Here is a 144,179-nt window from a genome sequence, read left to right on the forward strand (position 1 = left end):
TCGTTAGCAGGCAACTGCTTTTTTTAAAACGACATAGTACCTACGGTCTTGGCAGGGAAAGGGTTAAAACACTTTCATTTTTTGGTGTTACTGTTCCTTTAAATCAAGGTTATGGTACACTGCTGGCTGTAATGACAGAACAATATTTAGATGGCTTGGTTGGTTCAGTTACAATGCAGGGCCACCATCAGAATTTGTGGCCCCCCATAAACACAAGCAGTATTTTTGTCATTTTGGCCACGCCCTTTGTGTGTGAAATATAAACAGGTGATGTTACTCTATAATAAGCAGTTTATATAAAGAGTTCTATTAATTAATGTGCTAATTACCAATCAGTTCATTGGGGGTCAGTGGAGTTTGCCCTAAGTTTAAACCCTACACTCCTTCCTGCCCCTGCTTTGCGCTGTTATTGCTTTAAATGGAAGTTTTGCAAGTTTTTGCATTAATTACATAAACTACTTAAATTTAGTGGCCCAATAACTAGTCAGAATTAGTACATAAAATTAGTAAAAATTTGATTATTAGTCAGTTTTTAAATTGGGGGTGGGGGGGCAGTGGAGTTTATATGTAAGTTGCATACATCTCTTTAAAAGTACTGTAAATTGCATAAGTGAGTTGCTGTGGGGCCCAATAACCCATCATTCCCCTGCAAACTCTCATATAATTCAGTAAAATAGCTCCCAATATAATCAGCTAATATTACACATCATAAACTGGAATTTGCCTTGTTTTTATTTCATTGGTGGTCAGTAGAGTTTGCCCCTGCTGCCCCTGCTTCTCTGCATTGTATTTTGCTTGATATGTAAGTTTCTATGCTAATTACGTTTTTGTGGAACTTATGTAAATTGCATATAATAATTGCATATATAATTCATCCTTACTGGAGGCAAAACAGTTCCTATTGGTTTTAATTAAAGGGGTAGTTCACCTTTATATTAACTTTTAGTATTATGTAGACATTGATATTCTAAAGCAATTTGCAATTGGTCTTCATTTTTTTATTTTTGATGGTTTTTCAGTTATTTAGCTCAGTTCAGTTTAGCCCAGCTTTTGTTCAGCAGCTCTCTAGTTGGGTATTTCAGCAGCTGTATGGTTGCTAGGGTCTTATTTACTCTAGCAACCAGCCAGTGGTTTAAACGAGAGACAGGAATATGAATAGGAGAGGACTTACAAAGACAATTAATACAAAGTAACAATAACAACAAAGCAGTCATTTTTGGCTGCTGGGGTCAGTGTTCCCCATTTAAAATCTAGCAAGAGGCAGAAAAGGAAGGCAAATAATTAAAAAACTATAAAAATAAATAATAAAAATAAATTGCAGAGTTGCTAGGAATTGGGTATTTTTATTCACTCATGGGTTGGCAACTTGCTGGCTTTACGTATTTCACCACTAATATTGTTGCTAAGCAACTGCTTACACTAGCAAAATGACGTTACTGGGGCTTATAATTGTGGTGCCTTACATGTAGCAACAACAATGTGCAAAAACACATTTCTGAAACTAGAATCTGAGAAATAAAATGGAATGACAACAATGCATGTACTGTGTGTATGGAGTAACATACCTGGGCATGTGAGATATAATTGTGATCAGATAATATATGCCATCTAATTGGGTGTAGCTTTGTATATAACACATCTGAGATCCTAATATCTGCTGTGTTTTGCAAGGACTGGTTTTGCCTGTTTTTCCCATGAAAGACATACAGTATTTACACATTTTGAATTCTGCATAATATATATTTGGTATCCACAGGTTACTTTACTGCTTATTGTGTTTTGTTTGCAGAGACCAAAGCATCACTGATGAAATTTGTATATGAACTTGTCACATGTTGGAGCCTTTACACAAGCCATAGCACAGCTGATCACATGTGTATTAAAGTATAAAGAAAACCATAGAATTCACGTTTATGGTATTTCAATTTAGAACATAGGGCATATGAGAAATGTGGTATTTTGTGTACAAAGGCACACAGCACTTACATACCTCCCAACATTTGAAAAGCAGAAAGAGGGACAAAAATATCTGGCGTGCGTAGCGCGGCAAAATTTTTTAGGCCACGCCCACATTATGGCCACACCCTCCCCAAGCAGGCCCATTTTACAAAACCACACCTGAAAAGCGCACCAGAAAACAGACACAGTAGCCCCAATCATTTTATGATATATTGTGGACCTAAGGATTTCATTATGCTCTGTGGCACCTGTATATCATGACTCATGACAGACATAGGTAGCCAGGGCCCCCTAAAACATTGGTCATCAGGACCCCCCTAAAACATTGGTAGCCAGGTGTTATGTTTTGCATTGGTGCCAGAGCAGGGACCCCCCAAAAAAACATTGCTAGCCAAGCCTGCCCAGGGCCCCCTAAAACATTGCTGGTCCTCCCCCAGTATCCCCATACTATGGGCTACTCCCCACTGCAGCATCCTCCCCAACATCTTACAGTTCCCCCCAGCATCCTCCCACTCCCCCCAGCATCCTCCAGCTCCCCCCAGCATACTCCCAACATTCTCTAGACCCCCAGCATCCACCCAACATCCTCCAGCTCCCCCCAACATCCTCCAGCTACCTCCAGCATCCACCCAACATTCTCCAGCTCCCCCCAGCATCCTCCCCAACATCCTCCAGCTCCCCCCAGTGTCTTCCCCAACATCCTTCAGCTCCCCCCAGCATCCACCCAACATCCTCCAGCATCCACCCAACATCCTCCAGCTCCCCCCAGCATCCTCCTGCTCCCCACAGCATCCACCAACATCCTCCATCTCCCCCCAGCATCCACCCAACATCCTCCAGCTACCTCCAGTGCCCTCCCCAACATCCTCCAGCTCCCCCCAGCGTCCTCCCCAACATCCTTCAGTTCCCCCAGCATCCACCCAACATCCTCCAGCTCCCCCCAGCATCCTCCTGCTCCTCACAGCATCCACCCAACATCCTCCAGCTCCCCCCAGCGTCCTCCCCAAAATCCTTCAGTTGCCCCTTACCTTCCTCCAGCTGCCTCCCAGCATCCTCCATCTGCCCCTTACCTTCCTCCAGCTGCCTCCCAGCGTCCTCCAGCTGCCCCTTACCTTCCTCCAGTGTCCTCCCCAGCATCCCCCTGCTTTCTGTGGCTCCCCCTGCTCCTACCACCCCCCGCCCGCTTGCTCCAGCTGCGCCACCCGGCTCTTCTTCTCCTCCCCGTGACGTCACACGCATGTCTCTCGGGAGCACAGCAGCTTCTGCACAGTGAATCCCCAAATGTTAAAACTGAACTGAGCGGCGCAGAAGCTGCGGTGCTAACGAAAGATGTGATGTGACGTCACGGGAGCAGAGAACTTTAAAAGCGGGACAAATCAGCGGCTATCTGGGACTGCGGGACAGAGTGGCAAAATTGGGACTGTCCCGTGTAAAGTGGGACAGTTGGGAGGTATGCACTTACCTCTTCTGCATTCTTTAAAAATACAGCTTAGTTAAAGGAGACATTTAGCATAAGTTAACACCCCCTAGGCATCTAGGCAATAAAGAACAATATATTGTGCTGGTTTCACTTTGGGCTATTAGAGCTCCCTATAGATCTGCTACTGTCCTTGTTCATGTTTTAGATGAGGAGTGGGTATGTTTGAAAGGTTCCTGGCAGAAGCACAGTAGGAGAGGATTAGCCAGTCACAGCTCTGCAGTTACACAATCAAAGACAGGCTTCAGTTCCCTATCAGGTCAGCCTAGATGCTGATTGGTTCCTTTCCTACAGTGTGTTGAGTGCTGCTGGCTTCCCTGTGCAGTCTGGGAAAGGAGCAGGAAGTGGAACAGATCGGTGGGACAGGACAAGTAGGGTTTTGGGGGAACTTCTTCCTGTATTTTGAGTAGTATAATGCACTGGCACATTCTTGGTTTCCAGAAAATATATCCCCTTTAATATCAGGAGCTTTTGCAATGCATAAAAACACACAGAGGCCTCATTTATTATTGTGAATATAGGGTTAGACCAGTGATCCCCAACCAGTGGTTTGGGGGCAACTTGTTGCTCACCAACCCCTTGGATGTTGCTCTCAGTGCCCCCATTTGACTGTGGCTCACGAGTAAGAAAGGTTGGGGACTCCTGGGTTAGACCCATACATGGGTGCAGGTGTAAAGCCCTGAACTTTACACCTACTTTGACCAAGAATTAAATACAAGCAGGTTCCCTTTTTGTGCTGAGTACCAAGCTGCATCAGATAAATTGTTTAGAAGCTGTATGTTAAGAAGATTGTAGAAGTCGGACAACATAACTAAACATTTATGGATCAAAATATAGAGAATATAGAAAATCATTTTTAGAATAGAAAGAAAATAAAGATAATAAATTCTTTTATTTCTTCATAAAAATGTGGAACATGAATGAATGTAAGCATAACATATACAAATGCTTTTGTGGCAGAAATAAAATATATTGATAAAATAAATAAAATATTTGACTAAAAAGAAACACAATTTCCATTACAGCGAGAAAAGGATTTTTCTAATGTCATTTTCAAACACAAATTCAAATGTGCAGTTTTGGTTATAATAACTGGTACTATTGTGAGCAGTAACTTCTTAATATAGTATACTGTTAACATAATATGTGATAGTGTTAGCAAGAAGTGTCAGAATATGGCATCTAAGTCACAGATTTCACTGATTATTATTTATTTTGCCAACACAAAGGTAAAATCTATGGTGCTGTCAGTCAGGTACAGAACAGACAAGGGGAATATGACCTACATCGCTCTACTGAAATTTTGGAAGGTATCAAAAATCAATGGGAGGGGGTAGTGGGGTGTGAGGTGGACGAGGTGGCCAGCTGAGTTGCCTAGGGCACCCGGCCGGCTAGGCCCGGCACTGTGACTTTGTGCCTTGCACCACAAGGCAGTTTAGTAAATGAGGTCTGTGTTAGAGCACGTCTATGGCCAGTGTTTGATGCAATTCACACTGCAGGTACGGCGTTAGGCATGTATGTGTTAATTTGTTGTGCGCTTAGACGTGTGCATGTTTCGACGCAAGCCCGTGTTTGAGTGTGCGCATTGAGGCACTCGTGCGCGTATTCTGATGCATGCGCATCTAGCGTAAATAAGCACTGAGGCCTACACTCCAGTCAGGCCTGGATTTGAGGAGAGGCCACAAAGGCCCGGGCCTAGGGCGGCACAAATTTAGGGGCGGCATGCCGCCCAGCTGCACCGCAGTTTCAACGTTGATCTTCTGGTTCTGACCCGGCCTGTTTTGTGACTACCGCTCTCCACGTCTTGTAACCTGTTACTTGGGTGCCAACCTGTGTCCATAAGACTCTCACAGACTTATTATTTGCCACATGGGATTTCCTGGCACTCCTGCTATTCTTCAGCTGAGCTTTTATTGTTCTCATTCCCAGTTCAGATTCAGTGGGATGCGCAGGGGAGGCTTATCACCTTCGGACTCGTTGTGCTACGTGACAGTCTGTCCAGCTAATTTGTGCATACAGTATATACATATTGTGCAGCTTGCAAGTAGAAAACAAACATTGGCTCATACTGGTATGGTATCTAATATTATGTTGGTTTAAAAAAACAAAATAATGTCCTTTGGCTTCAGCTTATTCTTCTGATTCTTCTTTATCTTATTCTTAGCACCCCCCATATTCTAAACACTAAACGCTACTCCTACAGTTTTAGGGGTACAACACCCAAACTCTCCACAAATCTTCATCCTATAGCGGGGCAGGTTGCTTGTGCTTTTCTAAGTGTACCCACTCCTTGTATTTTTGTGGTGCCGCTCCAAACATACCAATTTTTCCATTGACTTTGACAGGGAAGATTTTCAAACAGCTTTGTATGTATGTATGTATATTTTTATTTATAAAGCGCTACTTATGTCAGCAGCGCTGTACAGTAGAATACATTAATACAAACAGGGGGTTAATAAGATAATAGATAAATACAAAGTACAACAATAAATACAAATAAATACAAGATACAGTTGCAATAAGTTAAGAGTCAAAGACACAAGAGGATCAAGGTCCCTGCCCCATAGAGCTTACAATTTGAAGCTACACTCACCAAATGTGACTAATATCATCATGGGGTCACCCCAATGAACCAGCGACATTTGTTGGATGACCCCAAAGTGGGAGGAGCCAACAACAGCCAATCAAATTTCCGTTGACTTTAATGGGGAAATTGAAACTACTGCCAAAGTCAGAGCTTTGAAGCTACACTCACCAAATTTGAATCACAGAGTCAACCCAAATGAAAAGGCAATATTTGTTGGTTGCCCAAAAGTGGAAGACATCCAATGGGGAAATTGAAACTGCTGCCAATCTTACAGCTTTGAGGCTACACTCACCAAACTTGAATCACATAGTCATGGGGTCACCCTGAATAAAAAGATTATATTTGTTGGATGCTCCAAAATAGGTGGAGCTATGAACAGCCAATAAGATTTCACCCATTAACTTTTAATGGGGAATTTAACCTGCTGTACTTCTCACAATATTAATACCAGGATCCCCAAACTCTTTACAGTTGGTCACTATGGGACTGCAGTTTTTTGTTTGAAAAAGTGGTTGGGGCCACCAACAGCCAATCATATTTCATCACTTGAATTTAATTGGTTTATATTTAAAAAGCTGCCATTTTCACGCTATTTACACCAGTGTTCCCAATCTTTGTAAAGTTTGTCACTGGGTGACTAATACCATTTCCCCGAAAATAGGACATCCTCCGAAAGTAAGGCACCCCCCACGATTTTTCACCCCCCTCAGAAAATAAGACACCCCTTGAAAATAAGACCCACCTAGGGCGGGGCGATAAATCTCGCCCAAACGATGGAATAAATGTGTACTGTATTCTTCTTCATGAAAAAATAAGACATCCCCTGAAAATAAGACCTAGTGCATATTTTGGAGCTTAAAAAATATAAGACAGTGTCTTATTTTCGGGGAAACACGGTATTTAAGATTATAAAAAAAAGAGTGGGTAGAGCCACCAACAGCCAATCAGTTGTCATTCATTGGTTTTCTGGGGAAGTTTAAATTGCTGCTATTTTTACACCAGGGTCCCCTAACTTTTTAATACAGGTATAGGACCCATTATCCAGAATGCTCAGGACCAAGGGTATTCCAGATAAGGGGTCTTTCTGTAATTTGGATCTCCATACCTTAAGTTTGTTTTGTTTTACATCCAATGAGGATTATTTATATCTTAGTTGGGATCACTTACAGTTACTGTTTTTTTCTACAGAGAAAAAGGAAATCCGTTTTAAAATTCTGAATTATTTGATTAAAATGGATTGATTAAAATGGAGTCTATGGGAGACAGGCTTTCCGTAATTCTGAGCTTTCTGGATAATGGGTTTCCGGATAAGGGATCCTATACCTGTATATGACTGTGGTCCAAGGTTAGAAGAACTAGGTAGAGCCCACAACAGCCAATCAGATTACATTCAGTGACTTCACATGTTTTTCGACATGACGTTTGTTCTCAAACTTCCCGTTCTAGTTGGAGATGCCTGCCTTGCAGAATGGAGATATTTTTAATGGCTGTTTGAGGCAATGGCTTGCAAGATATGCCATCTAGTGGCTACAGTTTGAATGATCAAAGTTCCTCATCTCCATCATCCTCCTTTATTTATATATCACCAGCAACTTATGCAGCGCTTTATATTCATTTAAAACTAACAGGGGTCTTACAATACCAAATTTGACAAAATAAAAATAAGATCAGAGGGCCCTTCTCACAAGAGCTTACAGTCTAACGGTTGTGCTTCATTGGAGATGTACAAATCTACTTCTCCTCAACTGCAATAATATTGAGGCTGGTGTATCCATAGGCGGATTTTCCATAAGGCTAGGGGAGGCTAAGCCTCCCCAAACCTGCTTGGCACATTAAAAAAAAAAAACCTTACTCCGTTTCTGCACTGTCCTGGAAAGCTGTTCTTGCAAGTCTGTTTTGCAGTGCTCCGATTGGATCTTTCTTCTTCTGGATTCTCTAATCAGAGCACAGCTTTCTTGACAGACAGTAAAATTGACCAATCAGAGCACAGATGCGCACAGGGATTGGGAGATTTTGCAAAAAGAATCTGCAGAAGAATCTGCAGCTGTAACTTTACCTAAGAACCAACTCTCAACTGTTGCTGCAGATTTCATCCCACAGGTACTATACACAGGTACTATACAGTTCTAAAGAATCACTAGCTGACATTAAATTGTTTTTTGCCTGACCTGACATCTATAATAATTTATAATCTATCCCCTACCCTAACAGATGGAGGGTTAGTTAACTCTTTCCCTCTGAAAAAGCTCATTGTGTGTTTGTATATTTGTTGTTGTTTTTTGCACTTTTTTTTTTTGTCATTGTTTTGTTCATTTATAGTAAGTTACAGTGGAGCCAATGTTGTGTATCAGTGCCAGTGTTATAGTGCCAGGGCCTGAATATCTGCCATCTGTACCCACTGCTCCTCACTGTATATAGTGTGCTGGGTTTGTAAATACGGACTGCGTCTCACTGTATATAATGGGGAGTCAGTACCCACTGCCTTTCTTGCTATAAAACTAACATAAACACATCTAAAGGGGTGGTTTACTTTTAAGTTAACCTTTAGTATGTTATGAAATGGCCTATTCCTAGCAACTTTGCAATTGGTCTTCCTAATTGATTTTTTTGAATAATTTGCCTCTGTTCTGCCTCTTTCCAGATTTCAAATGGGGGCCAAAATTATTGCTCTGTGAGGCTACAATTTTATTATTATTATAATTTTGTATTACTTATTTTTCCAAGTAGGCCCCTTAACTATTCATATTCCCATCTCTTGTTTAAACCACTACCTGGTTGCTAGGGTAAATAAGACCCTAGCAACCAGATAGCTGCTGAAATACCAAATGGAGAGCTGCTGAAAAAGCTAAATAACTGAAAAACCATTAAAAATAAAAGTGAATTCGAATGCGAACTACCCCTTGAAGCTAACTGATCACAAACACAAATGTTTGCAGATCCCCTCACAGAAGTGCACGTATGAATACTTTTACATCCTAAACATTTTGGGGTAAAAAAAAGCACCCCCCGCACTTTTGTACAGTATCCCTGGAAGTCAGTGGGAACGGCAAGAGGTAGTTGGGAGGTTAATTTTTTACACCAGCAGCAAATCCACTAAGTCTCACATTAGCTGTAGGTCAGTCTGTGTATGGGCCATCTTTAGCCTCCCCAAACAAAAAAGTCACCCTCTGCCTATGGGTGTATCGGCTCTGGGGTGGAGGGGAGATACGATGCTTGTGTAACCATGGTAATGCTGATGTCACAGAATGTTTATCTGGTTTGTGCCAAAGAGCGCAGTGTAGCACCATTCTCAGCACAGTGGTAGCTTTTACCACATCTGTGATTACAGGAGAAAACACAGACGTCTCTTCCTTGTGGGACCATATTGGTTTCTGGAGATGTCTAGCTACAGCTACATAAGGAATTTATTTTTGCCAGTTGAATCTAATACAGAGGTGCCTAACTCAAGGTATTTGCCCTGCAAGCATACATGGCTATATGTAACATGGCGATAGAGTTATCACTGAATAGGCAATACACTAAAATCTCCAGCTGCAAACATGCTGTTCCTGTGAATATGACAGAAATGAAGCAGCAGCAGCAATGGCACAGAGCAAGGAGGAGAGGCAGTGGCAGCACCCAAGGACAAACTGCACATTAACAGGAAAAAGAAAAAGGAGAGCTATAAAAAGGGGACCATGAGGCTCACAGATCAAATGGAACGCTTAATGGAAAGAGGACCTGGACCAATACTGATAAAGCATGTGAGGCTGCCAGACTAATTCTTGCAGGGGAATAGCTTGATAATGGACTGGAAGTATATATGGGCAAAGCCAAAGGTTCTCTCAATGCAGAGCTGGCTGCATTCCTTAGTAACCTAGTCCTGCAGTGAGCCAATAAACTTGATAAAATAATTTCATAAAAACATAGTTGTATTATACTGTACAAAAAAAACTAAATGGCAGTGGTACTTTATTATGCATATACAGGTATGGGATTCGTTATCTGGAAACCTGTTATCCAGAAAGCTCCAAATTAAGGGAAGGCCATCTCCTATAGAAAATTTAATCAAGAAAATCAATTTTTACAATGACTTTTCTTTTTCTCTGTAATAACAAAACAAGAGAGATCCAAAATACGAAAAGATCCAGTGCATTCTTGATAACAGGTCCCATACCTGTATATGTATTTCCAACAAACAGCAAATATAGAAAAGAACATCAACACTGGGAATCCAGTTTTCAGTCTGTATTTAAAGCTGTGTGCACAACAAACAGGACATTAAGGTCCCATTTGGGAGAAAGGTTCCAATGAGCACTGAAATGTCATGTTGGCACCGGACCTAAATACAGCCCCATGTGCCATTTGTTTTAGTTTTGTTTTTTGATCAACTTTCAGCTTTCCACTTCACATTGAAATTTAAACAACATGTTGCTAGCAACTGGAAAGTCTGGACGATATACTACAAAATCAAAAGTATGGAGGCAGATTTATCAACATTTTCATGGTTTTAGAGGTTTTGAAACCACAAATAAATTCATTTCCACTAAAATCATGAATGTCTAGTCATTTATTAAAAGATCCCAATATAAATAGCACAATAATGAAAACAAAAAGAACATAAAAACTTAGAATTTTTCGAGGTTTTTACGTGGTCCTAAGAATTTTTGTGGATTTACAAGGTAAAAAAATCCCGGAAATCTCTAAAACCACAAATTCAATAAAGATTTTTACAATTTGCTTAGGACAACTCCCACTGACTTCTACGTGACCTCGACAGATTTTAGATACGCGTATTTGTACATTTGTGTTTTTTGTGGTATTGGCCCATAATAAACGATAAAAATTTAGCATTTCTTTACACTAAAAAATGATGTTTTAGTGCAAAAAAAAAGTGACTCGTGGAAAAAATATAAACGTTAGTAATTCTACCCCATAGTGTCTGAGGAACAAGATAAGTGATAACCAGGAATAAAAAGCTAACCTCTCACTCAGTAAACTATGGTTTCTAGGGTCACTAATAGCATTAATTAGTCACAGGTAAAAAGAGAATATAAAGGTAAATATTAAGAAAACCACACACAAAACGAAATGCTTTAATGAGCTGAAAGGTTAAAAATACACAAGAATGTTCCTACAAGATAACACCAGAGGTTATTGTGCACAGGGAACTATTTATCTACATATTTATATTTCTAGATAAGGGCAGGAGCTGCCACATTAAAGGAATACTGTCATGGGAAAATGTGCTTTTTCAAAACACATCAGTTAATAGAGCTTCTCCAGCAGAATCCTGCACTGAAACCCATTTTTTAAAAGAGCAAACAGATTTTTCTATATTTAATTTTGAAAACTGACACAACGCTGCACATATTCTTAGTTTCCCAAGTGCCCTTAGCCTTTTGACTTGTGCTCTGATAAACTTTAGTCTCTCTTTATTGCTGTGCTGCAAGTTGGAGTGATATCACCCCCTCCAAGCAGTCTATTAGCAGAGCAATTGGTAGGTAAGAGGATAGCAGCTGCCTGAAGAGATAGCACCCCCATGTTTATACACTATACTCCTGCCACTGCTCTGCTTTAGGCTAATAGCACTGCTTGTGGAGAAACTCTACTGTATTTTAGCAACTGGGAAAATGGGCAAAACTGCTCATACTGCCTCCCATTACCTTAGGGTGATGGCACACAGATAGATTTGTTGCTTACGGGAAATTTGCACTATCCGCAGGTGACAGATCTCTCAATGACACCTTTGGAGTCAATGGGAATCTCAGACACTTAAATATGTGAATCATGTAATTGCCTTCCTCTCCATTTTCCAATAGTTATGCAATTTATATATTTAACCACCTGCAATTCACATTGACACAAAAAAGGGATTTTCAGAAGAATCCAGATTAAGATGGATTGCCACAAGAAATGTGTTTACCATTCGGCAATCTAAAATGCATTGGGTGACATCTCAAATACATTAAATGCAGTGAGAGGCAGTGGGAACTTCATCCCCAAATACATTAAATACAGTGAGAGACAGTAAGACAGTAGGACTTTTAACTCCAGATACAATAAATGTAGTGAGAGGCAGTGGGAACACCATCGCCAAATACATTAATTGCAGTGAGAGACAGTAGAAACTTAAACACCAAATACATTAAATGCATTGAGAGACAGTAAGAATTTTAACTCCATATACAGATAAATGTAGTGAGAGGAAGTGGGATCATCCTCAAATACATTAAATGCAGTGAGAGACTCCAAATACAATAAATGCAGTGAAAGACAGTGGGAACTGTCCACATACAGTGGAGGAAATAATTATTTGACCCCTCACTGATTTTGTAAGTTTGTCCAATGACAAAGAAATGAAAAGTCTCAGAACAGTATCATTTCAATGGTAGGTTTATTTTAACAGTGGCAGATAGCACATCAAAAGGAAAATCGAAAAAATAACTTTAAATAAAAGATAGCAACTGATTTGCATTTCATTGAGTGAAATAAGTTTTTGAACCCCTACCAACCATTAAGAGTTCTGGCTCCCACAGAGTGGTTAGACACTTCTACTCAATTAGTCAACCTCATTAAGGACACCTGTCTTAACTAGTCACCTGTATAAAAGACACCTGTCCACAGAATCAATCAATCAAGCAGACTCCAAACTCTCCAACATGGGAAAGACCAAAGAGCTGTCCAAGGATGTCAGAGACAAAATTGTAGACCTGCACAAGGCTGGAATGGGCTACAAAACCATTAGCAAGAAGCTGGGAGAGAAGGTGACAACTGTTGGTGCGATTGTTCGAAAATGGAAGGAGCACAAAATGACCATCAATCGACCTCGCTCTGGTGCTCAACGCAAGATCTCACCTCGTGGGGTGTCAATGATTCTGAGAAAGGTGAAAAAGCATCCTAGAACTACACGGGAGGAGTTAGTTAATGACCTCAAATTAGCAGGGACCACAGTCACCAAGAAAACCATTGGAAACACATTACACCGCAATGGATTAAAATCCTGCAGGGCTCGCAAGGTCCCCCTGCTCAAGAAGGCACATGTGCAGGCCCGTCTGAAGTTTGCCAATGAACACCTGAATGATTCTGTGAGTGACTGGGAGAAGGTGCTGTGGTCTGATGAGACCAAAATAGAGCTCTTTGGCATTAACTCAACTCGCTGTGTTTGGAGGAAGAAAAATGCTGCCTATGACCCCCAAAACACCGTCCCCACCGTCAAGCATGGGGGTGGAAACATTTTTCCCTCTGCCAGGAAACTGAAAATGGGTCGTGGATGGGTGTTCCAGCACGACAATGACCCAAAACATACAGCAAAGGCAACAAAGGAGTGGCTCAAGAAGAAGCACATTAAGGTCATGGAGTGGCCTAGTCAGTCTCCGGACCTTAATCCAATAGAAAACCTATGGAGGGAGCTCAAGCTCAGAGTTGCACAGAGACAGCCTCGAAACCTTAGGGATTTAGAGATGATCTGCAAAGAGGAGTGGACCAACATTCCTCCTAAAATGTGCGCAAACTTGGTCATCAATTACAAGAAACGTTTGACCTCTGTGCTTGCAAACAAGGGTTTTTCCACTAAGTATTAAGTCTTTTTTTGTTAGAGGGTTCAAAAACTTATTTCACTCAATGAAATGCAAATCAGTTGCTATCTTTTATTTAAAGTTATTTTTTCGATTTTCCTTTTGATGTGCTATCTGCCACTGTTAAAATAAACCTACCATTGAAATGATACTGTTCTGAGACTTTTCATTTCTTTGTCATTGGACAAACTTACAAAATCAGTGAGGGGTCAAATAATTATTTCCTCCACTGTACATTAAATACAGTGATAGGCAGTAGAAACGTAGGTGTCTGCATTGTATCAAAATGATCTCAGAAATTGATTGTGTTACTAAAAATGCTCTCACGGTGGTTGAGATGAGAATATTGCCCAAACAGAAGAAAAAGAACCACAACTCCTCCAGATAAAATTGAATAGGAGAAACAATAGCTTATTTGAAAGCAGTTCTAATGTGTAGTACTGGCTCATTCTGGAAGCGCAGGATAAGGCACAATAACCTGAGATGGCTGCTGGCACACCAGTATTACAGCTAAAAAATACAGTTGTTGGTTCAAATAAAAAATGTAAAAGATAGAATGAAATATTTTTAATGCACACAGGTCTGAGGGGAAAAAAAACGTATGTATCATTTTTAAAACATTATGTAAAACATTCATGTAAAACATTAATGCATTAGGTTTTCCACAACTTGGATATGCTTGGATCGTTATTATAAGGATATGGATTTGGTTTGGTATTTATCCAAATGAGTATCCTGAAAAACTGCTAAGATTCAGATTACGGTAATCCTGAACCAATCCTGAAAAGTATTGACCTTGCCCATTTTTGTGACCACACCCCCTAAATACCACTCCCATTTTACAAAATATAGCAGGTTATTTAAACACATTTCTGGGGGTTTGGGGGTCTTGTTTTATGTGTTATTACAATTTTGCTAAAAAAGGTAACATTGCCCTTTAGCTGCAAGTCTCAGTTCCCCCATGAGACCTGTTTAGCTTATTAGTTACAACTGTATTTCAGTGCAGATTTGGCTTGTTAAGATTTCTGAGCTCTTTGCCAAAAGGTACTTTTTAAATTAAGTTTAAGAAATATTGTGCAGGTGAAGCTTCTTAAGATTTCTGGGCTCTCTGGCAAAAGCTACCAATTTAATTAAGTTTGAGAAATATTGTATCTTTTGTAGTGTTTAGTGCAGGAGATCAAAGGGGAATGAGGGACTTTTAAGTAAGAATCCGGGACTATGGGCTGAGCTGTTAAATTTGGAACTGTCCTCCAGTTGGGAGGTATGCATACACAGTAAGGTTCCTATGACAGCATGTATCACCCTCTTAAGAATCAATGGCACCTTTTTTTAAGTACATTTTAAGTAAACAATAAAAAATAAAGACAGTTTTTCATAGAAATCAGTGTCTTGAATAAGTTCACACCAATACTAATGTATTGGGGCATTTCTAGGCTAGAGTAATGGTGACTGGGAATTGAGTACCATGAGATTTAGTGGCCTAGCTTTTTTAAACATGTTAAGGTACATTTACGAAACTCCTGGGCACAAGTGCAAGAGAACTAAGGCGTGCAAATGCCCAAACACTAATACAATGATGCCAAATGCTAGTTCTTCTTGAACGTCACATAGGGGAGCCATAATAGGTTATGGTCATAACTGTTTTACTGTAAATTAGCCTTTATAGCTTCCATTGACCATTTAACTTTAGGCACGAAGACCTGCTGAGTTGGTAAGGAGGCACTTTTCTAGTTGGCAACTCCAAAAGACTTGCTGCCATGAGAAAGTGAGTAGGCAATTTTTTTTTAAGCATTACATCTAAAGGTCCGAAATTGATGTTCCCAAAAGGAAAGATTTTGGAAAGCTTATTTTGTGCTTGGGAAACCTTGCCTTTGTCGGCAACCATTTGCCAGAATGTTTAACCACCCGGTGATCCACCAAGTGTGAATAAACTACCACTCTCCCCACAGCCTCCAAAACACAGGGGCCCACAGAGGGATGAGTCCGCCTAGAAGCATTATATGCCTTTTTCTTTATTGTTAAACACATTGAGGACTTGCTGGCTCTGTGCCATACAACCTGCCAGGTCTTTGAGGTCATTTGTTTCTGTCGGTTCTCCTCCCATGTGGTCATATAGGACTGTAATAATATTGTGTTACAAAACAGTTTAAAATTAGTGCAGGAGTCTCCTTGGAAAATAATGAAATGGTGTATTTGGAAGTACCTAAAGAGTTCAGGGTTTCTTGGAAATTTCCTTGGTGGAGCACGTTAGCACACCTCCCAACTGTCCCAATTTTCACCAGACAGACACGATTTTAACAGCTCAGCGGTAGCCCGGATTCTTATTGAAAAGTCCCTCATTTCCCTTTGATCTCCTGCGCTGAATGCCAAAAAAGATAAAAAGTTTCTCAAACTTAAGTAGATAATTAGCGCTTGGCAGAGAGCCCAGAAATTTAACAGGCAACGCCTGCACTTAAATACAATTATTTAGATACAATAAGATAAACAGGTGGGGAATTGAGACTTGCATTTTAAAGGGCAATTTCACCTTAAATAGTGCACTCTTGGCTCTACCTGAGCTGATTAGAAAACCCTGCGCTACACTGATGAGCCCTAAGGAGGGTGAAACCAGTCTGTAGTTGGGAATCTGATCAGCTATTATCCTGGCTTCTGCTTTAAACCCAGTGGATGAGCTTTAGCCTATAGGAGCTCTTTGATATTCATTCCCAGAATTCCTTTTGTTTATTTACCTTAAATAGCAAAACTGTAAAACACATAAAACAAGACCAAAAAAACAAGAAATGTGTTCAAACTTTACATAACCTGCCAAATTTTGTAAAATGGAGATGGTTTTTAGGGGATGTGGTCAATGCCGGACTGGCCCACCAGGATAACAGGTAAACTCCCGGTGGGCCCAGGTGTCAGTTGGCTGTCATGTTTCTAACTATTAGCCCTATTTCGGTATGAGAACAAGGAAGTTTGATAGATGGAAGAATAGTGTATAGTATGTAGAGAAAAGAGACTAGGAGAATAGAGTTTAAGGGAGGAGAGGAGGAATTAAAGTTTTGAAAGTGGGCCCATTGTCCAGGGTTTTCTGGTGGGCCCCTGCTGTCTCAATCCCACACTGGGTGTGGTCACACAAACATGTGGCAAAAATAACTTTTGCCGTGCTACACACAGCAATTCTTCTTGTCACTCTTTACATTTTTCAAATGTTGGGAGATATGTGTTAGTTTACCTAGAAGAAGCACATCTTTCAGTGTAACAGAGATTTTATGAGTGAAAGAACCCCAGGTCCCTACTGTCTTGGGAACCCAAAAAACTTGATGCAGTGACATTGCTTTTTTTGTAAATAGAAACACAAGCAGGTAAGTTACTCAGTAATTGGGGTATTACTCTCATGCTTCACTAATCACCCATTGTTAAGTGTGAACTAAGGGCTATACTCTTGCACCTCTTAGAGCTCTAGTAGTTGAATCTCAGAGATCAGCAAATTACGTCTGTAAAGGAGAACTAAATCCTAACTAAAGAAGTAGGGCAGAAATGTTGTTTTGTTATTATGTTTTGGGCAGTTTACATTAAAAAAGTATAAATTTTATTTGATCCATATGTAAAAACAAGAAGCCTTACGCGTTTCGTACCCTAGGGTACTTAATCATAGGCTATGATTAAGTACCCTAGGGTACGAAACGCGTAAGGCTTCTTGTTTTTACATATGGATCAAATAAAATTTATACTCTTTTAATGTAAACTATCCCTTTGGCTGCCTTTTCTCTACATTGTGAAAAAATCCGGAGTGCCTGCCTGTTTCTATTTTTGATTTTCCCATGATGGCTCCCTGTGCTGAAAGGTCTGGGGCATGAGCACCTGGACCCACCATAACTGTGGGTAAGAGATATCTATACATCTAACCATGTGTGATCTTCCCTTTATTTGATTTTGAATTATGTTTTGGGCGTCTGTACCAACCCAAGGCAACCACAGCCCTTAAGCAGGGAAGATCTGTGCCTCCAAAGATGTTTTCTGTCACCTGAACTTAGGGAACAATGCACAATATAGTGTATATAGACTATAAATGTTACAATTTAAGGCTGACTAGTAATAAATGCAGATACTTACTACATGGCAGCTCAGAAATCAGTGCAATTAGCATCAGAATTTAATAATTTGCGAAGTCCCCTAATCTTAGCACCCTCACTTCCCTTGCCTCTCTAAGGCTGATGCCAGACAGGCCAAGAATCAGCCCCTAAGCTGGCATCAGCCTTATCCTGTGCCTGCTCCTGAAGCCATTGCTTTGGCCTGGGTGCAGGCACAAGGAAAGGCAGATACCAGCGTAGGGACTAATTCTTTACATGCATATATTTACAGGCTGACATCAGCCCTTCTGGGATTAGCCTAAGTCCTGGTTCCAGATGGAGGACTGAGCACTTACAAACTGCTCAGTGATTGGACACAGGTCCTTCCCACTCCCTGCATGTAAATGATCATAGGTTGATAAGAAAAACATATCCATCAAGTTCAACTGCATGCACAAATAATTCCCTGTCAGCTTCCTGCTGTGGCTGTGAAGAAGGCAAGAAGGTGGGGGCCCTTCATGACCAGACCCTGCATCCCTGAAAGCTGATTAGAGGCAAAATTATTTCCTAAAAAGATTACTGTGTATTCAGTACCTGTACAAGTGCTGCAGGGATTATGCAACAGTACATTTCTATATTGTTTTTATTATCCCTTTATTTAAATGTATTTACACTACATCCCCTAAGTTGATTCCTTGTAGCTGGGAACTGCTGCAGGTCTTTCATTGCTGGGAACTCAGAACTCCTTTTTCCCCCCACAATATTTATTTTAGACCTTGAGTATTTTGATGAATAAATGAACTTACCTAGAAATACATTTGAAACACTAGAGGGCGATGCTGGTTCAAGAATGAACGCAATGCAATTAGTTTGCTTAGAAATGATTTTCCTATGTGTGCCAAGCAAATGTATTTAGGATAGCTGTATATTGGGTACACAGATCCCCAAACAGGCCCATCATAGGATCAGTAAATAATGACTGTCTATGGCATCTTACAGCAGACCCCCTGGCATTTTTAAAATCCTTTTGGCTTGAGCAATCATAAAGGAAACCCTACAAGAGGGTTTCGGGCAAAAATATCTTGAACACTCATACATCTGCCCCCAAGTATTAAGTTAAACTAATTAAGTTTTCTTTAATTTGGAAAAACTCGAAAATGCACCAAACGTGAAAACTCAAAAACCATGAATATACAACCTGAACGCAGGAAGATTTGGCCCATCAATTTCAGCAAGTCTGACAAATTTCAGTTTGCATGTAGTGTTGTCACTTGGATTTAAGTCTAAGTAAAATAAGATGAGATTTTCTTTTCACTGCAAGGCTTTACCTTGATAGCCCTTACCCTGGATAGAGTCCAGAGAAACTTGTCACCTTTAGAAGCAAGTGATTTTTATGGAATACTTTATATTTCTAAATTACACTGTTTACATAACAAATAGTTCACTCTACCATTTAACCCTTTCACTGCCAGCCGTTTTGGACCAAAGTGGAACTTCTACTGCCAGACAGTTTTTGAACATTTTGCACTGTTTCACTTTAGGGGCTTTTCCTTGGGGGGACTTTTAGTTTACCCAGGAAAACGATATATTGTTTTTTTCAGGACAACCTAAGCTTTCAAAATATGGTGGAATTTTTGTGTAATTACAATTCTGTAACAAGATATAGGCTTCTAGATATCTAAAAAATGAAAAAAAATTATATTTTCCATAATATAAACACATACATCAGAAACAAAAAATATTTTATGCACAAAAATACAACTGATTTGGAAAGTCCCATGTCTCCTGAACATGCCAATACCAAATATATATAGTTTTATGGAGATTTCTCACTTGTATAGGTCAAAAACTCCCAGCAGTACACTACCAAATTTCCAAAGCACTGCTCCATAAAGCTGCATACTTTAGATTTCAAGGTCACAAATTCCACTAACATAAGGTTTATCCAAGAAAATTATACATTTTTAGAAAGAACAGATTCTGTGGAATCCAGAATAGGCACAACTGTCTGTCTACTCCAAACTATCAAGTCACAATGCTTTCCTAAAGTTATTGGTTTTTATCAAAATTTGTGAAATGTATTAAAAATTGCTTCAAAGCTTCCTGTCTATAGTATCTTATCTCCTACAGGTCATAAAGTAACCAGATAAAACACCCTAAATATGAACGCCAGGGGTCCACTGAACAGTTTGATGCCCAATTTGTATAGGTTTACTTAAGTATGTGGCATGTAGGGGCCCCAATGTGAACATACCCCCATGTGATCTATCATTTTTGTCATTCCAGCTTCTGCAAAATCAACACATTTACATCATATTGTGTGGGATAAAGCTACAAAAAAATACGCTTACCCCAGAAAGCCATATATTTTTGGAAAGTACACATTCCCCCGAATCTAAAATGGGTACCTATGTGTTTCTACTCCAAAGTACCAAGCCGCAAAGCATTTCTAAAGTTAGCAATTTTGATGACAATTCCAAAAATCCCCTCAGAGCTTCCACTTTGCAGCATCTTATCTCCCATATAGCATTAGGTACCAACATAAAACACCCTAAATTTGAACACCAGAGGTCCACTGAACAGTATGATGCCCAATATGTATAGGTTTACCTAAGTATGTGGCATGTAGGGGCCCCAATGTGAACATATACCATATGATCTGCCATTTTTGTCATTCCAGCTTCTGCAAAATCAACACATTTACATCATATTGTGTGGGATAAAGCTACAAAAAAATACGCTTACCCCAGAAAGCCATATATTTTTGGAAAGTACACATTCCCCCGAATCTAAAATGGGTACCTATGTGTTTCTACTCCAAAGTACCAAGCCGCAAAGCATTTCTAAAGTTAGCAATTTTGATGACAATTCCAAAAATCCCCTCAGAGCTTCCACTTTGCAGCATCTTATCTCCCATATAGCATTAGGTACCAACATAAAACACCCTAAATTTGAACACCAGGGGTCCACTGAACAATTTGATGCCCAATATGTATAGGTTTACCTAAGTATGTGGCATGTAGGGGCCCCAATGTGAACATATACCATATGATCTGCCATTTTTGTCATTTCAGCTCCTGCAAAATCAACATATTTACATCATATTGTGTGGGATAAAGCTACAAAAAAGTATGCTCACCCCAGAAAGCCATATATTTTTGGAAAGTGCACATTCCCCTGAATCTAAAATGGATACCCATGTGTTTCTACTCCAAAGTACCAAGCCGCAAAGCATTTCTAAAGTTAGCAATTTTGATGACAATTCCAAAAATCCCCTCAGAGCTTCCACTTTGCAGCATCTTATCTCCCATATAGCATTAGGTACCAACATAAAACACCCTAAATATGAACGCCAGGGGTCCACTGAACAGTATGATGCCCAATATGTATAGGTTTACCTAAGTATGTGGCATGTAGGCGCCCCAATGTGAACATATACCATATGATCTGCCATTTCTGTCATTTCAGCTTCTGCAAAATCAACACATTTACATCATATTGTGTGGGATAAAGCTACAAAAAAGTATGCTCACCCCAGAAAGCCATATATTTTTGGAAAGTACACATTCCCCTAAATCTAAAATGGGTACCCATGTGTTTCTACTCCAAAGTACCAAGCCGCAAAGCATTTCTAAAGTTAGCAATTTTGATGACAATTCCAAAAATCCACTCAGAGCTTCCACTTTGCAGCATCTTATCTCCCATATAGCATTAGGTACCAACATAAAACACCCTATATATGAACGCCAGGGGTCCACTGAACAGTATGATGCCCAATATGTATAGGTTTGCCTAAGTATGTGGCATGTAGGCGCCCCAATGTGAACATATACCATATGATCTGCCATTTCTGTCATTTCAGCTTCTGCAAAATCAACACATTTACATCATATTGTGTGGGATAAAGCTACAAAAAAGTATGCTCACCCCAGAAAGCCATATATTTTTGGAAAGTACACATTCCCCTAAATCTAAAATGGGTACCCATGTGTTTCTACTCCAAAGTACCAAGCTGCAAAGCATTTCTAAAGTTAGCAATTTTGATGACATTTCCAAAAATCCCCTCAAAGCTTCCAGTTTGCAGTATCTTATCTCCTACATAGCATTAGGTACCAAGATAAAACACCCTAAATATGAATGCCAGGGGTCCACTGAACAGTTTGATGCTCAATATGTATAGGTTTACCTAAGTATGTGGCATGTAGGGGCCCCAATGTGAACATACCCCCATATGATCTGTAATTTCAGCTCCTGCAAAATCAACACATTTACATCATATTGTGTGGGATAACGCTACAAAAAAGTACGCTTACCCCAGAAAGCCATATATTCTTGGAAAGTACACATTCCACCGAATCTAAAATGGGTACCTGTGTCTTTCTACTCCAAAGTACCAAGCCGCAAAGGTTTCCTAAGTTTGCTGATTTTTTCCAAAAATCACCTCAAACCTCCAATATGCATCATCTTATTTTCTATAGGTCATTATGTACCAAGATAAAACACCCAAAATATGAACCCCAGAGGTCTACTGAGCAGTTTGATGCCCACTGTACATAGGTTTATCAAAGCACATGGCACTTAGAGACCCCAAAATATACTTTGTGCACACTAATTTCATGGCTTACCTTTACCTAATTCATAAACACATGGCAGTTTTATGTGGGATAGAAACTGCAGAAATGTAGGGTAACACCTGAAAACCATATATTTTTGGAAAGTACACGTTCAGACAAATCCAACATGGGTAAAGAGTCCTTTCTACACCAAAGTACCAATCTGCAAAGTTTTCCTAAAGTTAGTGGTTTCTATGACATTTCAGAAAATCGCCTAAAAATGTTGCAATTTGCTGCATTTATCTCACACAATTTCTTGCATACAAAGGCAAATCACCCCAAATAGGAATATCAGAGGCCTACTGAACAGTTTGATGCCCTATATGCATAGATTTACCAAACTATGCGGAGTACAGCGGCACCCAAATAAAAATAGTGCATATGAATTTGCACATAAGACGCTCCGGCTCATGCAGTTTTTGCACCCGGTATGTGTATTATGTGCAATAAGACCCCCTAACAGTACAGAGACCCTATAAAATCATACATTTTCCGAAAGTACACATTCTGACAAAACAAATATGGGTAAATACGTCTTTCTACTGCAAACTACCAAACTACAAAGCTATGCTAAACAAAACGGTTTTTATGGCATTTCTGAAAATTGTCACAAAGCTTGCAGGTTACCTCATTATGTACCCCCCCATTTTGTAACGTATCAACATAAAACTTTCTAAATATTAATGCCAGGGGTCTACTGAACAGTTTGATGCCCTATATGCATATATTGGCCAAACTACGTGCCGTACAGGGGCACCCAAATAAAAATAGTGCATATGAATTTTCACATAAGATGCTTCGGCTCATGCAATTTTTGCACCCGGTATGTGTATTATGTGGCATAAGAACCCCTAACAGTACGAAGACCTTAGAAAGCCATATATTTTCTGAAAGTACACATTCTGACAAAACAAAAATGGGTAAATACATCTTTCTACTGCAAACTACCAAACTACAAAACTATGCTAAACAGAATGGTTTTTATAATATTTCTGAAAATCGTCACAAAGCTTGCATTTTGCCCCATTATGTACCCCCACAATTTGTAACATATCAACATAAAACACTCTAAATATGAACGCCAGGGGTCTACTGAACAGTTTGATGCCCTATATGCATTGATTTACCAAACTATGCGGAGTACAGCGGCACCCAAATGAAAATAGTGCATATGAATTTTCACAAATGACACTCCGGCTCATGCAGTTTTTGAACCCGGTATGTGTATTATGTGCAATAAGACCCCCTAACAGTACAGAGACCCTAGAAAACCATACATTTTCCGAAAGTACACATTCTGAAAAAACAAAAATGGGTAAATACAACTTTCTACTGCAAACTACCTAACTACAAAGCTATGCTAAACAGAACGGTTTTTATGGCATTTCTGAAAATCGTCACAAAGCTTGCATTTTACCCCATTATGTACCCCCCACATTTTGTAACGTATCAACATAAAACTTTCTAAATATGAACGCCAGGGGTCTACTGAACAGTTTGATGCCCTATATGCATATATTGGTCAAACTACGTGCCGTACAGGGGCACCCAAATAAAAATAGTGCATATGAATTTTCACATAAGACGCTCCAGCTCATGCAATTTTTGCACCCGGTATGTGTATTATGTGGCATAAGACCCCCTAACAGTACGAAGACCCTAGAAAACCATATATTTTCCGAAAGTACACATTCTGACAAAACAAAAATGGGTAAATAAAACTTTCTACTGCAAACTACCAAACTACAAAGCTATGCTAAACTGAACGGTTTATGTGACATTTCTGAAAATCGGCACAAAGCTTGCATGTTGCCCCATTATGTACCCCACATTTTGTAACGTACCAACATAAAACACTCTAAGTATGAACGCCAGGGGTCTACTGAACAGTTTGATGCCCAATATGCATAGATTTACCAAACTATGTGGGGTACACAGGATGGCAAATTGAAATACAGCAGACAAAATATCCATATGGCAAGAATAAAAATGATGCAGTAAAAAAAAAAAAAAAATTACAAAATTACATAAGTGTGTAAGTGTGTGTGTACGCATGGCAAAATGTGTTTTATGTGCATGTGTGTGCAAGCAAGTGTGAGTGTTGTGAAGGTGTGAACCCCCCAAAAAATGTAAGTGTGTGTGTAAGTGTAAGTATAAGTGTGTATTAGTGCAATATGTGTGTATATGTGTGTATATGTGTGTGTGTGTGTGTTTGTGGCACCTACCCCCTGTCAAGATGCTGGAGATCGCTGGTGGGAGACATCAGACCCAAGGACTGCAGCTTCTGCGACCAAAAATCCTAAGTGGGTGGCACAGGAAGTGAGGGGAGCAAAGGGAGGGAGCGCAGGAAGAAGGAAGAGAGCTGGCATTTCCTGTGGGGCCCCTGGACGATCGCGCCCCAGGGGCCACCACTTACCCCCCTCTGCTCGTTCTCTAGGGGGTTCTTTATCCTGCGATCGTTCTCTGCGCTCGGATTAAGCACCGAGCGCAGAAAACGAGAGCAGGATAAAGAAAACGTTGCTCCTACGTGCGTGGCGCCTAACGCCTTTTAATGCCAGCACGTAGGAGCTACGTGCTTGGCGTTAAAAGGGTTAAATGTTATTCTTGAACCAACAAATGTATTTTTTTAGCTGTAATATTGGTGTGTAGGCAGCCATCTCAGTGCCTGAGTCTGAGCTTTCAGACAGAGCCAAAGCTACACATTAGAACTGCTTTCAGATAACCTATTGTTTCTCCTACTCCCATGTAACTGGAGGATTCCCATGCCAGACTTGGATTTTTTACTATTGAGTGCTATTCTGATATTTACTTGGAGCTGCTATCTTGCTGCCTTCCCAATGTTCTGCTGATCGGCTGCTGGGAGGGGGGTGATATCACTCCAACTTGCAGCGCAGCAGTAAAGTGTGACTGAAGTTAATCAGAGCACAGGTCACATGACGGTGGCATCCTGGGAAATGAAGAATATAGCTAGCCCCCAAATTCCTGGAGAAGCTCTATTAATTCATGTGTTTTAAAAAACATGTTTTTCCATGACAGTATTCCTTAATAAGGAAATTCTATTACAGTCTTACAGTTGGATTATTAAGAAATGAGTACATTTAGCAGCACAGGTAACACTACTATATTCAGCCAATTGTAAGGGACTAGAAGATATGGCAAACAGGGAGAATGAGGCTAAAGTATCACTGTGCTGTATTAAAAACAGTGAGAGTGGATAGCATATTTGCTGTACCACCTAGAAGGAGGAATAATGGAGAGAGAGGATGAGATATTATCTGACAGTCGCCTATATAAACAGGGGTCAGCTGAGGTACAGTAATTTGCAAATCTCTGGCTTATGTTACAGTCAGCATCCAACCCTAACTTGCTGCTCTGTTTCTTTGTCCCAGGAAACTGTGTTTATATTTGGAGCATAATATGAACACAATGTGTGTGTTTTCAATATGGTGCAAATGTAATCATATCAAACAAAAAGTGAATTTTAAGATATGACCAAAACCAAATCACTTTGTAATTAGTTGTGTACTGTTACCCTATATTTGGGCAGGAATTGTATGCAATAGGTGGCCTAAAGCTAATATGTGAACCAAACATTTATTGCACTACCAACACACATCTTGAATAAACTACTTGTACATAACATTCCAGATGATAAAAATCTTATCCATTTGTATTCTATACTGTCTGTATTTGTTTCTTCTATTTTTTCCTAGGCATTTTTACTTTTTCTTTCCCTTTTCCATATTTTCCACTCTGGCTCAGGGGTAGATTTATCAAAATGTGAGTTTAGAGCTTAATATATAAAAACTCACCCATGTTCTATACATTCCTATGGGATTTTTAGCATATTTATCAAATGATTCTAACTTTCACCGATTCATAAACATGCTTCTAAAAATCCCATAGGAATGAATAGAACATGGGTGAGTTTTTATGTATTACGCTCTAAACTCACATTTTGATAAATCTGCCCCTTAGTGTCAGACTGGGGTGTCCTAAGCCCATTGTGGTTACCACCTCCGGGGCCCCCCACCCCAGTCTCAATGTCCTCCACACTGAGCCCGGCACCGCTACCACCATGTGGATGAGCCACCTACCTTCTTCCATGTGGCCACGGCGATTGGGTGGGGGAGCGCTCACAGTTTCCTGCAGGGATTAGGTCTGGGTCAGTCTTCTTCCAGTGTACCAGTAGTTCTTTTTTGTGGCAAATCTGGCTTAATAAAAAAATATTACACAGCAAGAAGTGGTGAGTACTAAGAACCCATAATTTGGAGTGAACAGTGTGATGAATCGTGGCCATACGTCTGGGAACAGCACCACCTGTAAGTACAAGCACAAGACATGTGTGAGTAGTGCTCCTTTTGTATCAGTACTTACTTTTCTCTGTCTCATTACATTGCACATGGGCAGACCCCAGGCCCAGGAGGTATTTTGATAAAATGTTTATTAATGTCTTATTTCCAGACTTTAGCATTGACTATGTAGGCCAGTGACTTCACTCTTCTTCACTTCCTTGCTTGTATGTTCTTCTCTTACTATTCCTATTATGCATTTAAAAAAGCCCTGAGACTCTGGGGAGGAGATGCCAGTGGAGTGAGTGGTAAACACACCTGCATCAGCACTCACTTTGGGATCTTGCTCCACATTTGCTAGGTAAATAATGCACTTCCACTTTTGCCTAAACTGCTTGCTCTGACCTGCACAGTAGTGGGCAAAGTGCAAATATTGGGCACAATCAGCCATTCCTGCTTCCTGATTTATTTCAGAGCACAGAGACCTGCCACTGTCCCCATGAATACAGGGCTGCCTGCATTCAGCAATGTTGTATTCAGGAGGGGCATGGCGGGGGACACATAGGCATGCTTCCTCAAGCTTTTTATCTGCCATACTGTGTGGAAAGCAAAATCACAAATTAACCCTAATGTCTTCAAGAAAAATATACATTTTTTATAATAAGTTTTTATTTTTATCAAAAAAAGTGTTTTGAATATGGTGTGTTAGATATTTAGAAAAATTTTTTCCTTAATGTTTCCTGCGCAGTTTCTATTACATATAAATTAATATCTTCTTTTACTGAAAACTAAATCCCTTTGTCCCTTTCCAGGTGACAGTTCTACCAACAAAATGAACACTGTTGCTGTCACATTCAGTTGTCATTAGGTTCCAAACACAATTGTGATTGATAAAATAAAGACAATGTAAAAAAGCTGAATTTTAGACTGTGTCTCGTTTTCGCTAGATGAGGTTTCTGCTCTCCTGTACTTATTACTGCACAGCAGCAAAGAAACACTGGCTGAGGAGCTCAATAATTTAGTATTTCCCTCAGGAAGTGCAACAGTAAGCAGAGCTGCGCAGAACACCCTCGCGAGCTGATAGGAATACTGCTGAGTCACTGCACCAATATCAGTCTGAAGGCTTACCCCCCCGGCCTTCTCTGTTCATCTGCTCAGAGCCAGGATGAGGTGCCACCTACTGATCCCTTGCCCTCCAGTCTCTCTCTTGTTTCCAATATTCTGCAAAAATCATAGTTTTAGGTCAATACAGGACAACTTTCAGTGTTGCTGTTTAACAAAGAACGCAAATGTTATACAGCTATAGTGTGCCAATTTGCATCTCTTTTACAGCAAAAAAAAAGCAAATCATTACAGAAATTAGTGCCAAGGAAGAGATACAAGGCATTATACTGTAGGTAGTGTCTTTGGCGGGCATAATTAAAGAAAATTAAACCAAAATCTACCTTGAAGCATTCATAAACTGATTTATACATTATTAGCATTTTATTGAAAAATTAATTACTAATATAATTAATATACAGAGTTAATACTGTATATTAGGTTGAAGTGGCTTCAATCATCTGGGACACCAGGGGCTCACTGGGTAGAATTTTTGCCTTGCAATACTGGGGTGCAGAGATCTATCCCTGTGCACTTTTTGCAGGGAAATGGTATGCTCTCCCCATGCTTTAAATACATGCAGGCAAGCTAATTGGCTTCTGATGAAATTAGTGATGCACCAAATCCACTATTTTGGGATTAGGCTGAAAACTGAACCAAATGCAAATCAAGACACAGAAGGGTTAAAAAAAAAAAAAAGCGCGTGATGAAAAATTTTCTACTACTGGGGTTTTGTGACAAAAAGTCACATGGTTTTAAGGATTCAGATTTGGTTTGGCCAGGACCATGGGTTCCACTAAATCCGAATCCTGCTGAAAAAAGGCCAAATCTTGGCCAAATCCTGAATGAATCCTGGATTCGGTGCATCCCTAGATAGAATTAACCGCAGTGAATATGACAGAGACTTTTGCCTGTAAGCAGGGACTGATGTGAACGATGAGCAATCTCTGTGAGGTGCTGTGAAAATGTGTCAGTGCTATATAAATAGGAACAGCCCCAATGCACCTGTGCATTCAGTTATATGTTTTTCTACCCATATTCAATATATGTGTATAAGATTGTGTAATGCCACTTTGCCACTTTCATATTGTAGTACCTTATTCTAAAAGATCATATTGTTTGTCCATGGCCTCCAAGGGCCCAAGTGTCGTTAGGACCCCTGCATCACCTGTCATCTGACAGCTTTAGTTGATAGCTTTTAGCTATTACTTACTGCTGGGAGTTGAGGTTTAACAAGAACTGAAGGGCCAGAGGATTAGCAGCCCTGTTATGTGTTTCTGTTTTTATGTTGTCTTTCTGTTGCACCTACTGATCTTCTGCTATATCCTCTATCCTTGTACATGCGACTATTACTTTAAAGTGGGCCATACACAGAAATAGCTGATCATTTGGTGAGATTGCCAAATAAACAGATCTTTCATGATATGCCTATTTGGACAGAATGAGGACCAAAGAATCATATCACGGAATGCATGGATTGGAACCTGTTCAATCCATATCTGGCAGATTGTCAGGGAGATATTGGTCAGTCAGGTCTATCCAAGGGCCCAATACAGGGGCAGATAAGCTGCTGACTCGGTCAGAAGGGAGCTGAATCAGAATTTCATTCCCCTAGTTATACCCACCATTATTGTACTCTACTAAAGACAGCTTTGCTTGACAATATTCCAGCCAGCATGGCAGACTACAGACAGAGAGGGTGAGAGCTGTCTGAGTGTTCATTGCTTTCACCTATCCATGAATATTTCCACATGTGCTTTCAGACAAGAACAATATGCATTATAGCCAGTTAGTGCCTTTAATAGACTAATGGCTGGAGAGGTCATTTAGAAAGGCTTTCTGTAAGAGAATTACTTGGATTATTTGAAGCCTGATGCATTTAGCCAACCTCCCTGTCTCAGGCAGAAAAAAAGCTGTTTATCTGGTGAATGTGATTATCCTGTGATAAACCAGATACATCAATTTGCCATTTGTGTGAATAGCTTCTGTAATATGTAATCTCTAAGTACTTTAATAACCAGATGATGCATAGAGGATTCAGGGGTTCCTAGTAATCAAGGCACTCCGGTAAAGGAAATGTATTTTTTAATTAGAATAACCTGATAAAAATACTGATGACTTTATATGATCATAGCTAGAATTCCTAGCTTTCAGTTGTCAATGTGATGCTCGGAATTGTTGCAACATCTGGAGGGTGGAGGTTGCTATATCTGGACTGGAAAAGGTTCAGAACTTAGCGCTATGGCACATGGATTGTTGCTGCTATGTTTTGGGGGAAGAGTAGAGTTGAGAAAAGGCTGGGAATATCCATATCAACTCTTTGTGTCAAAGCTACTCAGCCAAACTACAGGTATGGGATCTGTTATCTGGAAACCCATTTTCCAGAAAGCTCCGAATTATGGAAAGCCTACCTCCCATAGGCTCTTTTATGAAATAACTAAAATTTTATATTTATAATTTTCATATTCACTTTTTCTTTGTAATAACAGTGCCTTGTACATGAGCCAAAATAATATATAAAGAATCCATACTGGATGCAAAACAATTCTTTTGGGTTTATTTCATGATTAAATAAAGTAGACTTAAGGTATGGTGAACCAAATTACGGAAAGATTCCTTATCTGAAAAGTCCCGAGCATTCTGAATATCAGGTCCCTTACTGTATTACATACTGCAAATCTATGTCCCATTATCCCTCCATTACTTTTCTGCCTCCTTATTACATCCATAGTTGTATTTACCATAAAGCACAATTTTGACTTTTTAGTTTTAGGCCCCCTTTGCAGTTAATATTTCTAGAAGTTTCTAAGCACTCAGCATCATTCCAAATATATGATGGTCCTATTAGGGGGTCAGCCCCATAGTTTTGAAATCAGTGAAATAAAGATTAAGGTGGTCAGGCCTAGCAAAGTTGATAAGGGAGTTTTATTTCTTTTAGGCGCAATGGAACACTGTAGATTTCTATTGCTCACATTGGTTTCAGGGGAAAATGACATGAGGCAGGTAGCCATTGCTCTAATAATCATGATCAGCCATGAATGACCTGTCCAGTATTTTTAAATGCAAATTTGCAAACATAGCTGTGCTGTACAGACAATTTTACAAGCACAATAAATCATTGTCTTATAGAAGTTACAATCCAAGGTAAGTGCTGGAAGCCCAAGGAGACTGAATATGGAATCAAACCCAGGCATCTCTAAAGGTAGCCATACACTGTAAGATCCGCTTGTTTGGCAAGGTCGCAAGTGAGCAGATCTTCTCCTGATATGCCCACCTACAGAAAAAATCAAACCTGCCTGATCGTTGGCCCCATCATTGGTGCACATACACGGGCAGATAAGCTGGACCGATATTGACATCTGAAATCAGGCCCTGTTTGGCCACCTTTAGTCACATTGTAGTTATGTTACTACTGTAGGCCTATGTCACAAAAGTACATTAGTACAAAGGTTACATACTGTAAGTAAAGGTGGCCATACACCTTCTCCCGATATCCCCACCTACGGGACTAAATCTGCCTGTTTATAGGCACCTTAACTGTTACATCTATGGAGGTCACTTTAGGGCCTTTAGTTACATGTACAAGTAGTATTATTTAATTTTAAATTATATTAAATAAATGCAATGGCAAACCTCCCACAGACAATTTTATGTATAATACCCAGGGGTGATTCTAGCTTAAATGCCGCATGAAGAGACTTTCGTGAATCAGCCCCCCCCCAGAGGCGGTCTAGGGGGGCCTGCATCACTAGTGCAGGGAGCACGATTTCAGTCCTTGTACTACAAATGCCAAGTTTCTGGTTTAAAGACTGGAAATTCAGCTCTTAAAGTTACCAGGAGCTGGTATCTTTTCAACTTGCCTTATGGCAGCAGCGCCCCTTTAATCCCCCAGAACACCAAAAGGTTAATAGTGTGATAATTTCACAGAACACACAACAGGCTAAATACAGTGTTTGTTTTAGGGAATTCATTGGTGATGATTTGGCCAGGTTAAGCTTCCCAGGCCTTCATTTACATCCTCCCATGAATGTGTCAAATCCAGGATTTGGTTCCAGGTTTGGCTGAACCCCATACAGTCCTGGTAACATTCTGTGCTATAAAGAATCTGTACCACTAATGCCATGTTACAAAAATGCAATGGGCAAAAAAAGGGGGCATATTTGTTGTTTGGGTATACAGACAAATGTTTGGTGGGGATTAGGCAATCAGCATACAATTAATGTAATCTAAAATTCTACCAAGGAGGCTACCTCTGCCCCAGCCATAGAAGGTATCTCTGCCTCGGCCCTTTAGAGGGGTATTTGCTTAAAGCAAAAGAACAGAATGAAAGGACAGTTCTGTGAAGCACTGGGCTCAGACTGCACAGTATAGAAGTAAATTCAAGGCATAAAGGTAACTAGCCTGAGTTCACAGCTGCTGAGAGATTAAACCCTATTAACTGTAATGCTCCCTGGCGCTCAAGCTGCATCAGCATATTTCAGCCTGAAACGCAGTTGTAAAGGTATTAATGGATTGTCATATATTACAGGACAAATCCTTGGATGAAAATGAAAATAGACTCTCTAGCACTCCCTCTGTGGAATCAGCAGGTTCTGTCCTTTGCTGGTTGGGATCTTTTGGGCCTGTATTTTCTAAATAACTTTTGTATTGTAATAAATATTATTGAAACCAAGCTGTGGAACCAAGCAACAGCAACTGCCTTGGGCCTCAGATAGCAAGAATAGTTAGGTGAGATGATACCTGCAGCAGTGGTATAATAGCCTCTGGGAAGGGACTGTGGCTGTGGTATAGCAGGTATAGTAGGGAGAGATGGTACCTATAGTAGCAGTGGGATTATAGCCTCTGAGAAGGGACAGTGGCTGTGGGATAGCAGGTATAGTAGGGAGAGATGGTGCCTATAGTAGCAGTGGGATAATAGCCTCTGGGAAGGGACTGTGGCTGTGGGATAGCAGGTATAGTAGGGAGAGATGGTGCCTATAGTAGCAGTGGGGGGATAATAGCCTCTGGGAAGGGACTGTGGCTGTGGGATAGCAGGTATAGTAGGGAAAGATGGTGCCTATAGTAGCAGTGGGATAATAGCCTCTGGGAAGGGACAGTGGCTGTGGGATAGCAGGTATAGTAGGGAGAGATGGTGCCTATAGTATCAGTGGGGGGATAATAGCCTCTGGGAAGAGACTGTGGCTGTGGGATAGCAGGTATAGTAGGGAAAGATGGTGCCTATAGTAGCAGTGGGGGGATAATAGCCTCTGGGAAGGGACTGTGGCTGTGGGATAGCAGGTATAGTAGGGAGAGATGGTACCTATAGTAGCAGTGGGGGGATAATAGCCTCTGGGAAGGGACTGTGGCTGTGGGATAGCAGGTATAGTAGGGAAAGATGGTGCCTATAGTAGCAGTGGGATAATAGCCTCTGGGAAGGGACTGTGGCTGTGGGATAGCAGGTATAGTAGGGAGAGATGGTGCCTATAGTAGCAGTGGGGGGATAATAGCCTCTGGGAAGGGACTGTGGTTGTGGGATAGCAGGTATAGTAGGGAAAGATGGTGCCTATAGTAGCAGTGGGATAATAGCCTCTGGGAAGGGACTGTGGCTGTGGGATAGCAGGTATAGTAGGGAGAGATGGTGCCTATAGTAGCAGTGGGATAATAGCCTCTGGGAAAGGAAATTAAAAATACTAGAATTTGGTTAGAGGAGAGAAAGAAACAGAATAGTGATGGAGAGAACAGAATATATGGGAAATAGAAGGAAAAGTTAAAAATGGGCATGAAGGGGGCATTAAAAACAGAACCATTAAATTTGGAAGTGTTGCTCATGTGCATACCTTATAAACTGTGTATGCTTGGGAATGTGTGCATTGGGTACATTAGGGGGCACATTTACTAATCCACGAATCCGAATCACGAATGGGAAAAAATCGGATTGGAAATGAAAATTTCTGAAGATCGCAAATATCACGAAAATGCTTACGAAAAAATCGTATTAGTCACGAAAATATCGTATTGGCGATCCGAAAGTCACGAAATTTTCGTACCGAACAATTGTTAACAGTGGTAAAACCATTCCGATTTTTTCGTGCAAACGTCCGAAAAAGTCGTGTGGCGTACAAAAAAGTCGTGCAGCGAAAAAGTCGTCCGGACGCCCGAAAAAATCGGCGAAAATACGCTCGGAGTGTTCGCATGAACGCTCGAGCATTCGTGCCTTTGTAAATGTGCCCCTAGGTGTTTACATCTCAACAAAATCTGAGGCTAAAAACAGATATGGGTCAAATGGCTGACAATGCTTTTAAAAGTGCACCTATCAGGAACTGCTATTCTGCTGTAATAGCTTAGCCCTGTATAATCCAGTCTGTACTGAAAAACAGCTGGCCAGAGGCAATTTGATGTGGACATGGAACCTTGACACTTAGCAATCCACAGTATAATATAATATTCTTATTTTTCGATACCATGATTATTTACAGAAATGCTATGCAATGTAATTTGGATTTGTTTACAAATCTGAAGGATGTCAGCAATATAACAGAACTTGCTGTCAAAATTAAAAACGATAAGCACTGGTAAAATAGCAATACTGCCCACTGCACAGAGAGAGAAGGAAAAAGATCATTCTGCACTGCCATTAGTAACTGAGAGGTTGTATAATGTGGTAAGAGAAGTTCGGTGTCATATTACTGAGTGGGGGCTATGAACTATTGGAGCAAAGAACTATGATGAATTGCTGCTTTTACAAGTATGAATAAAAGGAAAGGGTTAATAAGTACTTTAAATGTGGACTGGGGGCCAACTATTGGAGCCTACAAACCCGCCGAGGACTGCAGCAACATGTTAATGCGGCCTTGTCAGATGGAAAATGAAACCTGCACAATAGGTATTTGTTTTTTTTTTACCCAGATATTGTTCAGCCAGACCCTTCTGTGGGCCCTGTACATAGGCCAAGACTCTGTCTTGGACAGCCAAGTTGGCGGCTTTTATCAGTCCTTGTATGGCCACCTTTACACTCTTGTTATAGCTAGTTGACTGCCCATGGGTCTCCAATGATCACATTTCTTACTGTTTATAAAAAGTCAGTTTTAGATAATACTGATTGTACATAGACTTCCAGCTATCACCATGGTATTATCACAGCAATACTATAATATACATTTTAAAAAATTGACCTGCTGTTCACTATAAAAACACTAAAATGATGTGAGTCAGGAACATTTTTAATACACTGACATGTTTCTCTGATATACCTATGGAAACCAGAAATTAACAAGCAAATGGAAACTATTGTCTACATTCAGTAAAAATGACTGATGGTTTAAAAATGGGTTGGAAGAAACTGTTCAGAATTCCTTGGACTGCAAAAAAACAAAGATTCTATCGCTAGAAAAAATTGAAGGCAGAAGAGGGCAACAAGGGATACTGTAGATAGACAGCATTAATGGAGCAATGAATATGAACCTGCAAAAAGCAGCCTCTGGCTGAGACAGGCCTGGAGTGTTAAAGTCCATAAGGTCAGGAAGAGTCCTATTTGACTAACACAAAAATATAACAACATTTGTTCCTGTAGTGCCTTGCAACATGTTATACAACAGCTGATCTGAGAAATAGCTGTGAAATTCTCATCAGTACATACTGTACCCTAACATTTACCATGACAAGTTGCAGTTGTAGATTGCACAATGTACAGTACATTATTGTCAATAAGATAACCAACAATTCAATCTATGTCTTCTTGAGAACTTTCAAAATACATATATGTATGAGAAACTATATGGAATGGTCTAGCAGAAATATTGCCACATTGGCAAAATGAAGCCACTACAACCCCATTAGAGCTTACCCCATTAGATAGGTGTCCCATACCTCCTACCCATTTTAGGCAAAACAGTTCTGATTCTTGAGCTTCAGTAAGGCTCATCTGAAAGTTTGCAGGCTTTGGGGCCCACTTGTCAAAGTCACCTCCTCATGAGGCAACTTTGGAAAGCCTAAACGAAATGTTTTCCCACTGGCAATTTACATTATTGCCGGTAGGAAATCATTCAAAGGAGATCAGTCACCATGTTGTCCTCCAAAATGAATTGAGACTGTCCATATATCCTACAAACATCCAGTAGGCTGTGCATCCTCAATGCAACATGAAGTGATGAGTCAAAGGTTTTAGATTTCTAACACACCATAAAACAAAAAACTGGGTACGGCTGGTTGTACGTGGGAAGATTTGTCGCCCGTGGTTAAATCGCGGCTACCGCGGAGAAGGCATTCAGGGGAGACTTTTCACCCGTGGTAGCTGAGATATAACCACAGTAGACAAATCTCCCTGTGTACCACCAGCTTGAGCTTTTTTTGCTGATTAGGGTCATCTCCCAGCAAATATGAAAAGGGAATAATCCAATAGTATAAAACAGGATAGCATTTATTGGAATAAAAAAGTATTATAATTGTTGATAAAAGACACAGAGGTCAATAAATACAGATTCTAATGAGTTTTTTTATCAATATCACTTTTCTATGTTTGGGGATTCTGCATTTCTGGCAGGGGAGAGGAAATCCTGGAATGGAGCTGCATACAGAAGTGCTGTTGGGTGAGGGCCCTTAGGCACCACCTGGAATGCCCCATATCGCACATCTTTTAGACATGCAAACTAAGTTCTGATAGCTGCCAGGTGCTGGGGAGCCCTTAACATACTTTTTTTTCTCTTTTACGTTATATACAAGCCCAAGCTGTGCTTTAAAAACAATTCACCCAAAGTGCAAAATTGACAAAGGCCCCAATAAAACTCCTAGGTCACCAGGCCAAAAGGCTCGAAATGTCCTGAATTCTTCAGGCCTGCCTTTGTCCGAAGACTAGGGCAGACCCCTTTGTCCCCGATTCCCCCAGCCAAAAGGCCTGCAGGAGGCAAGGGACTTTGAACCCCCTTCTCCGTAACGGGGGGTCCATTTATCCTAATCCCTTTCAGTCCGATGACCATCAGGAAAAAGAAATAACCCCCAAAGGATTTCCATGTCTTTGCGCCCTCAAGGGGCAGGATTTCACCCAATCCAATTAGAAAAAAATACAAAAATATAAAGTGCAGGGTGACACACAAGATATAAATACATAAATAGGATAAAATCCATAACAAGTGAGCCGTTTCGGCTGGATTAAAAAATTCAATTACACCAAATTCCAAAAGCTCTGGGGTAAAAGAGCAGTGCCGTAAAAGGTGCTAGAGATAAATGCACAAGTGCCAAAATAAGGTGCACCCCTCATACACCGTGATTTTCAAGCATCCCAGGTGTGCAAAGCCTGGGGCACCGAAAAGCTTGGGCTCCATTTGCATACAGCCCTTTGGCCAGAGGATCAAGTGTTTCTTCATTCCACCAGTGAGGCTGGTGTCTGACCTCAACTGATAAGAACAGATACTACACTTGATCTTAGCCAAAAGGCCGAGATGCCCTTAACATACTGATATGCCTTATAGACACATTCTCCATAGACACAAATAAAACGGTATCCACAGTAGTCCAAGGTGCAGAACACGGTATCGCCCACTCATAATAGGGTGACCAGATCACTTGAAAATTCAGTTAAAATACATGTTGGGGCCAAATACTGTACAAGTTGCAGGGGCAGCACTGATTGCATTATAATTAAACCGCAATTAGTTCATCCCTACTAGCTGGATTTTGTAGACGTATCCCTGAATTTTCAAGTGATCTGGTCACTCTAACTCATATGTATGAGTGCAGTATGCAGAGAAGTATATAGAGAATGTATATTTTTCATACATAACTACAGAAGGGAAATAAATGAAAAACAATAAAAATGAATAAACCCTGTTAAACCAAGTATGTGTTCCTTTGAAGTGAAATCAATTTAGCTGTTGTCTCATGAGACTGATTTGGGACTGGCAGAAATTGAGAAAGAAGATGATTGTCTAAGAGTGCCCAAGGGTGGTGGAGTCCACTGGAGTCATATGAGGTCACATTAGAACAGAGGAGCTGGTCTGGGATAACAGACAAATATGGTAGAAGAATACTGGTAATCATGCTATCATTGCTGAAATTGTTTTTTAGATTACAGATCATTTTACAAATTATTTTTCTATTGCACATTCCATTGGGAGAAGCGTTATCTTCTGTTTCCTTGTAATAATGGAAACATTGCTGCAGGAAGTGAAAACATAAATTAAACCCATCAAATGTCTTTAGACTCTAGTCTTTTACTGACAAGCAATGCTTTTTACAGTCCAGCTATGTTAGACGCTATTACATTGCAGAACAAACTGATAATGCATGTGTAGTTAAGTGCTTGATGAAGCCAGTTATGGGCCCTGAAAGAAAAAAAAGCTAATTATTGTGTTGAAAGATGACATATACTGTATATGTATAAAACATTCTCTGAAGATTTCATAAGCTTCACCCTTAAAACTGGGGTACATGTTTTGTATGAACTGCTTGTTCATTTTTCCTAGACGATATATACATATATTTGTTTTATGGGGCTTGTGCTAAGATAGCTGTATCAGCAGATTTATAAGTTGCTATTTATACAACCAAAAACAAGCAAATTGCTTACCCTACATCATTTTCCAGTGGGGAGATTTTAGTCCATACCCTGCTCTTTACAAACTCCAGTGCAGTCTTTGACTAGTGTGTAGAATAAAATTAGCAATATAGAGGAGCAATTGAATCGAGCCAACCAATGTAGTTGAATTGTCTAGATGGAAAATTCATTTTGCTAGTTCCTCCCATTGTCAAGTTTTGGAGCATCAGCCAACCCAGAAGTGAGAGGCACTTAACCTTTCTTCTGCCTTCCCTAAAACTAAATGAGCTAATAAGCACAATTTGAACTTCCACGAGCATTGTCAGATGATACATTATGCAGCCATTTGACTTGTAGGCCAATCTATTGGATAGCCCAAATACCTTCTTGTATGTGGTTATTTTAATAAGGCCATGTTTGCTTCATCGCCATGATTTTTACATGGCAGCAGATGCAACAGGACTTGCACTATGTGCCCCACACATAATAACAAAATTATTTTCAATTATCTCACTAAAACTTGCCATATATAGGCAATTTTGGTTAAATAACCCAAACATTACACTGCTTGGGGGCCCATTGATATTTTCCATTTGATCTGAGTTGCCCTTTCCATGCCAAATTTGTTGTCTGAAGTGATAGCTATTACTGCAGGTAGAGAAATCTCATACAATTTGCACATATCTAACCAATCCATATGATTATTTGTGCATACTGGGTAGTCCAAAAGCAACAAAGTAACCCCCAAGCTAGTACCATAAGAGAGCATGTGTAGTTCCTAGAGTTATACACTTCACTTAAAGCTGCTGCCCTGTACCATTTGGTCCCCTGTGTATCTGTGTCCTTTGGACTCATCAGTTCAGGATGGTGCTTCTGGCCTTACATTTGAAGATAATGAGATATGAGTGGCATATCTGCATTTTTTTCACTCAACTAAAAACAAAAAAAAATCACTGCCAAGGGCCACAATTCAACAACAAAACTATAAGTGGCTACTAACCAGATTAGTCATTTTATTTCTAATTAATTATTTCCAAATTAAACATGAGACCAGAATTTTTTTTTCTTTTAAAACATCCTTTCCTGTATTTAAAAATCTGAACTATCAGTAATATATTGCCTGCATAGAGGCGGGGCAGGAAATTGCTTTCACTTCTCATTCAGCACTGCACATATGTAATTACCAGGGCCGGATTTCTCTCCGGTGCGCCCCGAGGCCGCCCCTGTGGGAGTCCCCCATGCGCATGCGCGAACGCGCCCCCACTGCGCATGCGCAAAGCGCCAGCTCCCCATTGCGCATGCGCGAACGCTCTTTTTAACTCCCATACGGAGCAGTGGGGAGAGGTCCCGACTGCTCCGTATGGGAGCAAAATTAAAAAATGTTCTTGTGGCGGGGCGGCATGCCGCCCCTAAACTTCTGCCGCCCTAGGCCCGGGCCTTTGTGGCCTCTCCACAAATCCGGGCCTGGTAATTACATTTATTTAACCTGTACATGGGCATGGGTATTAGGTTGCAGATTGTGGAGCATAAACAATATTTTGGTAAAAAGCTTTTTGATGCAAAGCTTAATAACAATGGCAGCTGACAGCTTGCAGTGACTGTGTACTTGCAAGACTGAGGGAAACAAGATTTATATAATTAATGTAGTATAAGTAAAGTTTATTTTGTTCAACTAACATGATATAAAAAGATTTGAAATTATTTCTTAAGGTGACAGGTCCCCTTTAAGGATACCAGTGAATGGAACAGATGTAGATTATCAGCATAACAGCTTAAACATATGGTCATATGTTAATATTAAGCTGTTGAGTTATTTACACAGCAACAGAGCAGCCAGCTGGAGGGCCTTAGAAGAGATAACTCTAAACGAAAGCTCATTGTAGCATGGACTAGAACATTACCCTCTATAACATGAGCAGCATAAAGCTATACATTTACTAACAATAAGGGTTGCAACTATCAGTAAAGACAAGAGGGATCATTTACAACATGTTTTTTTAATAAAGCTCAAGCATATGCTTCAATTTACCAAAAATGCCTTAAGGGTGCAGGTAGACTCATATTGTAAAAGGCAGAGTCCTAAAAGCACTCCACATCACCTGGCCAAAAGGCCTGCATTTATACAGTCTTTGGTCTCTCCTTCGCCTAAGCTAGGTAGAGGACCTTTATCCCAGACCCCACCAGCCAAAAGGTCTGCAGGGAGAAAGGGTCTACAGACCTTCTTCACCACAAGGCCGGGTTTAGAGGAAAAGGACTGTTGCACTGAATCTGTGAAAAAAAAGACAATAAAAGAAGTGAAAAGTGACATACAAGTGAGGTGAATTAATAAATAATTAGATAAAAGCATAAAAAGGTGGCTGTAAGCAACCAAAGCCTTCAGGCAGGATTAAGGAGTTTTCCTTAACACCCAATGCCCATCAGGCATTAAAAGAATAAAAAAGCAGCGTGCCAGAGTGCAAAAGTATAAATTGCTTTAATCACAGTGTCTGATTTCAACATGACTTAGGGCACCCCAGGTGTGTAATGCCTTGGGTACAAAAGAGCTTGGGCTTCATGGTTGCTGGTCCTTTGGCCAGAGGATCAGGTACCTCTCTGTCCTACCAGCAGGGGGCAGCTCCCCCAACTGATAAGAACAGATACTTCACTTAATGTGAATCTAATTTACAACATGTAGTCTAGGTAAAATAAAGGGTGAAAATTAAGTGAATTGTCACTGCACAATGGGCCCGATTCACTAAAGTCCGAAATAAGGAGTGCTATTTATAGCATGCGTTAAAAATCTTATCACTTCTTATTTTTCGCTCGATTCACTAAAAGGACACTTGTGATAATTAAGAAGCGATGTTCTTGGCGTTATTTATCTTACGATGACATATTTCAATGAAAAAAACTATGCGATAAGCGTTATAGGGGCCGATTCACTAAAGGTCAATAACGCTTATCGCATAGTTTTTTTCATTAAAAAGCATGCGATAATTAAGTACCGATTCATCAAAGTCATTTCGCATGTGTTAATCCGCATATCGCATGCACAAAAAAAACGCATTGCGTTAATTAGCGAATAGAAATAGTACTAACGCATGATTCACAAACACATATGAAGCGTTAAACGTGCAAAATATCGTGTTAATCTGTGTGAATTTTAACCCTACTTGGGGCCGGCGGTACTTAAAGAAAATTGCGGTTCGTGAGCTATTGGCAACACAACATGGAGTTTGCAGTCGTATTTTTTCAAGTATATGTTGGCCCTAGAGTGATTAATCCTCCAGTTTTCAGGAAAATGGTGGTTTTCAGAAAGTAATGGTTATGTGCGTAATATATCGCGCGCTGCGTAATATCTTGTGCGCTGCGTAATATATTGCTTGAAAATATGTCATCGTAAGATAAATAACGCCAAGAACATCGCTTCTTAATTATGACAAGTGTCCTTTTAGTGAATCGAGTGAAAAATAAGAAGTGAAAAGATTTTTAACGCATGCTATAAATAGCACTCCTTATTTCGGACTTTAGTGAATCAGGCCCAATGTGTCCATAACAACTCTAGGTTGCATCTAATACACAGTGTACAAGTAATACTGACATGCTGCTTTTTTTACATGGTAGATACACCTTGTGGTTCTATCCATTACACTGCACAAATCATTGAATCTTCAGAATTCCACACAAAAATTGAAATGGTTAGCAGGGTGACAGTTATGATAGAATTCTGGGAAAAAACACATGAATAGTGATTAAAGACATGGCAAATTAACCTAAATCTTGCAGCTTTGCACAGCTTGGTAAGTGTAACCTAAGGTGTTCTGTTATAGTTTACAAAACAGAGGCACTATCAGTGGTTTCAGTACTTGTCACTAATTATTCCTCTATGGAAAAATACCTGATTGAAGTCAAAGGGCAATCAAAAGGGCAATCAATCACCTGAAAACACTAACGCTTGTCAGCCAAGTGCTGCTTGGAAACACCTAGTGCATGTTTTCAGACTAAAATCAGCTGCCAAGCACCAGTGCAAAAGTACAGATACATGGAAACATAAGGGGACATTTACAGATGCATCCGCAACTGCAGGTGCTCCAAAACAGGCACAATGGAGAGTACATGTTGACTCAATTCATAAAGGTACTTGCATCAAACCACCTCCTGTGCCTAATATGGGTGCAAATTACATCCACCCTCACCCTTTTGATGAACATTGTACAAGTGCACCTACTGGCATTGGGAAACCACTGCGCTACTGCCACTCAAGACGTGGAGGTAGCCGCAGGGTTCCCAAAGTACGTCACATCAACAGGTACACCAGACTTGCATCCAGCAAATCAAATGCAAATGGCATTTTGAACATGCACTCAGAATAGTGATGTGCGGGCCGGGCCGATACCCGCGGGTGGGGCAGGTTCGGGCTGACCTCGGCACATCACCTGCTGGTTGTGGGCGGGTTTGGTTTGAACGCTTCTGCTCACCCTCCCCGCCCGAGACCTAACACTGCCAGCTTTCCGGTTCTGGCTTGGGAAGTTATAGGCACCGGCCTGACACATACCGCCCCTTTTGTGACATCATTGCGGGGCGGGTCTATAAATAAAGGGGAGAAGCCGGGTCAGGGAGTGTTAGGGTTGGAAGCGGGCGGGTTAGGGTCGGGTAATTTGGCCCGCACATCACTAACTCAGTGATGCAACCTCTGAATATGCTAAAGCATTTTTGTCTGTTTTAACGTATCAAGTGCAATTTCAGTGTTTGCAACTCTGCACTCGGCTGCAATAAAAAAATTTTGGGGAAAATATGGTGACTGCAATTTGCACATCGCACTTGCATTTGTAAATGAAGCTTATAGCCCTTATAGTTCCCCAGCTCAGGTTTAGGAGTTGCCAAAATTAACCGCAACTCTGGAAAATCACTTTCTCTGGAAGCCCAGTGCCTTATTTTGGGTTCAAGGGGTTAGCCAGCCCTGACAGGTAGGGAATATAATAGTAACAAGCAGGTCTAGACTGGAATTTAAAATAAGCCCTGGCATTTCAAGTACAAAGAGGTCCCAAACATCCCACCACCCACCCAATTAGTGACTGTATATGGTATTTTACAGCAGCCACTATAGTATTTGCCAGAATCCACAGATTGCTAATCTGGGCCTGGCAACAAGTTTCTTTTTTAATCCAAGACCATGATTGGGTTTTGCTTTACATCTATGTGTTTCATGAAATGTTCTGTCAGTAAACCTATTTGCCTTTCTGTCAGTAAACCTTTCTGCCTCTCTTCATGCAACTTTGTTGTGGTTGGTTATTTTGAAAGACAGTTAGCTCTATTACATTGACTAGGAAAAGGAAGCACACACAGTGTATTTGACCTAACTGTCAATCAAAATCTGACTCAGACTCCTGCATAAAGAGAGGCAGACTGCTAAAAGGGGGTTAGTGAACAGTAACTGGATACCTTTTATATATTTACTTAAAAAACAAAAATGAAAGAGCATGGCACTTTACACCACTTGGGAAATCCGTGTTAACATTCAGGTAGTAGTAAACTTCACTGCTGCAGAATGACTGGAGGGATGGAGCTTGCAGCCCCAGAGTCACATTTGCACTCATCCCTCACTGTTACATAATGTTACCAGAATGCTGGTGATGGTAGTTCTTGCAGGAATGGCTGAGCTGTTTATTCTAACATCTGGACTTCCTCCTGCTGCCACAGGATGGAAGTAGAGATCACCAGTACAAGCTAGCAGAAAAAGCTTTCCCTTAACTCATTTGTAAGCTTAAGTATTTAAGGGTTAGATCACAAGCATGAGCAACAGGAGGAACAAGGGAATGATTCTTCACTAACAACTGTTCTAGATACAGTGGGTTTCATGTTTTAGCACCAGTGCTCTAGGGCTCAACATCCCTCCACTTTTATTATCATATGAGATAGTTTAATATTAGGATCATCCCTCCACTTTTATTATCATATGAGGATCATGCACTGAAAGAACATCCCATCTACGGGCAATTGCATTGTACAAGTAATACACGTTTCATTTTTTTTGCCAAATTAGAAAAGTCTTATTTTAACTTAAATGTAATAGATTATTTTAACTATAACTCTTTTCTAAATGAATGCTGCAGTACAGAGAGTTGCAGCGCACACACAACACTCAGACAGCACAAATCTATCAAGGGATAATATTAGAGCAGATGATTCATAGTTACATAGTTAGTTACATAGTTACATAGGGTTGAAAAAAGACCAGAGTCCATCAAGTTCAACCCATCCAAGTAAACCCAGCACACACAACCCACACCTACCAATCTATACACTCTGCCCACTGACAGCAACAGAATCCAATCCTGTGACTTAAGTCTTACGCTATAACTATAAAATAGATTAACTGACCAATAGAAACTGTTCTACTTTCTATCTCTATATAAATTGCATGTATTAGGCAAGTGCAACACTGGGTGGATTCTTGGCCTGTGCATAAATGCAGGCCAAGAATCTGCCCTTATGCTTGAAAAATCTGATAGTTGTGGCTGCACCCAGGTCCAGCCACACTAAGGGGCATATTTATTAACACTGGAGACAAACCTCACTGGTGATGTAGCCCATAGCAACCAATCAGGTCTTTGCTTTTGTTTTCTAACTTGTAGCAGACCATTCAAATCTAATTGCCAATATTTATAAATACACCCCCAAGCGAATATCAGCACGAAACTGAGCAGTTTTGTGCTGAGTTCTGCTTAGTGTGGCTGCACCTGAGCGGTGGGTTCTCAGCCTGCATTTATCTGCACTAGCTTAACAGACTCAGGAAGGAAGTGGGGATACTATAATAAATGCAAAATTTGCTTCTGTTCCAGTGACCAAGAGCAACAATCAGCACTGCCATTATCTTACCTGCTAAAAGCAAACATCTGATTGTTGGGAGTTGCTACAAACGTTGCACCTCCCACTACAACGATCCATATATACTGGAAGTTTTGCCTGGCTAGCTCATGTGACTTGATTTAGGAGATTTCACTATAAATTACTGAATATGGGATCTGTGTGTACAGACAAGCACATGTAATGAAGGAAATGGCTGATACTGTCTTCTTTTCCCCAGCATTAATACATTGTTCCACATATAAATGAACTTCAGCTTTTTGCCAGTTTAAGATTTAGGAGCTCTTAAACAGTATTTTTTACACTGGACTGTACACTCTGGTTATGAAGACATAATATATTTTGTCCTCAACCTCATGAGGAAATAAACACATGAATGGTAAAAAAAAAACAGAGCTTTCAGGCGAGAGCTGAATTAAGCACTGTGAAAGCAAAAGCTATCTTAACAATTCCTTTAATTGTATCACCCTTGGCAATTAGAAATGCAGAATCCCACTGGTACCAGTGTGGTACTAGTGACAGCAATACAAAGGCCTTTATGTATTCCACACAGTTCCCTGATACACAAGTGTTCCCCGTAGCCTCAACAGTATGATGGGTTTTTCCGTCACCCAAGTCACTATTGATGTAAGTTGCTCATGCAGACCTTAATGCATGCAAGGAGTGGTATCACATGTTATGGAAAAATGCATTTTTAACTCTCTTGAAGCACAACCCAGAATGTAGCACTGTTCCATGACAGAGCTGGGTAAGAGATGACTCTGGATACAGGGGGAAAGTGGTACTGCAGATAATAAGCTATATAACCTAGTTTTCACCAGCTTTAAAAAGAAGCCTAAACTGAAAAGGCTAAAGTGAGTGCAGACCCACAAGTCCGCTGTTTTTGGATACTCTGTATATTTATCTAAATCTTTATTTATAAATTAATTTATACTCTTTATTTATTTCATTACTTATTTTATTTATAAATGAATTAATAGATACAGTGGTGTAACAATAGAGGAAGCAGTCGCGGAGGGGCCTGGACAGTGGGGTCTGCTTCCTCCAATGTTGCATTGAAATCTCTGCTTACAACTAGGCTTTCAGGTAGGAGAGCAGGCAAGAGAGGGGCTTTATATGCAAACGGGTCTGGAGGATGTATCAGGGTGAGGAGATGTGTCAGCGCAGGAAGATGGGGTTTGCTATTCTTCGCCCGGCCCTTCCGAAGATTCTTGCAGTGGATGGATATATGATGAAAGCTCCAGGGAGAGCTTAAACATTAAACAACATAAATATTTACTATTTGTGCTCATGATTGATTAGCGGAACACCAAAACAGGGCAAAGGCTAACAGCCAATCACAAAGTAAATATCAGTACCTGTACCACACATAATGGGTATAGGGTAAGATGTGTAGCCTGTGATTTAATCTGTGCTACCACGGGAGACAAATCTCCCAAAAATGACTTGCCATAGCGTAACATTAATGTCACCGCAAGTAAAACATATTACTCATGGCGACCATTTGCTTGGTCCATGGGTCAAATACTGTTGAGAAATTCGGAGGATTTGTCCCATCGCCAATGAAATTGAGCCTTATTAACGTATACTTCTTATTTCTTTCTGTAAGAGACAGCTAGCTAAGCCCATCAGTGGGTTCTTGATTATTTCAAACAAAAAGGCTCTGTGAGAGACTGCATGGTTCTGTGGGCAGTTGGCCATGAGAGATCTTAGGTATGTCAGCCAGAACTCCCCATTTGCCTGCCTAAATACAGCAGAGGCTGGGTCTGTCACTCTTGATTGTTATTGGCTCAGTCTGTCACTGACAGTCTTGGACTCATTTACAAAGCAGATGCAATGTGCAAAATAATTGTGCTACTTCCAACTGAGGGCCTATAAAAGAGGTGACATTAAAAAAGTAGCCATGAGTTGGGGCCCAGAAGCATATATGACACCTAAGTCCATGGTTTACACAATCTTTATTTTTAAAAAGGCATAGGACCTGTTATTCAGAATGCTCAGGACCTGGGGATTTCTGTATAAGGGGTCTTTCCGTAATTTGGATCCCCATAACTTAAGTCTACTAAAAAAACATTTAAACAATAGTTAAACACAATAGGATTATTTTGACTCCAATAAGGATTAATTATATCTTAGTTACCATCAAGAACAAGGTATTGTTTTATTATTACAGAGAAAAAGAAAATCATTTTTAAAAACCACAATTATTTGCTTGTAATGGAGTCTATGGGAGATGGCTGTCCTGTAATTCAGAACTTTTTGGATAACAGATTTACGATAATAGATTGTATAGGTGAATTTAATAGCAGCATTGCTGCTATTTTATCCGGTATTCATTTAGCTTTCAGAAGGATCTATATATTTATAGTCAGTGAAAAGTTATTTGGTTGCTTTTACTTTCCAGCTGCTGAATTAACACACTCTTGTACTGTGCCAACTAAGACCAGTACATTTAATCCACTATGTACAATTCTTTACAGGCCGGTCGCACCACTTTTCTTGAACACACAAAGCACCCTGCACTGCAACTTTAAACCGGCAGCTACTTGATGCAACTCCCTATGCACTGGGGATGGTGCAACTGTTGCCTTGGTAACACACATTGGACAACACATTTGGCTTCTCTGACAGCAGTGAAATGCATATTACACTGTCTCCTTACCTGGGCACTTTCTCCAGGTCTTTTTTTAGTGATACCCGTCTTTGTGTTATATTTATGATCATTTAATAATGGTGTTTCCATTTTTATTTTATAAGCTCCTTTTATTTGTAAAAACTGGCCAAACAGACTTATTCTAAATTATGACTTCAGCTGTCAGCAGGTACTGGGAATTGTAGTTGTTACAACAGGCAAATTAGAGTTAAGCGCAAGTTGCAGGGAGTGTATAGGTGCAATAAACTTTTTGAATGGTGCTTAAATGTGCTCAGTATTGCATGTGATTTTGAGCATTGCACTTGCATTCATAAATATCCCTATTATGTTTGACACTGAGAAAAGATTTTGCAATCAGATTGTAAGCTCTTTTGGGCAGGGTAAATCCAGACCTCTTGTACAGGTATAGGATCCCTTATCCAGAAACCCATTATCCAGAAAGTTCCGAATTACGGAAAGACCATCTCCCATAGACTCCATTATAAGCAAATAATTCTAATTTTTAAAAATGATTTCCTTTTTCTCTGTAATAATAAAACAGTACGTTGTACTAGATCCAAACTAACATATAATTAATCCTTATTGGAGGCAAAACAATCCTATTGGGTTTAAATGATTTTAAATGATTTTATAGTAGACAAGGTATGGAGATCCAAATTACAGAAAGCGCCAAGCATTCTGGATAATAGATCCTTTACCTGTATTGATTATTGGTGGTTTTGCATGTAATCTTGCATGTTCAATGTATACAGCCATTTATTGCAACACTGCAGAATACACAAATTTATAAATATGTGTCAGAATGACAGCTTCCATTTAACCAGCGGATTGCTCTAATGCACATTGGCCATCTCTTGTTTGCAAATAAAGTTGATGACTGGGGCACAGGAAAGGTAAATCATTTGCCCAATGACGGAAAAAAGTAGGGAACCAATTAAACCCAGAACTGCCTGAGATCAGCTTCCAGTCCGTGGGGTCTTGTTTACAGTTGCTAGGCACACAGCTATGTGCAAAAAAAAGGGTGCTAAGTTGTACCTGCTCATGTATCTGGCAGAATTAGCGGTTCATACAATTAGGTTGGAAACAAAGTATATTGTGGGTAAAAAACATAGTAAATTATACTGATTTTTATTCACTTCCAAGTGGATTTTGCACTTCCTTAGGAGTATCAGTTAGTATTAGTGATGCTTTGCCAAACAATTTGCGAGATTTTATAAAGATTCGCAAAACAGCAAAAAATTTGCAAAATGACACACTTAAAAAAAATTGTTGTGCAACTTTTGAATCTCTCTGCATCTAATTTTTTAGCCCGTTTCGCAAAAGAATCCATTAATCGCAAAACACCGAAATTTGCCTCAAATCTATGTCTGGTGAAAAATTCTGCTCAGTGCCAGTTAGTATGTTAGTAATATGCATGGCTGGTATGGGTGAACATATAAGGGGTCTTTTTTTTTTTCATTTTAAACAAAAATTTATTGTTATTAAGTACAGTAATACAGAAGATAAATTAGCATTACAACTGTTATACATATAAAAAAGAAAAAATAAACAATTATCAGTAATTAATAACTAATTATCAATTTAAGTGCCAAAAACAGACCTAAAATAGTGCAACAATATAAGAGTTCATCAAAGGTTATATATATGGGTCATTGACGACACAGAACGCAGCGTGCAAAGTACAAAAAAGGCCGCAGTCAGCCATGTTTTTGAAGTTTGTACGCTGCAATCTGCCTTTGTTCTCCCACAAATGCAACATTAGTCAGAGCCATATTGGTTAGGGGCGGGCAAGAACATATAGTAGGTGTCCCCCCACCTGCTCCATACCATGTGCATGATTTAGAAGTGCAAGTTAAGGAATGGCAGGAGGCGCAGGCAACAACAGGGCCCTGTACTTTCCTCCTCCATTGGCAAGGACTGGCCTGTGTGCTCTGATGCTGCCTTATTTACCAAGTGCCAGATTTTGTATCCAGCACTTGGTGCATAGAGCAGCATTCACTGTTGCGGTGTTCTCAGCCACAAGAAGAGCCTGATGTTTTTTTTTCCTGTTTTTTTCCAGATGATGACAGCATGACCAGCATTATGTACATGTTTTGAATGGAAAAGATAAAACACTGTCACCTAAGCTTCTGAGGAAGTGGAATGTACTTTGACCTACCAGACGCTGGAGCCGTCCCAGGCACCATACTGTACTTGGGAGGAATTTGTCTGTTATTTGTATCATAGAGAAAAGCCAGTTTATCCTATGTATGGCTAATAAGCCAAGATTCAAATGTGCAGGACTAAAACTGTGGTGAACTGGTCCCAGAATCTCCAGAAAGCAGTTGGTTGACTAAGGATACTGAGAGCTTTAGTGCTTGCCAAAGGAAATGGAACAGACACCTAGGCAGGAGGATGTAATGGATGGAGGTTTAGTGAAAGCATACCTTGGGCACTTGAGAGCTACGTCATACTAAAAGTTAAGTAAAGGTGAACAACCCCTTTAAGGCCCAATCCTACATCTGCAACTCCTACTAAAACATAAGGATGGCATGGGTCAATGTTGCATTAATGGACTCTTTGTTTATGAACCATCTTCTTTATATTACACTAAAAGCTTATCAGTGGCTTGATTTTTTTTAATGATATATATATTGCTCTCCAAATAATCAGGAAGCTAGAGTGTGTGTGCTGCTAAAGAATTACGTGTGCTCTGCATGTTTTGCTTTGGCTCTATGGTAGCGCTTGTTTGTTTGTGGACTCTGAATGATGAGGCAATATGTCCTTTGAGAGCTTTGTTAGTGGCTGTTACAGGCACACTGGGTATTTATTGCCTCCCATAACACTGAGCTTAATCTCAAGTACTGAACATGATGCAACCATGCAGCCTATACTGATTCTAATCAACATCTGTACTCACCTTGTAAACACAGGCAGAAGCAGAACCTCAGTTTTTAAGGGGCAGTAAAACCAAATATTTGCATTTTGAAAGCAATACTTGATTATAAGTATATTTTTAATATAAATTTAATTATAAAATATCAGTTATTTAAAAAGGAATACTGTCATGGGAAAACATATTTTTTTCAAAACACATCAGTTAATAGAGCTTCCCCAACAGATTCCTGCATTGAAATCTTTTTTTTAGAAACACAAACAGATTTTTTTATATTTAATTTAATTTAAGTTCACATGGGGCTAGCCATATTCTTCATTTTCCAGGGTGCCACAGCAATGTGACCTGTGCTCTGGTAAACTTCAGTCACACTTTACTGCTGAGCTGCAAGTTGAAGTGATATCTCCCCCCTCCCAGCAGCCGATCAGCAAAACAATGGGAAGGGTTAGCAGTGCCCAGTAGATATCAGAATAGCACTCATTAGTAAGAAATCCAAGTTCGGCTTGGGACTCCTCCAGTTACATGGGAGTAGGAGAAACAATAGGTTACCTGAAAGCAGTTCCATTGTGTAGTGCTTTATGAAAACTTAGACTAAGGGGTATATTTATCATGCTGTGTAAAAAGTGGAGTGAAACATTACCGGTGATATTGCCCAGGGCAACCAATCAGCAATTAGATTTCAACAGTTAGAAAATCAAAGCAAAGCATCTGATTGGCTGCTATAAACAACATCACCAGTGATGTTTTACTCCACTTTTTACACAGCATGATAAATATACCCCTTAGGCACAATGCACTGAGATGGCTTATTGAATTATTTGCTATGTATACAGTGTAATTTAGAAATAAAAGTATACCATAAAAATCATAACAATACCCCTTAAATGTAATTCCTATTAAAAGCAGTATCTGTCTGTCCCTTGCTATCCCATGCACTGTTGGTTCTGACTACATGTACCATAGACTGTAGCAGTAGTCAGCTCTCTTCCATCCAAAACATAATTCACCAAAATGCTTTGCACACTTCTATCATTATTTTTCTTTACAGATCTGTAAATAATAAACTACAAGAGGCATTATGGAAACTATAGTGTTGGCTGGAGAAGTGCTGACTACTGCCACATTATTTCAGTGGTATATATATTCTATATATTCTTTATTAGTACACCTTGCTTTAAAGATACAATATATGTTGCCTGTTTATTAAAGCCATGAATTTGCCTCAATTATTCCAGAAGTACATTCACAAAGTGCACAGCCTCAATTTACAATGTTTTTGCCCACAATATAACATTCTTTCCAAGAACTCCACTGTTATTTTGCCCATATATCAGAGCAAACATTTGTATGAGGGGAACTACACACAAAGGGAACTTACTGTACTTGCAAGGGAAGAGGTGCCTTGAACTTATATGTGCATCAGTTGCTTGTGTTTCACCATCATGTTCCTATTGCCACAATGCAAAAAGTGCCCCCTGTAGTTACTACCTTGTCGAGGCATGCAGGCTCGCTTTGCTCCTCAAACTCCAAAGTAGGTGCAAACAACAAATTAATGCTAGGTAGATGTTACTTTGTCACTTTTTTCTTGGATTAGTGCAGTAGACTCATATGGGTCTGCACAGATCTAGGGGGGATGTGTGGCTCCTTTTCTCTCTGAAATCTGGCCCCACTGAGGGCACATGTGTAGTGAGACATCTTTGGAGGTCATTGGTTATTCTCTTCCCTTGGAAGCCTTCTGGCTGGAGGGGTTTGGGCAAAAGGACCCCCCTAGTCCTAGATCTGAAGTCTCCTGCCCCCTTTCTAGCTGGTGTGGATTGGGGATAAGGGGATTCACCCTAGTCTTAAGGCAAACGTGGATGTTACGAAAACTTTTTTGATTTTTGGAAGAATTGTCATCTGCAGAATAGAAATGAAAATAAAATATGAATCGCAAGTCAAGAACATTCCACCTCTAACAATCAGGAAATTTAATATGAAATTAAATCTCCTCTTTGCCAGAACAAGGACAGTTTACTGACTATAAGCAAACAGGGGTTGTGAAGCATAGGAGAGGCATAGGTTTAGCTAATGGCATTTTGCAATCTCTTGTGATTCGTGTTCACTGATACAGAAAAGTAGTGTTTCTCAGTATGGGATTTTATGGCTTATATGCACATGTTCTTTTGATAACTGCAAATTGGGGGATGCACTGGCACACCCCTGGAAGTGATGTCACGCTCATGCACATTTGCTGTGACGGGAGACCGGGGTGAGGAGTTGAAAGCTCTGAAAATGTGCCACACTCTCAGCAACTTTCTTTCTTCTGATAATTCACCAGGTCCCATTATGTACCTAAAGGGACACCATCAATACATAATACCACATTTTTATGACATTATTGCATATTAAATATTATTTTCTGCAACAAATTATGGCATTTTCAAGAAACTGAATGCATTTCCACCAGTGTCCTTCTTTCCTCACCATAACAAATTATTTCTAAATAAACTTTTTTATTTTGTTGATAGTTTACCTTTAAGCCTTACAGCAGTCATATTGCAGCAGTTGTCCTCTGCTTGTGTGGACATTTTGGTTAAGGATATTTCTACTGTTTTGCCATTTGTCTTATGATTTATTATCCCGTTCCTGTTTCCTCCTTCCTGTCTAAGCTGAGTGCAAGTATGGAGCAGGTCAGACTTCCCTGTCATGTTATAATAAATGTACCAGAAGTTACTGAGCTTGTCTGACTGCTGCACCTCTACTAACACAGCAGAATCATTTAACCCGCTGCTATCCAAGCACCTAACATATTTTGCATGTATTTAACACTATTATCCTGTAGAATTCCCCTAAAACAGTACGTTTTTGGCCCATATGCTGTTGCACATTGCCTTTGAGTGCTACTTTACACAGGGAAAGTTTCTATTTCCTACATTCATGCAGTTGAATACATCTCTCCCATCTGTTTTTTTATTCTTCTGCCTCATGACTGCCTTCTGTTTTTCCTCTTTTTTTTTCTTTACCAGTTTTCCTATTCTCCAAAGTCTTTTCTCCTTCTTTGCTTAACTCCTCTTCTTATTTTTCATCCATTTCTTTTTTATTCCACTGTGCTTCTTTTACATACTTTCCCCCCTTCTTTTGTTTTTAGCCTTTCTCTATCTCTAACATTACCCTATGCATTCTTTTTTTTTTTCCTATTTTGTATACCCTTTAAACCTCCTGTTCTCTCTTCTGTTCTTTCTCTTAATGTCTCCCCTTCCTTACCCCCTTTGCTTCTCTCTTTTTATTAAGTCCCACATCCCCATTTACTCTCCATCTAATATTTTCTATTAATACTTTCTACTTTGGCCCCTGCTCCTTTCATGCACTTCTCTTTTTTACCCTTTAATACCCATTTGTATTTCTTTGGTGTTTCCCAATTATTTCCCTTTTCTATTAGTCTTCCCCTTTTTGTACCTTTAGCCCTACCTCTTCCTCTTTAATACAGGATTCTTCCTTGCCTGCAAATTGTTCAGTGATTAACCATATACAGAGTTCAATTAAGGAAGCCATGCAGTGATTGGCTCCATAGCCTTTTTGCATGCCGTCAATATTTTAATGTAATAGACATGTTCTATATGGGATAATTGACCCACTGTAATAAAAAGCTGTGAGCACTGACATAAACTTTATGAGAATCAAAAGATTCACAAAAATAGAAAAGCATGGAGATACACCTACACCCACAATATAATAAGAACAAACTAGCTTGGGAAGCATGGCAAATTAATTTGTCATCAGGCACATTTGTTTTTTCCTTGGAATAAAGACACATCCTAAAAAAAGAGTTTTCAATCTCAAGTAAAAAAAACTAGACACTTATTAAGTAATCAGTTTGATTTAATTACTAATTTGATGTTAGGCTGATTAGCAGCCAATCACAAATGCACATTACATTACATTACATTAACATTTATTTATAAAGCGCCAACATATTCCGCAGCGCTGTACAATAAGTGGGTTACATACATTGGATATACAGAGTAACATATAAAGCAATCAATAAACGATACAAGAGGTGAAGAGGGCCCTGCCCAAAAGAGCTTACAATTCATGAGATACCTTCCCTCCCTGATTTGGCTGCAGATATTTAGGGCTCTGGCACACGGGGAGATTAGTTGCCCGCGACAAATCTCCCTTGTCACGGGCGACTAATCTCCCCGAACTACCATCCCACCGGCGAAAATGTAAGTCGCCGGTGGGATGGCACATGCTGCGCAGGCGATTTCGGCAAATCGCCGAAATTGCCTCGCGGGCGACTAATCTCTCCGTGTGCCAGAGCCCTTAGACAGGAGGTAGATTTGCAGCAGAAGAAAAAGATTTGGAATTGAAAGGAAACAAGAGGCAAATAAATATAAGCTAGAGTTGCCAACATAACCCAGTGAGGCACTGTCCTCAGATACTTACCCTATTTTTAATTCCATTTCATTTTTTGACTGTGTAATGTTAAGCTGGCCATACACGCACCTATAATATCGTACGAAACCTTGCGTGCGAGTAACACATGCACCCTATCCTTTCAGCCAATTGATGCTGGGCACTAAGGGAACCCTGGAACTAGCTCTTGGTCTGGAGGTGGCAGCCACTCAAGGGTTCCCCTGCATCAATAGGCACAGCAGCATCTAATTCAGAATGGAAGGCAATGGAACAGAAGTCCTTCGGACTGAGTGGTACTAAGTGCAACTATATGCACTTAAGTCCGAAGGGTGCATTTTGAAGCAAGTGCCTTCAATGAATGGCACAATCCACTTCGAGGAAAAGTGCAAGCTGCCCACTGTGCTTGTGGGGATAAATGAGCCCTATGGTGTTTTCTCTGTAGGCAGGATTTCATCCAAAACCACCCCTGCCACCTCTCACTAACTTCAAAGGGAAATTCCTGATACCACCATCCAGGAAATGCTCTAGTGTGCATTTTCTGGCCAGTTCTAACTGTGTGAGAAGGGCTCCCATTTGGAGGAGGCAGGGGCACCAGAAGTATGTGTTCTTAGAAACCCTTCAGGCAATAGCATAGTAAGTAGCCTTTGAGATAAAGGGTATGGTTCTGAACTGTGTCTTGTTAGACCATTGCTCTCACCTGAGCATCAGGAAAGATACTACCTCAGATATATACTTCAAATATATAAATGCTTTTTTTTGGCAACAGTTGGGCTCATTTAGCAGCAAAACACTCTGGAATCAAGTTCATATTAGTGGCAGTTGGCCAGATTCATGGGTCACTTGGGCATAAATTCTAAGTGGGGACCGCTAAAAAATTTCTGATACATGGATAGATATATATATATATATATATATATATGAGCACATTGTATGCATTTTTAAAGGATCTTTTGATTACCATTATCTGGTTGTACCTAGTAGGTTTTATTAAAGGAACAGTATCATCAAAAAATGAAAGTGTATAAAAGTAACTAAAATATAATGTGCTGCTGCCCTGCACTCGTAAAAGTTGTGTGTTTACTTCAGAAAGTCTACTATAATTTATATAAATAAGCTGCTATGTAGCCATGGAGGCAGCCATTCAAAGGAGAAAAGGCACAGGCACATAGCAGATAACAGATAAAACACTATTGTATTCTACTGAACTTATCTGTTATCTGCAATGTAACCTGTGCCTTTTCTCCTTTTTTCCAGCTTCAATGGCTGCCCCCGTAGCTACACAGCAGCTTATTATATAAATTATAGTAGTGTTACTGTAGCAAACACACCAGGTTTACCAGTGCAGGGCAACAGTGCATTATATATTTATTACTTTAAAGCTCTTTCATTTTTTAGTGTTACTGTTCCTTTAAGTGAACATTCCCCTTTAAGGGTAAAGACACACGGAGCGACTTAGTAGCAGCTTCTTGTCATGGCTACTAAACACCAAAAAATACCCTGCCATTGACAGTACTGAGAATTTCCTCAGCTAAAACACACAGAGGCAGTTATCAGAAAATTAACATCATTGTCTATTTTTGTAGCTGCTACTAGTAGCTCTGTGTGCCTTCATCCTTAGGGTTATATTACCTAAGATATACCTCTAAACAGCTTTGTTTCTTGCGCCATTCCATAACTTTTAGTAATACTGTATACAAAAAAACATGATATACTTACATGGCACCCAAACTGATTGCCTGGGTGCCTAGATTTATAACAGAATGTAAGTTCTTGCATTCATACTGCAGTGTTTCCACCCAGGTGTCAACTCTCCCAAGAGAGCAAACACAGAAATCAAATACCTCAACAGGATATTCTGGCTTTCTAACATACACCAATCAACTGGCCTTGTTAATTATTATTATCCTTATTTTATTTAGCTCTGTTAAATACACAACATGCTTCTCATTGATTATTCTGGTACAATGAGATGCCTAGCCTTTAAAACTTCTAAATCTAAACATGGCCCATTAACACCAAGCTGGTAGTTTATCAACCCATGTAAGGGGCCCTCTGACAGGCCTGCCCAACCCGTATAAGGGCAAAAATCTGGCAAATGTCGATTGGGCAGATCTAAAAATCTCATTGGGGCAAGGGCCCATCAGCTCATTCATGCATTACTCATCCTAATGGCCTATATCCCCATCGTTTTGATCTGATTATTTGGCCTACCAATCAAATCAAACCTCAAGGTGGGCATAATGGGCAAAGAACCACTCGTTTGGTGACCTTGCCAAATGAGCAGATCTTTTAATGTATGGTCACCTTTAGTTAAGTGTACAGGAAGCAAAAAGATAAGGTTATTTCCCAAGACCACAAGGAGTAGGCTATTGCACCTACATTACATTACATTAACATTTATTTATAAAGCGCCAACATATTCCGCAGCGCTGTACAATAAGTGGGTTACATACATTGGACATACAGAGTAACATATAAAGCAATCAGTTACCGATACAAGAGGTGAAGAGGGCCCTGCCCAAAAGAGCTTACAATCTACAAGAGAGCTTACAATCAACTCTTTCAGGCCTTACAGAGGAAATAGATGCAACTACTGTTCATTGTATGCTACTGTATTTAGTAAAAGTGCACTATACACTTAAACAAGGTCATAAGCAAGGAACACAGGCATCATGGGGGTCACAGAGGTCTCACTTATTCCAGGTATAGGAAATCCACTAACAATCCCATCACTACAGCCACTGACTGATGAGGATTCTCTTATTATGGGGTAGCCAAACCAGGGCACTGTGTTGCACCACATATATGTGTTTACTATGTAACATGAATGTGAAGAGCAAGCACCAGGTTATGGGAGCTCATGCTGGAATACAGAGAAATCAAAGTGCATTGTGGGAAACACCCATAGCAATTTGTAACAATATTTTGCTTGTATTATGAAAGAGCCTTGTAATCTATGTCAGGGGTCCTCAAACTTTTTAAACCGGGGGTTAGTTCATGGTCCCTCAGACTGTTGGGGGGCCAGACTATAGTCCTCAAACAACGCCCCCCCCCCCCCCGCTGCAGGGTCAAACTACGGCCCGATCCGCGTCCTCCCTCTCCCTGCTCCCCCGCTCCCTGCTGCATCCTCCCGCTCTCTGCTGTATCCTCCCGCTCCCCGCTCCATCCTCTCTCCCAGCCCTCCCGCTCCCCGCTGGGTCCTCTCACTCCCCACTCCATCCTCTCTCTCCCAGTTTCCCAAATCCTCGCTGGGTCCTCCTGCTCCCTGCTCCATCCTCCCTCTCCTAGCTCCCCCACTCCCCACTGCGTCCTGCTGCTCTCTGCTGTGTCCTCCCGCTCCGTCCTCTCTCTCCCAGCCCCCCCTGTTCCACGCTGGGTCCTCCCACTCCCTGCTCCGTCCTTTCTCTCACAGCTCCCCCACTCCCTGCTGGGTCCTCCTGCTCCCTGTTCCATCCTCCCTCTCCCAACTCCCCCACTCCCCACTGTGTCCTCTCTCTCCCTGCTGTGTCAATTTTAAGGGTATTACAAATTTATCGGCAGCTACATTACCTGTAAATATGTAATACCAGCCCTGCTCTGGCCAGGTGGTAACCTTATGTGTCCTGCAATAAGGCACCTATTGATGACTTATCACCTGTTTTTTGGCTGGTGGCAGGCCGGGCTGCAGGTAACAAGTGAGGAAGGCTCTGGCAATTTGGAGGGTGTGGATCAGGATAAGGGTCTATTAAAAGATACCCACATTGGTTGGTAATATAGAACCAATCTTACTGCTAGCAAATCTTATGAAGCTCATTTTATAACATTTGCATTAAACTAATCTTTTTGACAAAGATAAGACATGGGTGTGGATCTCCTTCAACACATGAGCATCTTTTTAATTTATTGCCACTTAGTAAACCTCCCTTTATATGATACACTAAATAAAATCCTACACTAAATGCTGGAGCCTACAACCACATTTTGCCTGTCACTCCATGGTGTAATTGGCATCCCCTGCTGTGTCCCTCATTCAGAAAAGAGTAGTGTGATGTAAGGGTGTGCATGTAGGGCATGGCATTTGTCCTGCTGCGCAATGACCTTCTTATCAGCCTTCACTTGCTGATAGGGCTATTCAGGCAACATACCTCAGTTTTATATGATAATATATCATATAAAACTGATATGATAAGATAGTAAATTACAAAAAAATTGGAATGCTCTTTTTCATGTTTATAAAATGAGTGGAGGTAACAAAACAAAAACATTTAAAGGAATGCTCTTTTAATAGATAAGGACAGATGGGGAAAGATTTTGATTTTTTTCTCTTTGTGTTGCCAAGAAAAAAATATGTTTCTCTGCAATTTATGGTTATTAGTTTTTTTAATAGTTCACTATTATCAGAATGTTCACCTAGCTTAAGAGAGATTATCACCTATACAATATATCAGGGTTCATAAACAAATTTGTTGCGTGTGAAAAATCGCATGGTCCTACTCATTCCCAGGAGTCTGTACCTTTGGGAATGAAGCCCAAACAATGAAAGCAGAAAAAAATGATCAAGACCTATTTTTTATGCTTTCAGCTCCATTCCCCTTGGGTATAGCCCATCTGGAATGACTGAGACCAATTAACTCATGCAGTGCCATGCGGTGTAATGCATTGTAGCACACAACACAAACACCGAGGAGCATTGGGAAATGTTTGAAGGCTATAAATCCATTCACAAGGGACTAAAGTGATATGGTCTTATAGCCACATGTACATAGTATTTTTGTCATTATTAACCTTTCCCAATGCTTTACATTCAACAATAAAGAACGGTAAGGATGGGGAGGCACTGATATATCAAACTTACAACAAAACAACCACAGCAAAAGGTGCTGAGTTGTTGTCTCAGGGGAGATTAGAATCCAGAGGGAACAGGGAATGCTTGGAGCAGATGGTGTCATGCCAGAAGAAACAGACTACAAGAATTGGCACATATTTTTATAGGATCCCTGCCATGATATCTGCCTTTGAACTCCAAATGCTCTGCCGACGTGCCGTCAGTCTACTTAGTATGCTCTGTATTTCATCTTGTTCCCTCTGAAATTAGGAAAAATAGGTAAAACAAGTCTCTGTTTATAGAATTGCTTAAAAGAGAAGGAAGGATAATTTAAAATGGGGTTGAGTCACATAAAAATACCAGGCATGTTAAGACACAAATAAACACAAGTAAAGCAGTATTATTTAATTAATAATGGGTGTACAGTTATGCAAGTGACATTATAATAAATGAAACAGTATGGCATATTTAACAAGCAATGGGTACCTAAAAATGTAGAAACTTTAGATTCAATGTAACTAGACCTTGACAGAGCCTGCCTTAATCAGTGACCAATAATTGTGTTGTTTTTTACAGGTAAGAGGACATGGTGCCACTTGGGACTCCTATTGCCTCTACCTAGAGATACCTTGTTTATAGTTAATTGGAGACAAGGGAAAAGAATAAGACAGGGACTACAGGTACGATACACGTTTTAAGGATAATCACAGTTTCCATTTTAAAACATTAACCCACTACAGGCAGATATGTATGCAATTTAATTGCAGCCAGAAGCTTTTTTACAGTATGTTCTTTCCTGGGGTGCATGCACCTATTGCAATCGCTTTTCACTCTGTGTGGCTGTAAATTTGAAATGGATGTAGTTAGAATATATCTGTAATCCAATCAGATCATTATGACATTCAGATTTTAAATATAAACAATATAAATGCCAATTTAGCGGAGGAAAGCAAAGTGCAAAAGTTCAGACCAATTCTGCATATTTTTTTATCAAAATAAAACAAATAAGGTGGCCATACAATGAAAGATCTGTTTGTTTGTTGAGGTCCCAACAAGATTTTTAAACCTGCCCAATCGCTATCTGTCCGATTTTCGGCCATATATGAGTTGGGTAAGGCCCCATACACAGGCAAATAAACTGCCAACTCAGGAACGTCAGAAGCTTTTATAGGCCCCTGTATAGCTTTAAACTTTAAAATTTCAGTCGCAATCAGATTCACAAAAATTTGCTGCAGACTGCATTCAAAATCTAGCACTGATTAGTAAATTGTACAGAAATAAGCACAAGTTCCATCTGCAAGGGAAGGGACAGCACACGGGCAGGGCAAAGGCACACACCCAACCTTCAATTGTGTACAAGTGCATATAGGCAAAACATGTAAAAGGAACACATGCAAAGGCAAATGTCCCTTGAACCAGCACATCCTGTGCCTTGCCCCTCATGCAATAATGTAGTCTTGCACTCCCGCAGCTAATGATGACGAATCCCAGGAACTGATGGGTAACTGCATTTTGGTAACTGCATTTTGTTTCCAAATACCCTGTGTTTAAAGCCCAAGCAATGTCCCCTCTAAACTACTTTTTACCATGTGCACAAAATGTATCTTTCATGCATACTTTTAAAAAGTTATGTGAACAGAGAAGTGACTGGGCCCAAATAAGTACTAAATTGTGTGTTTTTCAACTAAATTTTCTGGATGAACCACAGTTTGTGGTGTTTCTGTAGAAGAAACAGATTCCCACAGAGAACCCACCCCCATCCTTCAAACCTTGACCAAGAGCACCAGAAGTAAGGTTGGTAGTTGCTTTTCTCTATGCAACCCAACTGCTGCAGATACTCTTGTGTAGAGTCTGTGAAAGCACAAGTACAACTACCATATGAGGAACCTTAGGGGTATATTTATCATGCTGTGTAAAAAGTTGAGTGAAGCATTACCGGTGATGTTGCCCAAAGCAACCAATCAGCAATTAGATTTCAACAGTTAGAAAATCAAAGCAAAGCATCTGATTGGCTGCTATAAACAACATCACCGGTGATGTTTTACTCCACTTTTTTTACAGCATGATAATTATACCCCTTAGACACAAATATGCACACAATGAACTCTGGGTAAAAAAAAAACAAGATTACATGGCAGATTCAACAACTGGCAAAATCTGAGGTTTGCAAATAACCAAGGCTTGGAGTTTTACAATCATCTATTGTATATAGTAAATGAATTATTTAGCCCTGCAGCAAATGTTATGTCAGATTGTGCTACTATACAGTGTGTGCTCTGTGATCGGCACTGCTAAATAACTTGCCGTCACACTCATACATGTTTCTTGCTACAGATTTTCAAATAGGATAACATGGAGGGTCAAACCTAATGCCCTCACTTAGTCCAGAAATTCACTATAATGGGCTCTGTGGTCAGTTGTTTCCACACAGAAGGAGAATCTGCCAGGAGTTTGTCTTGGGTAGGTGCAACATTGCTCTGCCCGCATCAGCACCTTTCTCCCAACATGTTATGCTGCTGGGGTTAACAAACCATGTCTTTACTTTGTCTTAACCACAAAGGCAACCTTTCCTGGGAGGGGTTTACCCTACATTTTATGAACCGTTTCTTTGGTGGTTGGTGGTTGTGGTTCAGCACAGGTTTGTCTTCATCCTATCTGGCTATATCATAACACAGGCGGCCGCATCCCTTTTGAAGTGTTTAGCATCCAAATGATTTCTCAGTAGAGGTGTGTGTGTTTTTTTAAATGTGTAAAAATGTGTCAGCACTCATATCAAAACACAAACAAAGCTGGCACAAATACTGAAAATAGGAAGCTGCAACTGAAAAAATACCATGTGCAAAAAAACAAGACACTGCTCTATTTTCTTTGTTTTTTTATCTAGGAAATGTTTGCTCTGATGACAGGTGGAAGGAAAGTATTTTCATTTATACCAAAATTGGTAATTTGTATCATAATTGCTAATGCTTAAATGTAAAATCCAGAGGGCCTTACTTTTTCCTCTAATACAAAGGTTACAATTTTATGTGGGCTCAACTGTACATATATATAAAATCCAAAATTGTGAGGGTTATTCATGTATGAGGGCTATTCTCTTCTCTTTTAAACTGCTCAAATCCCACAGTGGGTGTCAATCCATGAAAAGGAATTTTAACCCAAAGGAAAAAAAAGGATTCATGTAATTGTATTCGGAGTGGTTCGGAGTGGTAATTTTTTATAGTAGAATGAGCAAAATTGATTGTTCACTGCTTACTATTGGTAACTCCACTGGTGCAGTTAGCCACATTATACCCTATGTCTTGCACCTCAAAGGTGAGCCAATTTAATTGGACCAACACCCATACTCTTTTAGGAAAAAGCTAACCTTTCAGCCCTTCCCTGTTCTCTGTTTAATTTTAACACATGCAGGCAAAGAATAATGAAGGTTTAGGCATATAGCAATCCCATGATTGCCTCTCCAAACAAAAATGTCACTCTTCTGTTGCCTTTAAAAAGTATAAAGGTCCCCAGTGATATAATGTTACACTTGTAAGCAAATCATCAAGTTCTTTGTTGTTTATTGGCCCCATAGAAACACCAGTAAGAGCCTGGGGCAAACTTAATTTGCCCTTTAACTCTTGATAAGTTGGTGTTTCCAGAGTAGGATTTCCCAAATCACCAATTACAAGGTTCCACACATGGCTGGAAGGTTCCAAAATATGTAAACAAAACAGCCTATTTGCAGCTTTCAAATTAAAATAGAGATCCTCAAATCCATGAATAACCATAAGGTAAATCTTTTATCATTCATGCTATGCAATCTGTAATGTAAATTTAAATTAAGCAGTGATGAGGGGAAAAATTATATTTACTAACACATATGCAAGTTGTAGCTGCTTTTTGTGCTTGCAGACGGAATGTATTTCCTGTTACATGTAAGGCTGTGCCTACTTCCTTTCTCTCAAAAATTCCTGTAGTGTTGTGCTTTATGTCTGAGATTTTAACTTTCTTAAGCATAAAGCATCATCGTGGCGGCTGTTATCCTTTCTATATAAAGTCCATTGTTTACAATATGGTAGCATTTATAACCTTTTGTCTGGGGCCAGACAGGAGACTTTAAATGCTAGGAGAGGGTCTCTATAAATGCCAGTCGGCGAGTGACTTGAAATCCTGGACCTAAGATGTGGCCGGGCATCAAATGTTAGCAGAAAGTGTTAGCAGAGACACTTTCTTGTCACTAGAATAACACTGCGCCACAAATGTAGAATAACAATAGACTACACTGTATATACAGTTGATCCAAAATGAGACATCAATTGCAACATTGCAGAGGACTCACTAACCAGTATACAACCGATCTTCTCTCTGTTTATCGTTCGCTTCCAAACTCTGCGTGTCCCTCTAGCAGTTAGGGCTTAGATGCAACTTTGGCTTTGACTTATCCATTAAAACATAAAGCTATTGCGAATATCTTAGGTCATTTCCCTATAAAAACAATTTGAATTGCTAAAAGTAGCCCTCGGGCCATATTTGACAACTGAAAATGGGCAGCAGTTGCAGGCTCTATGCGCAATTTATTTCATTCCATTCTTGAGTTAGAAAGCTTTGGCCCATGGGTTTCTATATGTGAATGGCAAAATTACATCTGGTGTTTTGGATGTATTGCTAGACAAATACAGGTGAAGTAATAATAGCTCTTGCTTGCCAACAAACACCTTGTTTAATGAGAAACAATTGTCTAACTCTGACTACAACATATGCTACAGTGCAGAGTCTGTATACAAAATAATTATTTACTTGGTATAAATAAATTATTTTTGCTGGCTGAGTCATCTATGTGGGTGCCACTGGATGCATAATAATTGCCCATAGCCGCAGGATGAAATTAATATATATATAGGATTTGGATTGCTATTCTCACTACCTGTAGTGTGTGGTTATAGTACAGCGGTTGCTGGAGGGCTGGATCCAAGTATTACTATCATTCAAGGCATTACCTATCCTCCCAGGGCCCCCAGCAAAAAAATGCCAACACTTCAATGAGTGAGCAGTCCATGTTCCCCCTGCTTGCAGTGGAAGGATTGTGGGTCATTACCCCCACCTCCAGCCATGTGGTCTGCTCTCCCCCTAATGTATTGCCACTGCCATCAGTGCAATTTCATGTAGCACTTGTCTGCCCGCATCAGCACCAATATATGAACTCCAATAATTGCCACATATATCTAGGCTAGTACTACACAAGATCATTACATGGTCTTGCAGCTTTGGCACTGATTTTGTAGTATCTAAGAGTAATATTTATGCCACTTACTATGAGTAAACAAAGGTTTTAGTATCCCTCTAAAGCAGGGATCCCAAACCTTTTTTACTTGTGAGCCACATGCAGATGTAAAAAGTGTTGAGCCACACAAGCTTGAAAAAAATGTCTTTGGAGGTGCAAAACAAGGGCTGTGATTAGCTATTTAGTAGCCTTATGTGGACTGCTAGTCTACAGGAGGTTTTGCTTGAAGTTAAGCTGTGCATACAAAACTTGCCTCCAAGCCAGAGATTTAAAAATTGGCACCTACATTGTCGCCACTGGGAGCAGCATCAAAGGGTGTGGTGAGCAACATGTTGCTCACGAGCCACTGGATGGGGATCACTGCCCTAAAGACTCCACCTCATGGTTGCAATCATGCTGGAATTATGGGATTAAATGCTTAAATGCATTTTTGTTCAACCCTTCCACATAGGAAAAATATTTTTTCTAAACCCAAAAGAGCAGTTGAATTAAAACTCTGCAGAATATGTTGGCATTATTTGAAAACAAATACCAATAAGAATACCAATACCACTAACAGAGATTTAAAAAGGATGTGGTCCAACTGAGTGACGTTTAAAAACAGAAGGTTGAAACACAAGCCACATCTGGATGATCTGAGAACTTGGCCCTTAGGTAAAGGGTATTAAGATACAAGGAACAATGTGGTATTCAGGTGTCTATATTTTTGCATCACCCAATACCTATACCTAAACACTAGTATTAAGCATATCATTTATATTATTTCTACTAAAGTGCATTATTTGCAAGTCTCTCGGCACCATGCCAGACCTCAATGAATCCTGAAAAATTAAGTGAAGAGGCTTGGCAATCACAGCGCTCAGCTCGTTTAATACCCTGGGATGAATACCATCCAGTTCTGGACCTTTATTTACCTTTACATGTTCAAGTCTCTTTTGAATTTCCTCCTAAGTGACCCATGCATCAGTAGTTATATTAATCGAATTGGGTCTATTAAAATGGAATCCTTGCTAGCTCCTCAGTTGTGTGAACAGATAAATAAGAGAATTTCTGCCTTTTCCCTGTTCTCATCAACAATGTAACCCCCCCTGTCATAATAAGGGTTCCACCCCTTCTTACTTAATTTTTTTACTATTTACATATTTAAAAAATATTTTTTTTGCAATATATTTATGTGTTATTTCGTAGCATGTGATATTAGCGCACACTATTACGCACGTAACCATTACTTTCTGAAAACTACCGTTCTGAAAATTACCATTTCCCTGAAAACTGGAGGATGCATCACTCTAGGGCGAACACATAATTGAAAAAATCCGACTGCAAACTACATCTTGTCACCACAGACAATCACCAGCTGCAATGTTGTTTAGTAACACCTACTCCTGGGAGGCGTTAAGTTTTACAGTATTATCGCCACATTTTATGTTTTTAACGCTTCAAATATGTCTGTGAATTATGCGTTAGTATTATTTCTATTCGATAATTATCTCAATGTGATGGAAATAACGATTTGCGATAATCGGGATTTTTGCGCATGCGATATGAGTAGTAACGCATGCGAAATTACTTTGATGAATCGGTACTTAATTATCGAACACTTTTTAACGCATAAAACTATGCATTAAGCGTTAACGACCTTTAGTGAATCGGCCCCCATGTCTAGATAATAACAACTTGACCTAGTTGTGAAGCCTCCTCCATTTGCAATAATAGCTAGGTCTCATCCTCCTAACTTATACGGGGTGGTTTATAGCATACACCAATTATAATTTTCTTTGTAACCTTGAGCCCTACTGAAATTTCTACCCAAAGGGATTTCACACCCTCCCCATTTCTGTCTGTAATTTATTTAGCACATGGCTTTAATTCTGGCTTTACATAAAGACAAACTCTTCCACCCTTTTTAATCCCTCTGTCCATCTTAAAAAGTGTGTAACCATTTAAATTCACAGCCCAGTCGCATGTTTCATCCCACCACATCTCATGATACCAATTATATCATAATTGTCAGTATATGCAATATACTCCAGCTCCCCTAATTTACCTGACAAGCTCCGTGAATTAGCCAGCATGCAGTGGAGATTACTACTTCCTCTCTGATATTTACATTATGCAAGGGAGAGTTAGATCTAAGGTTACTATTAGGCTGCTTTCCATGTAACAGAGGAATCTCTTAAGGTGGTAAACTGTATGTCCCCTCACTCTTCCCACATGACCCCTTGCTAATCCCACTGCCAGGTCTACCACTAGCTTTCCTATAAAACTCTAGCTCATCCCCCCCTTGCCTAGTTTAAACACTCCTCTATCTTAGCCATTCTTTTTCCCAGCGCAGCAGACCCCCTTCCATTGAGGTGCAATCTGTCACATTAATTTTTAGGGACCCCTGCCAGCCCCCCCCCCCCCACCACCACCACCACCAATATCTGGTCAAAAATTTGCCAGATAAACTTGGAAACTCAGAAACAGGCAATTCGGAATGAGGCAGAAACAAGAAACAGAAGTCAGGAGACACAGAAAGACAGGCTAATTCCAGCATAAAACTCAATATGGTTGATTTACTAAAGTGCGATAAAACGAGCTGTATTTATAGCATGCGTTAAAAATTTTATTGCTTCTTTTTTTTCGCGACCTAACACACGATTCACTAAAAGCATACTTGCGTTAATTTAGAAGCGATGTTGTTTGCGTTATTTAACTCGCAATGAGCGGTTTAGTTACGATAATATTGTATTGGCGGTCCGAAAATCACAAAATTTTTGTATTTACCGGTTGTAAACGGCTGGATCCTGGATTCTTACTTTGATCCTTCTGTACATGATTTTGGGAGCCTCCCATAGGACTAAATGGCACTCTGCACCTCCAACCTGGCCAAAGGAGAGTCACGATACCGAAGCTTGAATGAATCCGAAACTTTCGTACTCAGCGCAACAATACGATTTTTTCGCACAAATTTTGTCGCAAAATACAAAATTGTTGCGAAAAGTATGAAAAATCACAGAAAATACGCTAGGAGTTCATATATAAATAATTGTCCCCCAATCCCACTGCCAAGTCCATGTTGTGTTGCTAAAAGCTCACAAACCACAATTTTCTATAATTATAGCCTGCCCCAAGTAGGTGTTAATTTTCGCACAGACTAATGCAATATTTAGCGCGTCTAACGCTTCTTATGTGATTGTGAATCATGCCTTAGTATTATTTCTGCCCGAGCATTAACGCAATGCGTTAAAATTAACGCCTTGCAATCATGCGTTTTTAGCGCATGCGCTATGCGACTTAACGCATGTGATAATACTTTAGCAAATTGTGTGGGGGTTTTTTTAGCGTCAATTTTAACGCAAAAAAGAATGCGATAACGCTTATCGACCTTTAGTGAATCAACCCTAATGACTTTTAAAGGCCAGAGAGAGACAGAGAAAGGTTAAAGTAGAAACTTAAAAGTAAATTAAACGAACAAGCAAAAAGAGCCTAAAAGTGAAGTGCAATAGCATCAGCATATTCCATTTTACTGTTGTATATACAACACCTAGAACAGCTCCCAATAAACAAATTAGCAGGGCCCTGAAAGCAACAAAAGTGTCTCGTTCCCATATTTGTATTTGCAGTTTCTCTACTGTAACAAAAAATATACAGCATTTAAATTCTGGAGAACATGCAAATATAAGCAAATATATCTTACTGTCCACATCCAATAGGGCTTCCTAGGAAACATTCCTAATCAGATTAAGGCAAAGTATATCTGAAAAAAAATTCTTCCCTGCAGCAGCGGACACAGACATAACACTGGCTCTATTCTATGGGACAGGAATTTAGCCATACAGAAGACAGCATAAAAAATCATAATTAAAATTGCATGCACTATTTTACACCTATCATCACTTATGTATTCTGTTACACAAACCATGCAATTTTTATTAAATTATTTTAAACCCTGTGAAGATTTGTGTTTCCAGCTATAACTTTTTGTATTACCTTTATCTCAGGCTGTAGTACTGGCCACAAAGGGAGGCTTATTTATCAGAATTTGAATAATAATAATTGTGAATTTTTTTTTTCAACTCAAAATCAACTTGCATGTTTGCTTATTTATTAAAAATTTCAAATAAAAAAACTTGATTGAATAAAACCATGAAAACAAACTTGAATGTATCAAATCTGTATTTTACCCATAATTTTTAATGGGTCTACACGTTCTCAAAAAATTCTAAATTGAAATAAATTGCTTACATTTTGCTTAGGACAGCTCCCATTGACTTCTACATGAACTCGTTTTTAGATGCCAAAGTTTTACATTCACTTTTTTCAGATTCCTTGTGCTTAATATACAGTAAATGCATCTTTCCAGTTTTGTAGACATTAACTTGAGTTTACCAGTTTTAGTGAAAAAATATGTATTTGAACCAGGGATCCCCAACCTTTTTCACCCGTGAGCCACATTCAAATGTTAAAAGACTTGGGGAGCAACACAAGAATAATATATGTTCCTGGGGGTGACAAATAAGGGCTGTTTGGAAACCTACGGGATGTTCTGTTTGGCAGTACCGCTGGTTTTGATGCAACCAAAACATGCTTCCAAGCCAATAGTTGAAAAATAAGCACCTGTTTTAAGGCCACTGGGAGCAACATCCAAGGGATTGGAGAGCAACATGTTGCTCACGAACCTATGGTTGGGGACCACTGCTATAGACCAATTAGAATATGCTTATGTAGGGGTTTGAACAAATTATGTAAGATAATTTTTATTTAAATGTGCATGTTGTATGGACACTGCACTTTGTATTAATCTAAACTGCTAGTATTTAAAGGGTTAACGATGTTCCTATTTTTCATATGTCTGTGCTCACGTATAAGAAGGAAGATGTTGGTGCCAACAGCACTGTGTAAGTTTCTGCCAATTTAGTTTAAGTATTGAAGTAATTGATATCTCCAGCCTATCTGAGGCTTATACCACCCCCTAGACCCAGGAGGATAAAAAAAAGTACACTACATTTTTTAAGTAAAAAAGCTATTCTACCCTGCACCAATAACGGGTGAAGTACGGGAAGACTTAAGGGTACTATTGAGACAACTGAAGGTATGCCTGCAGCTTGAGATTAGCTCTTTATTAGCCTTTCCTTCTCCTTTAAAATACTAAGTGGTTTGCAGGATAGGGCAGTTATTGGTGCAGGGTAGAATAGCTTTTTTACTTAAAAAATTTTAGTGTTACTTTTCCTTTAAAGGGGACCTGTCACCCACACTTAAAAAGCTGTATAAAAGAGCCCATTGCAAATTAAACATGAGACACAAATTCGTTTTTCTATTAAAACATCCATCCATAAATGTATTTAAAACTCTGAGCTGTCAATCAATTATATATTGCCTGCCCCGCCTCTATGCCGTGGGCGGATTACATTTTTTTAAGAAATATCAAGGCCACATTTCCTCTGTGATAAAATCTGATAGGACTGGCAATCTGTAGATTCTGGCAAATGCCAGATAGGCTGCTATAAGATATAAAGTCACTATTTATCAGGCCTGTGGGGGGTTTTGGGCCTCGGTGTGCTTGAACTACCAGGGCCTATTTTGAATCTCAGTCAACACCTATTTTAAATCAAATATTTCTTAAAGAATACTTGATAGGAAAAGTGTGAAATTTTGTTATATTCTAGGCAACATTATGGTAGGCTTCATGTGCAAAAACATCATTTTGAACAACACTTCCGAAGAAATATTTAATATGTTTCATTCTTGTTTGGAGGCAATTGCTCAATGTTGTATCTGAATTAATGAATTTTAAATCTAATGTGGTGACATTTTACTGTGCAAATGAATGTGTGTGTATCTGTACAAAATCACCCCTTGACAGGACAACTTGTTGCGTACATTAGATTCCCAGCACGTGACCATGCACAAGCCCCTCAGCTTAAAACAGTTGTTTAAAAGCGATACCAACATGCTCCTGTCAAAGATAGGAATCGTGCCAAGCAGTGTGTGTGTGTTTTTGTTCTTCTTCCTAGCCAAGCACTACCTTTTTGTGCCAAACCTTAGTCACTCTTTTTGCTGCCTGTTCTTCTTCAAACTGAATTAGGGTCACAGTGCATTAGTCTTAACATTTACTTGTGTGCTCCAACCCTTCGGAGCATTACCCCCTCTCCCCAGTACAATAGAGTGGTGTGTAGTTTCAGTAACTCAATACAGTAAGAGGGAAGATTTGAGTTAAAGCCTCTTTTGTTAGCAGGGCCCCTTTACCTAATTTCAAGGTTACAAATAATATGAAAATATTGTGTCATCGTTCACCCTGCTACAGTTCCAAGAATATCTAGTACAGCAAATGATTGTTTGCCATATCTCACCCTAATTAACTTTCCCTTCAGGTAAGAGTAGCCAAGACACCAAATAAGCATTCTCACTAAATTTCACTACTGTTCTTAGATCTGTGCCCCTACCAATACATCTAGTGGCTTATAGGAAGAATATTCCAGGCAGCAGTATGGAAAAAGTAAATTCCATACACTGTTAAAGCAAACATAAAAATATCAGATTACTTTGAAGGAAAAAATTAAATAGATGCCATCAGCATTTTGCTGTACACAGAGAGGTCCAGAATCTAAAGCCAAAATCAACTAAACTAAATAGATGATAGGGACATTTTTAACACTGACTGGGACAGGGACTGAAGTGAATAATATATACCGTATATACGCGAGTATAAGCCGAATTTTTCAGCACTAATTATGTGCATGTGTGTTCTCACGCTTGCGAGTGCGCACATACACACGTCCGCCCACGGGGGGGGGTGCGCACAAGGGGCGCGTTACATCACCAGAGTCAGCACATCCAGGTACGTATGGACACACGTCCATCCACGGGGGGGGGGGGGTGTTGCACGCAAGGGGTTGCTTGGGTATTCGGTTTGCAAGAGCTCGATAGAAAAGAATGGAGGCAGCTACTGGCTATTCGTGTGCCAGAGTCTTTTCACTTGCCATGCCTTGTGTTAACAGTAAACAGCATGTCATTCACTTACTGTTACTTACTGTTACTGTTGTACTGGTGGGTGGCACCTTAAGGGTTACTTTTTTACTTTTATTTTTTAGATGTCCAAAGAGTTGAGATGAGATGATTTGCATGGATTCAGCAAACAGAATGACCTCATCTTCCAGGCATTTCTGTTTAATATTATTATGGATGCCATGTTTTGACCTTCTCATTATGGTTTCAGCGCAATGCTTATACACATAGGGCAGGGACATGCACTGTATTAAAGGAGTAGAAAAAGTTAAAACTAAGTGAGCTTTGTCAAAAAGGTCTATGCAGACACACGTCCGTCCATGGGGGGGGGGGGGGTTGCGCGCAAGGAACGTGTTACATCTGCACATCCATCTGCACAACGAGCCACAACGAGTCAGTAAGTGGTAAAATAACCCACTGTGGTGGGACTTGTACTGGGACTGGGGTCCACTGAGGACAACCCCTCACGTGAACTGTGTCATGTACTTGATAATTAGTATGGCAGCCTTCCCAAACTCGCTTTTGTCTGCTGCTGTAGCATTTTTCTTTCCCTTAAGTTATCTATTATTTATTTATCTGTTATTTATATGATTATTGAAACTTAGCAGTAGCGGCTGCATTTCCCACCCTAGGCTTATACTCGAGTCAATAAGTTTTTCCAGTTTTCTTAGGTAAAATTAGGTACCTCGGCTTATACTCGAGTATATACGGTAATCTTAATTTTTTTCTTGTTTTTATCTGCTTAGAATAAACAGTACAAATAAGATGTAAACTCTTTCTTCCCCCCCTAATGCATGTCTTTTAACCCAAAGTCACAGAAGCTACAAAGTTTCTTCCAAAGGTGTAAACGATTTGTTTGGCATATGAGGCCTTTTTTATGCCAAACTTTTAAGCCATAAAAGAAACAGGGCATCAGCATACAAATTTAGAAAACTCAGCAAGTTAAGGAAAAAAAAATGGTTTTGACTAAAGGTCATACACAGGCCGATTCTAGCTGCCGATATTGGTCCCTTAGACCCTTATTCAGAAGCTTATCGGCCTGCGTATGGGCACTAACGACAGGCCTGCCTTTCTATGCCACAACTGATGTTGCGGTTAGGCTTATAATTACTGGTTGCTGTTAACTATTAGAAATAAGACATCACATATGAGTCCAATATAACAGCAACTAATACGTTGAGAAGCCAGTTTTGGACTGAGAATCAAAATAGGCACCAGCGTTTTAACTACAAGGAGGCCCAGACAGTCCCACACTGGCCAAGAGATAGTGACGGTATATGTCATCCTAAAGCAGTGCCTTTGGCATTTGCCAGAATCTACAGATTGTCAGTCCAAGCCTACATGAGGCATTACATTAATGTTTCTACTATGTGGGATTTCAGTGAGCTCTGGGTATGGTGACCTTTTTCTCTTATTCATACTAGCAGAACACAGTGCTACCTAGAGTACTAAGAAGTGAGCACTTGTGTCCCTTAGTGCCATAACACTAGTAAATAACCTCTATCGACTCTCAAAGAAGTAGAATTTATTCTGGACTAAATTTAGACCCTAACAGTTTAAATGAGAACTAAACCCTAAACATAAATATGGCTAGCAATGCCATATTGTACATACTGAACTTATTGAAAAAGCCTAAGAGTTTAGCCCTTTTTATCTCTTTAGCATCTCCATACTGAATTCTGTTAGAAGTGTCAGTGACACTCACATGCTCGGTGTGCTGTGAGCCGATGTTAAGGAGTTGTCGCAAATTATCAAGATAAAAATGAGGTTTGTCTGTCAAAGAGGGTGATTCTACAGGGCTGATTATTAATTTCTGATGCTAACTGCACTGGTTTCAGAGCTGCCAAGCAGTAATAATCTGTATTATTTAGGTGTAAGGGCTCTGGCACACGGGGAGATTAGTCGCCCGTGACAAATCTCCCTGTTCGTGGGCGACTAATCTCCCAGAATTGCCAACCTACCGGCGAAAATGTAAGTCGCCGGAGGGATGGCACACGCTGTGCAGGTGATTTTCCGAAATCGCCCGCGCAGCCTTATATTGTGACATTTATATTCTGCATATACAGTATATTGTGAGTGGATCCCTAAGCTCAGGTTAGTGACAGCAGCACAGTGCATGTGCAGTAAATCAGCAGAAAAAAAGATGGGGAGCTACTGGGGCATCTTTATAGGCACAAATCTTCCCTGCTAAAGGTCTGTGGTTGCCTTGGGCTGGTAATGAAGCCGAGTAAAGCCTCCTCCTGCAGGCAACTTTCCACTAGCAACTCCTATTGTTGCCGTGGAAAGGCTTTTCGGAGCAGTTAGTTGCCTTTTAAATAGCAGAGTTAGATAGCAGTTAGATAGCCGAGATCTATCGCGGGCCACTAAACTGCTCTGTGGGTCATGAGCCTTAAAGTGGACCTGTCACCCAGACATAAAAAGCTGTATAATAAGTCCTTTTCAAATTAAACATGAAACCCAAAATCATTTTTTTATTAACACATCCATACCCATTATAAAAGCATTTAAAAAAAACCCAGCTGTCAATTATATATTGCCTACCCCGCCTCTATGCCTAAGGCAGCCAAAAAAACTAATGCTTGTGAGGCTACAATTTTACTGTTATTGTTATTTTTATTATTTATTCTTCTATACGGGTCCTCTTCTATTTATATTACAGTCTCTCATTCAAACCACTCCCTGGTTGCTAAGGTAATTTGGACCCTAGCAACCAGATAGCTACTGAAACACCAAACTCATGAGCTTTTAAACAAAAATGTAAATAATTAAAAAACCACAAATAATAAAAAATGAAGACCAATTGCAAATTGTCTCAGAATATTACTCTATACATCATACTAACAGTTAACTCAAAGGTGAACAACCCCTTTAAGGTAATATATCCTGGATCTGTCATGCTGTAATCTTTAGTCTGGTTAGATTCTAGTATTCTAGATTCTTTAAAATATACTTTTTTGTGATAGAATTCTCTAGGACCAAAATTGTGACTTGCCAAAAATCTGAATGGGCTATTCTAGTTCAGGTTCTAAAGATCATTCATTTCTTATTCTCATGATTTAGGTTTGGGGAACGATCCATTTATTCTTCTATGCAATTTGCCCAGTGTAGTTGCACATAGGCCGTGGCAATGCCTGTCAGTGGAACTACACAATGGAGTGTTTCTGTTTTCTTCACCTGCATAGGCAGAGAAAAGTTAATAATTCGACCCATGTGCCCTAGCTTTACCATATAGATGAGTCTTCACATTGTCCTACACTCATTTAGCGACCACTAAGTTGTTAAAAATGTTTTTCATTACAGATGTTAGATTTTGTCACCTGGAGATGGTGGGTATCTAGAAGTCATGGTGAATGAGCACAAACTATCTTCAAAATAGCTAGCAAAAAGAGTTCATAATTTTACAATTCTAAAAAGTAAAATTAATTATTTTTTAAATTTAAATTTTTATTGAGTTCGAGATCGCTCTGAATAGTCCTTTGTTTAAGTACCAGACTTGTTCTATTTCTTACTAATAATTAATTTAAACATGATTTAAACCCAGTAGGATTGTGGTGCCTCCAATAAGGTTTAACTTTATCTTAGCTGGGATGAAGTGCAAGGTACTGTTTTATTATTACAGAGAAAAAGGAATCATTTTTAAACAATCTATTTATTTTACTAAAATGGAGTCTATGGGACATGTCAAGTACAAGGTACTGTTTTATTATTACAGAGAAAAAGGAATAATTTTGAAACATTTTAATTATTTTATTAAAATGGAGTCCATGGGTGATGTCCTTCTCGTAATTCTGAGCTTTATGGATAATGGGTTTCCAGATAACAGATCCCATTCCTGTACAGCGTAAGGCAAAACAGTGCTTTGGGCTTAGACCCCATGGGCCTCTGGCTGTTGTGCTGCAAGAGCTGCACAAGCCTTAGGGCTGGGCTAACATTCAACATACTCCCCTTCATTTCCAGTACAAAGAGGCAAAACAAACCCCCCCAAAAAGCCCATCTTCCAGAAGTACCTCTGGCATCTGCCAAAATATACAGATTGTCATCCCTAGTTTGGATTTAAGGCAATGAGGCTTATATTAGAGATCTTTTTTGGTAGGCTTGACTCCTGCAAATTTATGGCATTACATATATAATCTAAAGGTAAGGACTTTATCATTGATTACAATATATATACATACATATATAGCCACCTTGAACACCAAGAGGCCTGGCATTTTCCCCATGGCACCCAGCCCCCATGTCGAGTGCTAAAGAAAGATTTCATACAGAAGCCAATAGGACTGTGCTCAGTATTTGCTGAAATATGCAGTTCTATTTGCTTTTGTAAAAACTATTTAGCCGAAGAGGTTGTGGATGCAGAAATTTGGTTATTCTGGCCCATGCAATTTTTCAATATGCCCAAAACATGTTATTTGGACTTAGTTATTCTGCCTTGATCTGATTCCCAATCTCTACTTAATGTAAGGGGAAGGGGGTGGTGAACAAATGTTACACTTGTACCTGAACCAAAAAAAAAATCACTGGTTATTCCTACTTATATTAAAAATACACTTTAGGATTCTTCTGTCTGAAACATATGGTATGCTTTACTTTTATGTAAATTGTTTTTATTATAGTATTTTCCTCCTTTTGCACCCCCCAAAAACAGTTATATAAGTTTATTGTCATTTACGCACAGGTAGTATAGGAGCTATGCTCGAAAGTTGGGGCCTACCCACTAAAGTAGCTTCTATACATAGTGAAACCTTAATTTTACATCCCCCGATTTTAGGTTTTCCCTTATTTTTCACCAGTTTTTTGTAGTACCACCAATATATAATGTATTTTCTTTATTTTACACTATTTTCACTGGTCGCTTGACATGGGGTGCTACTGTATTTAGGGCTGCCAATAGCAAGGTCGGTGCCTTATTACATCACATAATTCCTCAATCTCCAACCTACAGCCCTCCAATAGTGATGCCCATTAACCCCACATTATTAGGATTTTTTAAAGCCATTTTTCTTCACATTATTACAAAAAGTAGTAAGCACACACATCTGGGATCCTGATAAAGCTGATAAACTTCTCCCACCAAGGGTCACCATTAACATTCAGCTGTATGGAGTCCAATCCTATCACTACTCATGACACCAGCACTGTTAGTGCTCAATGGAAAGCCGAGTTGAGATCAAAACAGCTGGAAGGCTGCAGGTAGTTTACTCCCTATATGTAAAAGGATTGTATATACCAATATCAATAGAAAAAGCTTATATATATATATATCGTTTTCCGCCCCCAGAGGCTCCAGAGTGTTTACGGGCCCAAAGCAAATGCCTACTCTGCCCTACCCCAAAACCGGCCCTGGGCACATTCACGTCATTTCATGACTGAGCCCTTTGGAAACTTTCAGTAAGCGGTGCCGGCTCTTTGCGGCCGAACGTAGCCCGTGTAACTAATGGACACATCCCCCTTACACTCTCCGACATCGTCCCTTTTTTTATCTCTCCCTCTCGCTACATTCCAGCCTCCCATTTTATTCACCACCCCATTTGCGTGCTGAGGCCATATCTCCTGGCAATGACGTATCCACTTTATTCCCCGCCCCCTTCTCACTCTAGCTCCTCCTCTCCGTGCGTGGGGTTTCCCGGCGCTGTCCGCAGGGTTACCGCGCCCATCTCCGCTTGATGGCTGAAGGGAATTGAGGGGGAAGGCGGTGTGAGCGCGTTGGTATTTTGGAGGCAGATTGGGGAGACGGAAGCAGAACCAAGCCGCACGTCGGGGAATCAGAGAGCACCTTTACCGGAGACTGTGGGGAAAGAAGAAGTTGCAGAAAGAAAGGCCTTGCGCTAAGCAGCCACCCTCCCTTCCGTCACCGCCCAGCACGTCTCCTGCTCCCCTCATCCTCCCCGTCCCCCCACCCCTCTCCGGCCGCCCTTCACCTCTCACACGCCCTCCTTTCTTGGGACAAGCCGCGGGGCCTCTGGGGGAGGAGAGGGGGAAACGATTAAAACCTAAGGGGGGTCGCACCGATACAGCGCCCGGAGAGGCCCCGGTGGGAGAAGAAACCGAGTGGTGCGAGGAGCCGGGTACCGCAGCTGGGGGGGAGCCGTGGATGGTCACATCTTCGGAGGGCAGAAGGTAATCATTGGTCCTTGCCTTGTAGCCATTCATGCAACCACCCTCCCCCCAATTGCTTGCTAATATTGGTTACCGACATCCAGTTGTTTCCGAACTACAATTTCAAGAATATATTTTCCAGACTAGTAATGCTGGGAATTGTAGTTGTGCGCCCACGTTAGCCCATTCTTGTTCCCTAGTGCCCGATAAGCTCGGTGGGCGGATGTTGAGATTCTGACTGCATATTCTCCCATTTCCTCCCCCATCCTGCAAAGAGGCAGGCTCCCCCACATCCTTTTATTTGCCCAAAGCAAAAAGCCATACAGCTGCTGTGCAACCACAGCTCCAGCATCCCCCTCTGTGCTTGTGGCTGCACCCTTCCTGCTGGCTTGGAATAGCTGAGGAGACCCAGATCTTACATCAATGGGGTATTTGGGTTTAACCCTCTCTAACTACAACTACCAGTAGCCTCGATGTTGGAAGTTCAGCAACAGCTGGAGGGCTGCAGGTTGGACATCCCTTATTTAAGGTTTTTATCCCCCGCCCCAGAATGACCGCAGAGAGAGGAAACCAGCTGTTTGTGGGAAGGGATGTTTGTTTTTCAATTTTATTTTGTTACAATGTAAATCCCAGATTTGCTGTAGGGAGGCAGCATGATTTGCATCTGGCTTCCCAAACCTGGGTGCTAGCCATACAGATAAACAATGCTGTAAATGGAAATCAAACAATGGTGGGGGAGGAGGAGGTTGGGGAGTATCTGGTAGGAAATCCATAAAACTGATGGGAGAGATTTAGTGCTGGACACTGGCAATCTGAATCGGCTTTTATTTAAAGGGAAAACACAAATGCTTGTGCTAGGGATATCATGTATGTGTTGTATGTTACTTGTGGGTGCTGCTTGTATATTTTATAGACCAGGTTTGTGTCATGACTTGAAAGCTTTTCATGGGCAAGGGCCATGTCTCAAAGCTCATTGGATGGTAAATCTGGCTTGATAGCCCTCCAGGCAACAATCATGATTTCTGCATTTGTGCTTGCATTGAGCACCTATTGTACATGGTTCCTCCATGCCTAGGGTGGAGGTCTGCATAATTGATATGTTTTAAGGATCCAGTGGATGCTAAATAATGGTGGATTTTGCCCTCCAAGGCAGTGGAGAAAGGGAGGGACCTGCGAGGCAGGAATGTCAGTGTATGTATCATGGAGGAGGGGAGAGCACCAGCTTTGTGTGGCAGTTTCCTCTCATGAAGCCTTTACCTGTGATTTGTGTATATGTACATGGCACTTCATAATCAGATTATTGATTTGAGAAATAGGACACCTTTGTAGCAGAACAAAGGATTGTTGGGTTTGTGCAAAGTTCCCCTATTTTCCCCACAGAGACCTGACAACATTAGGGGGTCCGAGTGATCGGACTTGATACTGGCACTAAGCAGTTTCTCATCAATTACAGACTTAATTTAGATGCACAGAGAAACATTTTAGTTGTCTCCTGTTTTTCTGTCTGTGTGTAACAGGAAATGGCAAAATGGGGAAGCGAAGTCTTCGAACCGTTAAATCCTGCTCCTTGTAATCAGCAGTCTTTATGTGGCCTAGATAGCACTGATAATGATTACATGGTTGTTTTGTGCCTCAGTGAAAAGAAATAGGGCTTTGTAGTCATAAACAGGCACCTGGGCAGCTTCTCGATGGAAGCAATATCTTTCTTTAAATAGACGTATGCTGCTTTTATTCAGAAGGCTATACTGACATGTTGGTTTGAAACCTTTTCCTAAGAGTGTGGCTTTTCTTTAGCCGTGAATGAATGGGAAGTGTCAGATCTTAGGCCCAGCTACTGCAACAAGATGGCGTTTCAGCATTTTGGTTTTTCATGTTGAGCTCCCATTCTCTAGTGTGACAAGGCAGCCTTGCTTCCCGTCTCGGCCTCCTTTTGTTGCCAGGTTTTTTAGCATGGCAGGTTCTAATGCACAGAACCTTCTGTCTTTTTCTATAGCAGCTCTGTTTTTTTTTTGTTTTTTTTAATGATTTCTATCTCCGTCAACCCTCCCCTTGTTTCACAGAACCATACGAGGAGGAGGAGTATGCAGCCATAAATTATAAAAGATTAGGTGGAGACAAAACCTGACAATTAGATTTTTAGCACATGTTTGCTGCCTTTTGCCTTAATATAAAACCTCCACATTCACTTTAAAGGGGCTGTGCTACATAGCAAATGTTGACAGAAGCATTACAATTAAGGGTTGATAGCATCTATTTAATATTTAGTTTAACTCCTTACTAGCAGTCTAGGTAATGCCAGCTTTGTTTTGCTGCTGGGATTCTCTTACATCAGCATTTATTTAAATCTACAAATAATTGTCTTTTATCTGCAAATGGCAAATTAAACAAAATGCAGTTATTTTGTCAGAATACCAAAGCAGATTAAACGTAATCTTCATAAAAATGGGATATGCTTAAAATAAGGCACTTCCACAAATGTGCATAGGTTATATTTAGTTCTTAGGTTTAGAATACCGATTTGTTCTTTCAGATGCTTATTTCTCTCTAAGATCTAAGCATCTCAGAGGGCACATTTTAATAGGCAGGAAATGTCACACCAAAAGAAGCATGATTTGTTTCCTGTTTGCCAGCGATATTCAGCTAATATATTCACTTTCTGGCACACATGCTTCTGTCAGCCATTTTGATTTTATATCCATTAAAACTGAAAACAGCATCTGAGAGAGTCTCCACTCAAGTAAAAAAAAGTATTGTTGTAGGGGAAACTGTTACTAGTGCACTCAGTGTTAATTTACAGAATTCCTTAATTTTCTTGTCTTCTGGAGGTTTCACAGGTGAGTGGGCAAGAGGAAATTTCCATGATTCAAGTTCATTTTACAGTATTTACAATCAATATACATTACCTAAGTAATATAATCAATATAATATAAACAATTCATGTAAACAGGAGCATATAACCAGGGTTGGTGGTTCCAAATTGCTAGATTACACTGACCATTCCTCAGTAGGAGTAGCTAAAGATACACAAAGATTTATTATGTTCGTAGGAAGAGAGTTTGTTTAGTAGCAGTTTTGTCCGTGATGAGAGAAATTCGCTTTCTAGTATGAATAAAACTGTCAAGTTATGATTTTTTGCAAGTCAGAATCAGTAGTGCAGCAAAACAGATACTGCTTACTTTAGATTTAATAAAGTAAATATTAGATAACTTGGTTTTTTGAAAGTTGCTTAAAATTAAATTTACTTTTCTACACAATATTGCAGATGAGACCAACATATTTAATATCATAACGCATTTCTTCATTATGAAACATAAGATGCAGTTAATTGGCTATTTACATGTTAATTCAGCCAGAGGATCATGTACTCTGAGCTGTTCACCACTGATCAGCATCAAATAGGGTTATCCTTTTATTCCCTGCCCTCTAGAGAGGTCAGCAATGCACATTATCTGTAGGAAATTCACTTGACAGATTTTTAGTCTAGCCTTGCTCTTGCTACCTACATATGCCATTTCCTCCATCTTTTTGCATATATGGTTCTTTTTTTGAGCATATTGTAGCTTTAGAATGTTTTACTTGATTTGTGCAATGCATCTTTAGATTATATATATATATATATATATATTATACATACATACATACATACATACACATTGAGAGGCTGGGGCTACAGTCAAAACGTCAGGTTCTCTGGTTCCATAAATTTGTTGTACATTCATGAGCCCTGTACGAGCGGTTCCTACTATTAAGGATATATATAATGTCCTATTTTTAAGAGTTTTCCTGTAGAACACAGGACCATTTGACCTTTGTTTATCTCCTTGTGCAAGAACTGAAACTAGTGTATTTTATCCACTATGAAAACCTGTTCCTTATAGCCCCATTTTGTCTTAAATGGCTGGCCTGGGTCTACATAGCAGCTTATTTATATAACCTGCAAAAGTGTTTTTTCAAGCAAAAACACTCATTTTACCAGAACAGTGTAACAAAGCAGGCTAAATTTTAGTCCATTGGCCCTTTAATGTAGTATACAAATGTGTTTTACTTCTAAACAGCTTTTTCTAATGAACAGATGCTTTAAGCATGATATCTGAAATCCCCACTTACCATTGGTATTTATTGCGACTGAATGTATCAAACATTGTTAAGCCGTGCTCAGAATAACAAAGGTCATCTTGGAATATGGATCCTGATGGTTTAGTCTCTGAATTGGATTATATTCTTACTGTCCCTGGATTTTGGCTCTATCTCCGTAATTAATATTCTCAGTTTTAATATCCACTCATGAGCCATATGGCATGCTTTATTGTGGAGACACCATTCTAGAGTGTGTTGTGTAGATGTATGTATAACATAGATGAACTTAATGATTGTTAAAACTCAAACCTGGCAATGGCATGTGGTGGTTTCACTGCCCCATTTTGTCCTTTAGAAAAACATTGCAAAACATCATAAATCATTTGGAATTGTTTCCAAGTCTTTACAACACCACCAATAGATGACATTTCCCTGATCCTTGAGCAAAGGCTTACTCACTTAACCCATGGGAGCTAGCCTATGTCAAGGGTCCCTGTTGTCCCACAGTTTCCATTTATTGGTGATTACTGATAACTTGTGGATTTTTTACTTAGCAAGTTCAGTTGCTTTAGATTTACCTATACTAGATATTGTGGTTTTTTGTTATTTTTTTTTTTTGCTAAGGAAGAAGGGAAGGCACACAAGCCAAATTCCCTTTTGTGATGCTTGTGCTTTTCAGCGCATTGATACAGATGTCATATCTGTCAGTGTATACTGAAGACAGGCAGAGGCAAGAAATTGGCAATTTAAAAAAACAAACAAACAAAAAAAAAACACTATGGCATTACTGGTCCTTTTAGGGCTCTGGACAAGGGGGAGATTAGTCGCCCGCGAACAGGGAGTTTTATCGCGGGCGACTAATCTCCCCCGTGTGCCAGAGCCCTTAGGGCTCTGGCACACGGGGGAGATTAGTCGCCCGCAACAAAACTCCCTGTTTGCGGGCGACTAATCTCCCCGGGTTGCCATGACCCGCCATCCCGCCGGCGAACATGTAAGTCGCCGGCGGGATGGCACACGCGGCAGCGTGTGCCAGAGCCCTTAAGGGTGAAGACACACTAAGCTACTAACAGCAGCTACTTTTTCAAGGCTACTAAACACCAGAAAATCCCCTGCCATAGACAATACTGAGAATTGCCTCTGCTAAAACACACGTAGAGACAGTTATCAGTAAATGATCAGCATTGTGTCTTTTTTAGTAACCACGACAAGTAGCTGCTACTAGTAGCCCTAAGGGCTGCGGCACACTGGGAGATTAGTCGCCTACGACAAATCTCCCTTTTCGCCAGCAACAAATCTCCCCGAAATGCCATCCCACCGGCAAAAATTTAAATTGCAGGTGGGATGGCATACACAGTGCCGCGATTTCCCGAAATTGTGGAAGTTGCCTTAAGAGGAAACTTCCGCGATTTTGGGAAATCGCGGCGGGCGCGAATGCCATCCCACCGGCGATTTACATTTTTGCCGGTGGGATCGCATTACGGGGAGATAAGACGCCCGCGACAAGGGAGATTTGTCGCGGGCGACTAATCTCCCCGTGTGCCACTGCCCTAACGTTGAGTGGAAGCCATAAGGAGACCTGAGGCAAGTTAAATGGATGCGCTGAAGTTTCAACTATGTAAATACATCAAATCAAACAATCTAACATGACAGATAATAACATTAGTAAGTCTTTTGGGTAAAACAAGGTCTATAAATAAGAGGGTAATCACACAACCGCATCTTTTTAAAGCAGAAGGAACATTTAATCACTGGGGGGGTTAATGATTATAGAGAGGTTTCTCTCAAAGCCCCTTGGTCCCTAAATTGTGGGGTAGCAACAGCCAACTAAACAATGTCAAGTATTGGAGCACATGTGGCCAGCCTTCATGTAGAGTTTTTTTTAATAAATGGCACTACCTACCTATTTATTTCACTGCTGTAAGATGCAAAAAGGACATGCTAATATGATCTTTAATCATTTTAAACGCAATGAATTTAAAATAATACTCTTATGGTGCTATCCTTTTTTTTTTTTTTTTAAGGCTTACCCCTATATGTAACAAGTCACTAAGTTTGCCCAGGAGCAGTAACCCTAGCAACCAATGTGTCTGCTTTTAAACAGGTGACCAGTAAATGCTTTCTGCTGATTGGTTGCTATGGGTTACTGCTCCTGTGCAAACTTAGTCTTTTAATACATAACCCCATTAATGTCATGCATAGAAAGACGTTTTCTTTTATTTAGCAAATGGTACTAATGGTACTTTAATGCTTTTATAATCTACAATTAGTATTGATGTTAATATATATTGTTTGTGTAGGTCAGTATAGGTTTGTGTGTATGCTGGGGTTCACTTGGGGAGGTTGAACTTGATGGACTTTGGTCTTTTTTTTTTTTAACCCAACTAAACTATGTAACTTATTCAGGGATCTGGCCAGAAAATGTGACTTGTGGGTTGTAGGGCCTTTTTTGCGGGAATGATTGGGGCATGCTATGAATGCTAGTGATGTACTTTGTAAGCACAACCCTGGCTCTCCAAAAATAATGAGCGCCCGGTGCACACTGCTGGAGGGATCGGCACCCTCCCAAAACCAACTTAGCAAAAAAAAGCAGATGACACACAGCTATAAATTAGGGAAAAGCCCCTTCAAAGTTTTATTGCGGAGGTGCAACGTTTCGGGGCAGAATAACCCCTTTATCTTGATAAAGGCGTTATTCTGCCCCGAAACGTTGCACCTTGCAGTTTCCAGCTTTATGGGACGAGGCGACAAATATTGGTAAAAGCCTTAGTTATCAGTCATCTTGCTGATTGGGCAGGCCTGAAAATTTTGATTGGGCACCTTAAAGGAGCCTGAATATCATAAAAATTAATGCTTGATCATCAGTGGTAAGAATTCCTTAGTTTTTACCTGCATAACTGACGATTCAGCACTTAACATTAGTAGAGTGGACAAACGATAATGGTCGTGCCTTAAAGGAGAAGGAAAGGCTGTCACTTGGGGGTGCCAAAATGTTAGGCACCCCAAGTGACTAAGCGCTTACCTTTGCCCCTGGGCTGGTGCCCCTATTAAGAGAAAACCACACCAGCCCAAAGTACCTGCAAGCGCTTCCTTCCTTGTCGGAAAGAAGTCGGCTTTTCACTCTACTGCGCATGCGCTGGACCAGGGATTTTGCTGGCAGAAGAAATACGGAAGAAGGTAGCGTCCACTGCAGGTACCCAGGGCTGGTGCTGTGGGGCACCATGGGGGGTACAAGGTAAGCGATTAAAGTCACTTGGGGTTGCCTAACATTTTGGCACCCCAAGTGACTTAGCTTTTCCTTCTCTTTTAATGGTGCCTGGACGGTAATATTAGGCCAGATATCAGTCGGGGAGGCTCGTCAGGGGTGCCCACGCACGGGCAAGCTGCCGAAATAGCATTTTAGGCTAATGCCAGACGAGGCATAGGACGGATATTTTCGGCAAGCGGAAAAGCGATTGTTGAAAATACCGCCCTATGCCTCCTACATGTGCCTGCACCCGAATAAATGGGATACACTCAGGTGCAGGCACATGTAGCCGAAATATGCATAAAAATGTGAGACTTTCAGACTCGCATATTTCCACTACATGTGCCTGCCATGTGGCCACCTTTAGACTGATGTTAGTCTATTGAATGTTTTGCCCCTGGTAATGCCACTCGCGAAATGTAGTACAGGTATAGGACCCATTATCCAGAATGCTCGGGACCAAGGGTATTCCGGATAAGGGGTCTTTCCGTAATTTGGATCTCAACACCTTAAGTCTACTAAAAAATCAATAAAACATTAATTAAACGCAATAGGATTGTTTTGCATCCAATAAGGATTATTTATATCTTAGTTGGGATCAATTCCAAGGTACCGTTTTATTTCTACATAGAAAAAGGAAATCAGTTTTACAATTCTGAATTATTTGATTATAATGGAGTCTATGGGAGACAGGCTTTCCGTAATTCGGAGCTTTCTGGATAATGGGTTTCCGGATAAAGGGTCCGATACCTGTATCTTTGGCGATCTCTGGCAGGTACTCCTTTTTATTATTGCTAAGGCAGCTGGTCGTGCTTATATAGTGCTATGGCTTTTTTTTTTTTTTTTTTTTCAGTCAAATGGTATTCAGTTTAATGTATAATCTTTCTTGTTTAACTTTCCCTAGTTTCTCTGAAGGTATAACTGCCTTAGCTTGCTATTCTGTCTTACCTTAGTTGCTGGTAACTAATTGTGGCTAGCCAGAGCCTTCTGTCTACAGGCAGAAGAATGTTGTTTGTTTGTTTGTTTTTTTAAAGATCCAAGATTTAGACAGCGGAACCCCTGAATTCATATCTTTACAAAAATTTGCAAAAACTATTTTCATCTCTCTGCAATTGGGAAAAAAAAAATCTACCACAACTGATGTGTTCACCCCAGATATCAAGGTGGGTTCAGCTCCTAAGTATATATCTGTAATGACAAGGACAATTACAGTCAAATTCCAACAAAGCTGGGTCTTCTGGCAGCCCCACAGTTTGGGAACATGCGCCTTGAATGAATCAAGCAAAAGGTGTGGCCTAGGTTAAGGCAAAAATGCATATTGTTTATTAGGGTAGTAGCCAAATGCACAAACTGCATCATAGCCTGTAATGTAAATTTTCATAAATAGGTAAATTAGACTGAGACTTAGAAGGCTGGGTACTAGTAACACGTAGCTTATGATATTTTGGTTTAGTTTGTACCAACTCTGATGTCTTCTTCATTTTTCTCTTTTTGAAATGTATTCTGTTTGGTTTTCATATTTGTTTTAGAGAGGTGATAAAAACAAAAGACGCTGAGAACTGTTTAGGTGATCTCTGATAGAGTACTAAGAAGTCTGCAAAGCATTTGTGTATAGTGGCCCTTCAAGAATAAGTATGCTCTGTTTGCATAGCTATTCACATTTTGAATACAAGCCAATTTTGTTTGGCTATTGGTAGTTATCCTAGAAAAGGGGGAGTGGCTGCTTCAAAATTGCAAGAACTTTAGCAACTCATTGCAATATATTTCCTTCCAATCCATACATTTTGCAGCACTATTGAGCTCTCCCCTTCAGCAAACCATGTAGGGGTGCAGACATATCGTTTATTAAAACAGAACAGCTTTGCATTAATGCCCACCACTGATCACTGCTGAAGCTCACCCTGTGTTGTTTAACTAGCTTGATTTCCAGTCTTTAATTCTCTGGCCCCATGCTTCCCCAATAAAAATAAGGAAGAAAGCTTTGAACATAATTTTGTAAGCAAAGTACCAGTCACTTTGCAGCACAATCTTCTACACTTTTTTTTTGTATATGCTCATTGTACAGCTGTACCAAGTAAGAGCATATGTATGTGTTCATTAATTTACCTCTTGTCTAAACATGGTATGACATTTTGGGGAGATTTGTCGCGGGCGGCTAATCTCCCTGTGTGTCACAGCCCTTAAGGATGAGGGCACATGGAGCAGCTCAGATAGTGTACAGTCACCTTTTTTACATAAGTTGAACTAATTGAGTTTAAAGATAAACATGTTCTGGGCAAGGCTTTGTTTATTACAGTACAATATACAGTAAACAGTTATTAGTTGTCCTAAATATTATAATTACTGCAGTGTTTTCCTATTTCTAGGCCCTGAACAAAATATTTCTAGGCCCTGAACTTAATATAGTAACCCTAACCTCTCTTGTATCAGTTTTTGGTTGCTTAATATGTAATTCTATAAGTTCAGTCTACAAACCTATTTATTGTACAGCCTGTGGTTTATGCATTCTTTTTGCTGCAGAAGGTTAAAGGCTGATCCATTTGTACATATTGTTTATCCGGTTGCCCTGGTAGGCTTCTTAGGGCTCTGGCACACGCCCGCAACAAATCTCCCTGTTCGAGGGCGACTAATCTCCCCGAGTTGCCTTCACCTGCCATCCCACCGGCGACAATGTAAGGATGGATGGCACACGCGGCGGCACGATTTCGGGAAATCACCAAAAAAGACTTGCGAGGCTTTTTCGCCGATTTGCACGAAATCGCGCCGCCGCGTATGCTATCCCACTGGCCACTTACATTGTCGCCGGTGGGATGGCAGGTGAAGGCAACTCGGGGAGATTAGTCTCCCGCGAACAGGGAGTTTTGTCGCGGGCGACTAATCTCCCCGTGTGCCAGAGCCCTTAAAGGAACAGTAACACCAAAAAATGAAAGTGTATAAAAGTAACTAAAATGTAATGTGCTGCTGCCCTGCACTGGTAAAAGTTGTGTGTTTACTTCAGAAAGTCTACTATAATTTATATAAATAAGCTGCTATGTAGCCATGGAGGCAGCCATTCAAAGGAGAAAAGGCACAGGCACATAGCAGATAACAGATAAAACACTATTGTATTCTACAGAACTTATATGTTATCCGCTATGTAACCTGTGCCTTTTCTCCTTTTTTCCAGCTTGAATGGCTGCCCCCGTGGCTACACAGCAGCTTATTATATAAATTATAGTAGTGTTACTGTAGCAAACACACCAGTTTTACCAGTGCAGGGCAACAGTGCATTATATTTTTATTACTTTAAAGCTCTTTCATTTTTTGGAGTTACTGTTCCTTTAAGGTTGAAAACACATGGAGCTACTAGTAGCAGCTACTTTTTCACAGCTAGTAAACTACATAAAATACCCTTCCATAGATGATGCTGAGAATTGCCTCTGCTGAAACTCACGTATAGACAATTATCAGTAAATGATCAGCATTGTCTATTTTAGTAGCCACAACAAGTAGCTGCTACTAGTAGCTTCATGTGTCTTCACCCTAAGGGCTCTGGCACACGGGGAGATTAGTCGCCCGCCACAAATCTCCCTTGTCACGGGCTACTTATCTCCCCAGGCGATTTTGGCAAATCGCCAAAGTTGCCTCGCGAGGCATTTTCGGCGATTTGCAGAAATCGCCTGCATTTTCGACTTACATTTTCACCGGTGGGATGGCAATCTGGGGAGATTAGTCGCCCGCGAACAGGGAGATTTGTCGCGGGCGACTAATCTCCACGTGTGCCAGAGCCCTAAGGGCAGTGGCACACTGGGAAATGAGTTGCCCCATGACAAATCTTCGTTACCAGGGATGACTAATCTCCCCACAATGCCATTGCACTGGAAAGAATGTAAATTACCGGTGGGATGGCATACGCTGCTTTGTTTTCCCGATGTCGCCCGAAGTTTCCTTGAGTCATTACACTGCTGATTTGCATTTTTGCTGGTGGGATGGCATTGTGGGGAGATTCGCCCAGGGTAACAGATTTGTTGCGGTATGGCTAATCTCTTGTGCCACTGCCCTAAAACTGGCAGTGAGTTTGGGTAATAACTAGTTACTCTGATAAAGAGCAAGAGGTCACTATACCATGATTACATGGCTAATTGATACATCATGTAAAAGGAGAACAAAGCTGAATTGTTGTTAATATCCAAACTGGGGCCTGCTTATACTCATTAAGTAAGTTTTAAATATGTAGGTATGTGTGGCAAAACACTGAAAGATCTGCTCATTTGGCTCCCTAAACAAGCAGATCATTCCCCAATATGCCTACCTTGAGGTGGGTTATATCATATTGATCAATCTTTCGGCCCATAGTCTAAGATTGGATCACATTGGCGGGATGCAGACCTTTGAGACAGGGGCTGCATCAACACACTGATGCATTCCTTGCCCCTACTGTATTTTTATACCTGCCCGATCATCATATTGGTTGGACAGGCTGGTCTGAGGGTCCCATACACAGGCTGAGAAGCTGCTGGGTCAGACTGTTTTCTGTAAGTCGAAGGATTTATTAAAACAAAGAAACTGGTGTTGGTCAGGGAGAGAAATGTTTAGTTCTTCTAAGGCCAGAACATAACATGCCACTTTTTAATGCTATTGAATTGAAAGTGCCCCACATGACACACTGAGCAGTGACAGACTGACCTTGGCTCCAACGTGCTTGCGTGAGTGGGAGTCGTTAGGCAAGCACGTCACGTTCTTACCAACCGAAGCACTAAGGCTGCGCTTTTCTGTCTTTTCCCCCAGTTCTATCTTAGCATGTTGTCTTTATCTCACTTTATATTTGCTCCCCATCCCCTTTTTACTTTTGTTCTCTCAACTAGCTCTTCTCTTTCCACTTTGTCTTTCTCTTTCCCCCATTAAATGTTTCCTTGATTTTTTTTCATTCTCTCACTTCTTTTCCTTAGAATATTATAGAGGGGAGGGGAGGCAGGGTGCAAAGTCCAAGTAAGCACTGAATTGTTTGACAACCTGACAGGCAAATGAAAGCCGAATCGCTGTGTGGCTCACAGCAATGTTCATTAGTACTGAGATGCATGCACTGGGGTTTATGTTGATAGGACCTGTTATCCAGAATGCTCGTGATTTGGGGATTTCTGGATTAGGGATCTTTTCATAATTTGGATCTCCATACCTAAAAATCTACTTAAAAATCATTTAAAACATAATTTAACCCCAATAGGATTGTTTAGCCTCCAATAAGGATTAATATGGGATCAACTAAGGAAATCATTTTTAAAAATGATTTGCTTATAATGGAGTCTATGGGAGATGGCCTTTCCGTAAGGCATCCTATACCTGTATTTGTTTTGTTTTTTTTCCTCTAAGAAATATCGCGTATTCTAATTTGGACAATATTGTTTCCTATAGCTTAGCATACGTGTGAGATTTATTTTAAGACTATAACTCCTCATATTATAAAGTTAATTGTGCATCCATAATTGCATGTTTTCCATTGGTGGTAAATCTATGTAAATGTAAGTAGATTTGTCAGATGTTGTGTTCTAACTTCAGTAACGAATAGATATTCACAGATCTTGGGAAATTATTTTCCTGAACATTGCAGGTCTCTAAATAATATATTGCACAAAACAGTTTATATGTAAAACCCTGTTTCATACAAATAAACCATTTTCATAAAAATCCTTTAATAGTATGTACCATTGGATAATCCTGAATATAAAACTGCAATTTTAAGTACTAAGGGACACCCCTGAGTCATACAATTCCCGTTTATTGGCGGATATTGGGTGGATGTGCCTGCACCTTGGTGGATTGTGTTTCCGAATGTAGGCAGAACAAGATTTTTTAAGCATAGGGGCAGATCGTCAGCCTGCTTTTATCCGCAGGCTGACAACCTGCCCCATGTGCCCTTGCCTTTATGCACAGCAAAGCTATGAAGTCCTCCTTTATTTGCAGGTTGTTTGTTTCCAGCTCTAGGTTGTTCAGTTTCTCTGTTCTCTAAACACCAACCAACCCGATATATATTTTTTCAGTGGATCTTTATATAATAATCACGATGTGGGTCAGAAAGTCCTGCAGTGCTAAAGCTTCCCATTGAGGTGAATAGAAAACAGCTGCTCAATGTCTGACACTATTTCCTGTATGCTAATGGCATGTGGGGTGTTATGATCACCATTATTATCCACAAGGTATCAGCGGCACTCAGAATGCCTATTTTCCATTCATTAATGTACTAATCTGGAGCCCTAATGTCTAAGTTCCTGCTTTACGCTTAATGAAAACATTTTCTACCAAGGTTTTTACACTTATCCATGTGGGAATTTGTTGCCGAATGGGAACAGCTGCCACATAAACACACTTTCTAGAAATTGTGCTGCATTTTAGACCTTGCCTGTGGTCAGAACTGTGATTTCCTCCTAAAACCTACTGATAGGCTTTTCTCTTGTGACTCACAAGTAAGAAATGCAAACCCCTGATGCCTTCTTCACCTGCTAATTGCTAGCCCCTCCAGTTGCAACCAAGGCAAGTCTATGCTGCCTATACCTAGTTTTGGCCCTGTTACCTTCTGCCCTTGTCTTTGGCTGTAAGGTGGATTGTAAGCTTCATTGGGATATGGCCTGAACGATCTCAATAAAGCACTTATGTCACTTCTATAAATAAAGACTAATAAGCTAAATCCACATTCACTTTTTAATGCAAAAAAATATATATTTTTTTTATTCACAGGTGACTTTGGGTGTGCTCGGATCTGAAAATGATGGTTTAAAGTTGTTGGTCCGATTTGTCAGTTGGAATGTATCTGTTAAAGCTAGTCACTAGAGATGGGGCAGAAAACAAATCTGAACAGCTGGGTTATATGGATAAATTACAGGCTGCATGGGCAATTTTCTTTGGCTGAAAAACGCCAGCAGCGAATGTCCAGTGTGGTCCCTGGGTTCTTATATTGAATATGTTTCCCTGGACACACATTCCATTGTAATGCTGCTTTGATTATAAAATAACAGTGAATTTTTATGTTAAGGAAAGCTTGCACACAGCAGAATTTTATGTGGCTTCTTCAGATCAGTCTGATTGTAGCTGCATATCATTGCAGATTTCTTGGAAACCCCTTGAGATTCATAGTCCACATCATAAATCAGGCTAAATGTGCACATCTCCCCCAAAATAAAAAAAAGCTGTGAATTTTTCTCCCAATTTTTTTTTTAACTCTAATAAAATGTATCTTTGTTGGGGTTGTTTGAAACTTCCTAGTAAACCATTCTGCATATCATCTTTAAGTAAGCTTTGGGGCGGGGGTAGAATACGTTAATGCATGTCCATTCAATAATTTCTAGCGGATGTGTCCTAGATCTTTTGTGCCTCTTACCCCCAGGGACAGCGGTGAACTACTTTAGAAGAACAAGTTTCTTTATATTTTTTCATTTTCAAGCAAATATGTCATTTTTCTTGGAGGAGGTCTCTAAACCCAGAGAAGGCATTTTATTACCCATACAGATTCTGTATTCAGAAATGGAATTAATGATAGACTGGGGTCTGTATATACAAGGTCTTGCAAAACATGCTTGACCAATTCTCTCATTGAATAACAAATCCTTCCGTTAAATATTCTTTATTACCAAAAGCATTGATGCTAAAAACTAATTTTAAAATCTGATGCTATTTTATGTTGAAAGAACATATAAATACATTTCCAGCATTAACATCAATATTTAATCACCACCATTTTATATTTTGCCAATTTTGTTCCATTCTTCCATGCAGATTTGGTTGGGCACTTGTGCTAAAAGTGAGAAACTAGGGCTACTCTATACAGAGGTGTATCGGCAGATTTTTGGAAAGATCTCTTGAAAATAAGAAACTTTCTAATTATAATCCATTTAATTCTGTATCATTTTTTTAAATAATGAAGATAAATATATTATTGGTCTGTGCTCTAACAATGCATTTGCGCTTATTGCCTTGTCAGTCAAAATCCAACCCATAAGAGGGGATTGAAGAGAGACCTATTGCTTAGAAGAGGATACCAAGGAATATTTTAAATCATATTAGAAACAGTGCAAAATAGTAATATATGGCATAAGGCTGTCAGCCTTAACCCATGTTCATCTTCGTTTTTATATATTTTAGGCTCATGCACTTTCTGTAACCTGAAAGATCAGATTTTTAAATGTAAAGGACTTTATCCAATTGGTCTTGTGAAAGTCAGTCTCTATGCAATTTCTTTACTCTAAGTGATGAATGGGGTGGTGATTTAATGCTTGACTGGCTGCATTAAACTAAATTAGCTGCATGCCTATTCCAAAACATGTAGTTGGATCTTCTTTGTGTGCATTAGCAAGTGTCTCTCCCTCACTGGTATGTGCTAGCAGGTGAGCATGAGATGATTCTGACAAACAAATGAATAAAAGCACCATCACTCTTAAGGTTTTTTTCTTTTAAATCACAATTATTGTAGCCAAACGGTTGCATTTTAATAACAGGGATAGTCTGAGCCGCTGCAGTCCCCGATCCAATGAAAAATTAAGCCTGTCCGATCAACATCTAGTCAATTTTTGGCCTGGTATTGGTTGTGGAGTCTCAGAGGACCCCATACACAGGCAGATAAGCTGCCAAGTCGGTCTTAATGACCCGAATCCACAGCTGAAATCTTCCCCTGTTTGGGCACCCCCAATGGGCCTACCTGACCAATATCTGGCTTAAAATTGGCCATACAAAAGCCTTTAGGTGGGCATATTGAGAGAAGCCACCTTTAGTCCAGTAACCCTTGAGAAAGCTTAAAACAAGAAAATGCTAGCTGGCTCTCATAAGTGAAAGGAAATATCTGATTTGTTGATAAAACAAGAAAATGGAACCTGCAACCCCCCACCTCTAAATAGAATTGAACTAACTTTAGTTATTGCATTCCCTTACTGGAACACAGTATTATAAGTAATAAGCTGTTTGACTTTACTAATAGGAGTATCTTGATGAATTGGCTGTTTTCCTTTATTGCTATGCTCAGAACCAATATAGTACACACCCATTGCAAGTTCCTGCTTTCTTTCCTGAACGCCGCCTTGTCATGGTTCACAAATTACATTGATGGCAGTTTTTAATACAGCGGAGCCTCCACTAGCAGAATAAAATTGCCTCCCTGCCATTGCTTTCGATATTCTACCTACAGCAGATTAGGTGTAATTTATTGTCTTAACTAGCCTGGCACTTGTTTTCAGGAGTTCGGTTGAACAGTCCCCTTTTTAGCTTTTGTAATTTGGTGAGGGCTTGTACTAACAAGTTTGGCTACCAGTGTGTAACCAGATTGTCCAAAGATCTGCTTATTGGCTGTCAGGTTATATGGGAAGAAGTCAGTGTTTGTACCTAGCTTGTGTAATTTACCGGAAGGGAGGGTAGTCTCTCTCAAAGTGAAGAGCAGTCTGAGGGCTGTTTCCTGTGCAGCGAGGGAGGGAAGTTAGCTTTTTTTTTGCCTGTACATAGAGCATTCAGCCTGATAGATGCATCTCCTCTAAGGACAGGGAGGGTAGGCTTAGATTTGTATCTCCAGTGCAAGATGGTTTTCTGAGAAATTGATCTCTGACACAGAGGGGAAGGTACACAGAGAACTGCGTTTGCTGTATGGATGGAGGGAACAATTTTCCTACAACTAAAAATGTGTATGTATTTAAAGTGATTTCTGCCTTCTCACAAGCATTCTTTGTATTTAAAGGAGAGGCAAAGGTAAAAATCGTTGGGGGTGTCAAATGTTTGGCACCCCCAAGTAATTGTAGTCACTTACCTTTTACCCCGGGCTGGTGCGGTTTTCTCCAAATAGTAGCTGCGAGGGCGCAATCCTCTTCTTCCTGTCTGGTTTGCATGCGCAGTAGTCAAAGCTGAACTTGAAGAAAGCCTGTATTTTCACCCTACTGCACGTGCACTGGCCCCGGGATTCAGAATAATAGACATCTGGCACCCAACAGTGATTTTTACCTTTGCCTCTCCCATAGACTCCATTTTAATCACATAATTCACATTTTTAAAAATGGTTTCCTTTTTCTCTAGTAATAAAACAGTACCTTGTACTTGATCCCAGCTAAGATATAATTAATCCTTATTGGAGCCAAAACAATCCTATTGGTTTTAATTACCGTATATACTCGAGTATAAGCCGATCCGAATATAAGCCGAGGTACCTAATTTTACCTAAGAAAACTGGAAAATCCTATTGACTCGAGTATAAGCCTAGGGTGTCACCAGTAGGGCTGGTGCGAGCGAGCCAGCACACAAAGTGTGCTCACACTTTGGTTTAGTTGAGTATCCCAAAAATTGCCCAATGTCTAGCTTAAGAAATATATATAGGGTATAGAGTGTTTTAGACAGTGGTGGCTTAAGAAAGGTACTAGAAAGGGACTAGACATGGTGGAGTGGGCAAAGATCAGTAGAGGGTCTATTTTAAATCCCAGTCTAAATCTGGTTATATTCAATTTGTTACCCTTCATAAGTTCATAAAGACCCCCATAACCTACTCAGTTTATGGATAAAGGGGATAAAGGGCCCCCTACTGGATGTTTCTCGGCTCGACTAACAACTAATATTAACCCCAAAGGTATTCTGTTTGCAAGGATTTCTGGTATCAAATAATTTAAAAACATTCAAAAAATAAATTCTAATAAGGTTAAAATAAGCAAGTTGTGCATCTGGGGCCCCACATTTCTGTCTGTTTGATTTGGTAATTTTGAAAAGCAAGCTGAAAAGGCATCATTTTTGTTGAGACATTGCCTAGGAACACTGTGAGCTCGGAAAGGTTTAAGGAGAGGCTGCTGCAGTCACCAAGGAGTTTCAAAGTGCTGTTTTGTTTCTGAGAACTCACCTCCCAGCCGCCAGTCTGTAGCAAGTTCTACTTTGGGAAATGCATACCTGCGCGCTTGCGCCCTCGCTCTGCCTATGCCAGCTTCCCAACGGCCATCCTAACTGTGCGCTCTTCTCCTGTGCGCTCTGCTCTTCTCCTGTGCGCGTTTCTGATCTGCTTGGCGCCGCAGTCGCGCCAGTGACGTCACGCGCCCCCTTCAGTTACTCATGGCCTGATCTTACAAGGTCTAAGATCAGGCCATGAGTAACTGAAGGGGGCGCGTGACATTACTGGCGCGACTGCGGCGCCAAGCAGATCAGAAACGCGCACAGGAGAAGAGCAGAGCGCACAGTTAGGATGGCCGTTGGGAAGCTGGCATAGGCAGAGCGAGGGCGCAAGCGCGCAGGTACGCATGGACACATGCCCGTGGGGGGGGGGGGCACATCGCCACATCGAGCACATCAGGCACATCCATACCATATACTCGAGTATAAGCCGAGGCTTACTTTTTGAGCACATTTTTAGTGCTCAAAAACTCGGCTTATATTCGAGTATATACGGTACTGTTAAAATAATTTTTTTTAGTAGACTTAAAGGAACAGTAACACCAAAAAATGAAAGTGTATAAAAGTAACTAAAATATAATGTTCTGCTGCCCTGCACTGGTAAAAGTTGTGTGTTTACTTCAGAAAGTCTACTATAGTTTATATAAATAAGCTGCTATGTAGCCATGGAGGCAGCCATTCAAAGGAGAAAAGGCACAGGCACATAGCAGATAACAGATATAACACCATTGTATTCTACAGAACTTATCTGTTATCTGCTATGTAACCTGTGCCTTTTTTCCAGCTTCAATGGCTGCCTCCATGGCTACACAGCAGCTTTATTATATAAATTATAGTAGTGTTACTGTAGTAAACAGACCAGTTTTACCAGTGCAGGGCAACAGTGCATTATATATTTATTACTTTAAAGCTTTCATTTTTTAGTGTTACTGTTCCAAGGTAGGACATCCGAATTACGGAAAGACTCCTTATCCGGAATACCCCAAGTCCCGAGCATTCTGGATAACTGGTCTCATACCTGTACCATTTATTTTGTTATGCAAGCATTAATGGTCTTCTGTTTTTTGTCACAGTAAATTTCAGATTTTGCATATTTAATGCAATACTGTGAACTTAGAAACTTACTTTGCTTTACCTGACCACCCTTCTTTCTTAAGCTGACCATGCATGTAACAAAAATATCATACTGCAGTTACTGGTACAGATATGGCAGCCGTTTGACATATGGAAGTCCCGTTTGAGAATGTGGCAAAGTTGAACCTTTGTATCTGCTAGTGCAACAGCCCCTCTTCACTTTGCTCTTCACAAACAGAGTTATAGAAGGATAGCCATCCCTAGTGTGGCCTCTTGTTGCTGGAGCAACAAGATGCCGTAAATTTCCCCGTACACCACACACTGTTTTTCTACCACTGTATTTCTGCTGGCTGGAAACTTTCACTGCCTTCACATGAATGGGCACAGCAAAATGCAAGGGCACAAGTGCTGTACATTTAAACAAAATGAGGCTTACTAGAAAGAAAGTATAATTGGGCACAGTACCAAGTGAGTGCATTTGCCCCACCATTGCCCTAAATGGTAACTGCCAGTACCCCGGTAAGCCTGATTTAGTACTGAAATTACCACTGGAAGTCTGGGTGTCCATAATTGAACAGCTGATTGGCTCACCATAAATGAAGCTAAGGCTAATGCCACATGGGGCTGATTGTCACCCTGCAGAAAACCGGCCCTTATGCTGGCATCTGCCTTGCCTACATCAGGAAGCTTTGTTTTGGCCCGGGTGCAGGTGCAAGTGGGATGTTTTCTGTCACATGTGCCTGTACATGGGCCAACACAGTGGTTCTGGATGCAGGGAATGAAGAAGGCTGGTGCCAGTGTAGGGGCTGATTCTCGGCCTGCAATTTTCCACGGGTCGATAAGCACCATGTTACATTAGCTTTAGATCTGCAGCATGGACAAATGTTAACATTAATGCAACAGAATGCAAATTCAATTTGTGTGTTAACGCATGCACGTTTTCATCAAATCTATTGTTCCAGTGAATAGATCACAAATATTTCCGACCACAATTCTTGAATTGGCAGTCATTTATTAAAAGTTATGGTGTTTTAGGATTATTCAGAACCTTTCCTTGGCCATTGAACTGCAGGAAAGTGTTGGCAAAATATTTGGGAACACTTTTTCTTTTCTAAAAGCAGTTTGTGCCTTTGCTTAACCTCATCTTGCCCTCCCTGGCAGTGATATAATCTTGCCTAGTCCTTACGCAGCATTTTCCAAGATCCTCTTTACAGTTAACTAATCTCTTGTATATAGAAGTGCCATCAGCCTTTTGTTAGTGCCGTATGTTGCATGATTTGCTAATAAGTATCAAAGGGAAAATAAATTCTCTTTTTGTGCTTGTATGTGGTCTTGTTATCAAAATGTATCTGTTTCTAGATCAAGCCACTTGGTGGGGCAGTAATTTTATATAGCACACGTTTGAGACAACTTTTTTTTTTTTTGGTTTTATTATAACAGTCTGTAGAACATATGGGCATAAAAATCTATTAGTTCAGAGAAGCACCCAAAATTTCACCTGTAGCCTGCATGCCTCTGGTTGACCAGTTGTGCTAATGTATGGTTAGCCTAGCATTTGGATTTTTCACTGTGTACCACGGTATTTTCCCCTTTAGACAGCCTTTTGCTCTTTAGCTCGGTTTTTACATCCTCCTGTGTAGTCTGCATTTGCACCTTGTGCCCCTTATCCTTGAAGCCTTTCCTTATAGTGCAGTATACTGCCCTTGGGTGCTGGGTTCTTGTTGTATGGTGGTTCTGAAATATGCTCTAGAAGAAGGGGGAAGACTGGTGGCACCTTGAGGGGTAGTACGGCTAGCATAAAGGCTGTAAATTTTGAAACGTCTTCTGGCTCTTGTATGGGCACAGTAGCCTGCTAAAACAGATAAAATGTGTTCCTCTGAGAAACTGTCAGTGAGGAAACCCTGCAAGTACAGGTATAGGATCTATTATCCAGAATGCTTTGAGCCTGGTTATTTTTCTGTAACTGGATCACCATACCATTAGGTCTGCTAAACATAATTTAAATTACTTAAATAAACCCAATGGGTACCTTACAGAGAAAATGTTACATGTATTTTTTAAAATGGACTATATGGAAGATTACCTTCCTGTAATTTTTAGATTTCTAGATTATGGGTTCCCATATACAGAATACCTGTTTATTAAAAGTTGTTGCAGGTAATTTTATTGAGTACTGTAAAGCAACAGTGCTGTACATGTACCACCATGCATTATGTGAACATAAGTTCTAGTTGGTGAAACCCATAGAAATGGTTCATAAGTGGGCTGAGTTCACATGATTTTTTTCTTACTATTGGCTTCAAATGGGAGTGTATAGTTTCCTCGTAGCTGTGTTTTGCTGCGGAGAGAACTGGTCTGGTTAGTCCAGATTCTAAAAAAAAAAAATGCTATTGTTCTCTAGTGTTTCTTTTCTGCAGTGAAACTAACATGGTTGCTCCTAATGAAGTAGAAGCAAAAGGGGTAAGTGCAAGTAGTTAAGAGCACTGCTATGAAAAGGGATTTTGTCATTAGTGTGTACAGCGTTGTTAGGACACTTATCTGGCTGGTTTTAACAAGCTGCTAAGTATATTAGACTAATAACAAAGGTAGCCATATGGCAATTTCTCATCGCTTCCACCCTGACAAGCTTTTAGATTCAACTTGCTGTACATCTCTGAACGTAAGTAACGTGTTAACTGTCATTTCCCTGCCTTTACCAACTAAGCCTGTATAACCTTGTACAGTAGCAAGATTTTAAATATACCGGCGGCAGTAGCAGAATATAAAACCACTGATTTATTTTTTTTTTAGTTGAAATTTTGTTTGTAATTATTCTTATTGTATAAGCCTACTGCAATTTATTACATTTATCCTAATGTTTAACTTAATTAAACCTCCATACTTTCAAGCGTATCGTTTCTATTTATCCCGTACTCCTTTTCCCCTTGGGTTATGGCACATTCTTAATGTTGGTATGCAGTGTTAACAAGCGTTCACCTACTGGCCACTGAATGCTTTGGGTATAATTATAACCAGAATACTGGCACACTTACGCACAGGTTTGTTTAGCATTATACCCCCAGCATTCAGTTGCACTTTGCCATTCTACCGGACCATGTGGAAAATATACGGGTGGTACTGTAGTGCTGGAAACCGTCAAGCTTTGCTTGTCAGATTTGCAGTGATGGAGTACTACAACACCCAGTCTCTAGTTTTTCCCGAGAGATAACCTCTATAACTTCATATCAAATGTATTCTGAATCAGGCTTGCAAAATGTAAATTGCTGGAGCATATTAAGTTTAATAGCTTTAATAAAGTTATGTTTGGTATCTCCTGGAAACCTATATAATATAAAGTGTTATACAAAATCCCATAGGATTGTTTTGCCTACAATAAGGATTTATTTCTTAGTTGTAATCAAGTATAAGCTACTGTTGTTTTTATCACTTTTAAATATTAGATTTATTTGCTTATAATGTCTGTGGGATGTGGCCTTCCTGTAATCCTGCATAATGGAACCCATAAGTGTGTGTGTATATATATATTACATTCATTTTAAATTGCCATTACCCTTTAGGTAGTAAACATCAATCTGTATTTGATTTATTCCTTTCATTTAACTTTAGGGGGAAAATCTGACAAAAAAGAATGTCTTAAATTGCCCTTGGTTCAAGGAATAGTCTAAAGAAAAGGGAATGTTGGATTAGGGTCAGAAGGATAGTAAACAGTTTAAGACTCTCAGCCGGTTTTGTGTTAACCGGATTTGAATGAGTAACTGAGCTTATTCCACCTCTATTGGGACTTAAAGATGACATTGGATGGAGGACAGGTGAAAGGAACATAGCTTTAACAATACACATGCACCATAGCGGGGCTTTCAAGGCATAGTATCCAGTGGACAGGAAGTCTGTTTCAGGTAAAAATACTTTTTGCATGTTGCCTTTTAAATGCTGCATTTTGGGTTTACTTAACAAGCATGTGATTTGCAGTTAACTTTGATAACCGTTTATTTAGGTTTTACAATGTTGAATAAAATCATCTCCCACCACAGCATAAGGGCAATAGGGAAAATCTAGTTTGTGTGCTTACTGCTGAACTCTAGCTTTCTACATAGTAGTTTGCATTGTGACATGATTAGATAGGATGTAGGAAAATGCGTTATTCCTTGTTGAATGCTTATTGTGGCACTGTAGGATGCAGTTTTGTTTTGCCTTTACATACCGTAAGATTTAGATGGCATTTTTGTGCGAATATTTTGCATTTAATTCAAGATAAAAATTCAAAATGTGCTGTCTTTATTGCAATCTTAGCAATCGCATTTAAAGTATTCCAACAATATAGCTGGATTTGGGTGCAAATAAAATAGGACCATTAGGAAGAGTAGTATATTTCAAACAGGCATTGCGGTTATTAGAAAATTCTACATTATGAATTGATGGTCTAAGGCTGTTTTGATAATGACCTCCAAACTACTGTGATTTGTATCCCGTAGACTTAAGAATTAACTTGCAAAAGTGATTTTCATGTATATATATGTAATGTCTATAATTTTCCTTTAGTCGGCTACTATTCATTGAACTGTACAAATTTCAACTACAGATTGAAATATTTTGTGTGTTTTTGGTGGTGGCCTCGGGGAAACAGGTTGGAAATGCACTTGATGGTGGGTCGTAGGGAAATTGGTTCAGGTTATGCTTAGCACTAGGTTGAAGAGTGAATCTCCCTTATGACTCTCTTGGTATGTTTGTGCATACACCCTTATGTCATGTAACCTATTCTGTTGAATATTTTTGTTCTGTAAATGTAAGATTTTGATTGTTGCACTGTAGATTGGATGAAAAAATGTCTGTAATATTAAGAAACCCTTACTCATGCTTCTAACTGTAGCAGAGAAACTGCTATGCAGAACTTATGAGACTATAAGGACTGCATTTCAGATCTATAAAATACCTGCTTATTTTGTTTTTCCCAAACTTTTTAATCTCAAACATTTTCTCTTTCTTACAGAACTGAGTGTTGGTGGTGGTAGAGAAGCTCCATTTTAGGGACGAAAATGAGTGAACTAGATCAGCTACGCCAGGAGGCTGAGCAGCTCAAGAACCAAATCAGAGTATGTATTTAAGATGCAGCTTTGTATTGCGCACTCTTAAGGGTATTGTCCCATTGGTGCGGGCGACTAATCTCCCCTAAAAGCCTTTCCACCTGCAATAAAGGGAATAGCTGGTGGAATGCACTATGCATTGCATTTCTAAAGTCTCCCAAAAGTTGCCTGGAGGAGGAAATTTCGCACGACTTTGAAAACACAAAGTTTTCCCCTGCAGGGGAGATTAGTCGCCTGAGATAGCCGGAGGTTTATCGCAGGAAACTAATATCCCTGTGGGACATTACCCTAAAATGTGTGTTGTGCATAATGTACTATTGAGATCAGTAATTTCTAGAGTCTCTCATAAAAGTAAGTTTAATTTTACATTTTACCTTACTGCAAGATATGTATTTTTGCATTATGCAAACATACTTTTTTGCATTCTCTTCAAAATAAATGATCTCCATACAACCCAGCACACTCATGCACAGGTACACAATATAGAAAGGATCTTAATGTATATTTTTACTCTGCTATATTTTAATCTAGTTTTTCAGGATCATACTTTTATTACAGTGCAGGAAAGCATTAACTCCTTGCTAGCTGAAAACCTGCAGCAGTTCACTGAGCGCATGTTGTATGCGTTTAGCATTTTAGATATCTCCTAAACTTCTGGCAATGTTTTCAAATTCTGTAATTGTCAGAAATTGCTTCTGTCAGCCCAGAATGACCAGGTTTTCCTATTGAACTATATTTATAATTGATGGAACATAATGTAACATCAGCCAGTAATCATGTTGGCTTGCCCTAGAGCAGTGGCCTGTGGCCTTAAAGCAGGTGCTACTTTTTGAATTTCTGGTAAGGAGGCAAGTTTTAGTTGAATAAACTAGTATAATAAAAGTATAATGCTAAACAGAGCCTTCTGTAGGCTTCCAGTCCACACAGGGGCTATTAAGTAGCCAATTATAGCTCTATTCGGCACCCACAGGAAGCTTTTTTTCATGCTTGTGTTGCTCCTCAGCACTTTTTCCATTGAAATGTGGCTCATGGGTATAAAAGGTTGGGGATCCCTGCCCTAGAGTATGTAATATGCCGAACAATCTGCAAGACCTGCCTAGTGATCCACTCATTCAGCAGAAGGCCAGATTCATTAATTTAAAGTGCATTTTTCCCCCATTTGCCATGGTCAAAATATTTGGTCACCCACCCAGTGGACCATATTGAGCTGATCCTATGGATTGGGCCCAACTATCAGGTCATGTATGTGACCGTGCTGCTTTGCCAGTCAAGCATCTCATTAAGGTCCCAATGTACTCATCTGCCAACTTGTTTTTAACCAACCTCCAAGGCATCACTTTGATCCCATACATGAAATATAAGGCTGCTGACTGTCACAAGTGCTCAGGACAGAAGCTAATGTTGGAGCGCTTTAAGGGATTGCTATCTGATAAGCTAAGAGAAAACAGGCATGTGGCCTGCATTACCATTTCTAAGGCAAACTTAATTCTATTCTAAATGAAGCTTCCCTCCAGTGGCCAGATAGTAGAATGCTTGGTTGGCGTAGCAAACAACATCATATAGTAAGGCAATTATGATAACCATTTTAGCTTTATGGTATGGCAATTTTTTGCCTCTCTAGTTATTGGGCTTTACTTTGATAACATTTGCAAAGTTTCTTAAATGTTTCATCAGAAATACACAGACAGGTTTGAAATATTTAACTTTGTTTTAACAGAATGTTTGAAGATTTGTTTACAGTTTTTAATATGTGATCAACTTCCACTGTATTCACAGGGTACATTGAAAACACATATTGCATTCTCCTGGTGTTCATTAATTCTGAACACCTAAATAATTACAGAAAGATTGGCTCCAACAAGAACCAGATTTCCTGGATGTTCTAAGTTCTGAGTTTCCGTTAAGAGCTTGGTTTGCAGGGCTCTGTCTAATGTTAGTTGTACTGGAGTTAACATAGAAATGTAAACACTGGGGGTTTTTGCCCATTTGTCTGAGGTAGAAACAAAGCATTCCACTAGTTACCTAGAATATAAATGACATTCTGCACTCAATAATTGAATGCATTACAAAATCCCATCAAACCGTTTTAAAAGGCTGCTGTATCTTTTAACAGGTGCAAAAATACGCATACATTTAAAAAAATTGGTTTTGTTTAAAACACAGTTTCTTTGATGTGAGTACCCAAACTCATTCTGCTTGATCTATAATAAGCAGCATTTCTTTGTGCACTTGGGCTTGTGTTTTAAACATGCATGGTCTAAATGAAAGTAGCAGATCTCCCATTTTAAGTTTTTCAGGGGATCAGAAAAAAAAAAATGGTGTTAAATCAGGGAAATGTATCATGCATTGAGCCACAGGAAAACTGTTACAATTACCTACACAGCTGCAATCTTTCCAGCTTGGTTTAGTGCTGCAGATGTTCCATCCACATCCTTCTTGACACTTTAAAGCTTTGGCCGCATTTGTGCAGCTTGACTTGACTGACTTTGGCCATGTTCCCTGATCATCTAGGCATGTGTGCCAGGTTAGGGGTTAGTTGGGTTATTTTTGACAGACCATTAAGTCAGTCAGACCATTAAGATCAGGTCACAAATCTTGTCTGGTGGACGGTGTAATTGACAAAACAGCTTCTCTTCACTACCTGCATTTTCAATTTTTTAGGCTTTAGTCTAGAAACAATGGGACAATAGAATTTGGCCATGCTTGCGTATTAACACTCATAGGGTATCCATCCCTTAGGGCTCTGTATGGCCATTTTATGGCAATTAAATCAGGGTAAAAATGTTCCCCAGAATAAAAGGATTTTAATACTACATCATTTTTTGTTATATTTTTCCCCCTTATTTATACGTGTATGTAAAATTCATGGCAGTAGTTAAATCAGTTACTATAGTATTTAACACATCTTTTTCTGTTGCAGGATGCAAGGAAAGCTTGTGCAGATGCCACTCTGGCTCAGGTAATAAAAATCCACCAAATACATTTCGTACATTAGGGAAAATGTGTTAAATAAACTGGGCATGCACTTCAGTATGCACTCGATTGGTAAGATTGCTTAATAAGCAGATTGTAAACAATTTTGCCATTTTTATAATCGACCATTCTAACCCCTAGTCTAGCAATCTAATTGTAAAGAAACCCATACACTCTCATGTGTTGCCCAGTTGCAGTCTACCGACCCGTTAATATAGTTATCTAAAATCTACAGAGAAATGATCGAGCCAGCCCTTGTTGCAACATTTTTTTGTGCTACGTAAGGAACCTGAAACAATCAACAACAAGAAATCCCAGAAATTAAGTAGCCATTGCTGTAAAATGTGCCCACTGATTTCTGCTGTGGATAATTTGTTTCTATATAAGCACAAGGTATATAGTTGAAAGTTAACTTTTCATACCTAGAACCACCATCGAGAATACCGCACATGCATTAGTTTCTAGCTAGACATACCAGCTATGCTGTATAAAATATGCCAACATATCACAGAGCTAGACTTATTATAAATTTGTTCAGCCATATCTCAAGGCAATGTGCAATTGCTGTTCTACATTCCATACATAAGAATGTATTTCCTTTTTTCTGTTACTAACAGTTCTAACATTATCTGCCCCCTTCACTCTGTCGGTGTGTACATAACAGTGCTCAGATATAAGATTCCGACTGAATGTCTGTTGCAATTTTTCATGCTGCCTGCAATTTAATTTTTAAATGCACTTTTGTAGATCACAGCCAACATTGATCCAGTTGGTCGAATTCAGATGCGCACTAGACGTACATTGAGAGGGCACCTGGCTAAAATCTATGCTATGCACTGGGGTACGGACTCCAGGTAGGTGTAAAACAGCAACGTTGGAACATTTACTTTTGGGTAGTTCTAATGGTGTTATTAAATGATGAACCTTCTGTTTAAGAAATGCAGGTATATTTTGTTTGTGTTTAGAGATAGACTGAACATAAGAACTCATGACTAACACACCCACATTGCCCTAATAGTATAAACCATACATAATGTACTGAGCATTCTTCAGTTTCACCCTTAAGCTCAATAATCTTTTTTCTGCATGATCATAATTTAGTTTCCTCTATATCATGTGTAATTGAAAGGGGGTTTTTTGTTTTAAAGAGACACTGACACCAGAAATGAAACCTTTTTTACATCTATCATAACATTCTTTGCATGAGCTTTATAATTTTGCTAAAAAAGTATTTCCTGATGCTTTTCCATTCCTTATCTGATCCCCCATGTTCTTCTATGAGGGGGCGGCCATATTTGTGCACAGTGTCGGACTGGCCCACCAGGATACCAGGAAAACTCCCAGTGGGCCCAGGTGTAAGTGGGCCCTCCTGCTCCTGACCATTTGGCCTGTTTCATGGTCATTCCCTATTTCTGAATGGGAAGAAAGAGGAGAAATAGATATTAGCAGGGAAATAAATGACACTGGGAGAATGAAGAGGTTGGGTGAGGAAAGGAGAGAAAATAGTCTGGAAAGCAGGGCTAGGCTCTAAGGTTTACTGGTGGGCCCCTGGGGTCCCAGTCCGACACGGTTTGTGCAGCAGTAGGCTGTTAGCATTAGAAGCTATAACTGACAGGCTGAGAAGGGACAGTCATTTTTTCATGTCAGTATCACTTTAAATAAATAGCCAGTTTCTCTAATTGCTTTAAGAGCGATCAGGCCTACTGTACACCTGGCACGTTGACAGCTGTGGTACTCTCAGGGTGAATCCGTAGAAGTCAGTACTACTAAAAGAATGTAAATTTGTATGGCCCCGTAAAGTTATTCGCCAGTCATTCCCTTCCTAATAGTGATAACATCTGCTAGCCAAAGGCCAAGTGTTTTTCATGGCCTTCTACATGCTGGCTTGTAAGTAGAAGTCAGTACTACTAAAAGAATGGAAATTTGTATGGCCCTCTAAAGCTATTCGCCAGTCATTCCCTTCCTAATAGTGATAACATCTGCTAGCCAAAGGCCAAGTGTTTTTCATGGCCTTCTACATGCTGGCTTGTAAGGCTGATGTGGCTGCTGGCTCTCCTCCCCCCCCCCCCCCCCCCCAGTCGGCAGTTTATCGGTCCATGTATGGGAGCAATTAAATGACCTGCCTTACCAGTATCTGGATGGCTTTGGTGAGGATGGGCCTTCATAGGTACCCGTTGAAATTAGCCTGAATTATCCCTCCCTGTGTGGCAACCTCTTTATGTATATGCCCACTGTGTAAAGGCTGGAAAAGGGATGCACTCCAAAATTCAAAACAATAGCCCAGGTGCTACCTTATGCAAAACACAAACATAGGAGCACTCAAAGTGAAAGTTATTGTCAATTTTTCAACCCACATTATTCCACCCATGTTCATTATTTATAGGTATACATATATGTGTATATCAAAATATACATAGATTTAAGATACCAGCGGTTATAGTAGTATCATTAGCCCCCCCTCCCCCCGCAACAATGCGTGTTGTACTCAGGAGCTCTAGTGAGAAAAGCATCTACATATGTGCGAAATTCCTAAAAGCTGATGGGAGCTAGAAGCACTGTTATGCATCAATTTGTACACATAGTAGAAAAATAACCACCACCAGCAATAAACTTAATTTAATAGCCCGTAACCGTATATTTTGTTTGTATATGTATGTTTGTTTTCCCACAAGTCTTATTTCTGTTTCAGGCTGCTAGTTAGTGCCTCCCAGGACGGCAAGCTCATCATTTGGGATAGTTACACCACGAACAAGGTAAACACATTTTAACATTAATAACTTTTAATCATATTACACAGAATATGTTGTTTTAGAAAATGTATCTTTAAGGCAAAGAAAAGTACACTGGGGAATGATTAATAGCAATGTCACATGGGGGAGAGTTGTCGCTGTGTTATAAAATCTCCCCAACAATGTCTTGCTCTTTGCTAACATTGGAATCGCTGCACAAAAATTGTATTACTCTTTGCAAGTCAGCCTAATCACAGGTAAAATGCAAAAGCAGGCATTTCTCTGTGATTACTTGCAGAAATTACAGTGTAGGGCAAGGCATTTTCAGGAGGGTTTGTCACCTGCTATATCTTTTTTTCTTTTTGTTTAATCAGGACACATTGGGCACAAAAAAAGTTAATTTTTCAATGTTTTTTGCCTTTTTGCTGTAATAAGTCAGTACAGGTAAGGGACCTGTTATCCAGAATCCATACCTTAAAGGACAAGGAAAGGCAAAGTCACTTGGGGGTGCCAAAATGTTAGGCACCCCCAATCGCTTACCTTGTACCCCGGGCTGGTGCCCCTGTTAGGAGAAAACAGCACCAGCCCGGGGTACCTGTAGCGCAGCTCTTCCTCCTTCCGCCTTTGCTTTTGGAAGGACTTACGACGGGCGCATGCGCAGTAGAGTGAAAATCCGACTTCTCTGTTAAAGTTCGGCTTTTCACTCTACTGCGCATGCGCGCGATGACGGAAGGATGAAGAGCTGCAGCTACCCTGGCTGGTACTGATCTCTCCCAACAGGGGCACCAGCCTGGTGTAAAAGGTAAGCGATTTAAGTCACTTGGGGGTGCCTAACATAATTTAAACAATTAACTAAACCCAATAGGATTGTTTTACTTCCGATAAGAATTTGCATCTTTATTGGGATCATATACAAGGTACTGCTTTATTATTGCAGAGAAAAGGGGAATCAATTTAAAAATCTGAATTATTTGATTAAATTTTGAGTCTGTGGGAGGCAGGCTTCCTGTGATCAGTGCTTTCTGGATAACTGATCCCATACCAGTAGTTGTATTTAATAATTAGATTAGCTTAACCTGTAGTTGCTTATTTGGAGAGAGTTAAATATATTTTTAGAAAAATGCCTCTTAAAATCATAGCTAACTTATAGTTGTCACTTTGTTGGTGTGCAGTGTTCAGACACTTTATGATATCCTGTGCAACTATGTGCAGCCTTCTGGCTGGATTTTAGGCAGCCTGGTTTCAATCAGCTTTGAAGCATCATAGCCTTTGAATTAACAGTTCACTGGTGCAGGAAAGAAACTGAGATTTAGAGTAAACCAGCAGTAGGTTTCACATTAGCCTTTATCCTTTGTGGGCTTGTTTTAAATATTTATACAGTCTGTATAATTCAGATAATTATTGTTGAGATGTAATCCGCATTGTGGGTTACTTTAACTATCAGGAGAGAAGAAAGTTAGTTCACTTGATTGTAGTAACGTGTAGTTGTTTTATTTTTTTGCATTTTTGAAGTCTTAGAATTATTCAACATTTCTATTTTGAAATTTTAGGATCTCTGGTTTCTGGGGTCTCGCCATAGCAGTTAGTAAAAATGGAAAATTAATAACGAGTTTTTTTTCTTGCTCATGTAGTTGCTGACCCTTACAAATAGAAAGCACTTGCAAGCTGGAAAGAGTCGGAATTAACTTGAATGATTTTTGTATTAAAAGAACAAACCATTAGTTGCCCTTTCAGTACTGATATATATTTGAGTGTGCATAAATGTTGCTAATTTTCATTATTCATGCACAGTTCTTGGTAACAATCATTTTCTCTCTGTGAGTGATTGTGTCACTAATTCTAACTCTTGTTGTAGATAGTATATAAATGCTTCAGGCTGTACCTAGACTATACAGGTACATGTATAGGACCCGGTATCCAGAATGCTTGGGACCAAGGGTATTCCAGATAAGAGGTCTTTCAGTGATTTGGATCTCCATACCCTAGGTCTGCTAAAAAAAAAAAAAAAAACAGTAAAACATTAATGAAACCCAATAGAATTGTTTTGCATCCAATAAGGATGAATTATATCTTAGTTGGGATCAAGTACAAGGTACTGTTTTATTATTACAGAGAAAGAAAATTAATTTTAAAAATCTAAATTATTTAATTAAAATGGAGTCTATGGGAGACAGGCTTTTCAGTAAGATGGAGTTTTGTGGATAACAGGTTTCCGGATAACTGTTCCCATACCTCTACCAATAAGCATTGAAAGGCTTTGGCGTTTGGGAATACTGGAGTTGTAGTGTAACAAAAATGTGGTTGAAAATTGCCTAAAAAGTTGAACATGGGGTAGAAATAACGTTTTTTTCCCCTCCTATATCTGATCATTTTCCTGTAATCAGAGAATCAGTATTTCCCTTTTAATGTGTTTATGAGCTCTCCTTGATAATTTTTCACATTTAGGTTCATGCCATCCCGCTGCGTTCTTCTTGGGTAATGACTTGTGCATATGCTCCCTCTGGAAACTATGTTGCCTGTGGTGGTCTTGATAACATCTGCTCTATTTACAACCTCAAAACTCGTGAAGGAAATGTGCGGGTGAGCCGTGAATTGGCTGGGCATACAGGTAAGGCTTCTAAAGTTTAACTATAATAACTTATTGATAAGTGTGTAACCTAGTAATATTTTGTTGATGAGTAGGTTCCACTGAAGACATTGGTAAATGGCAAAAGCTTAACCATATTAACTCATCACAGCTGCCTCCTAATGCTCATACACTGGCATTATGAATAACATTTGCTACTTTCGCACTGGCTGAGGTGACATTTCAGATTGACTCTAATGTATCTGCAGCCTACAGGCTGGCAATAAAGTGATTCTGTCATGATTTATATGGTTTTTTATTTACATAGCAAATAATTCACTCTATCATTTAAAATGTTATTCTTGAGCCAAGAAATGTATTTTTTTACAGTTGTAATATTGGTGTGTAGGCAGCCGTCTCAATGAAAAATTCTGTTGTGTGATTCTGATGTGTTTTGAAAAAAACCTATTTTCCTGTGACCGTATTAATTTAAGGCAATAGTTGGAAGATTTTAGTATTACAATAGCTGTTGATATTATGCTTGTTTAAGAAACCATCCAAATCCCTTGTATTGCTTTAAGGCAGTGCTGTCCAACTTCTGTTGTACCGAGGGCCGGAATTTTTCCGACGTACGTGGTGGAGGGCCGATAATGGAAGCCAGTTTTGACCACTCCCCTTTTTGAAACCGCACCCACTTGAAACCACACCCATGTTATCACATGACCATACCCATATTAATGGTTGTAGTACAGCAAAAACCTGCCATACTCTGCCTGCCCTACCCTGCCTGTGTGTGCCATACTCTGCCTTCACTACCCTGCCTGTGTGTGCCATACTCTGCCTGCCCTACCCTGTCTGTGTGTGCCATACTCTGCCTTCCCTACCCTGCCTGTGTGTGCCATACTCTGCCTTCCCTACCCTGCCTGTGTGCCATACTTTCACTGTGTGTGCCATTCTTGGCTGGTTTGTGCCATACTTGGCCTGTGTGTGCCATACTCTGCCTGCCCTACCCTGCCTGTGTGTGCCATACTCTGCCTTCCCTACCCTGCCTGCGTGTGACATACTTTCACTGTGTTTGCCATTTTTGGCTGGTTTGTGCCATACTTGGCCTGTGTGTGCCATACTCTGCCTGTGTGTGCCATACTCTGCCTTCCCTACACTGCCTGTGTGTACCATACTTTGCTTGCCCTATGATGCCTGTGTGTATGGCACCCACAGGCAGCCTACAGTGACAAAATGCTGGCACTGCTCCTACAGTCTGCACAATAACTATATATTAAAAAAACTTTTTAATTGAAGTACCACCTCAGTATATGTTCTTTTTGTAGTGTGCAGGGATTATTTGTGGGTTTCTACTGCTCCTGAGGTGTGAACAGGGGAACAATGGGGGTGATTACAGCCTGAGCCTGAGGTGTGAACACTGCAGGGGGTGAACAATGCAGAGATTAAAAGGTGTGAACAACACAGGGGATTACATATTTAAACAATACAACCTGATTACAGCCTGAATCTGAGGTGGGAACCATGCAGGGGGGGCAGTTAATCTCAGTACTGATACCACTTAGAGCTTACACAAGAGTAAGCCATCAAAGCAGCCAGACAGGTGGGGGGCCACACAGAGGGGGGTCGCGGGCCGCATGCGGCCCGCGGGCCGCCAATTGGACAGCACTGCTTTAAGGCATCCAAGGGGGGGCAGGCCTAGGTAGGACTGCTTAGCCTAATGGCAATTAGCAGGTAAATATTGGTTGAATGCGGTCTTGCATATTTCTTGAAGCCCAATCCGCAGGCTGATTATGATGAAACTTGTGACATTTGCTGTCCTTTGCTGTATTTCACTAGTGAGAAGACTAATGTGACATTTTTTTATGCATTTTCAACCAAACATTTTACAAAGGGGCTTGGGCCAAAATTTGTCCAAGAACATTAAGGCCTTTATCACTCTACACAGATGTCTTGTTCTCCCTGCACTGAGAGGCAGATACAGCTGCAGAATGTCTGTATTGGTCCTTTATGGCAGGGGTCCCCAACCACTGGGCCGGGGACCGGTGCCGGGCCGTGCTGAACTGGGCCACCTCTGGTCCCAATTACCTGTGATCCCAACTCCATGACAACTGCTATGTGAAGCCCAGGAAGCTTTCTACTGATCACAAAAAGGACCAAAGTACTTAAAGCTATATATTAAGTGTCAGAGGATGTCCCCACTTGGGTGGGAGTAAGCAGAGCAGAGGGGCTGGGTGCATCTAGTTGCTGATTTTGTATTATGATGAGCTGTATTATACCCACCACCCCTGGTCCTCAGAAAAATTGTCTTGCTTGAAACCGGTCCCTGGTGCAAAAAAGGTTGGATACCACTGCTTTATGGCAATCATATACAGATTTACAGGATTGTCAGATCAGTTGTTTGGTCCTGCTCCTTGATTGCTCTGAGACTCTGGATCCTTTCACATAACACAATCCATTTTTACCTCATTTTGATTCCATAGTCTTAAAAGACTAATCCCTTTCTCGTAAAAATCACAAGCTTAGCAGTGATTCCACCATATGTACTGCTGTTATGATGTGTATCATTAATGAATTGTGTTTTTATACTTATTTGGGTTTAATAAAGACATTATTTGTCCTGTGAGCAACACATCTGAAACCTTAAACACAGTATGATGTGATAGCAGCAGGTATTGGGCAAAACTTAGATTATTGGTATTAATATGTTACAGCATAAGGGGTCTATTTGTCCCAGATGTAAATACAAAAGATGTTGTGATAACATCTTAAGATGTTAATACAAAAGATGTACCCTTGTTGGTAGCAGAACAGTCCTGTTGTGTTTTTTTTTTAATACTTAAATTACTTTTTAAGTATGGTGATCCAAATTGCAGAAAGCCTCCTTTTCCGGAAAACCAAATTTCCCAAGCATTCTCGATAACTGGTCCCATATCTGTACTACTTTTTGACTTTGGACACCATCGTCCATTAATGGCCATAAGCTTATAAATGCTAATATTGATAGATAGCAACTATAATTAACTTTAAACATTACACATCTTTTGTATATCTGTTTAATGTGAGATGCTAATTCAGACTGGATCACTCCACAAAATGGTAGTTTGTTAAATAAAAAGTCCACCTTTCAGATTAATTTATAGTATTAGTAAATTATACACGGACTTTATTACCATTATTATGTTTATACCAAAGTCCTTGGATGTTGTATGGTTTTAATTCAAGCTGTTTTAATCATCCGTTTTTCTACAGGGTATCTTTCCTGCTGCCGTTTTCTGGATGATAACCAAATAATTACCAGTTCTGGAGATACCACTTGGTGAGTTTATTGATCCCCTCAGTTTGTTTATAGTCTCTAAAGAAAGCTACTGTACTGCTGTCAGCATAGTATTTCCCTGTACTGTGAAAGTATTATAAAATATCCCTTAAAGCAGTAGGAAAGATATAGTCACTGGGGCCAAATGTTAGCCACTCCCAGTGATTGTAATCGCTTACCTGATACCTCAGGCCAGTGCTCCTGTCAGCTAACATTTTGGCACCCCCCCAGTGATCATACCTTTCTGTCTCCTTTAATAGCAGAAATAGGCTTCTGTTCATAATTAGGATTTATGTTCTATACAAACTTTTCACAATTTAGAGAGATGGGGGGGGCTAATTTGTCAGTGTATGAAGAATGACTTGGCCTAGCTGCCTGTTTAGCATCAGAGAAGCTTCCATCTTTTCTTTTATATTTATATAATATATATATATAGTGTGTGTGTATATATATAATATGTGTTTCTGTGCCTTTTGATGCTTTGAGCTCATCTGTCTCTTTCTGAACAGTGCCCTTTGGGACATTGAAACTGGCCAGCAGACAACAACCTTTACTGGACACACTGGGGATGTTATGAGCCTGTCCTTAGCTCCAGATTCCAGGTGCTTCGTGTCTGGAGCCTGTGATGCATCTGCCAAACTTTGGGACATTCGAGAAGGAATGTGTAGACAAACCTTCACTGGACATGAGTCGGACATAAATGCCATCTGTGTAAGTCTATGTGACCACCTGTTTCTATCCAAACTTGTCTTATCCATATGACTGCCAAAAGGTTTGCCATGTTAAGGGCACGTTGGGTAAAGTATGGCTACGCAACACTCTTTTCATGTAGCATAAATTTAAAGTGCATCTATCGACTCCCATATTGTTTCCCCCTCCAGAGGTTGGGCTAATAGAGCCTGCACGCCAGTTGGGTAAAACGATAGTTTTACCCAACTGGTGTTTTAACCCCGGCCTGGAGCGAGCTCCCGGTGCAGGCGACCATGTTTGGCTTGCATGCGTATATTGAGCAAATCTCACCGCTCACTCATTTATACACATGCCCCTGGCATGGGAGCGTTGGATGCAACTCACCCTCCTACATCATGCATGCACATAATGAACGAGTTGTGGCACTCGCTTATTATGCGCATGTGTTACAATATGGCTGCCTGCACCAGAAGCTCCCTCCTGGTGGGGGTAGCCTAGCACTGGCAGGGGGCATTTGAATAAAAAAAAATCAACACTGCGGGTAACTATCCAAAATAATTAAACAACAAATTAGGCTACATATACTACACTTTATATTGTGGGTTTCTGTACCAGACCAAAGCCACTACCTCCCTTTAGCAGATGAAAGGAAAACTAAAGCTTAACTAAAGAAGTAGGCTAGAAATGTAGTACCAGCCCAAGGCAACCACAGCCTTCTGCTGATTCACTGCACAATCTCTGTGTTGTTACTGAGCTTAGGGAACCAGTCACAATGAACTGTATATATAGAATATAAATGTCACAATATAAGGCTGATAAGTAATCAATACAAATAATTGCTGCTTGGCAGCTCAGAAACCAATGCAATTAGCATCAGAATTTAATAATCAGCTCCCAAGCGTCTTCCCCCCTATGACAGACAAACCTCATTTTCTGCTTGATAATTTGCTAAGAACCCCAAGCTTAGATTTTCAACAGCTGCCCAAAGCACATTGAGCATGTCACTGACACTTCTAACAGATTCCAATTTGATGACCCCCTTTGACAACTTTGAAGTACTGGATTGTTGCTACTATAGCGATGCTGAACCCTTTAGGTTGGTGCAGTAAGTTCAGTATATAAAATATGGTATTTCTAGTCACATTTATTTTTAGGGTTTATTTCTAAAAAAAATCTGTGTCTCTTGATACTACCTCGGCCAGTCCCCATCCTCTTTCTGCTTATTCACAGCACATGTTCTGTTTTGCTGTCAGTTACCTGAGAATAGGCACTGACTCATAATATACACTATATATACTTTGACATTATATGGGTGATTAGTAACTGACTTATAGTGAGGCTGACTGGTAATCTGATTAGTAATTGATTCATATGAGCACACAGAAACACAAATAATGGAAGATCTTAACTTGCCTTTTGAATTCTTAATGCAAAGGCAATAACCTAAGTTTCTTATGTGGGAGAAAGGTCATAGGGCCCACTATTGGGGGGTAAAACGATCACTGGCTAACTATAAAACTAACCATCCATCAAGTTAATATAGTTTCTCATGTTTGTGCTGACTTTTTACATATGTACAATAACAAAAATCTAAAATTATAAGTTACAAAAAATAAAAAATTAACAATCCTCTCTTCCTCTGTTTTTAAAATCTCCTGTTAAAGTATAGAATTTTCAAATGGCCAATCATAAGAAATGCAATCAGGCACAGCCAATTTCTGTAATAATTGTCTACAATAATATGGTACCGAGTTTAATTTAATTAACACACCTTGATATTATTTTAGTAACACACATTGATGTTTTATTAATAGATATGTAGATTTGTGTATATATTAACTAATTTTTAATGTCATTCTGTTTTCAGTTCTTCCCCAATGGCAATGCTTTTGCCACTGGTTCAGATGATGCCACCTGCAGGCTGTTTGACCTTCGGGCTGACCAGGAACTGATGGTTTATTCACATGATAATATTATCTGTGGCATCACCTCTGTAGCATTCTCCAAGAGTGGACGCCTCCTCCTAGCTGGATATGATGACTTTAATTGCAATGTCTGGGACACACTTAAGGCTGATAGAGCTGGTATGGCTGCCGATTAATGGGCATATTATTTACATTGTTTTTAATTCAGATTTTTTTCATTTTTTTTTTTTTTTAGCTTTTTTAACCTGATATTTGTATTTTGGGATAAACACTTCTATGCTACACATTTCTTAATTGTATACACAAGCAAGCTTATGACAGCAAACATAGTTTTTTGTAATTTTCATAGTAGCTATAACATGCTTCTTTAAAGCATAAAGCTGATTATATTCAAAATGAAGCAGTGCGGAGTAGTACCATGACTCCTGCAGCTATTCTCTCTAACTGCTGGCTCTTAAATTGGGTGATGCTTCTTACTTCCCTGAATTCTTTGCCCTGTGCTGGATGTATAGTTGCCATAAATTATTTGTTCACTTAATAGCCGGAGCAGATAAGGGATGTGCACTTCATAAGAGCACTGCTCTTGCATTTTTTGTTTCAGCAGATAGAGCGGTACTAAGTGACAATTTGTGCCTTGTTGCATCTCTTTGGGGCACACTTGCATATGCATTCCCCTATTCATCTTTGGCTCTGATAAATGTTAATAGGATCTCTTTTGGGGTAATTGATGGAATATTTTCTAAATCAAACTGGTTAACTGTAAAAGGCACTATGACACCTAAAGCCAAAACAAGACACAGGACTGCTATCTTTGAGAAGTGGTACAGACTTATTTACATTAAAGAAAGTACATTTAGTTGCCTTTAAACCATGAAGTGATCACTCCAGGTTCTCCAGTTTCATGAAAGCTGGCTGCCTTTCTGATTGATTCACAGGATCTTTGGCCTCTGGGTAATTTTAGCAATGGACACATTACATTCCACACATTAAACAAGACACAATGCTTCCTGTTTTAAGATCTAAAACCTCTTTACATTATACTTCACTAAACTTTTCCTTTTTATGTGCCTAGGTGTTCTTGCTGGTCATGATAATCGTGTAAGTTGCTTGGGAGTAACAGATGATGGCATGGCAGTGGCAACAGGGTCATGGGACAGCTTCCTCAAGATCTGGAACTAAAGTAGGTTCAAATGGTGTTTGTTGTTGTTGTAGCTAGTAGTACTACTAATCAGAAAAAATGGTTGGTTGTTGCTTGGTACGACCTTAATGGAGTTTGTGTAGCTGAACGGCCCCTTACATATGTTTCTCATAGTGGCTAATATGTATGTTTTCTAGCAGCATGTACAAAGACATGCCATAAATATGTGCTTGCATAGGCATTCCACTGTACTAAGCATTCTTTTGCTATGAAATTAAAGGGAGCTTTTGTTTTTTTGTAAGGTATAGATACACACCCTCACTAATCAGTTTGGGGGATCTTGAAAGACAAACGTTTCCTTTTCGATGACCCCAGTTACAGCCACATTATCTACATGTGTAAAGTTGAGAACATTTTCATTATCAGGAAATATGTTTTGATCCTCATTTTGTATTTGTTTCCCTATTTGTTCTTCACCACCCAATGGAAAGGATAAATGAGTTTGTGTCAGTGTAAATTAAAGCAGAGTTTTTATCTTTCTTTCTAGATACTAAGCGGGCTTCTCCGTGACTGGAAGACCATTCCAACCTTCAAAAATTTTAAATCATAGCATATCCGATCCAACCATACTAACGTGGACACCCTTTCTCCCTATTCCTATACATCAAAGGGCAGAAAACTCTCCCCTTATTTTGCTGAAACGAAGAGCACAATTATTTGCTATAGGAAGATTTGTTTTGTTTTGTTTTGTTTTGGTCTCTGAAACAGAATTGTTCATTCCTTTTGGGACCGTTTATTCCATTATTCCCTCTTTACTTACTTTTTTTTATTTGATTTTCTTTCTCTTCTCTACATCTCGTCTTGAAGATTAATGATACAAAACACTATACAGTAAAGACATACAGTTAGCTTTGTTAAGCAGAAAGTGAGTTTCATGAAAGTTTACCTGAAGGTCCTTGATAAGTCTGTCCAGATTGCCATTTTGTAGAGTCTGGTGCACTTGCAGGTATGGAAAATCTGCAGCTATATAAAAACAAAAAGGATTTTAAAATGAGAAGTTTACTTATTGTGGTTTTTATTTTTTACTTTGGTCCATTAAGTGAAGGTGGAACTTGAGTCTGTGTGTCAGGACATACTGTTAGCCCTGTCCCTGTAGAGTTTCTTGTGAAAACTTGCACAGAAAGTGGCCAAGTTAATAACACACAAGTGTAAACTATCCACATGCCCTCTATTAAATAACTTCAATGGGTAGGTTGCTCCAGCGATTGAGTTATTTTTGATGGCCAAATGCTAGGAAATGGTTATAACACAATGCCTGGAATGCCAATGTATTGATAGGGCCATTTGAGAATTAAAAGATCCATTTGATAATGGATTGTGTCTCCAGGCTGCCCAGAACATGGCACCATTAATAATAAACTGTTCCCTGTACACCTTAACCATATCCTACACCTCATCATATACTAACTCCTCTATGATTGAGACCATGCAGAATTGCAGAGCAATGTGCCGGAGCTCAGTCTGTTCAGGATAATCCCAGAAACCCCCTTAAAGCCAGTAAAGGGTGCTGCAAGGGTTCCAACCAGAGGAAAACATATTTCTTTTTTTCTCTAAGTATGTACATCATGAGGATTTGCACCCGTATCAAGCCCAGCTAAGCTTATTTGAGGAGTGTGAAAGATCCTTATTATTTTTTGAATACTAACCTCTTTTCCTGCGGGGATTGAAGGAAAATGATCCCCAAATGTAATGTAGAGGAGTCTTATTGGTGCTTTATGCTCTTATGGTTTTCACTTTACAGAAAAGGAATAAAAGGATCGTTTACCAAGTTATTTTAATGTTTAATCAATACCGACCTTCACTTTCTGAAGCATGTCAAATCCTTATCCACAGAACCCTGAATAATAACCCAAGTTCCTCCTAACCAAACACTGGGGAAAAGAAGTTAAAGAGAAAGGGTAACTTTCACAAGCGCTACCCTCGTCCCATCTCCTAGATTAGAATCAACCGTGGACAGAAGTACATATCTGTTCGTTCGGATATACATTCAGATGTGTATGAAATGATGTACAAATTAATGTTTTTGAAAATAATGATCTTGAACTTTCTAAGTTAAATCTTACGAAAGCTTTTATTCTTTTGTTGGCGGGGAGGGGGGGTGTGTTTGCCATAGGGATGGGTTTTCCTCTTAGGGTTGCATGCTGTAGAGTTGCTTAATAATGTGCAAATAGAAAAAAAAAGTCCTTAGATGTTTTTTTTGTTTTTTTTTTCCTTTTAAAGAAATAACCTGTTTAAAAAAACAAAAACAACAAAAAAAAGAAGAAATAACTATTGCGGTTGTGCTCATTTTTTTTTTTTTATTTTATAATCACCGCTACTCTGTGTATACATTTTCAAAGACGTTCAGTGCAAAAAGAAAAAAAAATGAGCACTTTGAAGAGTAGCCTAATTCACTTTTTTTTAACAAATAATAAACATCCTGTTCAAACGATTACATAAAATTCAAAAATGTTTTTTTTTTTTTTTTTTTTTCAGGAAGGGTTGGGAAATGTGAAATTAAACTTGATTCTTCTGGTTTAAGTTGATGCTTCTCAGCCAGTTCTTGTAGAAAAAGGATCTTGCATCTAATCTTTTTATTTTTATGGTTCTTGCAAGAACAGCTTTCCCCGCCTCTTATTTCTCTTTCAAATCAATCTGCTGCTCTCTTGTTGGGATCTGGGAGCCAGGGCTCCGCCACAGGAAAGTAGGCAAGCGGTAAAATGTAACTCGATAGCTTTTCCCTCCTCATTGTATATGAAAGATACTCAACCTTTCGCAGTAGCGGCTTTTACAAATTTTTTTTTTCTTCTAAACTTTCTGTACAAAAAAAAGTGCTGTAATTGTGCGTTAGGCCGGGACCTGGCAGAAAAAGAGATGCCCCCTCCCACTTCTTGCATAAATTACTCTGTAGAGCTCTCTGCACCCCCTTTCCCTTTCACCTTTTGTATTTAATTTTAAAGTCAGTGTACTACAAGAACGCTGGATGCAAGATAGATACTATATTAAAATGTACTGTTATTTAAGATGTAATAAAGCAGTTTGACATGAGTTTATAACTTGTGCTGGTTTATTGTTTTTCCCCCATTAAGCTTGTTTGCAGGGTGCTAAATCTGGGTCATGTGATTGGTCAGCTTTGTTTCAACAGTTGGATCATGATGTGATCAGTTCTCCTGGCAGGATGCTCCTGATAGAGGCTGGATTTTGCCTAGTATTGCTTGAGCAGGCCTTTCGGAGGCACCATACATAGATCAGTGAGTGATTAATTGGGTCTAGGTAATCTTAAAGAATAAGTAAACTTTTTTTTTTTCTATTAATAAAGTTACTCTAAACAGCTTCCCAGATTGCCTGCCTTTGTCCCTCTGTTCTTTCTTACCTGGTTGCTGAGTTACATTCTGCTCTATTCCACTCCTTCCTTGTTCAGAGTGAAGCTCCGCCCCCACTTCCTGTTCAGGTCTCTCACTACACCAAAAACTTGTCAGGAGTTGAGAGCCCCTTGTGCACATGCCTGGAGGCAGCAGGAGCCAGTCTCTGTATGAGGAGGCTTTTTTTTCCAGGATGGTGGGGGCTTCTGCTTTTTCTGAAGACTTTTAAACATGGCACATGTGACTGCAAAACACCAGGGGGGAGTGCTGGACACGGTGGATTAAGGTAGTCTTATATTAAATATTAAGTTAGTGTAAAGTGTAGAGAATAGTAGTCTAAGGCTAAATATATGATTTGTTTTTTTAACATTTACATCTCCTTTAAGGGCTGTTCGTGTATTTACAGCCCAAACTTATGCTTCAGGTAGTTGAGTGCATCTATTTGTTCATTCTGGGAATGGATACAGTCTCAATTCATGGTACACCCTTTACCCCTATTCTGAGGGTAAAAACCTATTATATGCTCTTAAAGGGGACATATGGAAAAAAATGTTTTTCTTAAATTCAAGGTTCCAGTAAAAAAAAAAACCTATTTCCAATTTGTTTAATTATAAATAAAGGAAAGCTTCACTTGTTTGTTACAGAGGCACCTGCCTGGTTTAAACCCCATAAAGGATTTAATGCAATGTTAACAGGATGACGATCTCCAATAAACTCCATTTTAATCAAATAATTCAGATTTTTGAAAATTTCCTTTCTCTGTTATAATAAAACTAATAATAAAACCATACCTTGTACTTAAGAGTAACTAAGCTACTTGAATCCATACTGGTGGCAAAACAATCCCAATGGGTTTGTTTATTGTTTAAATGAGTTTTTGTAAACTTAAAGGAACAGTAACACCAAAAAATGAAAGTGTATAAAAATAATTAATATATTATATACTATTGCTCTGCACTGGTAAAAGTTGTGTGTTTTCTTCATAAACCCTACTGCAGTTAACTAACATAAATAATATAAATATCCTGCTGTGTAGCCATGGGGGCAGCCATTTAATTTGAAAAAAGGAGAAAAGGCACAGGTTACTAAGCAGATAACAGATAAGTAGCATAGATTCCCATTGTATTCTACACAGTGTATCTGGTATCTTCTTATGACGCCTGTGCCTTTTCTTTCTTTCAACTTAAATGGCTGCCCCCATGGCTACACAGCAGCTATTTCTGTTAACTATAGTAGTCTTTCTGAAGCAAACACACAACTTTTACCAGTGCAGGGCAACAGTACATTATATTTTAATTATTTTAAAACATTTTTATTTTTTAGTGTTACTGTTCCTTTAAGAATCCAAATTACAGAGACTCCTTATGGTGAGCATTCTGGATAACTGGTCCATATCTGCATTTATTTTTCATATGTCTCCTTTAAGCATTATACATTAAACCTGAAACTTTGCGCCAGTCATTACATAGTGAGCAAACGTTCATACAGGAAGCTTTTTGTGTTTCATCTGAGTGCAGCACACACCGCTAATATCTGTAAATGCCACACATCCATTAAGAGAATCCTGAAATTAATAGGTGGAGATTTGTTTTGCCTTATGTATCATTTCTTTAGCTTCCAATGGTTTTGTTGCATGATATAGTTTGCTGTTGGCAGTAATAAGAACCTGTTTAGTGCAAGCAACGCTCACTTGCTGTGGCAGAGACAACTTGCAGATGCCCCCTTCTGTTGCACTTCTGAGATTTGCAAAGGGCACGCAGCAGGAGGCGGCAGCCTAGAGGAGTATGAAGTCAAGAGGGAAAGACAGAGGTTCTTGAATATATTATTCATGCAAGTCATTTGTCCCCTGCCCTCCGTTCCTGTGATTCTTTTCTAAATCTGACTCCATTTATTATGAACACATCTTAAACTTCAGGAGCTTCTCCGCTCGGGCCAGTGAAGTGCATGCAGTTTTATTGGCATTTTGAAAAAAACCCAACCTGATTTCCACCATATTCTCACTGTATGCCAATGTTGGCAAATTGTTAAATTGCACAGTGGGTGCTTCCAAAAAGAATGCACTCACCCCTGAAAGATAATACATTGCTTTGCAGTGGATTTACCTAGCATTCCAGTGAGAGATGTGTGGCCGAGACCTTTAGATGAAGGGAGTTGTCGTGGTCTATATTTATTTTGCCTTTCTGTTGCAAATTGTGGTCGCACATGCTGCTCCTTCATTTCATTGGGCTTTATATGACCTTACAGGCAGTCTAAGGCTGGTTGGAGAAGGCTGAGGCCTGACCGTAGAATAGAAGCATAAGAAGCAAATAATAATGCAATTATTTTACCATTATATTACCATTAGACAGGGAAAATAAAAGCATATTGGCCCTCTGTTTCCCCACTGGCTGTTATTAGTGTATCAAAAGTATTTGGAAGCTTCCTATGCTGTAATGTTCAGCAAAATATTTTCACCTTTGCTTTGCACTCTGAAGTGACATAATGGGCCAAGTCGGCTCCTTTTCCTACTGAGCAGCTCATGGGGAATTAAATGGCTGGTTCATTACAACACAAAAGACTGGGCAAATTACTAGAGAGACAGATGGTAAAGCAGCAGCCTGCTCTTTATGGAGTCGTACCAATGGACCAGCTGGGGTCTCGAGCTTTAACCCTTCTCTTGCCCTTTGTACAGTGATGTGGAGCAATAAGCTGTGAGAAGTGTTAGGGATACAGTGCATTGCCATAATCATGGTTTTTTACAGTTCTCATAGGGCAATATATGCAAGAGACAGACGGCTGATTCAATGGGCTTTGCTCCCTCCTGTGTTTGCACCAAGAAGCAGTGCATCGGCCTTGGTGCAGACACAACAGATTTAGGCACAAAAATACACTCATTTTTACCCCATGTATCGGCACCCAGTCTGATGCAGTGCCTCTTGGTGCAGACACAGGAGGGAGCATAGGACATTCTTGGTTTGTTTATGCACAGGCTGGGAATATGCCCCGCCCATAGCGCACCAGATACCTGTAAAGCCGAAGAAAATTACCCTGTGCTGGTGCACTTTCTTAGAGTAATGTCCCACAGAAAGATTAGACTAAAGGTGCCCATACACTATAAGATCCGCTCGCTTGGCGATGTCGCCAAGCGAGCAGATCTTCACCCGATATCCCCACCTACGGGTGGGCGATATCGGGTAGCAAGAAACTTTAAAAAAAAAAAATAATCCGATCGTTTGGCCCTGGGAAAGTTAAAGCGATGCGTAGGCCTTTCAACCAGTGATTACCTTTGTTGCTGGTGGAAAGACATTTCTCTGTATAACCTCTGTAAAGCACTGCATAAATAAAAGTGTAATAAAAATAAGTACATTAGTACTGATAGCTTTTCTTTTATTTCTGTATCCAGAATCATGATCCCCAAGATCCAGAATATATCATTTACACAGAACAACCAGAAGTGAAGTGCCAAAGTGCTTCAAAACCTCTACTACATTTCAACTGAAAACAAATCTTAGTCCTTACATTGCCATGAACATGACAAAACTATTCACTTGGTGAAACCCAATTTGTAGGCTTTTAGACTAAAATGAAAGCTGCCAAGTTCCCTGGGGCAGCAGCACTCGGTATACATGTTTCCAAAAGCGAAAAATGGAGGCCAAAGAGTTTAAGAGCAATGACAGGAAAGATAAATAAATAAGGAGAGGCAGCCTTTTGTTAGTATGCCCCATATTTTGTCATGCACTCTGGACTGGGGTATTTTATATACTAGAAGCCAATGCCCAGGAAGGGCACACCGCTCCTTACTTTAGGATCTTCCCAGAAAACACTCCAGTGTTGTCTGGTCTCTACACAGGGATACTGCACATACTAAGTAGAAGCTAAGGCATGGGAATTGCACATCCCTCCTTGTTTGAACATCTTCCTACTAAAAGTATTCACCGACAGGGAGCCATTCTCTCCAGCAAGTCAACCACAGAAGAAAAGTTTTTTAAAACAGAAATTCTGCCCACACAAAAACACCTTCTTTGTTATAGAACATCAGCTTGAGTCCCAGCAAGAACTGAATATGTTGGTGCCTGGGAGATTGAAGTATGAAGGCATTGGTGTTGTAGTATTTATACTGAAGGGTACCTATTGCCTAAAAATTGTTTCCCCCACCAGTGGTGCGAACTAACAGATCCCAAGTTGCAGATAGGGGACACAATAGTATTTTTCCTAAGAAAAGCCATCTGTCAAGTGCACTTGCCCCTGCAACCTCAATCCTGTGTCACACACTGCTGGGGCACTCACTCATTACACACATGCATCTGCCTTAAAGGAACAGTAACACAAAAAAAATGTACTGTTGTCCTGTGTTGGTAAAAGCAAGCTGTGTGTTTGCGTTAGAAACTCCACTATAGTTTATGAAAAATGCCCTGTTGTGTAGCCATGGGGGCAGCCATTCAAGCTGGAAAAAAGGAGAAAAGGCACAGGTTACATAGCAGATAACCAATAAAGCCCCATTGTACTCTACAGAGTTTATCTGTAATCTGCTATGTAACCTGTGCCTTTTCTCCTTTTTTCCAGCTTGAATGGCTGCCCCCATGGGTACGCAGCAGGTTATTTGTATAAACTATATTTGGGTTTCTGTAGCAAACACACCAGTGCAGGGCAACAGTACATTATATTTTAGATATTTTATTTTTTTGGTGTTACTGTCCCTTTAACATGGCCGTCTGCACTGAGCTCATTGAGGGACCAGAGCGCTTGATAATAGCTGAATCATCACCACCACCCCATGGGTCCAAACAAAAACTGAAGATTTCTGATAGGAATGAAGAATCCAATAAGTGGCCAATGCACCCAAGCAACTTTGCCTTGACCAATAACAACTTTTACACTGAACCGAAGTTCCTTCTAATATAGTTATTTCAAAGCACTGAAAATCAGACATGACATTGATTTCTGTTTAAAAACAAAAAAGAAAAACACAAAAATAGGCTATTTGTATTTAGTCCCATACTTTTATATTCGGTAAAGGCAATTTTTGCAGCACTAAGAGCTTCAAAGGGCGAGGAATGTGCCATTGTAGCTGGAAATAAATGCCAGTGCAGCACAGCAACCAAGGCCATGTGCAAGTAGGGCAGAGTCGGATGTTGTGTAGGGTCCGCTAGTTTCCACCAGTGTTTTGTAGGCAGGCATAAAGAAGTAAAAAAAAACGGAAGTACGTTTGTAAGCCGCCTTACTTTGAAAAAAGTAGAAATGATTTTCTCACATCTCAAACCTTAGTCCAGGTCAAAGGCAATAGCTAATCCAATATCAAATAAGGTAAGGAAAAATTCAAAAATCACAACAGCAGCAGAATAAAATTAAAAATTATAGATTTTATTAGGACATATTACCTGACGTGTTTCTGATTGGTTGTTACACTTTTTAGATTCATTTGTATTGGTTGTATGTATGTATGTATGTATATCTTTATTTATAAAGTGCTACTTATGTACGCAGCGCTGTAAAGTAGAATACATTAATACAAACAGGGGGTTAATAAGATAATAATAGATAAATACAAAGTACAACAATAAATACAGATAGATACAAAATAAATACAGCTGCAATAAGTTAAGAGTCGAGGACAAAAGAGGAAGGAGGTCCCTGCCCCGTAGAGCTTACAATCTATATATTGTTGTATTTTATCTTGTGATTGGTCACACACCCTATAAAAACTTTGTAGAGGGGATGTGACCTTTAGCCTATGAGTAAGTGCCCTTAAGGCACAAAACGAGTCAGGTAATATGTCCTAATAAAATCTATCATTTTTAATTTTATTCTGATGTTATCATTCTCAGTATAGCTATACCAAGCTGTGGATAAGAGCAGATCTGCTTCTCTGTATCTGCCTAAAAAATGCAGGCGGAGAGAAACAGACCCTACACAACATTTAGCTTTGCCCTTAAAGTCAGGAGCAGATTTAGCTCAATAATGTTCAATGCACAAAGTGAAAACAGTACTGATTTGAGAAAATAAAAGTGAATTGGGAGCCAAGCTTTATCGTCCAACATCAGTGCCCACCCTTACTCATGCTCTTGTTGCTGAATGGAAGCATAACCCACCATCAATGTTCCAATATCTAGCAAAAAGCCTAATTTTATACATTTCTTTAATTTTTGCAATTTGCAACTTTAGTTTTTGGGGGAGCACCAAAGCATCTGGGTTAAGAAAGGATCAACACTGATGATCTAGCACCTCTTATTCTTGCTTGGAATACCACTTGCTGTTACTCCACTTTTCACTGCACTTTGAAAAAAATCAGAGAAAACAATGTTTAGAATAGGTGTCAATAGGAAGTAGGGAACAGCCATCCTTCTCACGTTATATGAGTGCCCCTATGGCAGGGAGAAGGTAAGAGCTGCAATAACTGACCGCCTCAATTCAAGGGCAGCAATTATATAGTGAAGGCAACATACTTACCTGAGCAGCATTGGCATTATATTTCCTTATCCAAACTAACACTATCCCACTGCTTCTTATAAGTGTATTTATATTGTTTCATCCTTTACAGTAAATTAAAATGCCTTCTGGAATCTGTGCTATGATTTCTTGTATCTGTAGCTTTTCTCTAGATTTGGAAAATATTTCTAGGTGATTTTCATTGACGACATTAGTGCCAGCAACACCCCCATTGTGCCTATATTTACACAATTTAATGGTATATAACAGCACATCCAGCGTGTTTTTCTCGCAGCCCTTTGTCTCGTTTGGCTAGTGACACAATGGAGCGAGGAGAATGTTGCTGAGTGACAATCTTGCAATGTTATTTTAAGCCTTTGTTTTGCTTTTGTGTCTGCTAAAGCTCAGTGTGTTGAATTGTTTCTCTTTATAGTTGCACAATCTGACACCAGCTTACTCTGTGAGGAGCCAGTGAATAGTGTTTTCTTAGGTACCTGAAGAAAGACCAAAGGTAAACTAAAGGCCTAGTGCTGTACATCTACTGTCTGCTCACAATTCCTTCTCGGCCAGCTACCCCCCTGCTATTACAAACAGTATCCGCCTAGTGATCACTTAGTCTGCTTTCTCACCTGTGACGTAACTATAGAGCAGTGATCCCCAGCCAGTGGCTCAGGAGCAACATGTTGCTCACCAGCCCCTTAGATGTTGCTTCCAGCAGCCGCAAGCAGATGTTTATTTTTGAATTTGCATAAAACCAGATGTATTGTCAAACAGAGCCTCCTGTAGTGTGTGTATTCAGTACACATAGAGGCTACCAAATAGCCAATTATAGCTCTTATTTGTCACCCCCGGGAACTTTCTTCATGCTTGTGTTGCTCCCCAACTCTTTTACAATTGCATGTTGTAGAAAATGTTGGCAACACTTGCTATAGAGAAAGCAGACCCTGTGGGAGAGCCTGGATCATGGCACCTGCTTCCCCTATAGTTGTTAGAAATTCTCCCCTCCACTCTCTTACCTACACCAGCGCAAGCAGGCAGGGAGCAGGAAATGCGAGCAGCAGGGTGGAGGGAGGGCCATGTAGGGGCTGCAGTGCACACCAGGCTCCTCTGAAGATTGGGGGGGCCGCCACATTGTTGTTAAGCCACAGTTTGTCACCACTTTTCAAGTTTCCATGAACTGACACTCTATAAGATATTACTGCCACGTGTATGAGCAGTGGTGCTGTGAGAGGCAAGCACAATGGCAATAAAACAGGTGCCCAAACAACCCACCACTTGCTCTGAGCACATACCCACTAGCCAGAGGCAGCTGTCTCATTCTTACATGTTAAGCAAGGGCTACTGAGATGATTCAGCCAGTTAGGCTTGAGATCATGTTGTTAGTTCTGCGGGGACCAAATGCTGATCATTTCTCCAGGTTACTGCACTACAGTATAGGCACATTTATCAAAGAGTGAAACTAGAGCTTGCCAGGATGAAATTCAGTGATTCCCTATTCACTTGTATGAGATTTTTTTAGGAACATATGAAAGAGTGAAAGTGAGAGTTTACCCTTGATAAATACTGCCCCATACAAGCAAATAAAGAATGGTGGAATCTGCAAAACTTCCACATCTCAAAGCTTGTAAGTTCAAATAGAAGTCAATGGGAGTTGTCCTAGACAAAATGGTTTTGCAATTTGAGTTTTTTAAATACATTCAAGAGTATGTAGACCCATTGAATATGGGAGAAAATGGCAATGCGGTGTGCCCAGTCTAGTGCCCTTTTCTATCCTAGTTTTAGAATCTCTCCCAAGGCCTGCACTAAAAGACAGCAGATGAAGGGATGCTGTTAACTGAATGCGAGTCACGTAATCATAAATGTATTTATGAATGCTTGTACAAAATACAGACTAATGGAAAAAATGAATTTCTGTCTGGTCACCCATTGAAGCACAGTAAGGTGTGACAGTAAGCCTGGCACTTCTACGTCCAGACTGGCAATCTGTGGATTCTGTCAAATGCCAGATGGGCTGCTGTAGACACTCACTGTTTATTAGGCCTGTCGGAGTGGTTGTTTGGGCCAATAAATAACTCTATGCATGGTCTCTAGTATTTTATTCATTCATTTGCATTAAAATACAAGTTATTTCAATGCTGTACATGGCAAAAGGTTTATAAGAAGCATCAGCCATTTTTATCACCATCCGGGTGTGTTATCAGCTCTGATGTGTGAAACTCTGGGCAGAACAAAACCACACTTGCTTTATTTAACAGAACTTTGACTAATGTATTTCCATAACAAGGCAGCAATACCAAAGCACAGGATACATTATATTACATACAAATAACATATTTACACATCTACCAGTATTCTCCCAATGGCAGATTATTTGGATGCTTACAAGGGTTTTCATTTTATATCAATGACGGCACCCATCAGCAGTTTCTCTCACCTTCTAAGTCTATCAGTTTACTAATCAGTTCCTCTGGTCTAGTTTACAGTTCCGTTCTGGCTAAACTCTGTACAGGTACCTGCATCACAGTGTATTCAATAAGATGGCATCTAGGGTGCTTTTTAGAATTCTGCAGCAGCGCCTCTTCCTTGGATGCCAACCCCACTCCCTACGTTCATTAGTTTATTCTTTCAGAATTTCATTCGTATAACGGTGATTTCGACAGAACAGTTTTTTGGGAAAACAAAGTCACATGATAAAAAAAATTGTTGTTCACCAGCCAATGGTTGGCAATCACTGATGTAGCTTTATGTATAGCTGCTCTTCAGTTTGCAATTTCAGCAGCTTTCTTGTTGCTATGGCCCCATTTACCATAGCAACCAGTACATGGTTTGAATGAGAGGCTATGATCTATAAATAGGAGGAGGGCCTGAATGAAAAGACAATGAATAAACAACAACAAAAAATTGTAGATTCACAGAGCAATATTATTTTCTAGCTGCTGGGTTCAGTGACACCCCCCCCCCACCCAAAGCTAGAAAGAGGCAGACGAAAAACATACTAAAAGTGAACTTAAAGTTAAACTATACCTTTAATGCATAACACTTGCAATAAAATTGGCATGCTTAGAGGGGTAGTTTACCTTTAAGTGAATGTCTAGTATATTATAGAATGTTCTATTGTTAGCAACCTTGTAAAGTCTTCCAATAAATTATATTATTTTAAAAACTAATACTTCGCAAATAATTTGCCATCATTTTCTGCCTATTTTCAGTTTGCAAATGAAATGTTGCTGAACTATATCTCATATGACAGTGCTGTCCAACTTCTGTGGTACAGAGGGCCGGAATTTTTCCGACCTACATGGTGGAGGGCCGATAATGGAAGCCAGTTTTGACCACTCCCCTTTTTGAAACTGCACCCACTTGAAACCACACCCGTGTTATCACATGACCATACCCATATTAATGCTTGTAGTACAGCAAAAACCTGCCATACTCTGCCTGCCCTACCCTGCCTGTGTGTGCCATACTCTGCCTTCCCTACCCTGCCTGTGTGTGCCATACTCTGCCTTCCCTACCCTGCCTGTGTGTGCCATACTCTGCCTTCCCTACCCTGCCTGCGTGTGCCATACTTTGACTGTGTGTGCCATTTTTGGCTGGTTTGTGCCATACTTGGCTTGTGTGTGCCATACTCTGCCTGCCCTACCCTGCCTGTGTGTGCCATACTCTGCCTGCCCTATGCTGCCTGTGTGTGCCATACTCTGCCTGCCCTATGCTGCCTGTGTGTGCCATACTCTGCTTGCCCTATGCTGCCTGTGTGTATGGCACACATAGGCAGCATACAGTGACACAATGCTGGCACTGCTCCTACAGTCTGCACAATAACTATATATTAAAAAACTTTTTAATTGCAGTACCACCTAAGTATATGTTCTTTTTGTAGTGTGCAGGGATTATTTGTGGGTTTCTACTGCTCCTACAGTCTGTCTGAGGTGTGAACAGGTGAACAATGTGGGTGATTACAGCCTGAGCCTGAGGTGTGAACAATGCAGGGGGTGAACAATGCAGAGATTAAAAGGTGTGAACAACACAGGGGATTACATATTTAAAAAATACAGCCTGATTACAGCCTGAATCCTGAATCTGAGGTGTGAGCAATGCGGGGGGGTGGGGGGGGGGCAGTTAATCACAGTACTGATACCATTTAAAGCTTACACAAGAGTAAGCCATCAAAGCAGCCAGAGTGCGGGCCGCAGGCCGCCAGTTGGACAGCACTGTCATATGAGATAAATACTGGTGCTCTCTGGTGTATCCTCATATTGGGACCTTTTGTGCTGCGCCCTGCCTACTGAAGACACAAGCTCCTGCTCCTGTAATTTTCTGCTCTTGCCTCCTGGTTTGACCTTCTACCTAATCTTGATTATTGATACCTGACTTCAGCCTGTTCCTGACCACAGATACTGTGCTGCCTGTCCTGACCTAACGCCTGCCTCTGACCTCGAGCTGTATACTTATATTTGGCACTCCTGCCTATTCATACTTTGCCTCTTCTGCCCACCCCTCCAAACTCCAGGAGTGCTATGTGGCAAATCAGAACGTGTGGCTTAAGGTGCCCATACACGTGAAGATTTGCTCGCTTGGTGAGGTCGCCAAGCAAGCAAATCTTCTCCCGATATCCCCACCTACGGGTGGGCGATATTGGGGAAAATGTAGGCTAATTCGATCGTTTGGCCCTGGGGTCCCCGATCCAACTAAATCTTTTAACCTGCCCGATTGATATCTGCCCAATTTCAGGCCAGATATCGGTCGAGCATGCCCCTCGTTCCTACCCCTACACAGGCCGATAAGCTGCTTAATCCGTCCAAGGGACCGATATCGGCTGCTACAGTCGGCCCATGTATGGCCACCTTATTGGATCCTAGAATTTCACTATAACTTGATACAGAGTGGCCATGTTGGTACACAAGCATGTAAATGAGGCTTAAGGGGTTATTTCTGCTGCTTTCTGCACTGAGTATTCAGGAGGTGATGCTCTCTTCTTAGGCCCTGATGTTATATGCAGAAGGTAAAGGATGGGGGGTACTCCTATATGCCTCCCCTCCTGCCTCTCACTAATACTAAGTGCTGTATTAGTGAGGGGTCACAGGCCTTTGCACTCTGAAATGCAACAAAAGGCCTGAGCCCAACTTGTCACCAGCATTTTTTGCACAAAATAGCAATGTGCATAGTATGATGGTAACAAGTGCTATGCCATCCTTTACCTTAGTAACCTTCATCCCAGTATTTTTAAAGCTAGCTTGGGATATCTTTATTGCCTTTAACATACCCATACATGTAGATTTGCTATATCAGTTATTTCTTTAAAGCCCAAGTCCTTGTTTTTATTGCAGCAGGTTTATTATCAGCTATGGCATTTCCTTTATTGCTGATTCCCTTTCAGTCTTGGGCCTGTTGTGTTCAGAGGAGCTTTCTATAATATATAATTATCACTTGAGAAAAATGAAAATGGAAAAAAAGGTATTTTATATAAAATGTTTTTATTATTACAAAGAAAAAGCACTCATAGAAGCAGGGCCGGTCTTACCAACTGTGGGGCCCAATTGGAACCATTTTTGCGGGCCCCCTTAGTACATTGTGCATTATGCTTAATGCAGGTGGAATCCCTCTGCTGCCATAGTTTTATAGTTTTTCAGGCTGTTCCTGCTGAATTATGCTTAATACAGGCACACCTCCCAACATTTAAAAAATGTGAATAGGGACAAAAAAGCTCTGCCGCCCGCAAAATTTTTTTTTGCCATGCCCATGGAAAGAATGCAATTTTCCCTGCAGTGTACTCCCATTCCCAGACTCACCCAACACTAGCAAGAACAGAGCAGCACTGACCAGCTTTCATGCAGCCATCATATGAAGCAAACTTAGGGGCTGTTCCTGCTGAATTGTGCTTAGTACAGGGGAATACCTATGCTGCCATAGTTTTATGGTATCTCTCTGTACAGACTATGAGCAAACAAAATTTTATGGGCCCCCCTCCTCCCACACCCTGCAACCAATGGCCCCTCCCCAGTGACCTTTCCCATCAGTAGAAAGGACACAGACATTGGTAGCCAGGGACCCCCCAAAACATTGGTAGCCAGGGCCACACCCCTAAAACATTGGTAGCCAGCTCAGGGCCCCCTAAAACATTGCTGCTCCTCCCCCAGTGTCCTCATACTATGGCCCGCTCCCTCCTGCTCCCCCCTACATACTTCAGCCCCCCCAACATCCTCCAACTCTCCCCCTAGCATCCTCCAGCTCCCCCCCAAGCATCCTCCAGCTCCCCCCCAAGCATCCTCCACCTCCCCCAAATCTCCCCCCAGCAATCCACCAACTCTCCCCCAGGCATTCTCCAGCTCCCCCAACTCTCCCCCCGGCGTCATCCAGCATCCCCCAACTCTCCCCCTAGCATCCTCCAGCTCCCCCAACTCTTACCCCAGCATCCTCCAGCTCCCCCAACTCTCCCCCAGGCATTCTCCAGCTCCCCCAACTCTCCCCCAGGCGTCATCCAGCATCCCCCAACTCTCCCCCTAGCATCCTCCAGCTCCCCCAACTCTTCCCCCAGCATCCTCCAGCTCCCCCAACTCTCCCCCCAGCATCCTCCAGCTCCCCCAACTCTCCCCCCAGCATCCTCCAGCTCCCCCAACTCTCCCCCCAGCATCTTCCAGCTCCCCCAACTCTCCCCCCAGCATCCTCCAGCTCCCCCAACTCTCCCCCTAGCATCCTCCAGCTCCCCCAACTCTTCCCCCAGAATCCTCCAGCTCCCCCAACTCTCCCCCCAGCATCCTCCAGCTCCCCCAACTCTTCCCCCAGCATCCTCCAGCTCCCTCAACTCTCCCCCAGGCATCCTCCAGCTCCCCCAAATCTCCCCCCAGCATCCCCCAACTCTCCCCCTAGCATCCTCCAGCTCCCCCAACTCTCCCCCCAGCATCCCCCAACTCTCCCCCTAGCATCCTCCAGCTCCCCCAACTCTTCCCCCAGCATCATCCAGCTCCCCCAACTCTCACCCCAGCATCCTCTAGCTCCCCCAACTCTTCCCCCAGCATCCTCCAGCTCCCTCAACTCTCACCCAGGCATCCTTCAGCTCCCCCAACTCTCCCCCCAGCATCCCCCAACTCTCCCCCTAGCATCCTCCAGCTCCCCCAACTCTCCCCCTAGCACCCTCCAGCTCCCCCAACTCTTCCCCTAGCGCTGGGGGGGAGGAGGAGGAGCAGGGAAGGTAGATTTGAGGGAGCTGGAGGATGCTAGGGGGAGAGTTGGGGGAGCTGGAGGATGCTAGGGGGAGAGTTGGGGGATGCTAGGGGGAGAGTTGGGGGATGCTGGGGGGAGAGTTGGGGGATGCTGGGGGGAGAGTTGTGGGAGCTGGAGGATGCCCGGGGGAGAGTTGAGGGAGCTGGAGGATGCCCGGGGGAGAGTTGAGGGAGCTGGAGGATGCCTGGGGGAGAGTTGAGGAAGCTCAACTCTACCCTCCCTCCTCCTCTTCCTTCGTCCCAGTGCCCACCTGCTTCATCCTGTTCTCTCCCAGCATCCCTCTGCTCCTCCTCCAGCTGTCCGCTGCTTGCATCCTCTGGCTCACTGCGTCCTCACTTTTAAAGGTTGTGCCCCGTGTGTACTGATGTCACATGTACGCACGGGGCGCGACCAATCAAATTACCCGCTTTGAAAGGGCCCGTCAATTTTTAAGGGGGCCCGGGCTAAGAAAAAAAGAGAGAAGTGTATCACAGCGGGGCCCCCATTGACGCGGGGCCCGATTGGGCGCAATAGGTCCAATTGGCCTAGGACTGGCCCTGCATGGAAGTGACATTATTTATTGGTGGTTATTAACATTTCGGTCCCAGCAAGAGGACCTTTATCAAGACATCCCGCATACAGAATATTTAATTTGAACAATAAATCTCTCATACAACAAATCTTTTAAATACCAGAGTTAGGGCACCAGCTGGTGGGCCTTTGATATCAGGTTTTCTGGTGCATTGGTGTCCCAGTAAAACACTATGTCCTAATACAGTTTAAACAGTATGTTCATATATTATACAGTAACATTTTTCATGTATTGGTCATTTATTTGACATTTGATTTTATTATGTTTAGCATTACAATATTTGATTATCATTGTTAGATTACTTAAATGTAGGCCGCCTTGTGGTGGTGTAAAAGGTGAACTATCCTTTTAATGGTTGCTGAGGAAGACAAAATACTGCCAGTCTAGATTTGAGGGTTTCATTTATCTGGCACCACACACTCAGTAGGCCCTTCCGCTTGAATCTGCACCCTTAAGGGGCTATCCTCTCCCCCCACAGGTGTTTACTAAAAGAAGCAATGCACTATCATATCATTTATGGGTTTAAGGATTCCATTACCATGCACTTATAGATTTATAAGTTACCTTTTAGTGGTCCATTTACATTTAACCTTCTATTTTCTGAGACTACTAGACTTTCTGTATAAGAGCTGTCAGTTTTCTATATGACAGGCATTATTTTTTTATCTTGGGACCCAGATTTATCACTTATAATAAATTTTATGCACCTAATTTTAATAATTTTCTGTTGTACCAAGAAATTTCACTTCAAGGAGGATTAAGAAGACTCCCCTAAACAAAGATTTAGGGTCCTAAGCTGTAAATTGCTGAGTGTGCTGCTTTGTGCCTCCCTTCTGCCATCTTGTGGTTGCTGACTACTTTGTCACAGATTCTAAAATGTTGGATGCTCAAATTTGCAGTTCCTGAATTATAAAGAAATAAGCAAGATTCTGTTCCCTTATGGATGCATAATAATAATAATAAGCCAAAGCTGGCCTAGACTGGCAATCTATAGAATCTAGCAAATGCCAGAGGGGCTACTGTAAGATGCCATAGACAGTCACTATTTAGTGGCTGATGGGGGGCTGCTTGGGCCTCTTTGTACTTGGAAAGCCAGGGCCTATTTTGAATCCTAGTCCAGGCCTGTAAAGTTATGTGATCTTTGAAAAATGAAGAGCTATCTCCTACAAATGCAAGCTGTTGTGCATTAATTGCTACCTAGCTGCATTTAAATTGTCCTTTATTTTCTCATGGTCTGGTATCCTTAAATAAGCCACCTCAGCCTCTATCTGTCGGCACATTTTTCAGGGAATATTCCATAGTTCGCTATGTCTGAGACACGTGCAGTGCCAGAAACTGAGACTTCACTAAGGTTTCTAAGTAGTGTCAGTACCCCAGTGGCCACCATAAGCCTAGGGAATCAAGCATTGGTAAAGGGGAACTTGACTAGTCTACTGATGGTGCCACTGTAAGCTGATTATGAGCTCATGGGGCTTCTCAAAGAAAGTTTGAATCCTGAGGGACATGAACCATCTAACCACTACCACCCAGAGTAAGGGATAAGGAACCTACCTTTCTGAAACTAGTTAGGTCATTTATTAATACTGGGCAAATTTGTTCCGGGACAGTAACCCATGGCAACCAATCAAACTGCTGCATTGATTGTTCTATCTGCCGCTGGCTGAAAAAAGCCAGTCATGGATTGGCTGCTATGGGTTAACTGCCCATGTGCAAATTTGCCCAGCGTTGATAAATGAACCCCATCCATATGACAACCTTGGACATTTTGTGTAAATGCATCTCCCTTATTGTATGCAGCCAACTGCTAAGGCTTGCTGAGGATTATAAATGGAGTTTATACCCCACTGGTAACCACTGGCCTAGGAAGGCAAACACTGCTGTCTTAGGGTAGAGGGGGACTCTAATAAAGGTGCAATTGAGTGTGGGTACTGCTACCCATTTGTATGTAACTAGTATCCAACATTTTTGCATTCTTCTAAAAAACTAAATCATCTACAAAAGATTTGATAAATACCACTAATTCCAAACCCTAATTTGCAAATGCAATTTGGTAAAAACAAAAATACAGTTACATTAACCCAATGCCATACCATTTTATCTCATTGTTTATGTGCTGGTATTATGTTACATTTCTTAATGCTAAACAGTCAAGAAGGTAATACAAAAAAATTCTATCCTACCTGGGATGTGTCTTCATATGGGCCAACAGGTGGCAGACATACATCACAACTCCATGTTAGACAGCCCATTACTTTTCAGTCTCTGAAGAATGTGCCGTCTCACATAGGGAGCCGTTCCTAAACTGAACTAAATCTTTGCATAGCTTGTCCATACCAAGATTCCTTATAGTATTCCCTTGTTTATTAGGATTTAATTTAACAGGCCTAGGTGTCTGAACAACCAGGTGTGATTGATATAAACAGAAATGTTAAAATAAGGCCCAAAAACTATGGCACGCACTTGTTTGCTGTGAGAAAATACCCTAATAAATGGATTGTCACTTTCTGGGGAATAATACATTCCCCAGAAAGTGACAATCCATTTATTAGGGTATTTTCTCACAGCAAACAAGTGCATGCCATAGTTTTTGGGTAACAAGTAGGCTTGTAGTACATTAACCCTTGTTTAAACAAACTTACCCAAGGTCTCTTAGATGTTTGCTTTTAAACAGAAGTTGAGTAACTGCTACCTGCTTATTGGTTACCCAAGGTTACTAAAATTAGTCGAAACTTTGTGCATGTCATTAATACTACTCAATAAATCTATATCTATCACCCTGTCTGTAATGGCAGGCATACAGGGTGATTTCTCAAAGAAAGCCACAGGGAGCAATATGCAATTTCCCATCAGCCATAGTGCTGTGCTTTTCCAGTTCAATAGGAAGGGAAATGGCTACTGTCATGGAAGGGTGTTTTGCTTACAGTAGTTATGTGAGAGGAAAGAAGATCAAAATGCCCCATATGCCATCCACATTATCTTTCTCCCTCTCAGTTACGTGAGCCCAGGGATATTCTTGAATAATTTTCCAAATTTAACATGCAGTATATATAAAATGTATGCATAATTTTGCACATGGCACATAGGTTTCCACAGGATCAAGTCTTACCAGCCTGCTTTCATAAGGTGCTATATAGAGCAAAGGGCTGTAGTGCCTGCCTAGTACTTGGAGCTGCTCAACATAACTAAGCCCTTATGCCCTAAAAAAAAAACACAACCACAAAAAAAAAACCAACAACATACAACTAGTGGTGTAACTATAGCAGAACAAAGGACAGGGTCCCAGTCTGCCTCCTCTGTACAGGGAATCCACATAACAGGGAATACACAGGTGGCCTGTGATTTGGCACATGACCGACAACACATGAGGGAAGGCCAGAAAAAACATATTGCGGAGCAGCCCGGGCCGGCAGCTAAGGTACACTATTGCATACAACTATAACTCCGCTGGAAATCAGCATATTTGTATGGCCACAAGATGTCACTGTACAAATTGTTTTGTTGAACAGAATAAAACAAAAGGACAATAACACAACCACTCTTCTTCAGGTGGAGATTTACATTACTGCGTGTGGGAAGGCATTTGGAGTCGAAATTTATTGCAAGCACCTATCATTCTATCATAGCCCTTAAAAGTGGAGAGGTTGCTTCTCTGTCTGTTCTTAGGGTAAGGCCTCACAAGGGAGAGTGTCATCTTGACAGGGTGCAGACACAAGCAGCCAATATTAGCCAACTAACACGAGACTTGGCATTAGTTGGCGGATATCAGCTGTGTGTGCCAGCATCCGATGCAGATTCAATGCTTCCAGGTGCAGGCACAACAAGAAGATTTTTCAAGCATATGGGTGGATTTGCAGCCTGCACTTATACGCAGGCTGACAATCTGCCTCGTGGGGCCTTGCACTTATGTGCAGGCCAAGAAACAGCCCTGTGTGGCCTTACCCTGATTAACACTTAACTGAATTCCATTGCTCTACCTTATCTGGGACGGATTTGGGTTTATTGTGAATAACAGGCTTAGTAATTCTATGCAAGGTCAGTCAGTGTTTGCTAAAGCCAATAAAGTATGTTTATTTATACAAAGGGTCATCGACTCAAGAGATTAAAGAATAATATTGCCTTTTTATAGGCTCCTGGTAAGACTTCACCTTCAGTATGCATGGCAGTTATTAAGGCTAGTCCATATGTCCGATGTGTAACTAAACTGGTAAGTGTAATGGAACACTTAAAAAAGAGAAAAAAAATGTCAATTCTTTTCTCTAAAGAAGAGGTGCTTGTAAGTGGACATAATGGGCTCGCTCACTGGGCACACTAATAAAGACTGCTTTAAGGTGGCCATACACAGGCAGATTTCAGCTGCCGATTTGGGTCCTACAGACCGATTCAGCAGCTTATGTGCCTGTATATGGGCACCCCCAATGGGCCTATCCGAACAATATCTGGCCTAAAATTGGCCAGATCTTAATCAGGCAGGTTTTTTTCCTGTTGCATCGGGGACCACATCAGCTCGTTGATGTGGTCCTTGGTCCAATGACCCATATACCCACCCTAGGGCCAAACAATTGAATTAGCACAATAAAGCCCACCTTAGGTGGACATATCAGAGGAGATCCACTCCCTTGGCAACCTCGCCAAATGAGCGGATCTTAAAGGAACAGTAACACCAAAAAATGAAAGTGTATAAAAGTAACTAAAATATAATGTACTGTTGCCCTGCACTGGTAAAAGTTGTGTGTTTACTTCAGAAAGTCTACTATAATTTATATAAATAAGCTGCTATGTAGCTATGGAGGCAGCCATTCAAAGGAGAAAAGGCACAGGCACATAGCAGATAACAGATAAAACACTATTGTATTCTACAGAGCTTATCTGTTATCTGCTATGTAACCTGTGCCTTTTCTCCTTTTTTCCAGCTTGAATGGCTGCCCCCGTGGCTACACAGCAGCTTATTATATAAATTATAGTAGTGTTACTGTAGCAAACACACCAGTTTTACCAGTGCAGGGCAACAGTGCATTATATTTGTATTACTTTAAAGCTCTTTCATTTGTTAGTGTTACTGTTCCTTTAACATGTATGGCCACCTTTAGGCCTGCAATGAGGGCCAGCCCCACTTTAGTAATTAATGCCTCAACTGGACTACAGAAAGTAAATCCTTGGTGGATATGCCTATGCCTAAGGGCAGATGCACCAGAAAAAGGTCTTGATGTGATGTAGAGTTTTTTTTAATGCAGAGCTAATTGGACCATTGGATATGGACCTCTCAGAACTTGTGGGCAATAAACTTAGTTGCAGTAAAAACTAGCATCTACAATATGCAATGAAGTTTTGCACAAAAGGGGCAAATAAACTAGCAAAATGCTAAGTATAACTGAAAGAGAACAAAACAGTATCCACAGAGCATAATGCCAAAACAGTCATGTAGCATCAGTAGAGAAGTCAGTCCTAACCAGAGAATCTCTCAGACTCCTATTTTATTTATATTCAAATATGGGTCTAGATGCCTGGTGAAAGGAAACCCATCACCTAAACAACTAGCTAATTGTTATGCAGACTATATCTAATGTTCTGGACACATTTGAGCAGAGCTGACACCTTCATCCATGTTGATCACCTTGACTATAAACAGGACCGTTCATCAAAACAACCATGCCTCATTTTTACAATCACATTTTCAGAGGAATAAACCAGGATGGTATCCCTTTATGAAATAATCTAAATCAGTTTTACAGCAGTACAGACATTTACCTGACAGCTCTAAGGGTTTAGATATGCGTGTGAAACAACATTCCCCTTGACCAGAGACAAGTGTTATAGTACACAGAATTATATATTTATGAGTTCTTTTCCAGGCAGGTTTATTTTTGCTTTACTGTTCCCTCGTTCCCTAAACGTCTCTACATCTTATGAAGACATGAAAATAGTAGAGAAATGCTTATCTGGAGTGCAGAACAAGTCCCACGGGGTAAAGTTCAGGTATGTATAACAAAATCTGTTTTTAGGGGATGTTCCACGTACAGTAAGTGGTTTTTTTTTCTTCATTTCAGTGGCACGTGGTACATTTACTGTAATTTCTAGGAGTACACCAAAGCTATAATTTTAGGATTCAGATAAATAACATCCTCAGGAAAAGATTTGTCCGTATTTTCAACTGAATCTAAATTGTAATTTTTCATATTTAAATGTAAGCCAAATCCAAAAAATTGTGTAATCTAAAAAAAATTGTTGATTCCAATTCAAGTTATTTAAAGTCACGACTTAAAGGGTTTGGTGTATATATACAGTTTATGTTTAACTCTATTATCATCCATTCCCCATTGAAACAAAAGGGTTGATTCACAAAAGTGCGTTAAAATGTGCGCTATTTATAGCATGCGTTAAAAATGTTATCGTGTCTAATTTTTCACGTCTTAACGCACAATTCACTAAAAGTATACTTGCGTATATAATAATATATATAATATATATATAATTTAGATGCGATGCTGTTTGCGTTATTTAAGTCACGTGCGGTATTTGATGGAACGTGCCCTAATCAACGCATCGTGCACTAATAGTCGCCGCGTGCGAAAAAACGCCATATTAGCCATACACGGCATTACTTTCGTAAAACTACTTTTATGAAAATGCCCATTTCCCTGCAAACTGGAGGCTGCATCACTCTAGGGCCAACACAGACTTGAATAAATAACACTGCAAAGTCCATATTGTGTTGGCAAAAGCTCATGAACTGTACTTTTCTATAATTACCGCCTGCCCCAAGTAGGTGTTAATTTTCGCACAGACAAATGCGATATTTAGTGCGTCTAAGTGTTTGTGAATCATGCGTTAGTGTTATTTCGGTGCGCAAATTAATGCATGCAGTATGGCGAAATTTAATGCACGCGATATGCGACTTAGCGTATGCGTTAACACTTTAGCGAATCACGCGTTTTTTTGCATCAATTTTAACGCAAATTATTGTGCGATAAAACTTATCGACCTTTAGTGAATTAACCCTATGTTGTTTAGTGTGCATTATTTTGCAGATAAAAACTATTTAAAAATACCCATGCCCTTGCAGAGATTTGCAGAGTCTCTACATTCTTACTGGCTTTGACATTGGCCCTACATTCTAATGTATGGGCTAATAATCATGCTCTGGAAAAGTAAGACCTGCAGAATTAAAATCTAAATAAAGAATAGCATTTTCATATGGTATCATTTGAGCAGAAGAATATAGTTTTGTTCCACAAATCTGTAAATGAACTTACATATTAACCACTACAGAATTAGATTCACTAAAATCCAGGTAACTGGGAGGGTCCCATCTCAGCACCTGCAATACAGAAGCAAGACCGTATAAGTAGAAAGTACACCAATACCTACGTTTAGAAAATAAATATGCTTATGTGTTAAATTAAAGTGTACAGAGGCTTGTTAGCAAATCATTTTATTTGTCCTTTATTTTATATCAGATGTGGTCACTGGACCTAGGCCTAGGGGTTCATTACAACAAAAGTTTAGGGGGAGAGAAAATGTGACTCAGTTCTTTTTGTAAAGCAATATAAATAAAAAACAACTCGCACCTCACCATCCACCGGCAGATAAATGAGATGGCATGAGAGGTAATATCAGTTCTGTGAAGCAGAAAAACTAAAGGGTTCTTCAATCAGTTCATGTCCTCCATGACATCCCACTTTTCATTTTCCATAAGATCTCCTCTACTTCAAGCCTGAAATATGTTTACAAAGCCACATCAAACCCTTTAGAGCCTTTTTCATCCTTTGTGAGATTGTCCCTTTTAAAGGGGATGTAAACACTACTTCACAGCACTGCACTACCAAACGTTACTCAGTTGTTGCTGGACTACAAATCCCAGAATAATGTAACATATAATGAAGGTAGAGGCATGCTGGAAGCTGTGGTCCAGGAACATCAGGGTTGTAGTCTTAAAGCAATAATGCACAACTAGAAAGGGAAGTTTGAGAACAAACTTCATGTTGGGTTGAAAAACGTTGTCACTGACGGTTTTCACTGAATGAAATCTGATCTGTTGTTGGCTCTGCCCACTTTTTTAAAACTAAAACTGCAGTCCCCTAGTGACCAGCTGTGAAAAGTTTGGGGACCCTGGTGTTAATACTGTAAGAATGGCAGCAGGTTGACTTTTCTCCATTGAAAGTCAATAGGTAAAATCTGATTGGCTGTTGGTGGCTCCACCCACTTTTTCTAACCTTGGACTGCAGTTACCTGGTGCCTAACTCTGCAAAGTTTGGGGACCCTGGTGTTATTACTGTAAGAATGGCTGCAGGTTGAATTTCCACCAAGTCAATAGGAAAAATCTGATTGGCTGTTCACAGCTCTGCCCACTTTTGGGCATCCAACAATCATCATATTTTCATTCAGGCTGAGCCCATGACTATGTGATACAAGTTTGGGGAGTGTAGCTTCAAAGCTGTAAGATTGGCAGCAGTTTCAATTTCCTCATAAAAGTCAATGGGTGAAATTTGATTGGCTGTTGTTGGCCCCTCCCACTTTGGGGTCATCCAACAAATGTCGCTGTTTCATTCGGAGTGACCCCATTATTATGTTATTCAAGTTTGGGGGGTGTCGTTTCGAAGCTGTAAGTGTGGCAGCAGTTTGAAATTCTTCACTGTCAAAGTCAATGGGAAAATTGGGGTGTTCGGAGCGGTGCCACAAAAAGACGGGGGGCGGGATCACTTAGAAAAGCACAAGCAACCTGCTCCGCTATAGGGCGAAAAAGTGTGGAGAGTTTGGGTGTTGTACCCCTAAAACTGTAGGAGGAGTAGCGTTTAGAAAATGGGGGGCGCTAAGAAGAAGAAGAAAAAGAGGA

At 40.3% G+C, this 144,179-nt stretch overlaps 1 protein-coding gene and 1 pseudogene across 4 annotated transcripts; one reads left to right on the forward strand and one right to left on the reverse strand.

Annotated features, from left to right (window-relative positions):
* Positions 1-36,956: 36,956 nt before the first annotated feature.
* On the reverse strand, positions 36,957-37,060 carry LOC116412576 (annotated as a pseudogene).
* A 40,601-nt stretch (positions 37,061-77,661) lies between these two features.
* Positions 77,662-120,843, forward strand: gnb1 (guanine nucleotide binding protein (G protein), beta polypeptide 1). Of its 4 annotated transcripts, none has more exon segments than NM_001006834.1 (11): positions 77,662-78,087; positions 102,321-102,423; positions 105,335-105,373; positions 106,135-106,241; positions 108,077-108,140; positions 110,562-110,724; positions 113,935-114,001; positions 114,508-114,709; positions 116,556-116,772; positions 117,686-117,793; positions 118,299-120,051. In NM_001006834.1, coding segments are annotated over 9 exon segments (1,023 nt in total). In that variant the 5' UTR covers positions 77,662-78,087; positions 102,321-102,366; the 3' UTR covers position 117,793; positions 118,299-120,051.
* The last annotated feature ends 23,336 nt before the right edge of the window (positions 120,844-144,179 follow it).

Source organism: Xenopus tropicalis, chromosome 7, assembly GCF_000004195.4.
Source record: "Xenopus tropicalis strain Nigerian chromosome 7, UCB_Xtro_10.0, whole genome shotgun sequence".
Classification (NCBI taxonomy): domain Eukaryota; kingdom Metazoa; phylum Chordata; class Amphibia; order Anura; family Pipidae; genus Xenopus; species Xenopus tropicalis.

Excerpts from the sequence above, each read along its gene's own strand:
- gnb1 (XM_012966431.3), top strand. The coding sequence starts at position 102,367 with ATGAGTGAACTAGATCAGCTACGCCAGGAGGCTGAGCAGCTCAAGAAC. Across the intron at positions 106,242-108,076 it reads CACTGGGGTACGGACTCCAG|GCTGCTAGTTAGTGCCTCCC; the intron begins GTAGGTGTAAAA and ends TTTCTGTTTCAG. Across the intron at positions 114,002-114,507 it reads AGTTCTGGAGATACCACTTG|TGCCCTTTGGGACATTGAAA; the intron begins GTGAGTTTATTG and ends CTTTCTGAACAG.